Source organism: Mustela erminea, chromosome 2, assembly GCF_009829155.1.
Source record: "Mustela erminea isolate mMusErm1 chromosome 2, mMusErm1.Pri, whole genome shotgun sequence".
Classification (NCBI taxonomy): domain Eukaryota; kingdom Metazoa; phylum Chordata; class Mammalia; order Carnivora; family Mustelidae; genus Mustela; species Mustela erminea.
The window spans coordinates 64,179,549-64,323,727 of record NC_045615.1 but is presented as its reverse complement, the minus strand read 5'-3'; the positions used below and the strand labels follow the sequence as shown (position 1 = coordinate 64,323,727).

At 36.5% G+C, this 144,179-nt stretch overlaps 1 protein-coding gene and 1 long non-coding RNA gene across 2 annotated transcripts; one reads left to right on the top strand and one right to left on the bottom strand.

Annotated features, from left to right (window-relative positions):
- The first annotated feature begins 39,341 nt into the window (after nt 1–39,341).
- Nucleotides 39,342–140,910, top strand: DKK2 (dickkopf WNT signaling pathway inhibitor 2). The gene is made up of 4 exons (XM_032333084.1): nt 39,342–40,280; nt 134,787–134,937; nt 136,121–136,276; nt 138,495–140,910. The coding sequence occupies exons 1-4, from the start codon at nt 40,059–40,061 to the stop codon at nt 138,743–138,745; spliced, it is 780 nt and encodes a 259-aa protein (XP_032188975.1). The 5' UTR covers nt 39,342–40,058; the 3' UTR covers nt 138,746–140,910.
- On the bottom strand, nt 98,663–100,958 carry LOC116584568. The gene is made up of 3 exons (XR_004283236.1): nt 100,870–100,958; nt 100,334–100,474; nt 98,663–98,849 (listed from the first exon to the last, which is right to left on the bottom strand). It is a non-coding gene; the product is annotated as an uncharacterized LOC116584568 (long non-coding RNA).
- Nucleotides 140,911–144,179: the final 3,269 nt, after the last annotated feature.

The following is a 144,179-nucleotide window of genomic DNA, read 5'->3' as shown; positions in this document are numbered from 1 at the left end:
GCAGCTCTGTGGAGAAGATACTGTAAGAGAGCAAAAGGAAAACAGAATAGCATCCATGTGTCTCAATACATTATTGAATAATCCATTATTAATTGTATTGGGTTGCAGTGTTACCTTGATTATATACTAAATTCTCAGATCCATTTGGCTCTTTTGGATTTTCTCCTTTAACTTGTCTGCCATTGTTAATATTAAACTTCATCTGGCTTTCTAGTAGGTTTTAACTGAGATGATCACACTACCCAGTTAACCAGAACTGTCCCAGTGTACACCTGTTATAGATCAGTTAATACCTGCTAATTACTTTTAGTGTGTCTTTTCCTATCAAGTGTCCTATTTTGGATGATGAGCTACATGTTCATTCTATAACTTCATTACTCTTCTTTCCTTCCTGGTTCTCAAGGTTTTTTTTTGATATTTATTTAAAAAAAAAAAAACCTTTGACCTCTGCCGCAGCAACATCTTCCTAGGAACAACGCAAAAGGCAAGGGAAGCAAGGGCAAAAATGAACTATTGGGATTTCATCAAGATCAAAAGCTTTTGCACAGCAAAGGAAACAGTTAACAAAATCAAAAGACAACTGACAGAATGGGAGAAGATATTTGCAAACGACATATCAGATAAAGGACTAGTGTCCAGAATCTATAAAGAACTTAGCAAACTCAACACCCAAAGAACAAATAATCCAATCAAGAAATGGGCAGAGGACATGAACAGACATTTCTGCAAAGAAGACATCCAGATGGCCAACAAACACATGAAAAAGTGCTCCATATCACTCGGCATCAGGGAAATACAAATCAAAACCACAATGAGATATCACCTCACACCAGTCAGAATGGCTAAAATCAACAAGTCAGGAAATGACAGATGCTGGCGAGGATGCGGAGAAAGGGGAACCCTCCTACACTGTTGGTGGGAATGCAAGCTGGTGCAGCCACTCTGGAAAACAGCATGGAGGTTCCTCAAAATGTTGAAAATAGAACTGCCCTATGACCCAGCAATTGCACTATTGGGTATTTACCCTAAGGATACAAACGTAGTGATCCAAAGGGGCACATGCACCCGAATGTTTATAGCAGCTATGTCCACAATAGCCAAACTATGGAAAGAACCTAGATGTCCATCAACAGATGAATGGATCAAGAAGATGTGGTATATATACACAATGGAATACTATGCAGTCATCAAAAGAAATGAAATCTTGCCATTTGCGACAACATGGATGGAACTAGAGCGTATCATGCTTAGCGAAGTAAGTCAAGCAGAGAAAGACAACTATCATATGATCTCCCTGATATGAGGAAGTGGTGATGCAACATGGGGGCTTAAGTGGGTAGGAGAAGAATAAATGAAACAAGATGGGATTGGGAGGGAGACAAACCATAAGTGACTCTTAATCTCACAAAACAAACTGAGGGTTGCTGGGGGGAGGGGTTTTGGGAGAAGGGGGTGGGATTATGGACATTGGGGAGGGTATGTGCTTTGGTGAGTGCTGTGAAGTGTGTAAACCTGGTGATTCACAGACCTGTACCCCTGGGGATAGAGTATTATGCCTCCATCAGAAAGGATGAATACCTAACTTTTGTAGCAACATGGACGGGACTGGAAGAGATTATGCTGAGTGAAATAAGTCAAGCAGAGAGAGTCAATTATCATATGGTTTCACTTATTTGTGGAGCATAACAAATAGCATGGAGGACATGGGGACTTAGAGTGGAGAAGGGAGTTGGGGGAAATTGGAAGGGGAGGTGAACCATGAGAGACTATGGACTCTGAAAAACAATCTGAGGGTTTTGAAGGGATGGGGGGTGGGAGGTTGGGGTACCAGGTGGTGGGTATTATAGAGGGCACGGATTGCATGGAGCACGGGGTGTGGTGCAAAAATAATGAATACTGTTATGCTGGAAAAAAAAAAAACCTACGGTTTATTTTCTATCATACCAATAAAAAGTCAAGCTGATATTTTGTTTGGATAAATTGAATTTTATTTTATTTCTTAAAAGATTTTATTTATTTATTTATTTGACAGAGAGAGGAGAGCAAAAGCAGGAGGAGAGACAGAGGGAGAGGGAGAAGCAGAGCCCCTGCTAAGCAGGTACCCACCCCCCAACCCGTCAATGTGGGACCCCATCTCGGGACCCTGGGATCTTGACCTCAGCCCAAGGCAGATGCTTAACCAACTGAGCCACCCATGTGCCCCGTAAAATCAAATATTAAAAGATATTTGGCATAATTGTGATTTTTGTCATATTTACCTTTTCCTAACTCCAAAAAGAGTTCTGCATTTTTAAATATTGACATCTTCTATACCCTTCAGTATTTTTTAAGCCTTTTATTATATGGCTTTTGCATAATTTTTAATACTTGACTCTTTTTAATACTTGAGTCATTTCATAACATGTTTTCTGATGGAATTTTTTAAAAAATGAAAAAGTAATGATTATAGGATACTGGTCCTATATAATCACCATCCAGCTTCAACTACCATAAACATTTTCCTAATTTTCTAGTCATTTTAACATTTTTCTTGTTATTATTATTGAAATATTTTTTATGGCTGTCTTTTCTAAATAATTGTTCATATACTATTATAAATGGCCATGTTTTAAAAATATTTTTTGCTCATGGGATTGTCAAGTATAAATTCTATCAATTGTAAATGATAATTTTAATTTCCTTTTCTCGTTATTTATACCAGTTATTAGCATTCTTATCTTATAATAACTGATTTCTTATTAACTGGTATTGATTTCAAAATAGCATTATAATAAATATCCTTATAACATTATTTATGTTTTAAGGAAATATGTTAATAGAAACCTTCATATTTTCCCTTTTTAAGAACTACAAATTAGGGGCGCCTGGGTGGCTCAGTGGGTTAAGCCGCTGCCTTCGGCTCAGGTCATGATCTCAGGGTCCTGGGATCGAGCCCCACATCGGGCTCTCTGCTCAGCGGGGAGCCTGCTTCCCTCTCTCTCTCTCTCTGCCTGCCTCTCTGACTACTTGTGATTTCTCTCTGTCAAATAAATAAATAAAATCTTTAAAAAAAAAAAAAGAACTACAAATTATTTTTGCTGAAATTAGGTAGTTACATTTGCCAGCATTTTGATAGGGATTGCTTTTCATAAATATTAACAGTTTTAATACTACACTAAATACTTATACTATACCATCTGCTTATTGCACAAATGTTGAAAAATACAATTAGAAGGGGAAAAAATCCCAAAGTTTGCCACTAAATATAAATGTAAATTTTGTTATTTCTCTTTTGTAGCTATTTATGAATTTAAATATTTATATCAAAGTTCTTAATATATGATAATTTGAATCCAGATTTGGTATGCTGAACTTTAAAGGTAAACAGCTTTACAAATTTTAAGAGATCTTCATAAACACCACTTTCAATAAATGAATAATATTTCTTCGGCTCCCTCTATCACTCTGTGATTGGCTATAAGCTCTAGGGCTGTGGGAAAGATTTCATTCAATTGCAGTGTGTGCAGTTAGACAATGAAGCCAAATCACACAAAGCTACTAACTGCTTGAGTAGTCTCTGTGGGCTGGACCTTCTTTAGATCAGATTCTATTCTCTAACTTACAGTTAAACTGCCCACCAATCTCTTACTTTGAGACTTTAAGCCATCTCATTTATTTTTCCTATGAACAATACTGTGTTGAATATTTGTGTCCTGAGATCAAGAATGGATTCTCATTTTGTAAATGGTCTGTCTCCATATGAATATCAGCCAGGCTCCCCTGGTGGTCTCAGGGCTGATGCATGCAGTAGGCTGTTCCTTGAAGAACTTCTGGTGGTGAACATGTTCCCCTCCCAACCTGGGAAAAGACAGCCCAGAGCTTGAGCTGCCCAGGAACTACAAAAGCTTGACTTTCCCCATCTTTTTCTAATAGGTTCTAAGATCTATCTCTGACCATTTTTACTTCCAGTATTGATTATTTACCATATGTTCTTTGGGAGTTTGTGGTTTTCGTATTGATTTGTAGAAACAGGCTTTTGAATAGGTATATCAATGGGTGATATACCTATTCATATACATTATCCCTCCAGTTTGTCTTGTTTTACTGTTTGAAAATTATAATAATAAATAAGTTGATAAATCTTTTCCTGCACAGTGAAAAATTCTGCAAAGTTTTGTCTAAAGTTTCTCACTTGTTCTTCAGTAGAGAGTCAGCAGATTCTCGTGCCAGGCATCTGCAGCCAAATCCTGGCTGTTTCTTACCAGCTTCTGCCCTGGGGGATTTAAGTAACTCCAGAGGTCCCTGCTTCTGGATCGTCCTCTCATTCCTCACCTCTTGCCTGTCATGCTTTATGTTCCACATCTTCTTCTCTATGCTAAGGGTTCACTCGCCGTGAGTATGCAACACTTTCTTCTAACTTTTCCCCTTATGATTCCCCAGGTCTTCATGTACATGTACTTTCTGATCAGATAACAAAGGCTGAGTGTTGGGGGTGGCAGGAACAATAAGTTAGCTCACCCACAAACCATTTCCAAACGGCTTCATGTTTGCCTTCCTTTAGTGTATAGCAGTGGTTGTCAAAGTGTGGTTCTGGGAGCAGAGGCAGCAGCTGCTTTTTCTGAAGACTTGTTAGAATTGCAACTTCCCAGGCCACTCCCCGTACCTGCCCAGACTGAACTCTAGGAGTGGGGTCCAGCAATCGGTGTTTTAGTAAGCATTCCAGGTGATTTTGATGCACAATAAGATTTGGGAACCCAAATGCTGTTGAAAATAGAAGAGTAAATATCCACTCCCAGCCTCCCTTGATGCTAAAAGTAACCATATGATGCAGTTCAGGCTAGTGAGAATTAAGTGAACTCAGTTGCTGAGGGTCCTGGGAAGAACTTCTCTGTCTTTAAAACGGAAGGGAGGGAGGGAAGAAGGAAGGCAGGCAGAGAAGGAGAGAGGGACAGTTGGAGGGAGAAAAGATCATCTGTTTTGGAGTGGCCTTTTGCTCTTCTACCTCTTTGCTGTCTAGAACATGTTTGAAATGAAACTAAATTGTATCTGAGAAAAGTTTACCGTGTCAAATGCAATGTGATAAAATACAAATTTTATTGTCTTCATACCCATGATCTCATTTAAATTATTGCTAAAAATGCATGACTTAGCGCTGAGACCTCCTTCCGTGTTAAAAAAGATAGTAACATGGGGGTTTTGAGTAGATATTTCTCTTCTATTTGTTCAGGGTAAATCTTCATTGACTTTGGAAAGAAGAATAAACCCAATAAATGTTATATTATTTCAAAAGTATCAACTATACTTCACTTTTACAGTCACTTATTCTATATGCCTTCCTCCAAACACTAAATTTTGATAGTCGATGGTTTCTTTGCATCACAGTGAAAGTCCGGGTGGGCTTAAGGAAAAAAAAAAAAAAAAAAAGTGAAACTTTCAGAATGAACATTTGCTATTGATTATAAGAATGTGTCAGATATGTGTGTGGGGAAGAGGGGAGGGTGAACGGTGGGTAGCTGCATGATCTATTAATAAGAAACAGTTTAATGCAGGAGATCACTAAAGCATGGCTAATTCTGAAGCCAAAACCCACACATTCTTAACTTTCCCCCCAGCTTTCGAACCAGTTTCCACACACTCAGTACAGGAACTGGAACATTATTCTTTGAAAGCAAAGCCAGTGTTTAGAAAATCTGAAGTGGAGCTAACAACACAGCATATAGAAGTCACACAGGATGTTATTTTAATCTGTAATGCAGAAATGTCAGTTCATTTGATATCTTTATTTGTTACATGTGGGCTTGAAGAAAGCATGTTATGTACATTTCTGCTTTACAGATACTCTGTTACAGGGTATAGTTAACTGTCAGGGAAGTTTGAGGTCCATCAAGTAGACAGGATCTTTGTTAAACAGCTTTTGGAGTTTGGAGAAAAGAATATATGATGATTTCTCTCACCACCTTCCCTAAAACAATATGTATTTAAAAGTATTCGGGATTCATTGAGAGAGATGTTTGGGTGAATCCATTGAAATAGTTATGCAACTTAATCTTCTAACTCCTATGAGCATTCTCCCTCTCCATTGCACATGATACAAAGGTTTAAACACAACTGGATCTGAAGAAAGAGGTACACCATGTTTAATTGGTTGCACTTGACTAATGCCTGTGCTATCTTACAAACACTATGGTCAAAATATTTCATGTAAACCACATCCTACAGTGACATTTTCCCTTTTTCCTTCATTACCAGTTTTATTTGACTACTTCAAAATGTTAAATTGGATGGTTAATTGATGACCTTCTACTAATTGATTAGCTGGAAAAAGGGAAGAAATGGAATGTGACATTTTATATCAATGACACACGCTTTTATGTTCACAGAAGTCTGAAGATTATACATCTTTGTTTTGTGTAAATAAAACAAAGATTAGTGGAAATTTTTTATGTCTCTATATTACAGATAAGCAAAAAATTCTTTTGGTTACAACACCAAAATAAAGCACTCCATGGCAATCTTTTTGGAATTGTTTCCAGAGGAAAATAAAAAGAACAAAGTTATTTTTCTTTAACAAAAACCAAAAAGATAATAAAAAGAGAAAACTGTGGCGTGAGAGAGGACCTTACTTCTATCAGTAGAAAAGTTAAAAAGAAGGTCTGCAAACTGTAGCTATATATCATAGCTGTAGGGAAACTAGAAACTATAGTTTAGTAATGGGTCCCCCAAGCGGTGGTGGTGGTCTTGGTTCTTGATGGAAGCCCCGGTGTGTGAGAGGCCAGAGAACACTGGAGATAATGTACTATGATGACTCTCCACTCCAATATCATGGAAAGGAACAGCTTATCATATAGATACTTCCAAAGAGAGATGGGATATTTAAAATATGATATCATTTTTAAGCTTTATTACCTTTAACAAAAGATCTTGATTGAACTATGTCTCTTTTATGATAGTGACTACCAGCAGGAATGAATATTTAGTGTAGAGAGATTCTAGAACTATGCATATTCAAGAAAGTAAAGCTTACCTCTTTCCATATAATTGTCTTGATTAAAAACCATGCAAAGCTAAAGATACTGAACAGTCTTTATTAAAAAAAAATTTAACTGTGACAGGAGAGAACGATATTATATTATACTACCACAGGGGCATGCTGCAAAAAACTAGGGTAGGAGTCAGAAACAACTTTGTTAATGACCATTGAATTCTTTGTATGTTTTTAATTTTTTTAACTAACTTAATTTTTAAAGATTTTATTTATTTATTTGACAGAGAAATCACGAGTAGGCAGAAAGGCAGGCAGAGAGAGAGAAGAAAGCAGGTTCCCCGACGAGCAGAGAGCCTGATGCGGGGCTCAATCCTAGGACCCTGAGATCATGACCCGAGTGGAAGGCAGAGGCTGTAACCCACTGAGCCACCCAGGCACTCCCCTTTGCACGTTTTTTTTTTTTTTTTTAAAGATTTTATTTATTTATTTGACAGAGAGCGATCACAAGTAGACAGAGAGGCAGGCAGAGAGAGAGAGAGAGAGGAGGAAGCAGGCTCCCCGCCGAGCAGAGAGCCCGATGCGGGACTCGATCCCAGGACCCCGAGACCACGACCTGAGCCGAAGGCAGCGGCCCAACCCACTGAGCCACCCAGGCGCCCCCCCCTTTGCACGTTTTTAAAAAATATTTTATTTTTAAGTTATCTCTACACCCAGCATGGGACTTGAACCCACGACCCTGAAGTCAAGGGTCGTGTACTGACTGAACCAGGCTTCCACATTTTCATTGTTGTTTTACACTTCAATGTTTTTACTTGTATCCAAGCATCATTTATAGTGAAGTGAGTGGTATTTTCTTATGATTTAAATAATAGTAGGTCATACAAATTCACTCTCAGGAATATGATTTGTTTTTTATTTTTTTTTTAAGATTTTATTTATTTATTTGACAGACAGAGATCACAAGTAGTCAGAGAGGCAGGCAGAGAGAGAGGAGGAAGCAGGCTCCCTGCTGAGCAGAGAGCCCTATGCGGGACTCGATCCCAGGACCCTGGGATCATGACCTGAGCCGAAGGCAGAGGCTTTAACCCACTGAGCCACCCAGGTGACCCAGGAATATGTTTTTGATAGTGAATGTATATTTTACCTAAAAGACTAATCAACTCTTGTCTTTAAAATTATTTTATTTATTCATCCACTTATGAATCTGCTAAATATATGTTGAATGACCTGTATCTTCTAAGCACTGTTTAGGCACAGGGGTTAGAACATTCATTTATTAATGTATTTTGATGAGTTTGCTGTCAGTCATTTCCTGGGATTCATGTCTTGATGGGGGGATATCAGTTTGTTTAGAAGAAAATAAACAATCATGTGACTTAATTTTTCAATTTTTAGACAGTTTGCGAGTTCCTCATGTTGTCATTATTATTATTTTTAAATTTAGTGATTGATTTTTTTTTTATTTAAGTGTCATTGAGACAATGTTACATTAATTTCATGTGTATGACGTACGGATTTGGTAAGTCTCTACATTAAGCTGCGTTCACCACAGGTGTGGCTACCATCTGTCAGAATGCATGTTCTTACAGTTCTGTATCGCTCACTATTGTGAAGAACAAAATACAAATCACCTCAAATTTAGCAGCCCCACTGCAGTAGAACTTTTTTTAAATTTAAATTCAATTAACTAACATATAATGTATTATTTGGTTCGGGGGTACAGGTCTGTGACTCATCAGTCTTATATAATACCCCGTGCTTATGATAACACATACCCTCCCCAATGTCCATCACCCAGTTACCCCAACCCCCATCCCCCAGCAAACCTCAGTTTGTTTCCTGAGATTAAGAGTCTCTTATGGTTTGTCTCCCTCTGTGACTTTATCTTGTTTCATTTTTCCTGTCTTCCCTTGTGATCCTCTGCCTTGTTTCTTGTCTGTATTAAAACCGCTCCCTTCTTTAGATGAGAAATATCTAGCAGGGATTTAGTTTACTTTGTTTTGAACAAGACTTAAGTTTTCTACCTTCACTAAACATGGGGGTGCAGGAGTTAAATTCATGGTCAGAGGTCAATTTAGGAGTACCTGGGTGGCTCAGTGGATTAAGCCTCTGTCTTCGACTCAAGTCATGGTGGGTCCTGGGAACGAGCCCCACATAGGGTTCTCTGCTCGGCGAGTAGCCTGCTTCCCCTTTTCTCTCTGCCTGCCTCTCTGCTACTTGTGATCTCTCTGTCTCTGTCAAATAAGTAAATTAAATCTTTAAAAAAAAAAGGTCAATTTTAAAAAGCTCAGTTTTTGCATATATGAGTTTGTGACTATAAGCTATATTAACTACTACATACACACTGCAAAGAACTTAGTGTGAAGTACAAATAAGTCAGGTACAAAATCTTCTCTGAATTAGCATCTTATTTATTTATTTATTTATTTTCAGAAGAGAGAAGTTTTGAAATTCTGGTCTTGCTCAAGGCCTCTTTCAGCAACCCAAGAGATTATGGTATCACTGACTACATCTTCAGCTGTTTGTGGATTTTTAAAGCATGGAGATTTTGAGAGAGACAGAGAAACAAAGAGACATGGAGGGAGAGACGGAGAGAGAGCAATAGAGATAGAGACAGAGGATTTCATATGTGTGTGTGTGTGTGTAATTTTAAATCACAAATTTAAATGGTAAACAAAATAAAATATGCTCTAGTACTTTTGCATATCTTTCATATGAAAACAGGAAAGATCCTGGATAAAAAAATGGAGAACAAAAAGGGTGAAAAAGAGAATATAGCTTCAGAAAATGTTACCCATTTCAATGTTTCAACTCAGTGTGAAAAGAAAAACGCTCAGGAAGGAAGTGTAAGAGTCATCCCAGACTATGTTAGCACTATCATGACATATATGCCCTGTCAAACACTTAAAACGTGGACACTTGGTGGAGTTGCCATGGTTGATCAGCTGTCCTGCCCATGTACAGCAGTTCAGGATGCAGATTCCAGCACCAGACTACCTGGATTTTTTATCTTGATGCTACCTAGTATGAACTGTAGAACTTTAGGAAAGTTAATCCATTTTCTGGTCTCTAAATACCCTCATTACCAAAGTAGACCTGGTAATATTCTCTGACTTATAGAGCTTCTATGAATTTAAAAAAAAAAAAAGGCATTTGAAACTATCTCTAGTGCCCAATAATCATTAGCTATTACCATTTTTGTTTACACTGTAATTCAAGTATCATCACTCTCCTAAGATCTCTTATTAACTTTGTCTTGTCTTATCCTTAACTTACAATCTCAATGTCTAATTTACCAAAATTATTGAATTCCTTGGGTGTCATCTCTCTCTACTTCTTATCTCTTATTGATGAGTTTATTTATAAATACAAACTTTGTTACTTTCATCTGCTAGGCTTTGAGTTGTAGCATCCCACTTCCTATGGACCAACTCATCCCTATCCTTAAATTCATCCTAGCTTTTGTCCATTAATGGTCATTTAATTCTCTTTATGCTACTTTAGACCTTTATGGTTCTCTTGGACTATTCTAATTTCTGTATTCGTTTCCTTCCTCTTTCAAAGCATTCTGTACAATGTAGCCAGACTGGACTTTTCAAGTTATTTTTGTACCAGTTGTTCTTCTAAGCAAATCCTTACAATGGTATCCCTTTGTTCTTAGAATAAAGTGCTAATTCCATGAGATGGCCTGCATGATCTGGCTTCTGCCTACATCTTCTTCCACACTCCCACCACACCCCACCTCTTTTACTTTGTTCCTCCAGTTACCCAGCTCTTCTCAACATCACACTAACAGAGTAAGTCCTTCCCATTCTGTCCTGGTGGTCCCCTTTGCTTGAAATGTCCTTGACTACTCCAACATTTTTTAAAAATCTGATTTGATGCAATCCATCTTATTCCAACTTCAAAATTACTTTATGAGAACTCTTCTGACATCCCAAACTTTTTGATCATTACTTCCTCTTAAAAGTTTCCTGAAATTTTTCTTCCCTCCCTAAGGAATCCTGAAGTTTTCCATGATGGTTATCTAAATAGCAGATTTAATATTTGTTTGTTCAGTGCTTTACTAACTGAACCAGAACTTTAACACAGTCTAAGACTGTGTCTTCTTGTTCACTGTTGTATTTCTAGCACAAATGACTGGCCAGTTGCTTTTGATAATTAAATGAACAAATGCTGTTGCCATTTTGATGGTAGAAGATTCCTTCACCCTTCTCTTTAAGTTATCAAATTTCACAGTTTTGCCCGAGTTTCGACATTAGCCTCAGCTTTTAAACTCTCTGCAACCAGCAGAAAAACTGACTAGGAGTTTTAGTTATTTCAAATCCAGATATGGTGAATCAATTTCCTTGCCCTTCCAGAATTCTCTTATGATAAAATAATGGGATTATGTAATTTTTTAATTGAAATGTACAGTAAATGACTTTGGGTGCACTGTTTGTGGCCGTGTTATAATTTTGTGCTTCGTAGGTAAAACTTGGACAAGTTAGTTAATCTTTCTTTGTCTTGATTCTCTCATATTTAAGTGTGAGAATATGTTTGATCCTCTAAAGTCTTTAAAGGATTCTTGGGATGTAGTACTTACTCAATAAATGATAGAAGTTCTTTATGATTCTTGTTATTAATATTAGAACCAGATATAGCAGTTCTGTGTGTGTATATATTTATATACATATATACATATACATACATACATACACACGTATATGCAAATATATGTGTGTATGTAAGCATATACATATATACATGCATACGTGTGTGTGTGTGTATATGTATTTCATACACCTATAAATCAGAATATTTCTTGCCAGGATACCCATTGTAAGTAACCAAAGAGCAAACTGCTCCGTGAGAAGGGTCAAGAAGAGTTTGGTATACACTAGGCTTGAAGTATGTGTTTCTTGAAAAAATGAAATTAAGAATGAATTAATAATAGACCGATTATAATACTACAGTACTTCTATTTCTTAGAAATACAGGAAAATGGAAGACGCTAATGGATTAACTTAGCAAAATTAAGATGTTTTAAAAATCTTATGTATCCATAAGTTGATGGATTGGTTGATGAATTTACTTTTTTTATATATTTGAATTTTTAAGTGTAATTTCAATGGAATTAAACATTTAAATTAGAAATGATGAAAAGATCTTGATAAAAAGTGATATGAATTCTTTTCATATTGAATTAATTAAAAAAAAACTCTTTAGTACTTCCTAGTTGTGGTAGAGCCCTTCTCAAAAGGTTTTATGCTCTATGCTATCATTTCTGACAACGAACCTTATATAGGACACTTTTTAATATCTTTACAATTTTTTTTTTATCTTGGAGGTTAAAAAAAGTATAAGTATCTTTCTATGGCAAATGTCTCAAAAATAATAACAGTAAAATATTTAAAGTTCACATGAGGCAGTTGGCACTCTAGGTCTATCCTGTGGGGTGGCAACTTAAGAGGCAGCTCTACTCCCCACTTCGCTCAAAGAAAACTCAGCTAAGTATCAATAAATATTGCCTTCCTTAATAAAGTCATCTAATCCACAATAATATAGTTCCTGTTTCTCTGAACTGATCTTGTAAGTAATAAGCAATGAAGGGTAATCCCCTACTTCTGCCATAACTAAGTCAGGAGAGCATACTTTCTTCTATTAGAATTAGTTGGAATGCATGGATGGTCATGTTGGAAAGAGGCTCCGTGGCGTATCTGAGCCCTGGTCACCGACTAGGGCAGTCGCAATTGACGTTCCGGAGTCATAGAGTTAGGGTGACAACCTACGAAGCAGTGCTCCCCAATTCATCTTTGCAAGAGCAAAGAGCTAAGAAGTGGAATATCACTTAAGTCAAAAGTCACAATTATTCTTAGGAGGAGTCCCCAGAGCTGTTCCTGGGATAGAAACTGCAGAGTGAAAGGGAAAACTGAGACTAGATATTACCGGTGCCAATTCCATTTATATTCACTACATGTCCCCTCCACCACCAGAAAATGAAAATGTAAAAGCCTATTTGTTAAGCACTATGAGCTGAATGTTTGTGTGTCCCCAAAATTTATATGATGAAACCCTAATCCTCAATGTGATGGTGTTTGGAGGTGGGACCCTTGGGAGCGAATTAGGTTAAGAGGATGGGGACTTCATAAAGATTAGTGCCTTTATAAAATGAGGAAGAGACATGAAGTCTCTCTTTCTTTATATGCACATGCCCATGAAAGGCCACATGAGGCCATAATCAAGAAGGGGATCTTCATCAAGAACTTGACCACAGTGGCACCCTGATCTCCAACTTCCAGCCTCCAGAATCATGGCAAGTAAATGTTTGTGAGTTAAACCATCCAACAGACCAAACTGACTAAAATACTGAGTTTCTGAGATTGACTGCCTCATTCATTCAAACTATCAAGATCATTTTGAGGGTAACTGTATTTCCAATTGATAAGTTTCTTGGGAGCCAACCTGAAACAGCCTCAGTTGGATTAATGAAAATGTTAGACATATAAGCTTAAAGAATATTGAAGAAGTCTGAGTGTACAATGAGGTGGAGAGTGGGAGGTGGTGCAAATGATGTTTGTCAGGTTTCTTACTCCTAAATAATTTCCATTATGGAATTCCAAGTGCCATCATCACACAATGATGCCCAGCACAATCATCCACAAGAATTTACAAGACAGGAAGCCTCTTACAAAATGCATGGGATTTGGAACTGGTCCTGCCAGCCTTTCAAACCTGCTCCAACACTGAGAATTTATGTTGATTGAAAACAATCTAAGTAAAAATTTAAATAGCAAAGCATGGAAATTGATGGGAGGAGGGCACAGGCATATTATATATGAGTTATCATTTCATAAAATGTTTAAAGAAACCTTCTTAGAAGAGAATGCAGACATAGAAAATGACAAACACTGAATGTTTTAGTAATGAATCTACTTTCCATGGTGAGATTCTTTCTCTTGTGCGAACATACTCACCTTCCTATAAAGTTAAGAATGTAATAATTCCAAACCAACAAATTTCAGTTCTATTCCATGAAACTATGGAGTTTGAGCAACAATTTAAAGATGTTCATTGAAATACAATGTGGTCACGGAAGGCATTCTTAAACACCACCTCTCTGAGGGGCTTGATGCTGACAATGAATGTAATTGAGGGAAAGAAAGAAAACTGTCTTCTCTGGTTTGGGGAATTTGGAGTTGTGTTAGGAAAACAGTGACTAATTTATAGCAGGTATTTGGAGAAGAGATGGTCCCTCAAAATAAATGTGTCTTTCCTCTCTTCTTGAGAGAAAACAAGCTGCTTTATGAATTTCCTTGAGATTCTTAAAATTAGCAAGAAGAGAAATACTTCCATTATTAATGGGATGCATTATTCCTTCAGTTTGAATAGGCCAAATATTTACACTTGTATAGGTGATACTCGAAGGCTCCACACCATGCTGGATATTGAGCTCTTTGGGTATGATCCATACCCACAGCTTATACACCCTGCATCCAGGATTCTTGGGCTTCCTTAGTCAAAAAACTGATGTCTGACTTGGGACTTACATGGGCTCCAAAAATTAGAAAGGTCAAACACAGTGGGGAGGAGAGCAGGGCATAGAGTTGTCTGTGAGTGCTTGCTATCTTCCTAGGTCTAAAAAGGACAGAATTTACACGTCAAATTCCTTGGTCACCTTGCTTTAGACTATTTAATCTACATTGGGAAGTTCCCCCATTTTTTCTTTCTGCCAACTTCATGAATTTAATCCTGTGCTTTTGTGAAGCCTCTGAAGACAGGTAAGTCAGTCTGAGGTTCAAATTTCACCTTCATCTGTAAATTGGATATAGTATCAGTTGCTTGGAGGGATGTGATAAAGATTGAATGACAAAATGTGTATGCAGCCCTTAATGAAGTGCCTGGCATGTAAAACATGATAGTTTTAAATCCAAGATATAAAAGCCTACATCCATAATCTTTAGATTATTGTCATAACAACACTATCCAAAAAATGATTTTTCCCTTATTTTCTGTTACTTTAATGAGTACTATATATACTTTTCTTCCTATGATCATACAGATTACCTGTAAAAAGATGTTACCTTGAATTTGTTCTGTGATCATATAATATGTTTTCCTAGGTGGTTATAAGTTTAATTAGATTGGGAAATAATTAGTCAACTTCCTTTACTTTATCCTCTGAGACTATCTTAGGCACACAGTGGGAGAGCATGTGATAAGTCTTTGATTCTGAAAATGAATTTTGAATATTTAAAAGCATACCAGTCATGCTCCTGACCATTTATCAAAAGTGAGACAGCTTATATAAACAATTTTCACTCTACTAGAAACAAATGTGCAGGCTAAATTTATTTGATTGTATTTGGCAGCCTTAGATCCTTTTGGAAGATAAGGAGGAAAATAATGCTTCATAATGATTGCAAATTCAATTTAAAATTGATTTAAAAGTCTTCCTTTTCGGTTGTTATGACTGTTTAAGAGCTGGCCCTCCTCCTCTAATTACCATGATTTCTGGCCCCTTGTACGCCCCCTTGATTTCTTGCCAAGGAATAGAATGTCCCCGCTGTGATGATCCTTTTTTCATTCTTCCAAACAAGCATGATCTTTTCAGAAATATAGAGCATGAAGTAGGGGCAAGTGAACTTCTGGTTGAACTATACATCTCAGAACTCCCCTCCTCTGGGAAGCCGCCTTCTATACCTTCCCACCCCCAAGTCCCTGTAGAAGTAATTACTCTTAATTGTGATTTTTCTGTGCTATCTCGCATATTGTTAATCTTTCACATCACCATACCATACTGTAACTTCTTACTTTGGACACCTGCCTCCCTTCTGAGACTGGCTACTTGGGGGTAAAGACCGTGCTGTAAACACCTTTGTATTCAGAGCTGCTGTTTGAATTACACATGACAATTACTTATTGAACTGAATTGTTGATTACTTGAATCATTACTATTCAAGTAATGATTTTGGTCAACAGCTTTGGAAAACATGTCTACCTGTCAGTGTCCAAAATAGTGATCAATGATAACTATTCAGCAGAGCCACGATTTTGAAAAAGTTTTCTTTGTAGAATAGTACATTTTCTACCTTTAGAAGCTAGTGTTGTTATCTTTTTTAATCGTTAAACTCTTGGCAATGAATTACTTCTGTTTTATGTGCAGTGTTAAGCTCTTGGTGAAAAGTTTCCTGCCTGTTCTGCCTTTTCTGATGAATGTTTTCCTGTTGAGTGTGTTTCAGTTATTTACTTTTCCTGTAATGACACATTCTATCCAACTCTATGGTGCCTCTCCATATATAAATATCCCAGATTTAATTGCCCCTGAGGAACTAGCCTGATACTTTAAAGATTTATTTTCTCTTGGTTGTTCTTCTGATAAATTTAGCAAATACAAAAAGACTGTTCTTTGGAATATTATTATGTACCATGTTTTGTTTAACCACATTAATTTTTTTGAAAAGATTAAGGTGAGACTATATAAATAAATAGCTGAATTGTTTATCTCTTCCTTCTTTTCGACTTTTATATTTTAGTTTTCTACTTTATAAACTTTGAATGTAACTGCATTAAAATATTAAGTTTTTCCTATACTCATAACAGAGAGAATAAAGTAAGATTATATTTATCAAGTATATATATATGTATTTATAGGTAATATCAAAATGATTAATAATCGGACCACACATTAATAGTAATAGTCAAATAATTTTCTATATGTGGTTTGGGCAAAAAGGGCAGAAATTAATTTCCCTATCCAGAATTAAATTATATCCTGAATCACAGCAAACAAGTGAGATAAGCAAATGTTTTTGAAGTGCTTAAAATTATATTTAAAATAAAATGAGCTCTGGACCCTGTTGTAGTATAGAGTTTAAAGGCATATTAATGTTAATTGTTGTTTTAAGGATGAGGTTAACTTACTTGTCCAGGGTCACATACCTAGTTAGTAGCCAAGTGCCCCTGATTTGTAGGCCAAAATCCCATTATTTCTAGCCATATAAATCAGGAAGACACATTAAACCATGACAGATCAATGTGTTTCCCTTCTTTCCTTATTAACCATGAAAATTATATAATGGACTATATTTTGGTGCCACATTTTATTAATTTTCAATGCAAGTCCTACTATAAATATGCAAAAAGATACTGCTTAGTGTTTGTTTCCTTCTTTATTCATTAAACGCTTCTATTCAGTACCGTCAGCATTCTGCATGATATTAGGAGCTAAGAGTACCTACTGGGGGGAGACACACCCATGCCCTGGGAAGACATGATTTCAGCAGAAGAACCAGCCATGTGAGCATATACTCTGAACTCAAGAAGTCCTTTTAATATTTGATGAAGAATACTTTTGAGCAAGGACAGATATATTCTTAGTGTTGTCCATGTTAAAGAAGACCAGCTTTTAGAGGACATAACTGGATGTAGCTGAAACTAGGGAAGAGATCAGTGAACCTCTTTTGCCCAGTCCCGAGCGACTCTTTCCCTGAGATTGTTGCTTTTACAACCACCTCTCAGTCACCTCCAGGAGGTTCTGTGTTCTGCTTACTCATCAAGACTTGCTGTTTGTTAAGCTCCTGTATGATTGCAGCTCAATCAATGTCTCTTCTGTTTCTGTGGCCTATCACCTTCCTCCAGTGAATTATGAATTATTATTATAATTCATAATAATTCATAATAAATCAATTATTATAATTCATTATAATTAATAATAAATGAATTATTATTCATTCCTTAAACCTCAGTTTAAAGGTCGTCTCTGCTTGGAAGCATTTCTTGGCCCTCCAAAAGCTATTATGCAGCCACGTGAAATGCTCTATCTTGTTGAAGTGATCACTATTATAAGTTTTTGAAATATCTACTTTGTTTTCTTGCAATTCTGCTTTTTACTAATTAAATAACAATAAATTCTAATATTTTTTCATCCTATAAATGATATGTGGCATTCATTATTAAAAAGATGTCTTCTTCCTCAGAAATTGAATTGCTGATATTTAAGCAGATAGTGGGTTGTTTCTTACAGAGATTAATTGCATACTTACCTCCATGTGGAATGAAAGGTTGGTAAGAGTTTACTTTAGTGGTTTCTTAATTTTCTGACTTGTCCTTAGAGGGATGAATCGATTTCTATCTCTCAGTGTGGCCTCTGAAAACATTGATCTTTGGGCCACTGGAGAGATCAAGCAAACCAAAGACTGCATGGTATGTGCTTCAAGGAATAAAAAAAATTTGAAACTACTTCAATCAATATATTTCTCAAAAATGTATCTATCTTTAAACACAAAAACAATCCTTTTATGTTCAAATTGAAGACCCCATTTTTGTTATTAATAAAACGTTGTCATAAATAGCTTTATAATTTTAACATACTAAGCAGTATAGGGACTCTAACCAGTTATAAAAAGTATTACGTGGTCTATTTTACATGGTTTATATGATTGATTCCTCAATACGTCATTTGGCTCTTTCATCTTCTGAACTTATATCGTTTACTCAATTGCCTCATCAGTACTGATTTTAGTAGAGATTATTTCAATATGTCACACTTCAGAAAAAAATATCAGATCTTGGAGAGCTTGAATTTTTTGCTTTAGTTTCCTCCAAAATTGTTTTGTATATTAGGTCATAAAGATTTCCTGAAACTAAATCAGACACGTTCAGTTTTGTATGGTTATAATTTCTTTGCTTTAGATAAATATTATCTGTAGTAATATGAATATGTTTTAAATTATTTTATGATGTCTTGAGAAATTATGCCCATTGTAACATCAGAAACAATTTCAAATTTTTCTATTGATCTAATGGGTTAGTCGTTTCTGTTTTCCCATTTCCCTTTTTCCCCTTTCCCCCCTGTCCTGAGCTTTCCAGTAAAACCAACATCTCTAAACAATTATCAGAGTGAATGTAATCTCTGGTTTGTTTCTAAAATCTTTATCTAGTTCTGCATATATTTATACTACATACCAATGAATGCAAAACAGGTAATACTCTTGTAAGACATAATGGGCTGCATAATTTTAAACATGTGTAATCAGTCTTCTAAGATATTTGTTTTAGTTTATTCTTAATACAAACCAAAGTCCTCTGTATGGAACACAAATCATTCAATAATACTCTTGAAGTATGAATTTATGATTTAAATCATTATGATTTATTTCTTAATGCTATCTCTTATGATTTTATCCTTTTCTCTAGTAAGAAAGAAAGTGTAAGTATTTCTGTAGTCGTCACAATAGTTTTTATATTACCTTTTTGCCAGAGAAAAACTGATCATCGCCTTCCTGCTCACATCCTTTCTGAAAAGTACCTGTTCCCACTCAAAGCTTCCACTATGGGGAATGTCAAACTTAGGTAGCTCTTTTGTACCAGGTGACCCTGCCCCTGAAGGGATCCAAACAGATTCTTTGGCCAGGAATTTAGAATTTAGAATGATCGAACTGAGTGAATCATCCAGCTAAGAAAAACTGAGTCCCAAGATCACAGAGAGATGTGAATGAAAGTTAGTTAAAAAAAAAAAAAAAGTTGATTTTTCAGAAAGAAGCAGTTATGAAGCATGAAGCAGAAGCTCCACACTAGGCAAGAATAAGGAGACAGCTCCAAGAAAAGCAGAAGGAGTGGTCTAGGTCTCAGCTCTAGGGTTGGGTGGTCTGGGCAAGCTGAAGTGGCTTTGTGGCTTAACCCCAGATGCTGGCGACACTGCCTGTTGTGCTCTTACTATTAAATTTCTTTCCCTACCTGCTTCCGATTTGCCGTGCAAGCTTGAGTAAATTTTTTAATTGCAACCTGATAATCCTGAGAACTATTTAAGAATCATAAGGTATTTATAAGTTTAATAATACCTGAGGGGTATTACAAGTCAAAAGAGAAAAAGAGATTCTTTTACAGTTCCATTTCATGTAAAATTACCAGAACCAAAGTATATGAATAATAAAATATATGCATGTCTGACCATGCTGCTGGACAAGAAACTTTCAATCTTCAGGTGTATTTCTGTATTAGAAAACCATAAGCACTTTTTCTCTACATGATATCCTATCATGCAAAATGATCATGTCAGATGTTCTCTAATAAATTCTCAAACATCTTCTTGTCCCCAGTCAGATCCGAACTCTGGCATGTTAAGCCTGAACTTAGTGGAAAGTATGCTTATTTGTCTCTAGACTGGGATTTTTCCAAATTATGTTCTTATTTATTCTAAATTCAGTATATGTATTTTTATGTATTAGGAATCTGCTGATTGTAAGTGAAAAATTAAAAAAAAAACCAACCTCGAAATGGCTAGACAAAAAGAGAAATTTATTGGCTCTCATAAATAGGATTCCCTAATCTAGACTTCAAGTCTGGCTCAAACAATAAACAGTAATCTTTCTCCCTTGTCTCTTGACTTCACTTTCCCCTTTAGAGCTTTCTTTCTAATGTAGGTATTCCCCTCTCTTACATCTTGCCAGTTAATAAATCTTGGCAGAAGGAGAATTTCTTGTTCTTAATGTTTCTAGCAAACATCTGACCATACTACTAAGAAGCAACTTCTGTGACCAGGGATAGAATGCTCTGAGTAACTAGGTCTGGGTCCCATGTCTGCCAATGAGGTCACATGAAGAAAGAATGGGGCAGTGGGGGAAGGGAGTTTCCCTAAAGATAACCAAGATGCTTTTACAGATGGTTCTGGAAGCCATAAGCAAAGATATCCCCTAAATCTACCCGTGCTTCATCCATTTCTGTCTTTATTCTGACTTCACTTGCCTACTTCAGTTATTATGTTTTGTTGTTAATTACGTTTTGTTGACCTGTAAGTTCTTGGGCACTGATAATCATTGTCTTTCAAATGGGATCATCAATTCAAAAATCATTCATCTAGCGATAGTCTTAAGACCTGACACCTTTTATGTGAGATGATTCAGAGTGCCTGACGATTTTTCTCTTTACTCCAAACATTCCCTCCCACTACCTAACACAGAAATGTATATTTTTGGGGCACCTGGTTGGCTTAGTGGGTTAAGCCGCTGCCTTTGGCTCAGGTCATGATCTCAGGGTCCTGGGATCGAGTGCCGCATCAGCCTCTCTGCTCAGCAGGGAGCCTGCTTCTCTCTCTCTCTCTCTCTCTCTCTCTCTCTGCCTGCCTCTCCGTCTACTTGTGATCTCTATCTGTCAAATAAATAAAATCTTTAAATAAAAAAAAAAAAGAAATGTATATTTTTGGATCCCAGGGGTCTTGGAATTTTCCAGTTATATTTAAACACAGATATCCCCTTAGAGCAGTAGTACCTTAAGCTATTCAGAGTTGGTGCTCTTGCGGGGATTAGTTGATGGCTAGTGATAAAACAGTTTTCTGAGGGGCAATGTCAAAGGGAGATAGAATATTAGATGATTTTTGTTGGCACAGCATCAAAGATTTACTTGGTCTAACTTCACAATTTTACTTACGGTTATTCCAGCTCTAAACTGTCTTTTATACTTCCGCAACTCCAATGACAAAACACAGATAAATTATAATGGATGTAAGAGGAGAGAAAAAAATGACAAAAGGATTTCTTATTCACGGGTGTTGAAAAAATAAAGGTATTTCAAGTTGCAAACCACATGGAAAATAAGAGATGATAGCTATCCATCAGCATTTGGGGAGTAAGACTCGGTGTCAAAGAGAGTTAATGTTATTATCTTTATAAGTTTTTCTGGGTAAGGAAAGTTCACTTCAATAACAGATGCTGCAATCAAAAATATTATTAAATTCAAGTATAAAACAATGTTTTATTGAATTGATGACAATTTAATTAAATCTTTTGACATTTAGTACCTTCTTTTTTTTTTTAAGATTTTATTTATTTGTTAAAGAGAGAGCAAGCAAGCACAGGCAGGCAGAGTGGCAGGCAGAGGCAAAGGGAGAAGCAGGCTCCCCACTGAGCAAGGAGCCCACTGTGGGACTCGATCCCAGGACGTTGAGATCATGACCTGAGCCGAAGGCAGCCGATTAACCAACTGAGCCACCCAGGTGTCCCACATTTAGTACCTTCTAAGTGTAAGAATTGATCTAGGTGTTTGGGAAACACTGATCCACAAAATAGACTAAAATCCTCACTCTCACTGAGCTTACATGTTTGTAGGGGATATCAACGATAATCCACATACTATATAAGTAAAATACATAGAATAATAGAACCTTATAAATGTCATAGGAAAATAAAATACAGAAAAAGTTAACAGAGACAAGGAGGGCTCTGTGGTGCAATTTTAAGCAGAGTAGACTTGACTGGGAAGATGACATTTGGGCAAGACTTGAAACCACTGAGGTCATGAGACATATGGTTGTTGGCAGGGCACAGAGACCAGCCAGTGAGAAGTTTCCAGGTGAGAATGGGTCTTAAGGGCTGAGCAACAACAATGACATTGGTGTGTTGAGATGAATGAACAAGGGGAGAGTAGCAGAAATGAGAACATAGAGGATATCGTTATATATTTTCAAACAAAATGCTTTAGTACAAATTGGTTATATCCTCTGAAGTTCTAAAAGTTTAGCTATTCTATTTTTTAGAAATGTATTTTGCTCTGTAAGTAGGATTAAGTTAACAAGGTCTGAGCTGTAGTCTACTTTGTTGGATGCTATATTTACCCATTTTACTGATAAATCTAAATTTATTTGAATTTAGAATCTCATAAATAAATGTGAATTATTTTCTAAATTGGTGTCTGCCACATATTAGAAGAGTGTTTTTACAAATACGTTTTCCTGATAGGACCTTAGGATATGAAGTTGCAGCCTGTGACCATATGAAGCCACAGACTGGATGATGATGAAAAGGACATAGCTATGCTAAAAAATAAGCCTGAAATGGGTAACTGCAAGCAATCCCCCTCTAGCGTCCAAGAAGGAAAACCTACAGACCTTCCTCAAGTGGAATTTGTTGGAAACAATGCTCAAGTGAAATCCAAAGATGGAATTTAGTTTGGGCATTTCTGCTGATGTTCTGGGCAACCTAGAATGGATTATTGATATGAATCTTAAATAAATGAAAAGGTTTGATTGCATCATCGTGAAGTAACTTAGTAGCTAATAAAATTTATTAGATTTCAGTGTTATTCAGTGCGCTTGCCAAGTGGCAATTGTAATTATACGTATGATCATTTATTTCATAAACATTTGTCAACATCAAACCCTGTGGATGGAGCTAAGGTATTTTTGGGAAAAAATTACAAAAACAGAAAATCAGAGTCCCTACTCTTGATAATGATAATATATTTTAGATTTTCTGTCCTTAGTATTTATTCCCAGTCCTGCTTCTGCCACTAAGTGAAACAATTTATGGCTTCTTTCTTCCAGGGAATGTGAATGCTTAGAGAATAGCAATTCATTTAGTGTCATCTTAAGCAAACACAAGAAAGCAGTCTATGAAAGGAAATAAAATATTACATTCTGAAAATGGGTCTTATGCTATTACTTACCTTTTTTAGTGGTAACATTGAGACTTGATATAATTTTTTTATATTTTTTTAATTTTTTAAAGTATTTTTTATTTTTTATTTGACAGACAGAGATCACACTCAGGCAGAGAGGCAGGCAGAGAGAGAGGGGGAAGTAGGCTCTCTGCTGAGCAGAGAGCCCGACACGGGGCTCTATCCCAGGACCCTGGGATCATGACCCAAGCCGAAGGCAGAGGCTTTAACCCACTGAGCCAATCAGGTGCCCTGTTGATAGAATTTTTTTTAATGATTAAATTTTACTAATTACTTTTAAAATCAGATTTTTTTTTCCCTTTAGGCAATGAGTTCTTGTTTTCTTGTTTAGTGCTTCCTGGATACTAATATTTTTAAACTTATTTTTTCTACTTTCTCATGTAATACTTGAATATATATTTACATTTACATACATAAAAGAAAAATGCAAGTAAACTGTACAAAAATTAAATTCTATTTGAATATATATAACTTAAAAATCTACCATTCACCAACCCTTTTCCTGCATTCACTCCTATTTCTCTGCCTATGATAAGCCAGCATTAGGAGCTTAAATTTTATTTAAATATTCAGTTTATGTACATATGTAGTTACACTACATGGTTATACTACATTTTCCTGCATTATGCTTTTCTCACTTAACTGTATAACTTGGAGATATTTGCATCTTATAACTACTGATTTATCTTTATTGCTCCATATATACCTCTTTATAGATTTACTTGCCTATTCATCCATCCATCTATCCCTCCAAACATTTCTAACATGATCTAATGTTTCCTCTCTCCATCATTCATCTCCATCTCTTTCTGCTTATCTGCATCAAATCTATCTCACTAAGGATTGACTTTCTTTCCTTCCTGTCCACAGGACAGAAAACACTACCAATAGATTCTCAGTGTGCATCTTATATCAAGAACACGGGTAGAGTTAGACCGTGATTTCTAGGGCTGATTCCAAGTTTCACAGGGAAGGAAGGGGCGCTAGGGCCTTACTGGGTCAGATGTAACACCAAATCCATCTACTGTAGTCTGGGACAGTCTGAGACAGATGGTGTTTTAGCAACATGACCACCAGAGACCTTGCCCTGCAGCTAAGAGGGCTGTGAATGATGGGTGATTTTCAGAGAAAGGGGGTCTTTGAGAAAGAGGTGGGGGGTCTGGGCATCCAATTGAGTAAATTCCCATTTATATGTAAACTTCCTCTTAAAAAATTCAGTTCAGCTTTAATACCAATAGCATTACTTTGGGCATTTGTGTAGAAATGATCTTCATATACAACTATTTCTGGGACATCCTCCTTTATTTTTCTCCAGTTTCTGGACCTGCATTACCATTATCTGTTTCACACTATAAAATGCATGGCCTTGGGATCTGAGTCAATAAAAGTACATTATCCACCCCCCCCCCAAAAAAAATATAAGTCAGGGCATACTGTCTGAAATGTTACTATTGAAACAAAAGGGTAGAATTTCAAATGCCACCTGAAAAAAGTCAAAACATATTTATGCTTGGTCTATCTCCTAGTAAGAAATATATATGGATAGTGACACTGAAGCCAGCTTATTGCAGAAGAGTTTCAAAGAGGTTAATTCCTCAAGAGATCTTTAGGACACTACAGACCGAATGTTTTATTGTTTTCAACTCTTTTCAAGACTTTAGATGAATATGAAATGTTATAATCAGTATTCATGAAGAGACTTCCCTTCAAAGGCCACCTGTTGGCATAATTGGAGGTTTTGTCTTAAAATTGCTATTGTTATAGGTGTTGTTGTTACTTTTATTTATAGACATTTTCAAAGGTATAAAAATGAGAAGGGTATAATAAATCCTCATATACACATCACCCAGCTTCAATAATTACCACAGATTGTTTTGTAGCAAATCCCACACCTAAAGCCATCTCATCCTTTAAGTAGTCCAGTACATATCCTTGAAAGACAAGAATTCTCTAAGAAAACTCATTCACAGGACCCATGATTGCACCTTAAAAATTAACAATTTCGAAATTTATCAAATTTTGTCATGTAAGTTTTTCGATTTGCTTGCTTAAATAAGATTCAAATATGATCCATGAATTAAAATCATTTAATGTGTATTCATGGTCTTTTTACTGAGTTTCTTCCTCCATCACCTTTCTTTACTTGCATTTTGTTGTCTTTGCCACTGTTTATAGAAACTGAGTCACACTTATTCTGTAGTTTTGTACATGATAAGGATTTTACTGATTTTATCTCCTTGGTGCTTTTTAACATGTTCCACCATTTCCTGTATATTTGAAAATCCTTACTTTGATCTGGAGGCTTGATCAGATTCAGGTTTGATTTTTTGGCCAGACAACTTGAGAAGGGGTAATATGTACTTTCATTAAGCAGCACATTTGTTTGGTTGTTTCAATTTATGTAACATTATCAAACACTGATGATGATAGCCTAGATTTCATAATTCTTAGGGATTGCCAAAAGGTGATATTCTATCATTTATCTTTCATATATTAACACCTATATGGAGATAATTTCTTGATAATTTATTTGGTTTTCCTGAGGTATAGTAAGAATAGGAAAGACAGAATAAATGCTTATTTTTTCTCTTTTATCATTTTTCAAAATAATGGCCTGGTTACTTTGCATCATCCAGAGGTAACCAATGATTTTTTTAAAAATAGCGTTATGAATTGATGGACCTTAATCTATTTTATGTTTCAATATATTACAGTTAATTTCCTTATTGGTGCACATTTATCCAGTGGAGACTCTTTTGTCTCCTAAATCCTTTGGATATCCCAATCTTTTATAATTTCCTTGTTACCTGATTTTTCAAGCTGATAAGGCCAACTTCATGTATTTACTATATTAGAACGGCAATTAGTCTTTTCTGCAAAGAGTCCTGGATCTTTTTAGTAGGAAGTTAATAGTGATACTGCAAATTCAAATTCCATTGTCTAAGAGTTTATTTATACTTAATCTCACGGATCTTACATCTGTTTCTCCTTCCTCCAATATCAAAAAGCCTGGTCCCCTGCCATGCAAAAGTAATTACAGTCCTATAGAAGCCACAGCACAGTCTCAGGATAATGATACCAACCCTAACACTAAGAATCTGGTTATCAAAAATAATAAATAATTATTCATAGTTATGTAAAATATTTGTATGGTTAGTTAGCCAACTTTATGAAATAAGACTAGTTTATATTCATGGTCCCCTTCACCCTGTTCCTATTCTCTACTTTGTTTTTGTGGTGATTTGTCTATTTTGTAAGAATTTTAAGCAAAGACTTAGAGATGCAATTGCAGATATATATTTATATCCTACCCTTTCTTAGTTAAATGATAGCACAGTTTTCTATCTTGCTTTTTTTCACCTAATGATATATCTTTGGGATCACTCCATAGTAATATGAAGATATTTTTAAATTCCTTTTTATAGATACATAGAACTCCATTGTGGATATGCCCTGAGTTTGTTCAATCAGGGCCTCACTGATAGATATTCAGATTCTTTCTACACCCTAGATATTATTAATAGTGCCATAATAAATACCCCTATGTCTATGTCTTTTCTTGTTTTTACTAGCATACCTTTGGAATAGATTCCCAAAAGTGGGCTTAATCACTAAGTCAAAGGTAACATGTGTGTGTAATTTTGCTAGACTGCCAAATTTCCCTCTCTACAGAATAATGCCATTTGTATTCTCATCAACAATGTGTGATGGTGCCTCTTTTCTGACAGCCTTGTTGTAGAGATATTGTCAAACATCTGGGTTTTTGCTCTCTGAGAGATAAATAATATATAGGCATACTTTTAATTTGGATTTCTTTTATTACACATAAACATTTTTTCCATATTTTTAAGAGCCATTTAATTTTATCTCTAAACTCTCTTTTATCTCTAGGCTATTTTCTTTATAGAGTTATTAGACTTTTTCTTTTCCATTTTTACAAATTCGTTATGTATTGGAGATAGTCACCATTTGCCTCTGATGTGAAATATAAATCTTTTTTTCCTGTTTATTATTAATCTTCTGGCTTTGTTTATAGTGATTTTTTTTAAAAGATTTTATTTATTTATTTGACAGACAGATTATAAGTAGGCAGAGAGGCAGACAGAGAGAGAAGGGGAAGCAGGCTCCTCGCTGAGCAGAGAGCCCGATGCGGGGCTTGATCCCAGGACCCCGAGATCATGACCCGAGCCGAAGGCAAAGGCTTAACCCTCTGAGCCACCTAAGTGCCCCTATAGTGATTTTTGCCATGGGAAAAAAAGCATCTTAATGAAATCAAATTTTCCAATCTTTCTATTAGTCCTTGATTTTAAATAAGAAGAGTATTTCCCCAGTTATGGGAAGGAGGAGTTCATCTATACATGTTTTTAATCTCCTGCATTGTTCTATTTACTTATTTTTACAATTAAATTTTGGATCCATTTAGAATTTTATCTGTCAGAATGTGAAGAATAAATCCAGTTTTACTTCTTTTTCAGATGACTGTCTGTTTAAACCAACCATTAAAAAGTCAATTTTTTAGCCCCAATTTTTAGATTTGGGGTGCTGCTTTTATCATATACTATGATAAATAGTCCTTATGCAGTTGAGTATACTGCTGAATTTTCTGTTGTGTCACCTGGTCTGTATGTCTGTTTATGTACCAATAACAAATTAATGCCTGTTTTAGAGGATTTAATTTATTGTAGGTTTATCTTCATGTCTCCAACTACTACTTTTTTTTTTCAGAGTTTACTGACCATTCTTGTTTACTGTCCTCAAAGATTTTTGATTCAATCTAATGCATTTTTAAATTAATTTTCCCAATTTCAGGGGAAATGAAACATGATAGATTTTTATGGAGATTATATTGAATTTATTTATTAATTCAGGTATAACTGATATAATGTTGAGTGTTCTAAGAATATTATCTAAATTTTCATTTGGTTCAGTCTAGCTTTTCTGAATCTTTCAGGAGTAGTTTTAGTTGTTTTCACTTAGATTTTGCACATTTCAGGCGAAGATCATACCTAAGAATTGCATTGTTTGTTTTTGACAATTGGCAAGGGGTCTTCTTTTCCAGTATAACTTCTAACTGCTTTTTTATTAATTATAAGGACTAGTGGTTATTGGATATTAAGATTAACAACTGCTTCTTTAGTAAATTTTGTTTCATAGATTTTCCAGATAAATACTTGCATTATCTGCAAATGGAAATTGTTTAACTTTTTAAATTCTTATAGGTATAATTGATTTGTTGCTCAATTGAATGACTATTAGCAATGACACAGTGCTCAACAGCTGGAGGTTTTAGTCACTCCTGTCTTATTTCTGACTTTCTTATTTAAGAATCAAGTGATTGATTCTCCATTAAGTAAAGAGATCTATATATCTATATATCTATACTTTTGTGATATATATGGAAATATATATAAATATAATATAAATTACATAATGTAAAATATATAATTTTATATATGTGTGTATATATGTGTGTACATATGTGTGTATACATATACATATATATGTGTATATATTTATATATAAAATTCCTATTCTATTAGGTAATTTTTAACGTGAATGATATTGATTGAGTGTTGAGTGTTGCTAAATGCTTTTTCTGCATCAGTGGAGATGATCATATTATTTTGCTCCTTAGTTTTATTACACTGATAGAGCATATTAATGGATTTCCTAAACTTTCATTTCTGAATAACCCCATTTAGTCAAAGTGTATTGTTTAAATGGACAACTGGATTTTATTTACTACTACTTTAAGATTTCTTTACACCAATTTTCACAAGGAGATTCATCTGTTATCTCTCTCTCTCCTCCCAACTCTCCGTTATATAACTTGTTACTGCATATAGCCATTATATAATACTGTCTCTCTCTGAAGACCATCATGTGGTCTGAATTTCATAGGTAATTGCATATTTAGTACCAGTCCTTATTTCAATGTCTCCCTAATCATTGGAGTCGTCTAAATCTTATTTTCCAGTAATTTTCTAAGGGAGAGCTTATGTAATAATATGCTCTGACTTTTGGGATTCACAAAATATTTTGTCTGGAAACAACTAAAACTACTCCTGAAGATTAATTCATCTGAATTCAACATCCTTGGTTCAGATTTCTTTCTTTGACTATCTTAAATATTTTACCTAATTGTATCTTCAAATAAATCAGCATTGTTGAAATTGACATGAACTTTTTCCTCCTGCCAAAGGATATTTTTTTTTTTCAAATTCAGTGATTTAGAACATGTTATTGTGTTATCCATTCTGGGTTGATTTTCTTCTGTGTAATTTTATGACCTATATTTTAAAATCTTCTTGTTTTTGCTCATTTTATTTTAGAACATTTTATTAAGTTATTTTATTTAGCAGATTTGTTGTTTTTGTTTTTGTTCCATTGCTTGGGGTTCTTATTTCAGGAAAGCTGTTATAAGCTTGTTGGATCTTCTTTTCCTATCTTCTATATTTATCATTTTTCTTGAATTATTTTTATCCATTTCCTTTTTTATTAATTTATTGACTGTCTCTTTTTTTCATTTGCTATTTCTCCAAAAGCATTAAATGTTGCTCTTTTGTTCTTTCCAATTCAATGTTGTTTCTGAAATAATTTTTCTTGTTACAATTTTTTTCAGATCTTTATTTTCTTGAAACATATATCAGAGTTTTTCTTATTCTGATATAAGATGTTATTTCATAGATTCAATTTTTAAAATTTCCTTTAACATGTTTTAGAAGATTAGGTTACTGTTTTATGTGTTCATTGGAAATTGTTTTTTGGTTTGCTTATAGTGATGCTATTCTAGTCTTTATTCTCTTCTTTTCATATATTAAACTTACTTAGGACTGGACACAGTCTTTTTTTTTATTGCCCATTTTTAAGTCAAATAAGTTTTCTTTGCTGTTCAAGAGAGGAATGAGCCAGAATAACTTTTCCAGCTGCATTGGTCTAGCACTCCCCTTCTATTGTGTTTTTAAAGAGGTTTTAAAAATATCTTCATATCTACTACTTCCTTTTGCTCATTTTAATCTAGACTTTCTCTTTTTGTCCAATTGTTACTGGCCTTCTCAATTTGGATTTTATTTCCCTAAGTTTGTTTGTTTTGTTTTGTTTTTCCCCACTAAGGAACTTCGTTTTTTTTTTATTTCAAGCCTGCAGAACCCTTTCCCTCTTGGTTACATCTACTGTTCTCAGATTGGCTGTGTTCTTTCCAATGAGGACCTGATAGAGACTTCGGGATTCTCTGTTTTTAGAGCCCCATTTCTTTCCTCAATTTCATTTTTCATGGAAATCGATATTATGTGGACCATGTAACAACGAGTGATTTTGCTCACTCACATAATTGCCTGATTTTATTCTAGATGTCATCTGTGGGATTTGTTGTTCTTGTGGTTGTGGTGGTCATTGTGTTTGTTTGTTTGTTTGTTTGATTTTGTTATCCTAAATGCCTTTTCTTTTTTTCCTGGTTTTATATAGCAGGAGTTTGAAAAACACACCACAATGTACTCCTAGACTCTACCTTCAAATTTTTACCTATAGGCTTTTTGAATAACACTAACCCTTGTGTGGGGGCCCCATTATTTAATGTTTATTGCAAGCAGTAGAACATGGGACAAAGTGAGGACAGAGTGAATGAGGAGGGAGGCAGCTTGTTGAAGTAGCATTGTAAAGAGCCAGGGAAAAAAAGATGCAAATATTGTGTTGGTGGTGGGCAGTCACAAAAGCTAAAAGAAGGGTAAGAACTGAGGTCTTGGGGTTTTGTTGCTTTTTTTTTTTTTTTTCAAGTAGCCAAAGACAGTTTGAAAATAAAGTGGTAGTAAGATTAAATTGTGTGGTTCATTTCTAACGCATTCTGCACAGTCATTAGACCATTTTCAACATTGTTTATCTGCTTTTGTTTGAGTTATTAGGAAGAATTTTTACAGGAGACTTTAGTGCCACATGGGAAACCACTGCACTGACCTTGCTAAAGAAAGATGGCTCTTGTGTGTAAGCTGGGTAAGGAAAATCTTTCTTTAAAAAAAAAAAAAATCTTTTTAAATCTAGGATTCAGAAGTATTAAAACATCTTCAAGAGAAAAACAGACGAATTATTTCATCAGGACTCTCCCTTCCATTAACCCTGGCATAGGAAAGGTCTAAATACTTTTCTCCAAAAAAGTTACTTTGTAATGATCTCCAATTCTTCATCTTTCTTACTACGGATAATTGTGCATTACTGCCCTCTGCTGCATTAACTTGGACCTCTCCTAGTCTTTGTAGACTGATAATAACTGTGTAGGATCATTGATTTTTTTTTTTTTTTTTTTTTTTGGTTAAGTCCATTTCTAACAGTTGATAGGAATTCATCTCTTGTCAGAGAATATGCATCCCTGATATGTATAGATTTACCTAGAGGCATTACTTAGAGTGGTTTCCTTAGAGGCATTTTCATATTAAATGGCCATGGAAAAAGAAAAGCAGATGACCACGTCTACTATATTCAGAAACTGCTTTACAAATGAGTGGCAGATAGTATACAAATTAACTTATAATTAACAGTCTTAGACTGTATCTACTCTTGACTAAAGAGAATGAAATATGGCAGATTTTAATAGGCATAACTTCTGATCAGAACTTACAAGTGTGGGCTTTTTAAATGAACCACCTTGTGGAATTATGCAAACATGTAGAGGGAAAATCAGACCATTCTTTGAATTTGAAAATAGTACTTAGGAGGTTAGAATTTTATCTTGGCTTTTCATGTTAGAAAGGGCCCCAGTGCCAGCTCTGGTGTTAAGTGGAGGAAAGAAATATATTCAGTATTGTAGAACAAAAGGATAGTTTTCAAAATTTGAATAATTCTATTAAGATCTATTAATTCTGTTAAGATCATATAGATATAGAATACATTTTGATACCTAAAAGGCCCATTGATAAGAGACTTGAGAATTTCATTTTCTTATTAATTGCAATAGAACACTGGCATTGGAGAACAAGGCTAACCCAATTTTAGAACATGGAAACAGTTGTTATGTTCTCCATCTTATTTGATCTTATATATATACAAATCTGCACATATATTCTTGACACTGACAACAAAAATAGCATTTTATGGATTTCAGAAAGAACAACAACAAAACCAGAACTAAATCTGAGCTTATTCTCAGATTTCTTGATAATTTAAAAACTAAGTGGTCAAAGTGCACATATATTAAAATATGATTTCAAGAGCAGTTTCAATGAAATTAGATATTCCCTTTGCTTTCACATATTTAGCACTGCCTTGAATTAATTAAAGGTACTGTGATTCCAACTGGCTATTAATTTACTGAGTAAATGGAACAAATCAAATTAAATAAATGGACAAATTAAGTTAGTAACAGAACAACTTGCTGATTGCTAGATCATTCTATTTTTGATTGCCACTTCCTTTTTCTTTGATCTACAATGATTTCATTTTCGTATCATATACTCCTGTATTTTATTGTTTCCATCTTTCATTAACAAAGTGCTGTTTTTAAATGTAACAATGACCTTATCTTCTTGGCAAATAGCTTGTATTCTTTGTTTTCTTTATCAGGGCCCCAGTGGAATCTTTGACAATCATATTCAAACCCAGTCAGCTGGGTTCATACTCAGCCATAATTCACACACAGAAGCACGGTGAGGAACTCAATATCATTTACACAGGCCAGAGGTAAAACGTAATAGGACAAATTTAAATAACATTTTTAAATGGACGTATGACACATCTCCCACATTAAGTTTAGGAACTTTGGTAGAGTTCCAGAAATTTTACTCCTTCCCCAAATGTCCAAATGTTTTAATATGCACTATGTTTATAAATCCATCTGTTAGGGGCTGAATTATGTTCTGCCCACAAATTCGTATGTTGAAACCCTAACCCCCAGTACCTCAGAATGTGATTGCATTTGGAGATAAGGTCTTTAAAAAGGTGATTAGGTTAAAATGAGGTTTTTGGGGTAGGCCCTAATGCAATATGACTTGTGTCCTTTTAAGAAGAGAAAATTTGGCCAAATACAGAAAGGGACAGCCATGTGAGGACACAGGGCAATGGTGGTCATCTGCAAGCCCAGAAGAGTGGCCTGAGAAGAAACCAAACCTACCAAAACTTTGATCTTGGACTTCATGCTTCCAGAACAATGAGAAAATAAATTTCTGTTGTTTTAGCCACCCAGTTTGTGGTATTTTGTTATAGTAGCAGACTAAGAACAAATTAAGACACCATCTTTAGAGCAGAGAGCCTTTTCTGGTTCTCTGTTAAATGAACACCCAGTTTCCATGAGGCTTTACTACATTGGACAAAGATGTAATATACGTACCCATCTACTTCTATTCTTGATGTTATTTGTAGTCATGTACCAAGTTAAGCTCCTGCAGAGGAATCAGTGTTAAGTTCTGTTGCAGTGATGGAATTTTCTCCTTTTTCAGGTGTGCTCCACATTGTTGCCATAACTGGGCATTACATCTAAAATGAGAGCCAGTTACTCTTTGTTCAGTATTGTTTTAATGTTGGACACTGTTTTAAAGGCATGAACTAAAGGACCCAAATAAGAGATAACACATGTAGGGTGCCTGGGTGGCTTAGTGGGTTAAACCTCTGCCTTTGGTTCAGGTCCTGATCTCAGGGTCCCGGGATTGAGCTCTACATTGGGCTCAATCCCGGGACCCTGGAGGGGGGAGCCTGCTTCCCTTCCTCTCTCTCTGCCTGCCTCTCTGACTACTTGTGATCTCTGTCAAATAAATAAATAAAAATCTTTATTTTTTAAAAAAAGAGCTAATACATGCAATGCATGTAGAGTACTTCACAAGCTGGCACATAGTAAGCATTTAATATATTGTGCTTATTATTGTTGTTTTATTACTTCTATATATTCCAAGCCAGATACCTATAAAATTCCTTAAGGTAGCTGTAGTTTAATATCTTAACTTTTCATACCTTGGATTGTTTGTGGGCATTGCAGCCTATTCCTACAGTATAAAAAAGTAGGATCTACTGGAAATTGATCATCAAAAATAAACTAAACACAATTTACATTCCCTGTTATCAAGCCCTAGTTATGCTTCAAACACAGATTTTTAAATTGCCACTTGGGAACCTATTTTCTTATTTTTTGCAAATAGTTCTCACATTATTTTTTAATCTATGCCACAGTTTATTTTCTAGTCGAAGTTTTTCCTTGGTCATTAGTCATAGGTTCAGAAAACTGACGGGAAAAAACACACTGTACCATGACTGGATTAGCTACCCTGCCTTTCTATTTTTTAAGACTCTCTACTTCAAGTGACCAAATCATTTCTGACTGGATAAATTGCCAGATTTTCAATAGTTTCTCCACTTGACTAATGTTTGTTTTAGAAATAATCTGTAATAATAACAGGGTAGAAATCAATCCATCGTGTTGTTGGCAGGTTGAGGGCTCATAGAACATTTTGCCTAACTCACTGTGGCTTCTAAATCTTAGTAGTTAACAGTTGATTAAAACCAACCAATACATTCCTCCCCCAAATAGATACAACGATAAAAACAGATATTTAAAAAGTCACGCTTCTGGAGCCCTTTCTATTAAAAAAAAAAAAATACAGCAGCTTTAACTTCTCTAGAACTCTGGAGACCTAAGAAGCAGGGTTTGGAAGCCCCTGGTCCAGATTATTGAGAAGTTGTTTGTTTTCTTGCTCACCAAGATGATATTTCTACAATGAACCTCTCTTAAGAGTTAAACATGTTTTCCTTTCACAGCCAAGTGTAGTAGTTTCCAAAGATGAATCTTGAAACAGCCTGCCAGAGTTCAGCAGTGGGAGTAAATGGACCACCAGGAAGGATTCGCAGTATCTAGAACAAGCAGAAATTTGCACACTGCAAAAGGAAAGGCTTCATGTTCAACATTTGGAGAATGTTTCTAATTTCCATTTCACCAAAGGCCTCTCACATGCACAAGAACCAATAGAGTTTAATCCACTTGAGTTTTTGACTATGATATTTGCTCACTTTTTATTAGCTGGGCTCAGCTGCTAGGGGGAATCTGTTCAATAGTTCTCATTGGAGTGGCAGATAACATATTGAGAAGATGATTAATATGTTGAGGATCAAAACCCAAGCCATTAACTAAGGAATTTTGTTTCTGGTTCACTGTGAAATCCCTTAAACCATCTCAGTTGTATGTGTTTGTGTCAAGTATAGCTAGCACCTAAACTGTGAGTGATGTGGTTTTTTCTCATTAGTTGGTCTTGTTGTCCATGAAATCAAGGAAGAAAAGAGTTAGTAGCTGAAAATATGGCAGGGATCAAATAGGAAATGCAAATTTTCTATCTGGTATGGAAATGAGTCCTATCAAGAAACACAAAAAATGTTCACAATACCAGTGTTAACTTACATTTACTGAAGGTTAATTAAAATGTAATTGACAGCAACATATGGTACTATTATTTTATAGGCAGAGTGAGAAATATGAAATTCTCATGTGATAAGATCCAAAGAGTTGAGCATTACTAGAATAGAGAACCAGGTGGCCTTGTTTACTACAGAGAGAGGAAACCCACATAATCATATTTTTCAAAATCTTGTAACATCCAACAAGAAGAAGGTCTGTCGTGTCTATTCTGTGTGGACAACATGATTTGGTGTTCTAAAGGAGCTACTAAAATATACTCTCCCTTTCCAAATTTGCCATAATACCATATTTCCGTTCTTACCAACCTAAAATGACCACACTAGTGTCATTTCTTTGGGTTCAACCACAAATGTAAGAATATTGTCTCTTTGTACATTCTAAAAGTGTACATGCAACTTATAAGGAAAGGAAAAACTCTGGGGGACATCTCTAATTTCTTTTATTTCCACAGTCACATGAATTCAATCTAATGCAGAAGTTCCTGATACCCTGTGAGAGACCGAGGTTGGCAGAATTCAGTAGCAGATGAGAACAGAGGAAGGCTCCTGAGAAGGGCAAGAGGCAGATTTCAGTGAGGCAAGGCCTTGAGAGTGGACCACAAGCCTCTCCATAGCCAAGGCCCTGACTTAGCACCTTTGCATCTTCAGGACCATAAACTTAATACATATGAAGTGAACGGATGAACAACTGCTAAACAGACTTATGTAGGAAGTGGTTACCAATTAAGAGAGAGAGAGAATGGCGTAGAAAACAAGAATAAAGGAATTATGTGTATGCCCTTAGCTCACCTTGAGGCTAAGTAGTCAGAAGGGAACCAGGACCCAGAAACAACTACTAAGATACTTGTGTTTTTTTTGATGGAACCAAGCTGACTGGAGGAGCAAAGAAGGAAAATATGGCCAAAGGAAAAAGTATTCATAGAGGTACTTTCTTCTGAATAAGAAAACCCTATCCTTACTTCTGTACAGTGTTGCTTTTATATGTTTACTCCCTAATGATGTTATTGCAAAATGCATAAAAGTATGTTTTTCCAAGTACAATATAAAGTTTGTATCTTCGTACTTATAAAAACATACATGAGAAAACACATGTATGGTTATGACAGTAATCCAAAATATTATGTTTATTTACAGTTAGTTGATTTTGTGTATGCATATCTATTTATCTACATGTAGGTTATGTGTGTCTGTTTCTGTTATACAGTTTTACAGAGAACATTTGGATCATGACTGCAATTAGTTTTTACCTCTTTTTCTGGTATAATCATGTATGTGGTAGCATTTGATTCCATAGTGTGATTTAGTTTTACATATGGGGGAAAATATTTGTGCACATAAAAGTGAACTTTGATTTTCAACTCTGGTTTGTAAAAAATTGCTTTTGGAGCTTGTAAGGTGTTGGGTAAGCCTCTGAGATCATCTCTATCATGATACTCAGAGCTGAAGGCTTTTGTGAGAGTAAAGAAGCTGAGCTTGATACCATTTTTCTTTTCAGCAGAGCATTGACAAGAGTTAGGTATGACTATATGGGATCTTGCTTTGGTTGGAAGTAAGGAAAGAGGGAACTGATGGAAATAGGCAAAGTATCTTCAGATTTTCTCTTGGTTCATTTGTTCCTTCTTTAGCTGATGGTGGATATTTACAACCTTCAAATGGGTGTAGAGTGACTTCTTCCCTACATATTTAGTTGTCTTTTGAATTTTCCTTTTGCTCTAAAATACTCTTGAAAAATTCTTAACCAATAGTCTTCTAACTTAATTTTCTCCTTTACTCAAATGTTTTCCAACTGGAATATCCCAGGAAAAGATAATACCCTCTTTAAGGTGTAAACAGTGAATCACGAGTACTTATTAATAGAGTTTCCTTGCCTTCCACTAGTGCCTGGAATGGTTCCTTTGTCCTTACAAATCCACTCCTAGGGATATTTTTAAAAAGTGGGGAAAAAAAATCAATGTGGAAATCTCTAACCTAAGAAAGCACAAAAGCAAGTCAAAGATAAGAAAAGATTCATTCCAGAGGGTTCATTAAACTTTAATGCCCTTTTGCTTGTGGTGTTTAAATAAATAAATAAATAAATAAATAAATAAATTTGAAACTGAAGCATTCCAGGCCAGACAGACTTACAGATCAGGGCAGGAAATATGCAAAGCGGGTGCTGTCTGGGAGAACCCAGCCATAAATTCACACTTTAGAACTCAGCCCTTTTTTGGGGAAAAGAGTCACTATAGTTCTCACTTAGAGACAATATGTCCAATGTATTCTCCTGTACATGCTCGTGTGCAACTGCGTCAGGTATGAAAACTGAGGAACCCGGTTCTGAAGATCAGGTCCATCTATAAGGCGGTTCAGGAGATCAGCTTCGTTCTCTAGCTGTTAGCTGCCAACTTGTGGCACTGTCTCAATTTCTCTGCGCACAGGCGTTAGATCATGAAAAGGATAAATGCAACAATTCCCAAACAACCCTTCCGGTTGCAGTAGAAACACTGGCGCTTAACCACCAAACCGCTCCAAACCCAGCCCTGTGCTTGCCTGGGACAGCTTGTCTCCTGCCAGTGCTTCCGCACCCCGGCGGGCCGCTGCCACTGGCGCCCCCAAGCGCTGCGCGCCAGCGCGTCCCAGTCCCTCTCTGCACCTCCTTCCACCTTCTCAGAGGCAAATCTGAGGAGCCTAGGGGGCTGGCAGGAAAGGCTTCCCGGGGAATTCTCAGAGGCTGAGAGGCAGGACCTCCAAGGCTTCCTTGCCTCCCATCATTCCCGTTTGGGATTTCCTCTAGCGCAGTAAAGATGCCCGGTAAAGCTTTGAGACTGAAACCCTCCGACACTACTCAAGGCACCCCATTTCTCCCAACCTCGCGGATACATAAACGTACGCTGCGTGTGTGTGGTGGGGTCGTGAAGTTGCGGGGTACAAAAGGTGGAGACTAGAAAATTCCAAACGTCTCCCGGGTGAGCATAAGTACATCGTTCCCTTTTTTTCTGGTCCTCTTCTCCCCGGTGCCAAAGTCCCCGTCCACGTCAGTTGGGCACCCCCTGGCACAACATAGCGCAGCCTCACATACACACTGGGAGGCACAGACTAAAACCCAGCTTGGGCCCTTGCGCGTACAGACCGCATGCTCTGTACGCCCAGATGCTCACTTCTCCAAACCTTCCATGGGCCTTTTCTAGTGCTCCTCTGGGAGTCAAGTACCGGAGATGGGTTGGGAAACCTAAAGAAGGGCGCTGGCGGTTCCCAAGGGCGGTGGCAACCTGCCCCTCTCCACTTCCACTTTTGCCCTCCGTCTGTTTCCAAAGGTCTTTCCATCCGCCAGAGCTGTTGTCAGGAATTAGGAGGCCTCACGTTCCCCTGGGAATGAATCCCATTTTCTCAGTTGTTGTGGAGAGCAGAGGGGTGTGGGAGGGGGGCAAAAAGGAGAGGCAGGACGGGGAGCCGCAGGGGGAAGCAGAGGAGTGGGGCGGGAACGTGAGGGGGGGTGAGAGAAACGTTTTCACTCTTTGTCACTCTTGAATTGGGGGCGGAGAAAAAAAAAACAAACCCACTGTGGGAAGCTATAAAAAGCAAAGGGGGCGGCGGTGAGAGAGCAAACGGAGAGAGCGAGACCGCGCGGCGCGCACGACCGCTCCCAGGGCATTGCCGCGCCTCTGCCTGCGGTAGGCGGCCGGGTGTGAATCCGGGAGCGACACTTCGTCGAGACTGTGCCAGCGCGCGTGGGAGACCTCGGCTCTCCTCAGACCTCGACAGTCCGGTCTGGGGCGTTCTTGACCCCCCCTCCCCCCAAGAGCGCCCCGCTATTATTGTGTCCTGCAAAGGTTGAGACTAAAGGGTCAGGAAGGAAAAGAGGAGAGAAAAGCAACTGAGGCCGAAGGAACTGGTGTGGCCCTCCAGAGCCAATTAAGAGAACCGGACGGCGGAGATCCGGCGGGAACACCGTGGTGCGGGGCAAGGAGCAACTGAAGCGGTGCGGTCTGTGGGGCTGGGTCTTCTGGCACCTCGGGTCACGCCTCCTTGGCGAGAAGGCGCCTCTCCTTTGATTGCTTCCAGTTCCTGCAGAACTTCCTGCCCTGGTGGAGAAGCGGGTTTTGCTTGGGTCGCTCTCGCTCCTGGTCAGAGGCGTGAGACTGAATTCACACAGTGCTGGGCCCCCGAAGCCGAGTGGGGTCGGGGGAACAGAGCCTGCGAGCCCCCGCACCCCGAGTGAGGGGGCCCGGTGTTGGGGTCCTCTTTTCCCTTGCACCCGCACCACTCCGGGCTCTGTGCCTCCCCGGGGACCCCTCGCCGGGAAATGGCCGCGCTGATGCGGGGCAAGGACTCGTCCCGCTGTCTGCTCCTACTGGCCGCGGTGCTGATGGTGGAGAGCTCACAGCTCGGCAGCTCGCGGGCCAAACTCAACTCCATCAAGTCCTCTCTGGGCGGGGAGACGCCTGCCCAGGCCGCCAATCGATCAGCGGGCACATACCAAGGACTGGCTTTCGGCGGCAGTAAGAAGGGCAAAAACCTGGGGCAGGTAGGAAAACACTCCAAATACACTCTACAGCCAACAGCGGTAGGCACCAGCGCTCTTGAGCGTGTAGTTTGCCTTTGCACCCCTCAACCTTTCAAGTGCGCCCCCACGTGTGGGCGCGCACCACAGCTGGGGAGGGGTTCCCAGAAGCAGATCTTCGTGGGTGCGGGTGGCTAGTGACTGCTGGTGCTGGGGGGCGTGGAGCGGGCGGGTTGGGGTTCTCCCACCTTTGTTTGGGGACTTGGGCAGGTACAAGATCCAGATCCAGTGTGTACCGGTGGGGAATGGTCCTTCTCCAAATGATCACGGCAATGCTGACGATAATGTTAATAGCAGTTAACACACAGCAAAGATTCTGTGTCAGGCACCATTCTAAGCGCTTACCTTTATTTAATTTTCCCGACCCTATGAGCTACTCGCTGTTACTTTTCCCCTTCTGCCAATGAAAAAAAAATTGAGTTACGGAGTGATTAAGAGATTTACCCAAAGCGCACAAGCTAATGCTAAATCGCAGAATGGGCTTCCAATCCGAACAGTCAGGGGCCAAATCTTGGTCTCTCAACCGTTACATTTCACAATCTAGAGGGGGAATTTACCCCCTTTCAGGTTCTGTTCCCCTCCCAACCACTTTCTTCCTTCAGAAAAGTGAGGTCACAGGCAGAAAACTTGAATAGACTCTCCATCTCTCATTTCTTTCTCTAGCCTCATAAATAAATCATTCAGGTGGGAGCTATCTGACGAAGGGACAGTGACAGCATCTTAACGCGGGCGACCGGGGTGCCTGCGATATAGCAAAGTGGACCCCGGATGCATTTTTGCAAGAGGGAGTCTCTCTGTCACACAGACAGATACATTGACAGTCGCTTGCAAAATGTTACACAAACATATACACATCGTATAACGAGCGTGCACCCTCCGCACTGCTGTGGTCGGAGCGCAATGGCCAAGAGTGGGGGGCCTTGTGGGCACTGGGAACCAGGACAGCTCCCCCTTTCTGCTCCTTTTGTAGGAAGCCAAAAGTGAAAGCTCCTTTGCCAAACAGCATTCGCCCCTCTCAGCACAACTGTCAACCCGTGAAGTGGCTCATTGCCCCAGGGAGCCCGGGTTTCTCTGTTTTATCAGAGGAGCTTGCTGCAGCCCCTTTGCGAGCTCTCGGTGTCGGCCATTGCCCCTGCCTCTATCGCAGACGGCAGGTGAGGGGTGAGAGCAAGGGCCAGTCCTGGATGGACAGGGAGGGAAAAGTTGCCCAGCGCTTGGTCCCCTACTGCCCTCTCACGGGGACAATTTTGCTAGTTTTGCAGTTCCAGAATGCTTTGAAATGGTTTTGAAATTCTTTGGCTTAGGCTTTGAAATGGCAACCATTTCAGCTATCTTTTCAAAGAAATACAAAGTCTACAATCACAAGATTTTTTTTTTAAGACCTTAAGGGAAATAAACTATATATACACATACTACAAGCATACATATACTTTGCACATTCTCACACATGTGCACCTACCTCCACATTCATGTGACCATTTTCATTCCCTTTTACTCTTCCCTCCTAAACACCCTGATACTTTCGATAGTGATGGACATAACGTTCTCTTAGATATCTATTGTCATGAGATGAGGCGAAGGTTGGAAAGAAAGGATGCTGTCGATCCAAATCATAAGCCTTTTCTCCAATGCTACTGACTTCAAATTTCATCTTATCAGTTGTTGAAGAGAGCTAGGTGTTTATTTAGTTCAGCCAAGGACAGAGGGATGGACCCGATGATCTTTTGAGGTTCCTTTCGATTCTCATCCATGTACATTTGTGAGATTCTATAAAAGGCTTTCTGCTTCTGTCACCACTGGGCCCCAACACTTGATGTTCCTGAATCAAATTATCAGTTATGTCAAAACTGTCATTAGCCGTGGGGTTACATGGACTAAACTGAAGATTGCCGCCCACAATCTAGCTTATGCCTTATGTTTTGATATGTCTCTTTTGCTCTCTCCAAATATCTGCTCCTTAAAGAGGTTGCAACTCTATTTGCATGTCTTCAGATGAAAAAACTTATTTGTTTTACAAATGAGTTTAGCCTTCTCTTCCTTCCTTCCTTCCTTTCTTTCTCTTTCTCTCTTTTTTTCCGTCTTTCAAGTTAAAATTCTTGTATACTCTCCATAACCTAGCAGTTCCTTGGAATATATATCATTATATTTCCTTAATTATATATCCTTGAGAGTTGATGGCGGGTTTGTGAGAAAATGGTAATTTATGAGAGATAGTGGTAACATAAAACACTGAATTGAATCGAAGTAAAATAGATGGAAAATAGGATTATCTTTTGTTATTTTCTGGCTTCTGGAGTGCTTAGCGGGTGATCTATAATATATATTATTATGAAGAAACAAACAGAAAAAAATCTATCTTCTTTGAAGTAGAAAGAGGAATTTTTTGAATATTTATGTGTCTCTTTACTTTCTTTATTCTACTAGCTATGTGGTTTCTGAGATTCTTAGGACTCTAATTTTCAGTAATGGAATGGAAGTTAGAAAGTCTATTCAAACAGGAGGATGCCACATCCTTTTTTGGAGAAAAAAACAAAACAAAACAAAACCTAGAATTGAATTGTAGCTGAGCTGAATTTTTATCCATCAGAAATAGAAAAATATGATTGATTGAGAAGATCGGAAATAAAGTATCAGCTGATCAAACCAGCTAATTATGTAGTGTCATCCTGAGGCCTGATCATTTAATTTTTCTCCTCCTCTCCATCCTTGATTACTGATGCTGAAATATATGTGTTTCAGAGATACAGGATACAGGAACAGGAAACTGTAGGATGCAAATTCAAGGAGGCACTTTAGAAACTTAGTCTTTGGTTTTCTTTTCCTTAAGTGAAAATTGAATAATTGTCTATTTTTTCTGACTTACTTTCAGAATAGATAATTAAAATAAAGATTTTATTGTGATTGCAGAATAAATTATTGAAGGAATTTAATAATTCATTAATCTACAAAAGTGAAAATGAGACAAAATGGGCCCCAATGTTTTCTTGATTCAATGTAGTCTGTTTTCATATGAAGTAAACATTCTAAGGAATATAGGATATAGGCATTAGGAATTAGGGATATTGAATATAGAATATATAGAATATATTCCTATATAGAATATAGGAATTCAATTTGTTCAGGAGGCAAGGTGGATTATTTGTAAATCACTCCTGGAAAAGATGGCTTTGAATTTCAAGAAAGATTTAGAGAACCCAGAAAGGCAATGGATTGCTCTCCAGAGGTGTTACAGTTCTCATTTTTAGGTTTGCTTTCAAAGACAGTTATAAGTTATAATGGAAAATGACATCGAAAATTGAATATGACAGTATTCAGGTGATTGATACAGAAAGAGCAAAAGTGATTTTGCTGAATTATTCACACATATGTTTTAATTTGACTTTCTTTTTCAGCTATTGCTTACAGGTTTTAAAGGATAGTGTATATATGTATAGGTATATGGGATAAATTAAGTTGTGGACTGTAACTAATGTATATACACGTCAATATATTTCAGTTTTTAAAGAGATTATTGAAAATGATCTAAATTAAAAAGAATTTTAAATAAAACCTTCAATATATGGATACATGAATTCTGAATAAGTACACTGTTGCTCAACATCACCCCTGGAGTTTGAGGTAATCAAATTTTATCGGCCACCGTTAAGAACAAATTAAAAAGCAAGCAATTTAAAAACTCAGTTTATCTTTGCAGTTCACTTTCTTATTTTTTGGTAAGTGGAAATACCTTTTGGATTTGTGTTTGAAAGTACTTTTTTAGTCTTCTTTACTTCTTGCTTTGCCTTTTTGAGATAAGCATATTACTTTGAATGTAATGCTATAGGATTTTAAAATATTTTTAAAAGTTTTGAATAGAACAGTGGAAAATAATTGTTTTAAATGTAAATAAAGCTTTCTGGCATGTGTCTCTAAAAAGAAACTGAAAACTGCTTTGAAAAAAATTTAGATTCCATGATTTTCTCATATAACTTGGACATTTGGATAGGTTTGGATGAAGTTGTGTTGTGAAAAAAGAATGCTTGAAATGCATCGGAACAGAAGCTTGAGGGAGTCTGTTAGAAAGCACTAATATTTGTGTATTGCCTTTTCTTTAATAAAAGTGCCGCATCTACTTGTATGCGTAAACACTTATGAAATCAACTATATGTAAACTAGATAGTCTATTTTCTGTAGGTGATCCTTCGCTTTTTGAAATTATCCGTGACTTTTTTTTTTTTAAACCCCAGCCCAACTTTCTCCTGTTAGAGAGTAAATATACGCGATTTCCTCTGGACATCAACTGACGCTAAGTATAATCGGGAATGCAAATCATTTTCAAAATTTAAAGTTTCCAAAATAGAAAGATTTTGAAACAATCCACAGCAAGATTCCTCTTCCTTCACTGTGAATAATAGAGAAATATTGATCGTTGGTATAAGTGGAAGGTGACCCCGTGAATAGCAAGAAAAGTATTTTAACGATAGTCTTTGAGCATCCGTCATTTTATTTTTGTGCTAGAGGAGAGAGAGCAAGGGACAAGTTTACTTAAACTCACTCCAGCTGTGACTTTGACCCTACCAGAATCTTCTGTAGTACTCCCCGCTAAAGCAAACTCCTCCCAAGATGTTTCAGATCTTATAGTTTTTAAAGTAGAGAAAACAATGTAATAGAAAGGGAATTGATATATTCTGTTCTAGGAGAATATTGCCACTTCCTCTTCTTTTCCCTGCACAACCAATTTGAGTGGATATTAAAATAACCTGTTAAATTACAGAGGTCTTTTATAATACTCAATGTATTTACATTTTAGACTCACTCTTTTCTGGCTATTCATACTTTGATATTGATGTAACATCAAAATGAATTATAATCTTATTTCTACCTGTGATTCCCTGGTAGTCTAGTTACTTGTACTCATCCGTAAAGGAGATAAAACTGCTCCTAGTTTTTTGGCAGGATGCAAAAGGAAACAAAATTAATAATAGCTAATGGATTGATTTTTGCATTGTGTAGGATTGCTTTAAGATAGCACAGAAAGATTAAATAGGAAATGAATAATGAAAATTTAGTATTATCATGTAAGGTAAGCAGAGGTTAATTTTCTCTTCTTCCTCTGTCCAGTCTTGCCAGGAACTAGAAAACAGCAACATATTTTTCTCTAATTATTGTCTTTTTTTTTTTTTCAGGACAAATAAGTCATTCTCCCAAATGAAGAGGTCAACTAATATAAAATACGGGAGAGTTTTTTGATAGGAACATCTGTCCACAGGAAGAAAAGTCACCACCCAAATATTTTAAGTAGTAGTTTCCCAACGAGTCTCTCATGCTAGCGACTTTGGGTCACTGCCCACTTCTTTGGGTTCAAACCAATGACTTGAATGGTACCAGCCTCTAATCAAATGTCCTTAGGGAGTGCTCATCCCATAAATCCTTATAAACTGAATCAGAGAAAACCTTAAGGCAGAGGGATTTCAATAGCATATCTAAAATGATGTATTTTAACTCAAGTAATTAGCTTATGTAGGCACTAAAAAATAGAATTATTATTTTGATACTGATTCCACGACCACTGAATCTGTATAACAGATTATATTTATGAGATCTTAATACTAGTCTAGATTTATCTATGTGCTCCAAATAATAAATGTAGAAATGAAATCAGAAAAAAACATAAAAGTAGTAAGTTTTTAAAAGCCCATTACTTCTCTCACCTCCACAAATAAAAGGGACAAATGTGCATCAGATATCCTTTTAAATATATTACAGTGCTAAATTAATTGATTCCATATATATATTATAATTTGGTATAGAGAATAGTTACATATTTCATAATCAAAATGAATTCTAACTATCCCACCCTGTCTAAAACAAACAAATATATAAAATCAATGAGTGAATAAGTACAGTAAGTGGCAAAACAAGCCAAAGCATCACAATTAGTAGGACTGATTTCTTAAAATGGTAGATCTATCCAAACATTTCCTAAAAGATGTTAATTCTCCATGTTATGCTTTATCATTCCAAATAAGAAGGTTCTTTTTTCTAGGAACTGAAGGAAGTGAGTGAGCATTGCTCCGGATGTTTCATTTTAATTAACTCTTTTGAACCTCTTAACAGCCCTTCAAGGAGCAAGTCCTATTATCATCCTTATTTTAAAAATAATGAAATATTTTATAAAGGATAAAACAATGATTTTCCTGAGGCACAGAGAGGTTATGCAGTTTGTTTAAGCCACACAGCATTAAAAAGAGAAAGGCAAAACACACGCCCCAATATCCATCTTCCTGCATCTGAGTGCCACCTGGTACCCACTGACAACAGGTAGAGGCCCTCTCAGGGACTTCTCTGAGTTGGTTTGGCTGGCATCACTCATAGTCTGCTCAGATAGGGAAAAATTATCTAGGTTGAGAGCCTACTATTGCTGTGGCATCTTTCTTACTTTTGACTCCTCCTAGCTGCCTTTCAGAGAGTGAGAGGACCTGTAGCAGCACCATAGCACTGTAGTTTCCAAATAGGTCCTAACTTTTGACCCACTGACCAACTTAATGTGTTTGAAAAAGGCACTTCGCAATGAATTTTGGAACACTGAAAAGAAATAAAATGGAAAAAAAAAAAGAAAAAGAAAAAGGCACTTCAATCTCTGGTTCTTTTTTTAATATGTAAAGTAGGATACAATAACAATAGCAACCATAAAAGTAATAACACTTATGTGACTGAGCCAGAGGGAGAGGAAAGTACACTTATTTACTGTGCTAATGTCATTATTACTACTACCATTACAGAAATAGGTAAGCCAAGGGCTCAGGCACGAAAGAGAAAGTGGCTGTACAGTCTTCCCTGCCCTCCCAACAAATTGGGCAGGCTAACTAAATAAATGCATGTGATGTCATAAGGGAAACAAATGAACTCAATTACACCAAGGCCTGGAATTTAAAATAAAACAAGACAAAATAAATAAACACAAAAGTATGTTATCATGTTTCTTGTATCAAATGTGAACATAAGGATGGCGAGTCAGTGCTGTCTATTACGAAGTAAGCAAAATAGCATGTAATTGAGTAATTGGTGAAATTACACAGAAGCCAGGGTACAGCAGACATTAAAATACAATCGCAGTAAGTGAAGGTCCTAACCGGCATGGCAATATTTAACCACAGGAACCAAAATAATTGAACAACATGTTAGAGTCTGCTGCCAACAGCATTAATTTGATATTCTCCAAAGTAAGATAGCCTCTGCAAAGGCAGGTTTCTTGACACTTTCTGCACAGTCTGGAGCCCAGAGAGCTTGCTGAGAATTTGGAAGGTTTACAAGCCTCTTTGAGTGTCGGCTGTCCTACAGGAGGCCTCAGAAATTTGGAGCTCATTATTCCCATTCCATTCCTTTCACTTTCTTTGTTTTATTTGAGCTATTTCTTTCATGATGCACGTCATTTGGAAATAACTTCACAATGTTAAATGAAGAGTGAAAGTCATCTTATTGAAGTATGTGATCAATTTCTTTTAATGTATCTGGAATGAGCTGTTTGCCAGTAGGTGTTTCTTTGTGATAATGAGCTAGAAGACTACATTCAAATGGGAGGATGGGTGGGGGAATTGTCATTTAAAACTAACTGAAATGACAGCTCACATTCAAATAATGGTCTTCACTTGCTCATTCTAGCTTCACTTCATCTTAACCCTTTGAAACTTGGCTCAGCAGGCATTGGGTTAATTTATGTCTGGAAATCCAAGGTCTTCTTTCCAAAAATCATCCTCTGTACTCTGTAGTCTTTCCTTCATACTTTATTTATCCCCTTACTTCTGTGGCTACATAGTTCCATGTTCCTTTTTGGGTTGTTCCTCTTTCTCTCTCTTTCTTTTTCCTTCCTTCTTTTCTTTCTCTCTCCTTCCTTTCTTTCTCCTCCCTTCCTTCCTTCTTTCACTGATCCCTCCTCAAACTTCTGCCCATAAATGTGGACATTTCCTCAAGTCCCTTCCTTAGTCCTCTTCTTTTTCTGCTCCACTCTCTGTCCTTGGCTGATACGATTTCCTTCTTTGGAGCCATCTGTCACATAGGCAGAAATCTACCCTTCGTTGGAACTCCTGAGCCCCCTTACCTGCTCACCAGTTTGGGAAGTCTTTCCAGAAAGAAACAAACATATAAAAAAATACATTTTATGTCTAACTTTGAATTGTCAGGAGTCAGACAACCAAGTCTTCATGATTTCTCAGACTATCAATAAAACCTGGTAAAAAGTACCCTAGGTTAGTCTAATGAAGGCCATAAGAATCAAGTCTCATTGCCCAAATTCTTCTCATGCCCTGGTAGGTTCATCACTCACTGGTGATGAAAGAAAGCTGTGTAGATTCCCATGAACCCCCTACATATTTGAGTGCTTGGGATTTAAATAGCCTCCACATTTTTTCTCTATGATAGACCTGTTTGTTAAAACAACTCATGTCTGATTAGAATGTGCACAAATCTAGAATTTATACTTATTAAACATTACATATTATACTATGTACATGCACATTTTAAACAATATATAATGTTTATTTTTGTAGCTTGAACTACTGACCACAGAGTATTTTTATGCTATTTGCTATTTTAGAAATAATTGTTAATTTTCAGTGTGGGAAAACCTCCTTAACATTTACTTTCAATCTGACAGACTTAAACGTGTTTCGATAACTATGTAAGAGGATTCTTCAAATGTACTTATTCATTATTATTGAAGATGGAGAACTTTTTATGGATAGAACCAAGAGAAGCTTTATCATAAAGTATATCAAGACTTTGTACCACAGACTAAAGTGGGCATAGTTGAAGCTGACAGATACAGTAGAAATCACCTAGTTTAACTCATTTTGTGTATGAGGGAACCACACTAGAAGATGTTTCTTGATCTGCCCCAATGTATTACAGTCAGTGCCTATGACAAAAGAATTTCTCCTGGAACTTTGATTATTTGACTTCTAACACAAGTCTTCCAAATAATCAAAAACAATGTTCTCTGTTAAATCTGTAATAGCAAAGCTCTACAGAAGAATTAAATTCAGTTGTTTCAAAGCTAATGGGAGATAAATTATATAGAGAGCTCTTTTTCAGCTCTGAATTTTATATGTCAAAATGTATTGTCAAAGAATACAATGTCACGATGACAACTGTGTCAGTAGGATTTAAACAAAATTAATGAAGGAGAGTGGCTTTGCATGTATTGTCCTTGCTCATTTTTTCAGTCATGATACTTAGTGACATGATTAGCAAAAAGCCTGGCTGGAGAGAGTCTGTGCAGGAACAGCAGGAACACACAAAAGAAGGGGAGAAAATAATGGTGGGCTCTGGGAACACAGATTGCTTGACCTTTGTCCAAGCATCATCTAGGATAGAGGTCAATGGCTTTAAATTTTTTCTGACGGCAGTGCACAAAAAGAGATACACTTTATGTTGTGTTCCAGCACACAAACACACACACACACACACACCCCCGAAACAAAAGCTTTGAACAAATATTCTTATGATGGATAATGCAGTGAGACATTTTTAAAATTTTAGCCCTTCTCTTCCGTTCTATGCTAGTCTTCTGTTCTCTTTTCTTCTCTCTCTCTTTCTCTCTAAAATGCTGGTCATGACTCATTGAACTGATTGATCAAAACCTGTGGTTTGAATACCTCTGCCTCATTTGATACTCACCCTGCAGAGAACTCAGGGTACTCTGCTTGGAGATCAGCAGTACTTTACGGTCAGCCCCAGTAAGGGGAGGTAGAAAGCAGAGCAGGTAGGTTTTCATGGACAGAAGTATGCCCTGTCTCAGACCTCTCCAACTTTCTCTTCTGCAACATTGTGTCTGCCTCTGACACAATGACCTATATGTGGGGGACCTCTCCACCTGAGACCTCCTTAACCTCTGCCTCTCTCTACTTCCAAGAATATGTGACCAATAACAATGCTGCATGCTGTAGTTGGATATTTCAGACATCTTTACTCAGAATCTGTTATCCTACATTAGTATTGTTCTTTTTGGGTGTTTGCCATGTGCACCATCATACTTTATTTCTGAGAAAATGCAGTTGAAGAAGCTTACAATGCCTCTGTGGGATAGAAGGTGCACCTCAAAGAGCATGAGATATAGATTCGGAAGACTTGCTTAGCTTATCTTTTTATATACTTGCCCTTGAAGAAATCATCTGATACCTTTAAACCTTAGTTATCTCATCAGTAAAATGTTAGTTCACAGTAATAATACTGTATTTTCCTTGGTTTTTGCAAAATAGAAAATATTGCTTATTAATATCATTAGAGATTATTTTATAAAAAACAAAATTAAAACTTTCCACTCTGAGTTTATGAAGGACAAACATGAATTAGTTCAAATTGACCCAAGAATGAGCTCATTTAATTGGATTTTGTGATTCTGGAGTTATAAATTCAGTTTGTGTCTTGATAGATTTTTTTTTTTTTTTGTAAGTAGGAAGTTAAAAGTGGAAGGGTTTTGTTTTTGTTGTTGTTGTTTCGTGTGTGTGTGTTTTTTTTCTATTTGTTTTCATTTTCTTGGATTTATTTAAAAACTTCAGTGCCAGCGGTAATACTTTCACCTTTCTGATTAAAACTTAGTTTTTGTTTCTGTTTTTGTTTTATTCTTGCATGCTATAAACTGCTCTCTTGTTTGCTGTTAGAATATCCTGTCCATGGGGTACTTGGGTAGCTCAGTGGGCTAAACCTCCGCTTTGGTTCAGGTCATGATGTCAGGGTCCTAGAATCGAGCCCTGTATCCGGCTCTCTGCTCAGGGGGGAGCCTGGTTCCCCTCTCCCTCTGCCTGCCTCTCTGCCTACTTGTGATCTCTTTCTGTCTATCAAATAAATAAAATCTTAAAAAACAAACAAACAAAAAAACAAAAAAACAAAGAATATCCTGTCCATGATACTCAAGGAGAGCTCCATACCTTTATTTTTTTTTTTCCCTATCATGTCAGAGATGTGTTACTAGTTATATGTTCTACCTTGGAAAGGCTTGATAAGGGTCTTAAAAGTAGAAGTAAGAATATTTTTAAAGCTCTGAAATTAAACTTGAGGGTCATATTTTGGACACATTATAGGTTATGGGATTCAGAATGGATAAAGTTCAGGGAAATAGCCAACTGAGTCAAGTTGTATGGATGTGAATCACAGGGACTGTGACAGAGGAAAGAACGTTTTGTCAAAAATCTTCAAACAGGAAAGTGGGTATTTTCAGAACTGTTGGAAACATATTGTATTGCTAAGGAGGCATTTCCTAGTGAACAATGTAATAACTCTGATCATTCATAGTTACAAGTGTTGGAATCTCACCCAGCCATTTGTCTAAGCTAAGAATAGTCTAGGTTTCCGGATTTCTATCCCTGCTCTAAAGCAATTATTCTCTAATTTATAGGATTCTACTTCTTCCATAATATTGAACTCTTTTGCTGCTTTATTATCATCTAATATTCATTGTTTTGACTCAGACCATAACCATTTCCTGATGGACTATTACAATATTATAATAGTTTTGTACTTCTCTAAACTCTCCTCTATACTACTTCTAAGGTGAGCTTTTTTTTTTTTTTTTAAGATTTTATTTATTTATTTGACAGACAGAGATCACAAGTAGGCAGAGAGGCAGGCAGAGAGAGAGAGAGGAGGAAGCAGGCTCCCTGCTGAGCACAGAGCCCCATGATGCGGGGCTCTCTTCCAGGACCCTGGGATCACGACCTGAGCCAAAGGCAGAGGCTTTAACCTACTGAGCTACCCAGGTGCCCCAGAAGTCCAAACTTCTTGACATGGCATACAGCGTCATCAATTACTTGTTTCTCTCTACTTTGTCCCTGAGGTCACATAATTGTTGAGTGGAAGAGCTGGGATTTATACTCAAGCAGTATTTCTTATGTCTGTCTGCTCAATCACTGTGTCATGCTGCCACTTCATATAAATTGGAAGCCAAAGAAATCAGCTAGAGAATTTTTATTGGTACATTTCAGAATTCAGATGTGACTAAATTCTTTAGATCTGTCAACTTGCTAATTCCTTACTTACTTCTTAGGTGTATTAGAAGCTATAATTATAGTAAACAAACATTCGTTTGACATAGATGCCATGTTGGGTCCTTGGAATAGGTAGCCATACAAACAAAAGCAGTCTTCTTGTGGAATCCAGTTGGAATTTTAAGATTGAAAGAGGTATCCAGAAATGATCCAGTTCATTCCTCTATTTCCAATACAGTGTGAAAGTTGGACAACCTGCTGTGTTTTCCTTTTTATAAAGATTTCTGAGAATGAACACTTACATTGCATTTCTTAGTTATCTCATTATCTTAACCTTAATTATGTTAAAAATGGGAACATCCTGAGTTCTGTTTTAAGTGAAGCATGAATAAAACAGACCTGGGTATCAATTTCTATGTAAGATCCCTTCCTTACTAAGGGAAAATGTAATCAAATAATTTTAGTCATTCTTCATAGGTTATACTCTGTTTCCCTGATGAACAGTCAGGCTGACCTGGAAGAGTAAGACCATCTCTATAATCAGTGAAGAAAAAAGTCTGGTCATGCTGGACTTTATGGTGATAATGTAAAGAGGTGTGTCTGCTTTTTATTTTCTAAATATTTTGCAAGGAATTAAATTTAGATTTTTTTTTCTTTGTAAATGCCTCACTATTCCCTGAGGAGGTCTGATCCTAATTTTATCACTTATAAAGTACTAAAGAAACATTAGTGGGAAGAGGCAGGCTTAGGAGGAATTAGAAGAATGGCAAGAAATAACAAAGTTGCACTAGTAGGAGGGTAGGAGTCTGGTGACCTAAAAATAGAATTGCAGAGAGGGTGAGTTCAGTAAAGTAGACAAGATCTTACCTCAGGTAGGGAAGAGAGATGGAATGTGTGCTAAAATACATCAAACGAAGAAACTTGTTAAAGATACAAGTTTAAAATGATGTCATAGATTTTTTTAAACAACCACACTGAAATATTATTTTTCCAAATTAGTCTCTGCAGAGAACTCATTCTTTTGATATTGCCACTTAGATTTTTCTGTTGGAACTAACTTCAGAAATAGTTTACATGTTTATTTTAAGTCATAACTTTATGACCACAAACAATGTTATTCATATTGATTAACATACCACATTTAAAATACTTGGCTCTGAGTGGCTTTACGTTATTTCCATAAACCAAACCCCACAGAAGGTAAGGATGTCAAAGAAATGTGGTGTAGTTTCTGAAAGCAATTCCAAAAAGTTTCAAAGACATTCTGAGTCATGGAATCAGTATTGTGGTTTCAATTGTAAACCCTTCAATGTTGATTGCTTTAAGGTGGAAAACCATCAATTGGGTTTATAGTCTTAAAAAAAAAAATATATATATATGTAATATTATCTTGTAATTAGGTCTTTTCTATTAGAAGAACCTAGTCAGAATTTATGTAATATGGTTACTATTTCTCATAGGATCATGGTGTTCAGGAAGCATTTAATGAGTGCAAGCTAGCAGTTTGTTCCCCACCCAAAACCCACTCTTTTCCTGAAAGAAGAGGCAGAAACAAATCAAACCCAGGGCAATTCCCTAGAGTCTGTCTGGCAATATACATTACTTTATATGCCACTTAGTTAAATCATGTACACTGAAGTCAGAAAAACAAAGAAGTCTGTCAAAAGTTATTTTTTAATGCAAACATTCTATTAAAATTTCAGAGATAAACTGCTTAACTTCAGTGAAAATGTTCTTGCAACAATTCATATTAATACAATGCTTCCAAAATGTTCTTTGGAAATCCTTATAAATTTCCTTGCTTGCTTATTTGCCCTGCTGCTATCTTCCCAACACTTTTCAGAGAAAAAATTTTCTTTTTAACAAGAAAAATCTTCTTGAACTTAGATTCCAGTGAGGTCCTGGACACACCAGCTGCAACACATTGTAACTGAATTTTAGTCTCTGTTGGTTCTTATTGTTAAAAGCACAAGTGACCGGCACTCAGGTCTTATGCCACTGACATCCCAGTGATTGATTACAAATTGAATTGGAGTATGTGAAAAATAAAAGTTTTCAACACAAAATAGCAACTATATTTGATGTCTCGAGACTTAAAAAAATTAGGTTAGACTAAAAACCATAATTCTGGTTTTAATAAACGTCAGTAAAGAAGAATGTAGCCCAACCTCACTAGTGATTTTGTTGTTGTTGTTGTTATTGTTGTTGTTTTTAACTCCACTTCTGGGAGAGTCAGAGACTAACTGGAGAGAATGTTCTGATTGTAGGGACCAAGATGTTCTGAATTTTCAAGGGCAATTTAAAATATCTTAGGGAATCAAGGCAGGGTGACCAAAGCAATGAACAAATTATTGGTTTTGGATGCATATTATCAGATTTAGAACTCTCAGGCTTAATGGTGAGCTCATTGCAACCATAAGGGGATTTAGTATAAGCATTTGAAAGAGTGGTGATCTGCAGCTAAAATGCATGAAAAGGAAGAGTATGATTCAGAGCTACTTATGACTCATTCACAAAATCAAGCAGGAAAAATAGGCTGACCTTTCAATCATCATCATTGCGTCTTCATGAATAATGCAGTCTGACATTAAGTGTAGTATCACTATACTTCTCCAGTGTACTCTCTTTTTTTTTAATTTTTCTTTTCTTTTTTTTTTTTTTTTAACATATAACGTATTATTAGCCCCAGGGGTACAGGTCTGTGAATCACCAGGTTACACACTTCACAGCACTCACCATATCTCTAGTGTACTCTTAACAAAATCTTCCAGCCAGCATTAGTGAAGTCAGATCGCTGAGCAATACATGATATCTTGCTTCTAGAAAATAGGGGCACTAATATTTGTTGAGAACCTACTTCATGCCAAGAACTTCATATTATCTCACTTAATCTTCTCAATGCCTTATAAGCTTCTGTCATGAGCAGAGCACTCAGTAAATGTTTGTGAAAGACAGGCAAGAAGAAGATGCTGGAAAAGTGAACAGTTACATTATGAGCAAACTCAGCATATGGTGTCTGTGGTCCTGAGATGGTTTAGCTTAAAATTCAGAGTTATTTGGGGGCACCTGGGTGGCTCAGTGGGTTAAAGCCTCTACCTTCAGCTCAGGTAATGATTCCAGGGTCCTGGGATCAAGCCCCACATGAGGGTCCCTCATCAGCAGAGAGCCTGCTTGTCTTTCTCCCTCTGTCTTCCACTCTGCCTACTTGTGTTCTCTAAAAAGAAATTCAGAGTTATTTGATTACAGTTTTAATGTAGAATGGTTTTGCCTTGCTGAATTAGTAGGGAGAACACTTATTTTTTTTTTTAATGAATGACATTAAGATGGCTATCAGGTTATCAGGCCATTGTACACATGGTCAAAAAGTACATGAAAGATGCTCAACGTCATTAATCATCAGGGAAGTGCAAATCCAAACCACGGGATATATCACCTTATACCTGTTAGGATAGTTATTATTTTTAAAAGGCAAGAAATAACAAGTATACCTGAGAATGTAGAGAAAAGGGAACACTTGTGCACTTTTGGTGGGAATGTAAATTGATGCAACCATTATGGAAAACAGTGTGGAGGTTCCTCAAAAAATTAAAAATTGAACTATCATATAATTCAGCAATTTCACTTCTGGTATTTATCCAAAGAAAACAAAAACACTAACTCAAGAAGACATATGCACCTCTACGTTCGTGGCAGCATTATTTACAATAGCCAAGATATGGAAACAACCTAAGTGTCCACTGATGGATGAATGCATAAAGAAATTGTTTATAGAAATGGGTACTATATAAAATTCCACATAAAACAGAATATTATTCAGCCATAAATAGAACATTTGGATATAATGGAATATTATTCAGCCATAAAAAGAATAGAATCCTGTCATTTGTGACAACATGGATAGACCTCAAGAGCATTATGCTAAGTGAAATAAGTCAGAGAAATACAAATACTGTATGATGTCTCTTATACATGGAATCTAAAAAAGAAAGAAACCAGCAAACATACAAACAAACAAAAACCAAGCTTGTAGCCGTGGAGAACAGATTGGTGATTACTGGGGGACAGGGTAGGAGAATTAAAAAAGAACTGGAGATACATAATCCAATCACTGAGGCTGGAAACTGGCACAACTCCATATGCAATTAGTTTAGCAAGTTTATCTGATTATTTTTTTTATGTGCTTAATTTCTTATACAAGATATTTTTTAATTATGCAGAAACAGATTAGCATGTTTTACTAAAACAGGCCTTACATGAACCAAGAAAGAAAAATGATCAGTGGCATGAAATCTAAATTGAAAATAATTTCTCAAGTCGGTCTAATTATTGGTTTAATTAAGATTATGAGTTGTTGATTCCTGTGCCTGAAAATTAAGGTGAATACTCTGATCTTGGTCAAATTAGAATCTATCGAATGGGTTTTGTGAAATCTTTGTTATAGTTACTGCATTTTTAGGATGATACTGCAAATTTATTTGTCACTATGTTATATCTATTTTATATATTTTATAACTATATTTTAAAATCTAAGTTTCCTTTCCATTTTCCCACCAGTCTTAAGAAATAGTGAATGAGTTTATTTTCCTCATATTGAGATTTTATTTTGTTTTGTTTTTAGGAGCTAGACAACTTCATAGAACTGTGCCTGTAAACTCTAGAAACATTATCAAAGTGCTTATCTTCTCATCTCTGAAGAATAAACCCAAATTTCCATAATCTTTAAGAGGAGGAGATTATAAATATCTATTAAAGAAAAAAATAAACTTTTAAAATACCTGATCATTACTAATGGTTGGCAAATGGTAATAGATTGCTAAACAAGTATTTAATATAGATAGTTTGAGGGAAATCCAGTCCCCCAAATTGCAAAGAAGTGTTAATTTATACACTTTTAAATGTTAGATTTATTGGGATGGGGAAGCAAAGGCAATTAATACTAATTGTTTAATAGATTCTGGATTGTTCACCCTGTTTTCTCTGTCCAGATTTTCATTAACAATCAGAAAGTCAAGGTGTGGGACAAATATCTTCTTATGTTTCAGAAAGACTCGGGAAGAGAGCTATTCCCTTGTTGGTCTGATTGTTGCAAACCCAGGGATAAGAACATAGAGCATTTTTGGAATGTGCACATGCTTAGCACCTGGAATTTTCTGAGATTTACAGTCATACTTCATCAGTCACCAGAATGAAAAGCCAAATGCCGATCTGAAGGAGAACTTCTGAGCAATTCTTCTGGAGCTAGCCATATACCCAACTTGTCATCCCTCAGACATAAGCCTTTAATCCCCTCTTCCTAAAATTGTTTATTTTAAAATGTGAGAAAGGCTAAGGATGTCACAGTCGAGCTGTGAGCTTCCTCTTTAAAGAATCCCATCCTTCAAACCCATCTTCGGCAAAGGAACTGGCATTCCATGTGCTGAGCAGATGGCGTCCTGCTGCACTGCCCAGCCCACATGTGCAGCTGGGTCTATCTGGCACACAGGTGTCGTGATTTGGACTTTCTTGAAATTCTGACACCACACTTTCCTCTAGGGAGCAGTACGACTTGGCTATGCTATTTTCTAGTGACAACAGATATACTGGCCTAACAGGAACAGCTCTGACTAAGGTGATAACACAACCCTCTAACTCATATTTAGCTGGGGTCCAGGGCGTGGGGTTTGTCCTAAGAGTTTGAGCCAACTTTTTGGTTTTGATTTCCTCTTTTATATTGTGTTTTGTCATTCATGCCTCCTCCCTTCACCTCTTCGAATTTTGGGTACTTCTCAGAAGGGTGGGAAAGTCCCGTGGAGGGGGAAATGCTGTTGTAATAAACAAACAAAGCTAAACATTCTACATCAAATGGGTGGCTTTCCTAATCACTGGCAAATATCAGGCAACCACATTCCAATGTTAAGTAATCTTCAGGGTTTAAAAATGAGAAAAGCCAGACAAATTCATTAAACTTTTCATAGCATTTGACAAAAACTACTGTGAAAGTAAAAGGCAATTTCAAAACTGTAAGCAACAAAGAAGAAATTTAGTTGATATTCCTTCTGCATAATCTCTTACATAGTTATTTCGGTCTCTCCAAAACTCTTTGTCAGTGCAGAGCCCAGATGTTTTGAAGTTTGTTTGTTTATTTGTTTTAAAGAAAGTATAATATTTAAGAACTTTCCCATTTCTTTCCATCTTAGTAACAGCTGCCCCTAACAACTGCTTATAATGAATATGGCTAGGTAGGAAAAACATTAGGGGAAATAATGAAGGAAGTTAGATGGTATCACATTTTCAAGCTTTAGATTGTATTCTTGTGTTCTCTTTTACAAAATATAATTTTGAAAATTATTATGTCTTGTTTGTGAAAAGCTATTCGTTTTTACTCAAGTGTGCCCTACATAACGAATTGGCTCTGCCTTTAGATAAGCAGACATAATTACTCACCTCAAGGAGGAACTACAATTTATTACACAGAAGTGATTTTATACCACTGTGTTAAGATAATTCAACCATTCCCATTGATAATATAATATGGAAGAAATATTCTGATTTCCAAGAAGTGAAGATTTATCCTATAAGAATGACTTGATATTGATTCTAGACTGCATTACAACGTAGATTATGAAATTCAGTATTTAGTGAAATAGATATACCAAAGAAATAACACAGTTTACTTAGGATAAATCATGACAAACTAGTTTTTTTATTTCTTGAACAAGGGAACTGGTTCGGTCTCAGTATGACATCTAATCCTTACCATTTACAGTCATTTCCTTCACAATTTTATGGCATTAAATACCAATATATGCCAATGACTCCCATATTTGTATCTCTAGGCAAAACCTCTCTTGAGCTTCAGAATAATATATCCAGATGCCAAGCTAATATTTCCATTAACACATATTTCATACTGACCATGTCAAAATCCCATATTTTCCTTTTTTTTTAATCTGTTGCACTCATGGATTCCTCATTTTAGTTGATGGTAAATTCATTTTTTTTTTTAATTGCTCAACCAAAGGCCTGGATTCCTCTGTAATTTATCTCTTTCCCTCATTCATCAGGAAATCACCTTTGTATCTTCAAAATATATCCATAGATCAAACAGGCATCTCAACAAAGGTATGAGTTAATAGTAGCTCATAGGAAAGAGACTTAGGAATTTCAGTTTGGCTGAATAAGATACACATGGGGCAGAGCAGACCTTCCAAGAAAAATAACATCATACATACAAATGGGGGAAATATATTTAGTTTATATTCTAGGAGGTGTTTTATCTGTATAAATTCAAAACTTTAAAAAATTTGGAAATCAATTCAGTTATCAAGTCTGCCTTTGCCAGTACAGGAAAAATTACTGAAGTGGCATTCATTAGCCATACTCTATAAAAAACAACAACAACAACACTTTGTAAATCCTGTTCTTTGTTAGTAAGACAGGATTCTTCAATAATTTTTTTACAGTGACTAGATAACTAAAACCCATATATCATCTATATTTTCTTGACATTTTCCAAATGTTTTTGTTTGTTTAGTTTTTCTCTACGTTATGATACTCATATAGTTAGCAGTAGACACTAAACACACAGGAGAATGATTTCTTGGATTGGCTATGATGTTCTTTAGCAGTCTTATACTAAGATGTGACTTAGTTTCCCAAACTCAGACTTTCAAATCACTTTGCTTTAATTTGACTCTCTGGGAGGACAAACCTTAAGTATTCTTTAGGGAAAGGAGAAATGATACCACACAAGAGGTGTTATGATATTGTTATCACACCATTTATCATAGTCCCAGTTTTTATCATAAAATCAAATTTTTCTCCTTTATTCTGTCATAATACCAATATGATTTATCTGTCATGTTGGTGCATAGACATTGGAGGGAAATTGTATTTCATTTCAGTAACTATAAGTATCCTCTTCTGTCTAAAATTTAGGTTATTCTGTAATCTCCTTTACAGGACTTAGTATCTGTGTCTCAAGAGAGATGAAAAATACAAAATTAACATTATGATATTGACAAATCAACCAATGAAACAGACACTAGAGGCTAGATATAGATTGGAACATCAACCACTAAGAGGTGGAGGGACCATTTAAAAACTATGCTGGGAAAATTGGGTATTTATATGGGAAAAACTTGATATTGTAATACTATCTTACTTCATGTAAAAATCAATTCCAAATGGGTTAGTGTTTATAAATAAAAAGAAAAAATATATAAAAATTTTTAGAAGAAAATACAGTAAATATCTTCAAAGTAAGAAGAGATTTTTTTTTAAAAGAAATGCACTAACCAAAAGGAAAAAAAAAAAAGAAAAATCTGACTGTATTAAAAGTAAGAACACTGGCCTACCCAGTAACACCATAAACAAAGTAGAAAACAGACCACTGGCTAGAAGATGTCTAAGCATATGCAGCCAGCACAAATCTTATATGAGGAAGGAAGGAGTGGTGTCTGGAATATTCAACAAATCCCTATAAATCAACAAAGAATTGAAAGAGAGGTAAACTCTATTGGAAGTTAAATTAAAAAGAAAAGAAAAGAAAAGGAAGGTAAAAAATCGAATAAAAATAGGAAAAACACATGAACAGGCAATTGGCACAAGCGTAATAAAATGGCCAAGAAATATTTGACTAGACCTCAATCTTATTAATAACAAAGAGAATTCAAATTAAGATATTGACCTTCCATTTCATACATATTGGATGATCAAAAATTAAGGCATTAATAATACAAAATGTGCGGAAATACATACAGAACTTTATTACACGGTTCATGGGGAGTGTAATTACTACAACTACTTGGCAATATCTTGTAATTCTGAACATTCATACATGCTATGACTTAGCAACTCCACTCCTAAGAATATAACCCAGAAAAATGTTTTTTTTTTTAATGTGCACTGGAAGATATGTATAAAAAGGACGAAGCAGCATTGCTTATATTATTAAAAAAAAAAGTCAATTATCCAGTTTTTCAACAAGAGAATGGATATATAAATCATGGTAGATTAATATTGTGGAGTGTTATAAAACTGTGAAAATAAATAAATGAACTATAGGTGAGAAGTGAGCATGAATGAAGCTTTGATATATAACAGTGACAGAAAAATCAATATAAATAATTTGAGAATAGTGCTCATTTTGGGGGGAGTCAGGTAATTGGTATATAGAAGCTATACTAAATAGAGGCGAGATATTGATATTGTTCTAGCTCTTGGGTTGAAATATGGGTTCACAGTTGTGTTTGATAAATTACAAATACTTAAATATATTTTGCATGTGTCAAATATATTTTAAAATATTTAAAAATAAAAAAATAAAAAGTAATATAAAAGAAAAATGAGAATCTTAGTATAATTTAAGGATTTCTATTCTGGTGGGATATCTGCAGATGAAATTCAAGAGGCGGGTAGACATCTTTGAACATATCCTCTGAAAAATATTGTCACTTTAAAAGTAACTTTTAGAGGTAATTTTTTGGCAACACTATGAAAAACAGTACTAGAGAAAGTTGTCTAAGAGTAGAACTTTGACCTTAGAGAATATAGATAAAGATTTTATGAATTTCTTTCTCAACTAATGATGAACCCCTTTCCCACTGTCATATCCCTACCTTCTGGAATATTCTCCTGATATATAAACCTGGATATCTCCCTGCTTACTCATTGTCTTTGAAAACATCAAGGTTTTGGATATTTTCCACCTAACCCAGAAAAGTAGAGACTTTTTTTTTTTTTTAAGAGAAGTACTTATGGCTTCAATAAACACCCCTTTCTGCTAAATGTATCTCTACCTTATTGCTTAACATCCTAGGATAGTGAATAGAGATGAAATTACTTATAATGAATGAGGAGAATAATGAATTTTAAAGTTTCAACACTGAAACTAACATAAATATTGGATGATGTTTATTTTAATCACCTTTACAAAAAGTTGTTGGTGAATGATTCTACTTGGAGTGTTATTAACTTACTTGTTCCTTGCGTACCTTGCTTGTAAAATAGGTTGTAATTCTTTTTTAAAAAATTTTATTATTTTTTCAATGTTCCAAGATTCATTGTTTATGCACCACACCAGTGCTCCATGCAATACGTGCCCTCCTTAATACCCACCACCGGGCTTACCCATTCCCCCACCCTCTCCCCTCCAAAACCCTCAGTTTGTTGCTCAGAGTCCACAGTCTTGCATGTTTTATCTCCCCTTCCAATTTACCCCAATTCACTTTTCCTTTCCTTTTCCTAATGTCCTCCATGTTACTCCTTATGTTCCATAAGTAAGTGAAATAATTGTTAAGCTGCAGTAAAACAGGTTAAAATCACTTTAAAGTCTGTGTAAACTTTCCCCTCAGCACTGTTATATGCATTGGTATGAGATCTTTCAGTGGTTTGGCTTTTGATGAATTCTGCATATTGGAAAGAGTAGTTTAAATAATTTTTGTTATTTACTTATTTATTTATTTATTTATTTATTCATTTTTTAAATATTTTATTTCTTTATTTGACAGACAGAAATCACAAGTAGGCAGAGAGGCAGTCAGAGAGGAAGGGAAGCAGGCTCCCCGCTGAACAGAGAACTCAATTCGGGGCTCCCCTGGGATCATGACCTGAGCTGAAGGCAGAGGCTTTAACCCACTAATCCACCCAGGTGCCCCAATTTTTGTTATTTAAATGGTAAGTTATATCTAGTTAGCAACTTTCTGTTCTAAAGATGATGGGGGTGCTATAACTGTTTTCTTTAAGAGCAAAATAGGAAGTAAAATAATTCTTCTATTTTATTGACATTAAAAAATTGCTTTATTCTAGTGGTTCTCCAAGTTTGGTCCATGGATTCCTGGGTATGTTCCAAGACCCTTCAAGAAATCTAGAGATCAAAACTTTTTTCATAATAACACTAAGATGTTATTTTCCTTTCTTCACTATGATGATAATTGTTATTGATGGTGCAAAAAAAAATGGTGGGTAAAATTGCTGTTACTTTGGCATGAATCATGGTAGCAGCACAAACTGTACTCGGTGCTACTATGTTCTGCATCAATAGGCTCATAATAAAATTATACACACATATGTATGTTTGTCCTTTCCCTTAAAAATGCCCTTGATGAAGTAGTGAAAATTAATTCATTTTATTACATCTTGATCCTTGAAAAGCCATCTTTTAAATATTCTGTGTAATGAAATAGGAAGTACGCATAAAGTACTTTTGCTACTGAATGCCACAGTATGACTGTAATATATGAGTTGCAAGTTGAACTAGCTGCTTTTTTTTTTTTTTTTTTTTTTGGAACGTCTTTTTTTTTTACCTGAAAGAATGACTGAAAAATAAGCTGTGGTTATTCAGATTTAGCAAGTATTTGGCCAATACTTTCTTGGAAATGAGCAAAGTGAACCTGTTACTTCAAGAAAAATAGTTCATGACATTTGTTGCCATGATAACATTAGAGATTTTAAGGTCTGCATAACTGTACTAACATCTTCTTTCTTTCTTTTCTTTCTTTTTTTTTTTTTTAAGATTTTACTTATTTATTTGACAGAGAGAGAGAGACATCACAAGCAGGCAGAGAGGCAAGCAGAGAGGGGGAAGCAGGCTCCCTGCTGAGCAGAGAGCTCAATGTGGGGCTCTATCCCAGGACCCTGAGATCATTATCTGAGCTGAAGGGAGAGGGCTAACCCACTGAGCCACCCAGGCACCCCTAACCAACATTTTCTAAGTGATCAATGGATAATGTTGCAAAAATCATAATGCAAAGTAGATCAAAGAGTTTTAAGGTGTTAAAGTATGAAAGGTTCATTGACATGGTTTCAGATTCCATACTGCAGCTAACCTTTTTAGAAACTACCATCTGTCAAGTTCTGGTGTAGTAATCAAGGAAGAGTCACAATCATATGAAAAAGCTATTAAAATACTCCTCTTCTTTCAAACTACATATCTATGAGAAGCCAGGTCTTTTAAAATCTATTTCAACCAAAACAACATATCATAAGAAATTAGCTGCAGAAGCAGATAAGAGAATCCAGCTGTCTTCTACTCAGATGTTAGATTTTAAAAAATGTAAAATGATGCCATGCTTCTCACTATATTTTTCTTCTGTGTTTAAAAATAGTTATTTTTCATAAACTATATTATTCGTAAGTGAATTAATAAATATTTAAAAAAATTAACTTCTAATATGGTCATTACGGATAGATAGAACAAACATAAACAAAAGCTTTTTTGAAAACCTCAATAGTTTTTAAGACACCAATAGGGTCCTGAAGCTCAAAACTTTGAGAACAACTTATGCAAATTCTCAGTCTTTCTTCTCCAGTGGTTAGCAGCAAAGTAAAGAGAAAATTTATAGGAGTATCAGAACTTAAAGGAGAACCAGGAAGGCAACTTGATCTATTCTCTTTAATTTAACATTCTAGTTTCTGAGACTTAATGCCTCTAGTTAGGTTGAATCCCACATTTATTCTCGTAAACAAAATTTATTTAAAAATTTCTATGGCATAAGTATTGTCCTAGAACTAGAAATACAGAAAAGAAAAACACAAACATCAGTGAACTCCTCTAAAAAGTATGTGTAAACTTCAATATCGGATTTAGCTTAAACTGATACAAGTGAAAGATTAAATTAAATATTTGATTTAGCTTAAATTAATAACACTGAAAGATTGTGTGAAAACATTGATGTATACTTGGTAGATTATTTCATGTTAAAAACTAGGAGTAGAAGTATTACTTAACATTTTTTGTTGCCCGCCCACTCTTATGTTTTGCTATGTGTTAATAAAGAGTTAACCTATAGTTCTGAAGGGACTTGTTAGACATTTTATAGTTTTAGGTTGATGGGGTTTTAACCAAGAATCATGGCTGTACTCTCTCAGAGCTCATACACACTGAGTATAGACATCATTTAGTTACCCCTTTCCTATCCTTTTAGGAAGACAGCCTACTTGTAGGTAAATCATTGAAATGGAAGGAAAAAACACACAGGTTTGTTTTGTTTTGTTTTGTTTGAGTGAAAAAAGCAGCTCATTTAAGTCTATAAAATGATGGTAAACTTCACAGATGGCAAAATGCTTTGGGATCCTTAGGGGAAAATAAATCCTTTTGAAGTATAAACTTGAGGAATTGAGGAACTGTCACCTGGGGCCAAATTCTTATTCCCTGTAATTCGAGAAGAGTTCCCACAGAATTACAGAGATTTAGACTGGTTAGCAAGTACTCATTTAAAGAAAAATATCTGTTAGCCAAGGAGCCTACAACTGTTTTTTTGCATAACAAAATGCCTTATTCTACTTTGATACTGATTCAAGAATGTCCCTTCCAATACTATGTCAAAGTGAGGGCTTACATATTTTATTAAAGTGACTTACTTAAAAAATATTGCTGTCCGTTTGCCCTCCCCCAGCTGCAAGTTCCCTGTTGAAGCATGATTTCATAAATTTATTCTGAAACAAAATTTTATTTTTCCTTTGCTCTATCCCTTCCAGCTGCAAACTGCTACCTGGATTTCTAGCCCTTGTGTGGTTGTTTTCAGCTTTTTATTTGTTTTAATATTTCATAAATACAGAACAAGTTCAGATTCTGCAGTACCTCTTTCTAAGCCCACATATTGTCCTGACTCTCTGTGGTTCTGAATCTTGCCAGTGGAGAGTAGAAGCCCAGGTTCTTCCTCAGCTGCAACATTACTTTTAAATTCCACTATTTTTTATTTAATTTTTTTGAGGTTTTCTGTCCTCAAAACATTACTAAATGAGCATTAGCCACGAAGGGCCCGTTATAATACCCTATTTTGAAATTATGGAGAAATTTTTGTTTGTGCTTGAAGACAATGGACATCCTAACTTTTGAACTAATCCTTTGGTACACAATTCATAATTCCTTCATATTAAAATGTAAATATATGAAAGCATTTCAGTTATTGAGAAGACACACTTGGTTCTACTTTGGTAACCCTTGATGTATATGTTTGTTTCACTTGTTAAATTTGCAAACAGATTCTTTATTGCTGGTCAGCTTATGAAAAGACATTATAAATAATCAAATGTTCTTGATCATAGAATAATGGATTGATATTTCTTTTATATAGTCTGGTTTTGATTGTATTTATTGGTCATCTTTTAAGTGTCTTGAACATTTCTGCTTAGTAAAATATCTAGTCTAGGAAATCCTTCTATGTTATAACTATAGTTGGCCATTGAAAAACACAGGTTTCAACTACATGGCTCCACTTATATGTGGATTTTTTTTTTTTTAGATATTATTTATTTGAGAGAGAGAGACAGTGAGAGAGAGCATGAGAGGGGAGAAGGTCTGAGGGAGAAGCAGACTCCCCGTGGAGCCAGTGGCCCGATGCAGGACTCCAGGACCACGGTACCAGCTAAAGGCAGCCACCAACAGAGCCACCCAGGAGCCCTTATATGTGGATTTTTAATAATAAATACAGTAGGAGAACCTGGGTGGCTCAGTGAGTTAAGCCTCTGCCTTTGGCTCAGGTCATGATTCCAGAATTCTGGGCTGGAGCCCTGCATCGGGCTTCCTGCTTAGCGGAGAGGCTGTTTCTCCCTTTCCCTCTGCCTGCCTCTCTGCCTACTTGTGCTTTCATTCTCTCTCTCTCTCTAACTCTCTGTCAAATAAATAAATACAATCTTTAAAAAAATAAATGCAGTAAAGTACTGTAAATATATTTTCTATTCCTTATGCTTGTCTTACTAACATATTCTTTTCTGTAGCTTACTTGATCATAAGAGTACAGTTATAATACATATAATGTAGAAAATATGTGTTAAATGACTATTTTCTCAGTAAGGCTTCTGGTCAACAGTTAAGTTAGTTGTTAAGTAGTTATTAGCAGTTAAGTTTTGGAGGAGTCAAAAGTTATAGGTAGATTTCTGACTGTGCAGGTATTGGCACCCCAACCTCCATGACGTTCAAGGGCCAATTGAGCTATTATTTTTATTTGACCTATAATTTTCTTAGACTAATAAGCCCTAAACACTTGGAAATAAACTGAAGCCTAATTAGACATTAAATAAATCATTCAAATACTGGAGAAGGTTCAGTCTGTGTGTGTTTGTGTGTGTGTGTATAAGGTATTGTGTGTATGAAACATTAAAGGAGCTTTGACTTTCTCCCTTTGTTTTTCCACTTTGTGGCTGGAGTGAGCTTTCCAAACTACAAATCTGATGGTGCCTCTCCCCTTTAAGATAAAGTTCTAATGGGACCCAGGTCTATGATTTACAGGAGCACTTATCTTTACCTAGTACATAGTGCTGCTTCTTTTTCCTATTCCATGTTTTAGTTGGATAATTAATTCAACCTGCCTGCTTTACTGAACTTCTTAAGACAAGACAATGTTGTTAAGTTCCAATAGCAGCCTGTATTTTTTTTTAACTATAACTGTTGCTCTTCTGATTATGTTGGGTCAATATTATTCTTAACTGCTCATTCCCACCTAGACCAAAAGAGTCTATCTTTTCCACCCTTGTACATCCAGGGTCTAGCACAAGAACAGACACAAAGTGGATGTGTAGCAAATATTACTTGAATAAGTGAGTACATGTTGAATTATAAATTCTTTGAAGTCCCTCTCAGTCATATGCAGCATGATTCTACATTGTTTTTTATGGAGTCCATTTCGTGTTTAATGGTGGTGATTAGAGAATACTTATTTCCTTTTGACCCCGTTTTATCAGAGGCTGAAACATGGATAAGGACATGATTAGAGGAGTGCTTTGGAGTTGAATCAGAAAGGTGCAACCATAAAAGGAAAAGAACAAGAGATGATATGGGGGTCTAGTTTGGGAAGTTTCTCACTTTGAAACCTTCTCTTTCCAAGGAATTAACAAACCTGTATAGTGACATGCAGTTGCCTCCTGTTGTTTCCCTCAATTCTTAACAATATCAAGTATGCCCTTGTATGTCCACACTTGACACATGGCATGACTTCCATCCACTCACACACCAGTTCCTAAACTTCACTACATACTAGAATCAGCAGATGCCCGGGCTCCCCTTCAGACCAATTAAATCAAATCTGGTGTAAAATCCAAACATTCTTAGTTTTTAAACCTCTTCAATCAATTTCAGTGTGCTGCCAATTTGAGATCCACTGCACTTGAAGATGACAATAGACGTGTTAATCTGGAATCATGGTAAACTCCATGAGCATGTTCAAGGAAAGGCATTGTTGGCTTAGAAAACCACCTCTAGTGGTGAACTATAGCACCATCACATGAAGGTATTTGATTTCTTACAAAACATTTCTTTTTGTTTTGGTATAATATAAAATTATGTTTATTTTAAAATACTAATGGAACTGCAAATGAAATCAGTCTAAGTACATTTAGTAGTGCTGAAATAAATGACTACTTCAGCAAGGAAAGACAATACATATGAAAAAATAATCTGCTTCCTTACTGCCACCTTCCTTAAGTCCATGCTGAAAAAAACCCTCAAATTTTGGAGATTATATAAAGAAGAAATAGAATCTCCATTACTCTGGAGTCTGCTGACCCAGAGGGGATATTGAAGGTCCAATGCAGGAGCTTCAATTTAAGGACAAACTTAAAAATCCATGCAACTATCCTATTTTTAAAAATGAATTCAGGATTATTGCACTGGGGAAAAATCATTAACCTTAAAAAAGCAAAGTTATTCTGATAGTCATTGCTATAGGAAAGCACACCTATTTATTTTATCCATTAGCTCTGAACATATGAGTGAAGCTTTATTTTAAAGAATTTTTTTCACTTTACAACATTTAAAACACTGTCCCTTTGAAAAGTCTTTACAGTCTATCAATGTTTGATATATTTGACCTGCTAACACTCATTTCCCTTCAATTTCTCCTTTAAAATAATTACAATGAAGAAGGTTAAGATTTCATTTCAATTCACTCTTAAAATACTGTACTTCTCAATCAAACTTCAGAACACTATTCTTGCCAAAAAGTTCTTATTTAACAGATACATGTTTCTTTGATTTTCATTTGGCTTTGCTTTGTACAAAAGCAGAGCACAAGGCAGAGATTGTTGCCTGCCCTTTCACTTCTCTCTCTGGGGTCAAACTGACAGGTACACAGTATGGGTGTGGGGGAGGGGATAAGCAGAGAGTAAAAAGAGAAGTGGAAACTACTCGTACCCAATTCAGCCATCAAATGAATTATATAGAATATAATACTTGACTAATACTGTACACTTAACATGATCTGGGAGTCACTAAAGATTTTAGCCAGATCCCGAAATTTGGCTCAGATAAACAAACCTTCTTGGTTACCAAGAAACTGTGGAAAGTATTCTTTTTCCCACAACCAGGTGCTGCTAAGCATGGAAAGAGGCTCTGAAACCAGGGACAACTTCCTGCTGGGGTTTAGTTAGGTATATTGAAAAATTGGCTGCTTTGAAATTACTGAGATGTTGAAATTTCTCCTTCTGAATCATGCAGTAACACACTACCCACATCACCAAAGTTATGTATTCAAACATGATTATCATTAATAACAGAAGAAAACTGCTTGGTTTTTTTTTTCAAATCATTTTAATGGGAGCCCTTAAACCATTACCTTCTAGCCCTTTAATTTTTATTTCCGACATTTATCTTCCAGCTCAATAGGGACATTCTAGTTCTTTGATTACCTCCGTAGCGATTTAGTTTTTATTTCCAACATTTTCTTAAGTGTTGGAATTGCTCTTTGAAGCCACACTGTTTTGTTTTTTTTTTTTTTTAAAAAACAGAAGAGTGCTATTTATTTTAAATTCCCATTGCCACTGTGACTCTAGTTTCTGTATCGTTGTGCTGTCTTAAAACAGCAGACTAAGGTCTGTGCTGAGGAGTTTCTTCAGGCATTCTAGTATGCTGCCAGATTTGGGAGTCACTGCTCTAGAAACAAACGTGTTTCTTAAATGAGATGGAAAAAGTTCTTCTTGTAAGGAATCTACCTTAATCAGTGGAAGAAGACACTTCATAGAATTCCACCGATAATGTATGATCATTACTATAATTTGTTTAACAAGGAGCTATGCGTCCATTAGAAACTAAAACCAAAATTAAATAAAAACCTCTGCATTTTATCTCCCCACTTATAAAAATCTTTGAAAATACCCTCTGCCTATTTAATTGCAAGTTCAAAATAATAATGCAAATTGGATGCTTGGGGTGTACAGGCAAGTTAAGAGCAGATGCATACCAAATACTATATAAGGAAGAAAGAATGAAATGATAGAGCATCACCAAAATATCTAAACATATTTTGGGAGAACCATATTAGAGGCCTTGAGATGGAAGAAACAGATTTTCTAGGTTTTTCTATTTCACATTTTTAAATTTTCTATTTATTATTTTTATTTTCTCCTACTGCCATAATAAATGACCACAAACTTAGTGGCTTAAATCAACGTATTAATTTTCTTACAGATCGGGAATTTTGAAATCAGTCTCGTTGGGCTAAAATCGAGGTGTCAATAGGGCTGAGTTCCTTTCTAAAGCTCTGGGGAGAATTCATTTCCTGGACTTTCCTGGTTTCTGTAGACTGCCCTTGTTCCTTGACTCCTGGGACCCCTTTCTTCCATCTTCAATGCCAGTAACAGAAGGTCCTCTTTTCATATTGCATCTCTCTGACCGTTCTTCCTTAGTAACAAACTTCTCCAAGTTTTATAGTCTTTCCAACTCTAGCCTGGAAAGCTCTTCCAGTTTTAAAGGCCTATGTGATTGGATTGGGCCTGCCCAGATATTCTAGAATAATCTTCCCATCCCAGATTCCTTAATGTCTGCAAAGTTCCTTCTGTCATGTGAGGTAATGTATTCACAAATTCCAGGGATTAGGTTGTAGACACAGTTATGGGCCTTAATTCTGCTTACTACAGCATGCATGATCTTTAGGCAGTAATTTGTATACCGCATCTTCTATAATTTTATTGAGTTATAAGAATTATAACAGGGATTTATATTATATTACTTATAATATAATATAAATTAATTATGATGAATAATATAAATTATATTTATATTATATTATAATATTAAGAATTATAAGAATTACATAGGGAAGTAAATTTAAGAACTTTATTAGAAGTATATTTTGTCAACAGCAGATGACTTGTGGCTAGTGGTCAGATAGATGTTAATAGATTCTTAATTGGGGCTTTGGTCTAAATCACCCTTGAAAATTTCTTAGGAAGACATTATTATGAATCCTAAGCTAGGTCTATCAATAATAATCTATATTAATAATCAATATCTAATCAGTAATAACCTATATAATAGATAGTAATTATAACCTATTATACAGGTTATTACTTATAACTCAGTAATCTATATAATATATATTATATAGGTTATTACTGATAGACCTAGCTTAGGATTCATAATATTAAAGATATATATGTTTTATATATATATGTATATGTATACATATTTTATTTTACATATTTATTATATTTATTATATATTTATATTTATTATATAAAATATGTTATATATTTATAACATATATTTATAACATATATAATATATAAAATATTATATATTTATATTTATTATATAAAATATGTATAAATTATAAATATAAAATATGTATATTTTATATTTATAATTTATATATATATATATATATGTGTGTGTGTGTGTGCTTTTCTTTCACTATTGGAATAGATCACCAGCACTGTGCTCTGCCTAAACACTAGGTAGTTAGTAGATGAAAACTGTATGTTTCTAAACATTTGAATTACAGTGAAGTGAGACACTGTAATATTAAAACTCAGAGGCATGTTGGAACTGAGTGAGTAATTCAATAGCATATTCATACACCCAATCCTTTACTCACTCTGATCATATGGTCTGGAGTGCTGGACTTAATTTAAATTTTTCTCTCTCTTGCATTCTATTTTATAGATTCTTGCTCTCTCTCTCTCAATACACACAGTAATTATATAACTCATATATAAATACGAGTTATATTGAACCATGTTGCTTCATCAACTTGAATTTTGACCATCGCTAATAAGGAAAAAGATAAGTAAAACAAATAGGAAGTATGAATTCCATCCCCATGAGTTTTTCCCCCATCCCATAGTTCAGTTTGGAATGCAAGACTTTTACAACTTCTAGAGCTATGTTTCTCAAATTATTATGTGCATACAAATTACCTGGGGATCTTATTAGAATACAGATCCTTATTCAGCAGATCTGGGATAGAGCCTAAAATTTTTTATTTCAACAAGATCCCAGGTGATGTGTTGATGATGGACCCAGTTTGAGATATATTAGTTGTACCTTGCTAATGATGTGTTGTTGCTACAGTAACCCAACTCTGTAGTAAAGGAAGCTGCAGGTACAGGCACTTGGTGTTTGTGCTTGGCTGAGGAAAGAGAGGAGTAAAACTACCACCTATGGAATTATGACTGAATGCCTCTTAGTCAGAACCCCACCGAGGCAAAACCTTAGGGCAGTGTCACCAAGCCTTGTATAGCCCTTGGCTCAATGATAATGAAGGCTGATGGGGTTGCTTGCTGAGATAAGATCAATCCCAAAGCCTCTCCAGTTGGTCAAGGGCACATGGGTGGTCTGGTGTCAGGGTGAGGGACTGAAGCATGAGCACTTCTGTTCAGTCTGGAATGATGGCAAATGATGCTTGAGCAGAATGAAGCCAGAGGAAAGTCTGGTGGAGGTCTAGAGCAAGTCCTATGCAGATCCCTCACCTGACCAAGATAAAGGGGAGAAAGACTGAGTCATCAAGCAGCTGGTTTCATTCAAAGTTTTCCTCAGGATAGCAGGTACCGTGGAGAACTCCCTATGAAAAGGAAGGCAGAGATCTACAACCAAGGACTGCTAAAATTGCCAAAAACCATAAGAAGCTATGGGAGAGGCAAGAAGCAAATTCTCCATTATCACCTTTGGAAGGAACCAACTCTGCTACCACTTTAAGTAACAAGATTTTGGTGGACTTAAGCTATGAGGGATCTTACCTTCAATTCATCCATAATCCTATAGTAGATGTGTGAATTATATACTACTAATCATTTGTGGAATATGATAACTTATCTGACCTGTACTAAGCATTTAATAGATGCTATCTGATTTAATCCTTATAATGGTGCCCAGAGATTGACATTATCTCATTTTAAAGAAAAGGAAACAAAAGGTGAGAAAAACCAATGATTTGTCCAAGATCACACAATTTCTAAGTGGCACAGCTGAATTCAAATACATCTGTGCTCTTCTAGGATCTGGAATTTTAATCACTGTGCTATAGAAAACATTTCAACAGGGAGTCAACCCAGAACCCCAACTATTTTGAGTATATTTGATATTTGAGTATTAGAATGAGATTGATTTTTAATCTTTATACCATTTTTAGGACATACCAGCTTCGCTGTTGGCTCAACATTTGTTCAATGACTAGTGGTTTTCCCTTCCTTTTTCTTTCTTTCTTCTTTTCTTCTTTTTCTTTTTGGCAGTAGAAATCATTGAGCCAGCAAAGCAGAAGCATGTGAAGCCCTCCAGCAGATAAACATTTTCCATTCACAGTTTGAAGGGAATAAAAAAGCCAAATAAAAGAACCCAAATGGCAAACACTGTAAAGCCATTCCTTCATAAAAATAAATTTTTGGTGAAGAAGTCTTTCATTTGGAAATTAGATCCAGCTTCTGCTTATGGAAAAAGCAAGTAAAAGGCAGGGAGAACCAGTACGTCTGCTAACTGTATAGCCACACAGTGATACTTAGAGTTTCAGAATGTAAAAATGTAGACTTAAGAGATTTGAACAATTTATTTGCATATCTATGCACTGTGAAATCAGCCATTGCAAAGAAACAGTGTCCTGTAGCTAGTTCAGAATGATATAATTCAGGACAGATTTTTTTTTTTTTCTCTCTCCAACACATGGTTTTGAAATCGAAGATTTATTTTCTTTGAAGGAAGATGGAAAAGTCATTATGGACCAAGTGCAAAAAATTAAGCTCCGAGTAAGATTTTCATGGCACGTAACATTTCACTTCCTGCTTATCTTTGATTGGATGGGCATATTTCTTGTCAGCAAAGACCAGTAGGTTTTCTGGATCTGAGGTCTGTGGTAGTACAGTGACGGTAATAGAACGATAAGACTTTCTTATTCCAAAGGACAATGATTTTTGTCTGTTGTGAATTAGAAATTTTATTTTTCCTAATTATTCTAGAAATTGTCTTTGTGTATTGTTATATACCTTACCTTATGGAAGACAAGTAGATTTTCATCCTTTAAGTTAAAAAAAAAATAGTTCATTCTTTTGTACACATAGGAATGACAAGGCACTGAATGGTGTGAGAGATGGCAAGCCATGTTCTCTGCCCTCTAGGACCCTAAAACCTGCAAATAGTCTGGGTTAAGAGGAATGAAAAAGAAAATGAACTTACTATTCTTTACCAAGCATAAGACACCTGCCAGATTTTTGGCTAAAAGCTTTAGCTTTTAGATATATTGTTTAATCCTCACAGCAATCAGTACTAATTGATTTAAACGCCAGTTCATTGCCTCAAAAGGCAATTTCCTTAATTTAGTCTCGCAAATATAAATATCATCATGTAAGAGTTAAAATGTTTATTTAGAAGATTCTTGGAAGATGAAAGCCTTTAGGATTACTAAGATCTATCTATTAGTTTCCTAGGACTGCTGAACCAAAATACCACAAACTGAGTGGCTTGTAACAATACATATTCCCTAGTATGTCTGGAGGGAAGAAGTCTGAAATCAAGGTGTTGGCAGAACCATGTTCCCTGCAAAGGCTCTAAGGACCTCTTCTTAGCTTCTGACAGTTGTTGGCAATTCTTGGCATTCTTTAGTTTTGTAAGGACCTTTGCATGTTGTTCAGGTTTGGGGATGGAGAGTTAAAATGACCACTGGTCTCACTGAGGCTTTATGTTTCTAAGCTGAGAGTACGTTTTTATTTTTACTTCTTTGTTTGTTTTGTTTTTAGCAGAGCAAAGAGTCCTATCTATATGATACAGGACAAGTAAAGAGAAATCAATCCACAGAGCAGTCATACCTGGTTTTTCCTCACAAAAAGCTTCAAGTCTACCATCTTAGAACAGGTTGCAGTTACTACAGGTCAGGTAGTTGGGGGACTAAGCGTAACTACTTACATCAACTCACAGATTTTATAGGTGGTGAGATCTAACATTCCTAGTTGTGTCACCATGGACAGGAGACTTAATTCAAATTTCAATTTCAATCCATTTAAAGGGCGTGGCATCACTCCTGGTACATAATAGGCCATAGAAGTTTGTTCTCTTTGTCCTTTGGCTTCCATAGGTACGCTGTATCTCAAAGGGGTCACAATGCAGGATATCTGATACTGGAGGCCTCTCTTAGCATATAGAAAGAGGAAAGAGGTAAAATGAACTGCAATTGGCATATAATACAAGTGAAAGATCCTGAATTGTTACCGAATAACAAATCAATGGATGTGGGTTCAAGGAGCTTTTCTGCTCCTTGGGTTGAAGCTTCAGTTATGAGCAATGTTTTGGGTGCTAAAAGTGGTGGAATGTCCAGTGCTACACAACTGGTGGTGCAGATTTTACAAATATTGAAAAGCCCATAATCATTTGTCCAATGTTGTAAACAAAATTCTTTATTCTAATTGAAACAAGTGCTATATCTTTGACGAATTAAACAGAAACACTGTAATTTAATCTCTGGTCATTAGCATCAATCCAAACCTTTTGAACTGTAGTTTTGCAGTTTATAACACTAGCAAAGAAAAATCCATAATAAAAGCAAGTTTCCCATTCAAGTCGAAGACTATTCTTCTTAAAAGTAAGAATTTATGAAATCTCTAACAATGTAACTTTATTTATAAAACTGCACATTGTTTGAAGTATTTTAGGCTGTTGATCTTTAGATTTCTATTTTATCACCCCTTTACACACTTTCCTTTTCTCCAGTTACATATGCTCTTATCACTGCTTCATGTATTTCTTTTTACATTATGTATTCCATCATCACACTTATTCATTTTCTTGGTGATAAGGCTTCAAAACATTCCCCTTCCGTTCACAGGCACCATTTTTTTCTACCATAATTATTCAAAGAGTTGAAACCTTACCAACTGAAAATGCTCCAGTTTATACTTAAATTTCCATGACATATCTGTCTATAGAATATTAAAGTTAAAAAAATACAAAAATACAAAAATTTGAACTTAGGTTTTTTAATTAGCTATTTGTCTTTCATGCAGTCATATCCTTTCTAGCTAAAGGAATGAAGATGGAACCAGAAAAAGAAGTCCCCTTAAAAAAGATATATGGATATATATGTATGTTCATACCCACCTACACTCCACATGCCCCCACACGCATTTAAATACTTTTCATGAAGTAGGGTCCCATCAAATGCATTCTTAAACCCTATAATCTGCAGTGACCCAGGTCTTGTGTGAGGTGATTCATATAGTTCAGTGGTTATTCTTGTAGCAAATCTAGAATGTAGGAATAGGGTTATCATCAAGAAAATAAAGTAATTTGCCTAACAACACAAAAACTAAGCACTGAAGTCCATATATTAATCCAAGACTCTCTGATTCCAGAAAGTCCTTATAGCTTCCTTGTAGCCAATTCTGCCTTTTATTTGCCCTAGAGAAATTTGAAATGGTTGACTCTAAGGAGTTACTTTACTTGCATATTGGTTAAATCAATGATCTCCATTTTCAGTGCTTCATTTGTTCCTCTGAAAGTTTTTCACATAGTATTCAGGAAGATATTTTTACCAGTTGCAAAGTCACATGCTTATAATAGGATCAATGTATGTCACAACAAAATTACTTGGGATTTCATTGTCTCAAACATAAGCTTTTTAATATGGTCCTCAAAATGAATGACTAATGCTTTCTGTAATTTGCATAAATAAATTGATTTCTTTTTCTAAACAGGAAATAGGGTAATTTTTCTGATTAGCTATTATTATTCAATATGGCTCATCTTTTAAAATTAATTAAATAAAATCAATCAATCAATTAATTTTTATTAACATGTAATGTTAATTATATATTTATTTATATAATTATATATTTATATAATTTATATTTATATTTATATAATTATATATTTATAATTATATATATTATTAACATATATTTTATTAACATATATAAATATATTATATATAATATATTATATTACATATTTTTATATATATTATGTATTTTATTAACATATAATTTTAGCCCCAGGGGTACAGGTCTGTGAATTGCCAGATTTACACAATTCCTAGCACTCACCACAATATGGCTCAACTTAAGAAAAGTTGACAACAAATTTGTTGTTAGGAAGTAGTACAGATATTTTATAGAACTGTTCCTTTCATGGGAGAATCCATTGATTATTATTATCATAATTTAAAAAATTAAAATTCTATCATAGTTATTATCTTAAAATCATTACCATAATTTAAAAAATTATCATAATTTCAAAATCCTTACTCTTTTTTGACTAGAGCTACTGAATTAAATGAGATTTACTGTAAACTGCTGCTGACATCCACTCCAGAGATTGCTTTTGGAAGATACACTGACTGATTGTCCTTACTGAAGTAAAAAAAGGGATGAAAATATACCTTTATGCCCTTGCATACCCAAAGTAATTATAACAATTTGGCAGAAAAATATGGATATACTTTAGGTACTCTTCTTCCAGAAGAAATTTAAGCAAAATAACTTGTTTGGTGGCCAGATGGAGGGCCACCACATTGTGAGATTGAAACAGAATGGACTAGAAAAACCCAGTACATTCAAAATAGATTAGAAAATATGATTCATTTTATTTTGTGGGAAAACAGGATGTCTTGACAACTGAGAAGAAAAGAAAGCTTTCCCTGGCTTGGATATTTCACCATGCCAGTTGTTTGCATTCTCCTGCCTCACCTGTTTAAATGTTCACAAAAAGGGTGTTTCATATGCCGAAGGAGCTCCATACCATTCTTGTTCTTGAACAGTCCTGACAGCCTTTAAGACTGTAATTCTAGAAACAGAAGCCTGGTATTAAGTATCTGCACATGTTCTCCATTATTTCCTCCAGAAGAAAACAATAGCTGGGTAAGATTATGCTCTAATGAAATCCATTTTCACTAAATAGGTACCTTTAGTCAGATGTAATTTGGTAAACCATAAAAAAAGAAAAAGAAGAAACTATTTAAAATGAGAAGGGGAAGTATAATGCTTATTAAAAAGTGTTGGAGTAACTGATTGTGCATGCACGCATAATTGCAGATCTGAATATTCATTTCAATACACCTGAGTCTTAGAGATGTTTTCAGAAGAAAAATCGGTGTTTAAGCTACCTGGACCTTTATCAAGGATGCTTTGGTTCGTTGACCTAATGAGTTCCCAACTTCCAATAACTTTTTTTGAATGAAATTACAAGAAAGGTTTTTCACTGGCATGGTAAAGGAAAAATTGAACTCTAAGGAAATTAATAAATACAACTCAAGTGTTTCTAGACAGCTGACTGGCCTCAGATAACCTTGTTGATACCCTCAATAATTTCCTATATTTCAGGAGGAATTGAATCTATTCACTTGAAATATTTCACTTGAAGGTCAAATAGAACTTATAAAGAGAAAGTCTGTTATTCCGGATCCTCAGAGTCATGGCTGGTAAAAAAAATCTGAAAACAATTTTACAGGATGAACAAATAATTGAAAATTTTTAATATGGAAGGAATGTTTAGCAATATTTTTAGTATTGCCATGGGATGATTGTTTATTCATTCATTCATTCATTCATCACTCATTCAACCATTTATTTAACAAACATTTCTTTTTTTTTTTTTTTTGAAGATTTTATTTGTTTACTTGACAGAGAGAGATCACAAGTAGGCAGAAAGGCAGAAAGAGAGAGAGGAAGGGAAGCAGGGTCCCTGCTGAGCAGAGAGCCTAATGCTGGGCTCAATCCCAGGACCCTGGGATCATGACATGAGCTGAAGGCAGAGGCTTAACACACTGAGCCACCCAGGGGCCCCAAACAAACATTTCTTGAGAGCCTACTGTGTGTCAGGGCTGTGCAAGAGGCTGAGGAGATAGAGCTCTTGTGTTACAGCTAGTATGATGAGGATTGTTATTTTGTAACTGGAAGAAAGAACTGAGAATAATGGGGAGGCATTACAGAGATTCAAGCTTGCATTTTGCACATTTCTAAAATCAGAGACTTTATAAAATAATAGACTATTTCAAGTTACAAAACTCTGTAGGCGTGTTCTACAGGTAATTGTGTGCCAATATATAGGGAATTGTTCATACATGGTAGTTGGTGAAAACAGCCATGCTTCCTCTCAACTCAATGATTTAGTTTTAAAAACACGTATAATTTATTATTAGTCAAATTAAAAGGACTTTTCAGAGTTAAACCTGGCCTACAGATAAGGCTAAACTAGGTGTCAAACAGACACTCTTCAGAGAAGCAGGAAACAAACCTACCAGTTGTATTGCTGTCACACCTTTCTCAGAAAGGAGAGAGTCAACGTCCTGCAGCTGTTTTTCCCCATCCTGCTAGTTTTTAAACTAGCAAAAAAGTCACCAAGGGAACTATGAAAACCTGTCTCCAGCCCATGACCCAGTAATTTTGTGTGTGAGGTTAAACACCAGACGTTGCCCTTTCTTTGATGTTTGGAGTATGAAGGTAGTTATGGTCTCCAAGATCTGTCAGCTTCAACACCCACGTGATTCCATAGTTTATCTTAGAATTCTGGCCTCCAAAGAACTTCATTCAAAAACCTTTCTTCATAACATACTAAATTTATAATCTGTTGTCTGAAAGGCATTCAGTTACCTTTCCTGGAAATAGAATGAATATGTATCAGAACACTTGAAATAAGAAATCTCTAAGTTTATACTTTCCCCCCTGTATTTGCATATAATGTCTTTGTTAAATCAAAGCATAGGCTCTTTTTAGAATCTGACCTATAAATTATTGTAGATGGGGCCAGCTTTGTATCTGAACACTTGTTGCTTAAGAGATTATGTGACTTGAAGATCCAGAATGACAAATATACTTTCTCTCTATACATTCTATTTGACTCTTAAGTGAAAGATTTCTATAGTAGACCTTTCTGGTTTTTAATGCATTCATTTAATGTTACATAATGCTACCCCTGACCCCCTTTAAGATCTCTCAGTATCCCAGAATTAAGTTTGGGACAGATATTCACACGGCTAAGTAAAAAATATGATTTTTTTTTTAAATTTCTCATGGTAAAAGGGGACTTATAGGTACATAGAGTCTTATTCCTTGGTGGCCTTATTCTACACCTGAGAATGGTCTGTTTTCCCTACAACACTATGTAAGTTTATGAAAATTCTTATTGGCAAATTTATTTTTTAAAGTCTTCTTCAGTAAAAAGTAAGTAAGAGCAAAATACATTATTTCTCTGTATTTTATTTCATGGAAAAAAAATAGAACAAACATCCACCAAGATGTTTATTTTAATATGGAAATTAAAAAAACAAGACAACAATAGGATGTTGGTGAAATTGCTGAGATGAAGTTTAACTTTAACTTATACATTCTTATATAAAATAGTTTAAGTAGGAAAAAGACTTTCTGGACTTTCAGAACTTCCATAGCTAAAGGAAAATGAAATAAAAAGATAAAAAATACTATGTATTTTAATTCCTGAATCAATAATTTTCAAGGACATTGTGTAGAAAATAAAATTAGGACTCTAATTAATTTTAATAGAACATTTAATAATGTTAAATTCTTGAGAGCCTTTGTAGCACTTGCTGTAGGTTCAGGGGCACAGGACAGTCCTTGAAGGGGCACCAGGACTTCAAAGGGGAGCGGCTGGGGGCCAGATGGGGCCAGTGGTAGTCACGAGAGTGCTATTTTGGTAAGTTCCTTAGCATGGTCTCCTTGTTTTTCCCTGGTTGCTCTCCTATTATTTACACAAAGAAAGCCATGATACTGAGTGATAAAAGGCAAGAAAAGAATTGGTCTCTAACCCTCAAATTATTTATCTGCAATAGTTAGATCACTCAGAACAACCTACTCTTTGAGTTATTTAACTGAGAATTATTAGAAGGTTTAATTGTGAACCTGCAGTAAGTATGGGATGTGTGTGTGTGTGTGTGTGTGTGTGTGTGTGTGTGTGTGTGTGTGTGATTGTTTTGAAAGACTCCTTTCTGGAAGGAAGAGGGATAGATGTGTCAAAATCCTGGACTGAAATTGTGTAAGTGGACTTTGAAAAATTATCTTCAGCAAATGTAAACAAACTCTCAGATGCATTGGGGCCACTCTGGTGTTTGGAAATAGCCAGCAACGCATGGGCATTACATTGCCAGCTCTGAAAGCTTGGCTTTTGTCCTTAAGAGATCTCAGATGGGTTGGTAACAACCCAGAGATAAGGGAAGTTAAATGGCCCCACTTGGTGAGAAGAGAGGAAGGTATGTGAGCTTAATAGTGGAGAGGCTGCTAAATACAGTGTCTGCTGGCAGTTTCCATAAACCACACAATGCTCTTTGAGTTCTTCAAACCAAATTTCCTCAACCACTAGATAAGGTTTCAATGCATGATATTATTATGCCGCAGGCTCCCCGCCCCCCACAAGTTAATATCTTTGTTTTGATTTTGGCTGGGGAAGTTCCTTTGTTGGTCAGCCACAACATTTCCATTAACTCACATAAATTCCCCATCTCACAAGGCCTGCCAGTTTTCTCCCTGCCCAAACAGGATAGATAACGTTAGCAGCATTGCGTGAAATATCGAAAATTAAAATTATTTTTCCCACAGCTTCCGACCACTGAATTGTACATAACTTCAGGATTATTCATTACCTTCCTAATCAAAACAGTGGACTTGGGAATACTTTTTATTTTAACTAGGAACTAAATCTTTATGTATGATATTAGAAATTGTTGATAGGGTTTTTTTTTTTTTTTTTTTTTGGTTTGTTTGGTTTTTGTTTTTCTTTTTTTGTTGTTGTTTTTTAAAAAAGGAATACTGGAGTTGCTCCTGAGATTCCTTTTTGATCTTGTGAAATCTAATGTGCACGTTCTGGCTGCCCAGAGGAAGCTGTATGGCTTCCCCATTCAGCTCCTAAAAGTTACCCCGCTGGCCGCAGTGGCCTAATCCAGCAGTCCAATTAGTCCACAATCCAAGTGGCTGACATATTTCCTAAATTGCTATTGGACGTGAGGCAAATTGGTCCTTGTGGATACTGTGGCAGTGACTACATGGGTAAACTTAGCTACTATTTCATAGTTGAAATAAACTAAAGAAATGAGTCTATTGTTTCTATCGAAGCAACTAGGAACTTAGGAACCTAGGAACTTCCATTTATTAAGAATTTTAGCATGTATCAGGCATGGGGCAAATACCTCAAATGCATAATCTCTTGAGTTACTGACAATAAGCCAGAGAGATGAATATTATTTTTCAAATTTTATAGATTTATAGGCACAGCTCCTTTAAACAATTTGCCCAAGAGTATACTGTAACCAATAAAAGAGCCAAGATTTGAAACACCAAAGGCTGTGTTCTGAATCATTACTCTGTGCTATTTAATTGAACCCCAGTTAGCCAGGTTTTGGGAAGAATGGAAAATAATACACTTCATTTGCACTTGAACTGGTTTCAGATTCAAAGGTTCCCAAAGAGAGGTATATACAGATTCTGTGCAGTATTTGTATGGGATCTTCATAGTTCCGGAAAAGATTCCCATTCAGTTTACATGCAATCCTGTTTTTTTCTCAGAGGGACAGGATCACTTGGTGAGGCCTCAGTTAGACATGTTTGTGACCATAATGATAGCAATAAGCCCTTAGAGTTTTCATCTTCTGTCAGGCACTGTTCTAATTACTCTCCATGTAATAGTTCATTCCAATCTTCACAACAAGCCTAGGAGGTAAATTCTCTGTTCTGGGGGCAGGATGTAGGGGGGGGCATTTTCCCATTCCCATATATGAATTAAGTGTGACCTACTATATTCTCTTTTTAATGATTCACATTTTACATCAGCCTAGTAAAGTCTCTGAGAAATTCTGCAGTAAAGAAACAGCTTTGTTTTAGCCAGCACATTCTGAATTTATTCTAATGTATGCTCCCATCCCCGGTAACACGTATTAACATCTCATAGAGAACAGATTGAAGATCACAGTTCCAGATTTTCATAACAGCTGGATTCAGAAGCAAACCCCTGGGCAAATGTTTAATGGTTAGGAGGTGGGGAAGAGGCAGGAGGTGGGGAAGGATGTTATTCCATCAATTCTAGAGACCATAATAGAGACCCTGGGCTCAGGTGACCAAAGTTGCATTTGACATGTCAATCAAGACGTTGTTTGCCAATGCCGAAATAAATTGATGAAAAGTTTGGCACTTCACCACAGCTGGGCACTTAACCCAAACCTTTAGTGTTTCTGCCACTTTTGAAGCAAATCTTTTATCGAATAATATGGTGATTCCAGGATTTAGGGCAGGCTGGCATCAGGTAACTGCTGATAAAAGGATCGATTTGTTCAAGCAGTGGTAATGTTGTTACACTTACTGGTAAGAGTTCTTGGTCTTTCATTGTTGGTCATTTCATTTTATTTTGTTGTTGGTCATTTCAGGCTTGCTGCTTATCTCTGAGGAGAGGTTCCGCAAGTGACTTAGATTAAAAATCTGTTCACCTTTCTAGCTCCATGGGATCGCTTTAGGGTGTAGTATTAGGATGGAAACAAAAGGAATGTTGCAAGGTCCATGGAAACAATCGAGAGAGAATCCAAGTTGCAAAGTGAGTGAGGGAATTAACTGCCGCTGGAGGTCCGGGTTTGGGGCTGAGGAGAACGGTTGAATGATTATGAAGGTTTTGAACAGTTAAGAGCCTCAGTGATGAACTTTGGTGATGGGTGGGATTTGAAAAGTTACAGATGAGGAAAAGTAGTACTCTGGGATGTGTCTGTGTGTGTGTGTGTGTGCCTGTTAGAGGCCAGGCCAAAAAGAGCCAGTATGGAACAGAAACACTGTGGCAAATTGAACCTGTGTTACTGAAATTGCAATAACTTGATCTGATGCATGGAAGGGCTCACTTGAAACTTCAGCAAAGTAGGTTAAAATCAAGTTATGGTATTCTTTGCAGGCCAGGCCAAGAATTTGGAATTGGAATTTCTTCAGTAGTCAAAAGAGAACTCTTTAAGTTCTTGAGCAGTGGGGATGACTTAAAAAGCATCATCTTGGGAGGACTCTCCTAGTGGGGCTAGGTGGGCTTATCTGGAAGGAAAGAGAGAAGGCAGAGGGCCATGCGGCTGGTACAAGCACCAGTGCACCATGATGAAGACATGGATTCCGACTGCAGAGGAATGGAATTAAAAGTAAGGGCTTGAAAGTTTTCTGGGTATAACGGTGAAGGAGCCATAGGAGATGGAGGTGTACCAACCTGGGTGATTCTTAGAATGGAGGCTGAAATAATTGACATTGAACCTCACTTTATGTGGCCTATCAATTTTTTCAAGATACTAAATAATTTTACTATTAATATAAATAAGTCCTTGTTCTGTACCCCAATAGTGACATTTCAATAATTGTTGAAATTCTTTTCACAAAGGAATTTTCCTAATCACTGCAAGAAAAAAAAAGTGCTTTCTGATCATCTGTAAGGCTATATTGTTTTTCCCAAGTGGTAGCCACTTAGAAAAGAAGAAAAAAATGTAGATAGGCCCTTTTATTAAAGCATTGAGTGTATTTTCCACTTCTTTCTCATCCTTCAATAACCTGTTCAGTGCCCAAGGAGGTTGACCTGCAAGAAGTGCATCTGGAGTTCCTTGCCTCTGGTTACCAGTTGAGTTTGGCTATCAGAAGACACTACCAGCAGGGGACTGAATGATAGGAGGGGATTCAGCGGTATGTTGGAAACAGCTAATTTTGCCCATTTTCTCCCAACTCTGCTTTCAGCAGCATCCTGTTGTTATCTTGCAATCAGCCATGATAAGAGAATTTATACCATGGAAATGAGCACATGTTATAAATCAGGATTTTCATTTTTGGAAAATCAGTTTGCCAGCATACCACTAAGAGAGTGTGTATCCAGCTACTTATGCCTTTCATTCCCTCTGCTTCCTTGCCATCTGAGCTGGCTATGTACTTCAACCAAAGGTTGGATGGAGGGTGGTTGGAGGAATGAGGGGACTCTCTCCATATAACAACACTGTTCAAGGTCCTGTAGCCACTGCTTCCTCTTCAGGCTTAAAAGACATGATGCTTTCTTCCCTTGCTCACCTTAGACTTCTGCAGCATCTCCTTTTTTTCTCAAAACTTGCACCATCCAATATGGTAGCTACTAGCTATATGTGGCTATCGACCAACTGATGGTGTGTGACTCTCATAATAGTGTATCTGATGAACTTTTTAATTTTATTTGGTTAAAATTAAATGAAACTTAAAATTTTAGAAACAGAAATAGTATAAGACACTTTTCCATTAAATAGAACTTTATTGTTTTGGAAGGACTTCATTTTACTTGCGACATTATTTGAACTGAGATGAAATACACACCAGATTTCAAAGACTTGATATAAAAAAAAAAAGAAGCACATCTAACTAAAGACTTTCTTATATTTATTTCATATTAAAATAATATTTTGGCTGTGTTGGGTTAAACTAAATACATTATTAAAAGTAATTTTACCTCTTTCTGTTCACTTTTTTAATGTGGTTACTAGAAAATTCTAAATAGTGGTTGCCACTATTAGACTTTCCTTTTATAAACCTTGCCTACACAACTGTAAATAGCCTCTTTATACTCTTTTATTTTTTTAAAGATATATTTATTTATTTGACAGAGAGAGGGATCACAAGTAGGCAGAGAGGTAGATAGAGAGGAGGAAAGAGGCTCTTCACCAAACAGAGAGACTGATGCGGGGCTCGATCCCAGGACCCTGAGATCATGACCCGAGCCGAAAGCAGAGGCTTAACCCATTGAGCCACCCAGGTGCCCCTTATGTTCTTTTCAAATACACAGCTTAAACATACCATTAGCTTCTGACTGGTGGAACCCAACTGATACTACTACCACCACCACTACAACAACAACAACAAATCTGTTAATTTTAAATCTATTAAAAAATTAATTCATTTTTTTTCTTTATGAGCTAAATTGCCACTCTCTTCGTTTTAATATAATTTTTTATTTTTTGTTAACATATATTATATTATTAGCTCCAGGGGTTCAGTTCTGTGAATTGCCAGGTTTACACACTTCACAGCACTCACCACAGCACATACCCTCCCCAATGTCCATAACCCCACCCCCCTTCTTCCAACCCCCCCTCTCCCCAACAACCCTCAGTTTGTTTTGTGAAATTAAGACTCTCTTATGGTTTGTCTCCCTCCTAAATTCCATCTTATTTCATTTATTCCTTTCCTACCCCCCAAACCCCACAAGTTGCCTCTCAACTTAATATCAGGGAGACCATATGATAATTATCTTTCTCTAATTGACTTATTTCTCTAAGTGTGAAACCCTCTAGTTCCATCCATGTCATTGCGAATGGCAAGATTTCATTTCTTTTGATGGCTGCATAGTATTCAGTTGTATACATATGCCACAGCTTCTTTATCTATTCATCTGTTGATGGACATCTAGGTTCTTTTCATAGTTTGGCTATTGTATCACTCTCTTTTTTAAAAAGAAAAGAAACAGGCTTATTTTGGAGCAATGTATCTAGTGGGAACTATTAACTAGGTGACGTTTAGCTTCCGATGTTTCCTAAACAATTTTTACAATGTGGTCTAGTGGAATAATCCTTGAAAATATTTCCCAGCTGGAAGGAAGTATTAATATTGTTAAGTAGCTATCATATGCCAGATAATTTTTGGGTAGACTGTCTAATTCAACTCTCTCAATAATCCTGATAGACAGGAATTTTGAGATACCCTCATTTTACAGACCAGGAAATTGAGGCATGGAGAATTTACTTGCTCAATGTCACAGAGCTGGTAAGCATGGAGGCCAAAATGAAGCCCAGATTTACTTGACTTTATACCCCAGGATCATTCTAACACAACAAGCAAAAAATAATCCTTACTCTAAGGCATCTTAAACAAAATCTAGAGAGGAGAGTTGTTGATTTTACTAGATATTGATTTTTAAGCTTTCCCTGCAATGTAGATACCCATAAGCCTCCTTTTCCCTCCTCAAACTCTCACACCACATTCCACTTCTTCCTTGGCACCAAGGGTAATCAATTTTGAACAGCTCTAGAAAAGACCATAGCTTACAACACTTCCATGAAATGTTGCCTCTAGGGGTGGCTTGTCACACCACTTGCAGGAAGATAGAGCCAGAGGTGGTGAAATAAATCAGACAATTTTGGGTGGACTGCATTGTGCTGAGCCCAGCCACTGTCTCACACCCCCCTACCCCACTCTTGATCCTTAATCAGAATCTTATGTGGACCCTTAGACAGTCTTGCTTCCCTTTAGTGACACTGGGAAAAGGTGAAACAGAGCCTCTTGAAATGGAAACTGTACTCAAGTCACAAAAGAGATGAAGGTCCTCAACTTGGGGCTGAAGATGTTAAAGTGCTACCTTCCATTCTTATTTCCAGTCTATGTATAATTTGATCCCCCTGCATTGACTTAAATTTACAACTTCTTGGGAGTTTTAAAGTGATATTTACACACATGTTAGCAGTTGTTGCACTGGACTTCACATATCCTCTCTTATTAAATGGGTGTTAAATAGGGGCGCCTGGGTGGCTCAGTGGGTTAAGCTGCTGCCTTCGGCTCAGGTCATGATCTCAGGGTCCTGGGATTGAGTCCCACATTGGGCTTTCTGCTCAGCAGGGAGCCTGCTTCCCTCTCTCTCTCTCTCTCTCTGCCTGCTTCTTCATCTACTTGTGATTTCTCTCTGTCAAATAAATAAATAAAATCTTAAAAAAAAGTGGGTGTGAAATAAAAATAATTTTTAAATGCAGGTAGGGACTGAACTTGGACCCACTTTAAGTCTGGAATTGTGCACAGCTTTGTGATATTATGCACTAAGAAGGAAATGATAGGAACCTAAAGGATCACTGAAAAGTTGGTCATCATTTTGTATTTCTTATTTAGAGCAAAGAATCCTTTGGCAGCATAATAAATGCTCTCTGATTAAATATAGTGACACAAAGGATGCTTCCTTTTATATCCATTTTATTCTTCGGTCTGATCTAATATGACTGTGTGACCAACTAGATATCCAGTCATCTAAACTCTTCTGAAGACGAAAACAGAGGGATTAAAAGCCGGTCTTGAAATCAGGCAGATGTCAATTCAGCTGTGTTACCTAAATGCTGCAGGATTTCCTTTGTCTCTTGACGCCCCAATTTCCTTATCAGCATAAAGAGGGTAATGTCATATCAGTTAGATTTATTCAGATGTGAGTAACAGAAACCAACTCTTAAGTGACTTATGATAAATAGTTTTTCGAAGGGAACTTACTGTATGTATATGAGGTAGCTGGAAGAACCCAAGGAAAGAATGAATTGGGTCTCAGAAGAGTATAAACTGATGGAGTGCCTGGGTTCTAGAAAATAAAGCTGGTGGGTGTTATTAGAGTACCTGGACCAGAATGAGAAAGCTCTGGTCAAATTCATCCTTTGGCCTTTCTACTCAAGCTGCAAATTCCCAGGAAGAATTTGTGGCCTGGTTGGTCTCCTGCATTCCTTCCCTTGGCCAAGGGAGGGCAGGAGAATGTAGGGAGCAATAACTAAGAGAGACTGAGTTCCTGTTATTTTTTATTTTTTAAGATTTTATTTATTTATTTGAGAGAAGTTGAGTGAGAGCACAGAGAGGGGCAGAGGAAGATGCAGACTCCCTCCTGAGCAGGGAACCCAATTCATGGCTCAATCCTAGGGCCCTGGGATCATGACCTGAACCAAAGGCAGCCACTTAACCGACTGAACCACGCAGAACTGACTGAGTTCTTAAATAAAATATCAGGGTGCTCTTATCAAGAAAAGGGACATGGGTATCGAAAAAATAAAAGAAATGAAATGATTTACAGACTCTTGGCATAGAATCATTATGCCATTGAAATGAGATCATTGGTACTGGTACACACAGTGACAGCAAGTTGTCAATAAAGATGATTTAAAAAATTGTCATTAAGGAACAGTTCAGGGGCGCCTAGGTGGCTCAGTGGGTTGAGGCCTCTGCCTTCGGCTCAGGTCATGATCCCAGGGTCCTGAGATAGAACCCCGCATCGGGCTCTCTGCTCAGCAGGGAGTCTGCTTCCTCCTCTCTCTCTCTCTCTGCCTGCCTCTCCCCCTACTTGTGATCTCTGTCAAATAAATAAATAAAATCTTAAAAAAAAAAAAGAAACAGTTTATAATCCAGTATATTATTCTTTATTAGGAATGGTCATGTTCTCAAAGAGCATTATTTTACACACACACAACAGTCCCTTAAATTTTACTAGTGGGGCATTGTAACAATTTACTATCTAACTTGATGGAGATACATGGAAAACAACGTAAGTAGCAATTATGTCCCAAATAGTTAGCATGCAATTATTTAATTCAAAAATCTGCCTTTGCATTTCAAACACAAGCTGACAATAAATCCCGCGCCATCTATTTTAGTTATGGTAAATCATAGTCGTATGTGGTCATGATTATGGCTAATTGTGGGATAAAGGATTTAACTTTAGAGTATGAATTAAATACACTCTTGTTGACATTTGTGCATGACAGTCTGGGAACAATAGGGAAGAGCTAACAGCTATGTGATATAAATTCCTCAATAGAGAGAATAATAAAGAACATTTAAGTCAATGATTCTGATTCTTAATGATGGTACTGATGATGCTGGAAGCTTGGACTCTCCATATTTAGAATACACCAGCTGCTTCAAATTAGAGAGACTGTAGACTCTTTTGACATGGGTTCATTGATGGTGTGTGTGTGTGTGTGTGTGTGTGTGTGTGTGACTAAGTCTCTCCAGTTATGTGCAAACAGAAAATCTAGAACACAGTTTCCTGATGTAGTTTATAGAGGAATATAGTCTGTGGGACACTTTGCCATGCTAAGATTGCCAGTATGCATTGAAATTTGTAACTTTTTAAAGAACATTAAGAAAGAATCTAGTTACATTTGGCTTAAAATTGCTTATGGACTTCATGACAACATGAAGAACTTAAAAGGAACCAACTCTCTCTCTCTCTCTTTTTTTTTTATTTAAACTTCTGCTTTCACTTCACAACAATGTCTTCTATTAAAACTAAACAATTAGCACTGTCAAAGCAAGGCCTCAAACAATTAACATAAGACTCAAAGTTATTTCCCTCATCATAAATCTTCAGTAAAAGACAAATATGTATACAATATGAGGAGGAACAGAGTATGCCCTCTGCTTCCACAACACATACCCAGGAAGAGAAAGTCCTCTGCTGAGGGTAGGTGTTTAGTGTGATGATACAGCTCCTGCAAAAACTTCTCAGGGAGCTCTGTAAATAAATATAGTTGAAAGAAACGTAAAATAATGCCGTTTTATAATTGTACTGTGTGCAGTTCACTGTGGGTATTAAACTGACATCTAAGTCATGGCCCTTTCCATTCTGGAAAGATCTTAAAATTCACACAGTGCTGCTGGGCCACCATTGGGGGCGAGGTGGGGGAGACTTGGCAGACCGATCTAAGCTGTGTCGCATCAGAGACTCAGGTTGAATTTGTATGTATATTTGTATATGTGAGTGAGATTTTTTTCTATCTTCTCCTCCTCCCTCCCTTTCTCTCTTCCCTTCTTTTTTTTTTTTTTAATATTTTGTTATTTATTTGGCAGACAGAGATCACAAGCAGGCAGAGAGGGAGGCAGAGAGAGAGGAGGAAGCAGGCTTCCCACTAAGCAGAGAGCCCAGGACCCTGGGATCATGACCTGAGCTGAAGACAGAGGCTTTAACCCACTGAGCCACCCAGGCGCCCCTCTCTCTTCATTTCTTTTAAACATTTTTTTTTTTTGGTCTGATAATTATAGATAATTATGCAGGTGTAGTAATTGGCATAGAGACATCTGGGGTAACTTTGCCAAGGTTCCCCCAGTGGTAACATCTTGCAAAAGCATAGTGCAGTATCACAGGTTTTGACATTTCTCAAGATATGAAACATTTCCCTTCTGCAGTTATCTGTCATGTGGCCTTTTAGAGTCATATATATTTCTCTCCCCTAATTTTGTCACTTCAAGAATGTTCCATAAATGAATTCAGACACTATATAATATTTGGGGTTTAGCTTTTCTTACTCAACATAATTCTTTGGAGGTTCACCAACAGGCAGTTGTGTGTATCCATAGTTTATTCTTTTTTTATTGCTGAGCAATATTTCATTGTATGGAATATCAGTTTGTTTAACCATCGACCTGTTGAAAGGCGGGTTTATTTCTTATTTTTGTCCATTAAGAATAAAACTGTTTAAGATACTTGTATCCCAATATTTATAGCAGTGTTATTTCCAGTACACAAAAAGTGGAAACAAATTAGAACAAACACCAACATATAAATGGGTAAACAAAATGTTGTATATATGTGGCATGAAATATTATTCAGCCTTAAAAAGAAATGAAATTCTGATACATGCTGTATCATGGATGAAACTTAAAAACCACTGTTCTATGTGAAATGAGCCAGATATAATAGGACACCTGTTGTATAATTCTACTTATATGAGATATCTAAAATATGCAAATTCATAGAGAGAGAAAGGAGAGTAGAGGTTACCAGTTGCTGAAGGGGAGAGGAAAATGGAAGTTATTACTTAATGGATATGGAGTTTCCATTTGGGATTATAAAGAAGTTCTGAAAATGTGTAGTGGTAATGGTTGCACAGTATTGCAAATATATTTACATGTCACTGAATTATGCACTTAAATATGATTAAAATGGTAAAATTTATGGTATGTATATTTTACTACAGTAATGAAAAGGGAATATATAAACACTTGGGCACAGGTTTGTGTATGAACAGAAGTCTTCATTTCTCTGGAATAAAAGCCCAGAATTATAATTCCTGGGTCATATGATAGTTGCATTTTTAATTTTTAAAGAAAATGCTAAACTGTTTTCCCAAGTACTGTGCCATTTTCATTCCCATCACCAATGTATGAACGATCTAGTTTTTCTGCGTTCTCACCAACATCGGCTGCTGTTACTCAATTTTTTAAAGTTTTAGTCATTCTGATAGGTGCATACTGATATCTCACTGTGGTTTTAATTTGCATTTTGCTGAGAACTAATGATTTTACATATATTTTCAGATGCATTTTGCCATCTGTATATCTTCTTAAGTGAAATACCCCTTCATGTCTTTTGTCTACTTTGTAATTGAATTGTCTTTTCACTGTTGGGTTTTGAGAGTTGTTTATATACTCTCTGTACTAGACCTTTGTTGCAGATGTAATTTGCACATTTTCTCCTACTTTGTCACCTGTTTTAATTTCATAGAACAAAAATTTTAAAATTTTGATGAAGTCCACTTAACTTTTTTTTCTTTCTGTGGATTATACTTTGGGGTCAAGTCTAAGAACTCTTTGCCTAGTCCTAGATCTCAAAAATTTCTTCTTAGAAGAGAATTTTTTTTTCCTCAGAAGTTGTATAATATTATAAATAAATTTAAATCTGTGGTTCATTTTGAGTTAATTTTTGTATAAGTGTGAGATTTTGATCAAAATTAATATTTTTTCCTCATGAATATTCAGTTGATCATGTACCACTTATTGAAAACACTATCCCGCCTGGGTAGCTCAGTGGATTAAGCCGCTGCCTTCTGCTCAGGTCATGATCTCAGGGTCCTGGGATCGAGTCCCGCATCGGGCTCTCTGCTCGGCAGGGAGCCTGCTTCCCTCTCTCTCTCTGCCTGCTTCTCTGCCTACTTGTGATCTCTCGCTGTCAAATAAATAAATAAAATCTTTAAAAAAAAAAAAAAGAAAACACTATCCCTATTCCATTGAACTTTTTTAATTACCTTAAAATGATCCTCTTTCCTTCCTCCGTCCCTTCCTTTTTCTCTTTCTTTTTGTCTACTGCTTTACGTAATCTACAGAATCTCATTGTGGCTGGTTTTTCTTTGTGTAAACGAAGGTTTCAGCACTTTGTGCTATGAAGTTTGATGCTCAACATGTCCACAGGAGTCACAAATTTACACCTTTCTTATGTTTATAAAACACCTACATTGGCATTTTCCTGGTCCAAAAATTACGTACTTCGAGAGTTGTGTTAATTAATGAACAAAAGACAGATGGAAACAGGTAGAATATTTTAGTCCTCTCTTTGTTATAGTACCTATCCAGTGTCAGCAACACCAATTCCTCTGAGTTTATTCCTATTCTGCTGTATTGGGAGGCCCTAGAAACTAGGAAATGGGACACAGGAGACTTTCCAGTCAACAAAAGTGGTGAGAACAGTAACTTAGGCAAACAGAGTCTATACTTTCCTCTGTCCTTGCCTGTCTCCCTACCTGCACAAAGTAGGCAAGGTCTTTGCTTTCATGGAGGTCTTATTCTAATGAAAGAGGAAGAAATTAAGTACATAAATGAAATAATTACAGGTCAGAATCAATGCCATTTCACAAGGTTTTATCAGTTACACATGGGGATACTACAAATCTTTGAATATTTTTTGTGTAGAATGTAATATTAGAATTACAAAATGTGTCATTAGAATGATATCGTGTCAAATTTATTGACAATACTTTATTGATTTGCCCAATATTTATTGAGTATACCAAAGTTGTCCTAGTTGCTGATACAACCTTAGAGAAAAAAAATGCATGTTTTGATCCCTAAGAATCTATAATTTACCTGAAGAGATAAGAATAAACATAAAATATATAAATATCTTAAATAAGTGTTGTATGAAGAGAATGAACAGTAAAGGTTACAAACAAAAAGAGCTCAGTGAAGAGGCAAGGTCCCTTTTGTTGGGAGTGAGTGTGGGAAGGCAATACTGAGCAACAAAGAGGGGCTTTGCTGCAAACTTTAGAGTGGAGGCAGGATTTCAAATAGTTCAAGACTGCAAAAGAGATAAAGGACCGTGAGGATGATTGCCGTAAGAGAGGTTCAGTGTCCAGAGAAAACACAGAGCTTCTGTTTCAGGGATGACATACCACTTTTGACATTATAGTTTAAACAGTAGGAGATGTAAATATGAAGGGAATAAATGCACAGCAACACATTTTGAATGCTGTGGGAAGATCCCTGTTTGTACCTGGACCCTATACTCACTAGCTTCAAAAAGAATTCAAAGATTTAGGGTCTAAGTAGGATGGAATAATGTTTCCATTTGTGTAATTGTTTTTAAGATTTTAGACTGAATAATGGATATAATGGAATGGTTTACAAGAAAAAATATTTTCCCATTAAAGGCTAAAAATACTTGTTTGCATAATGTGTCAACATGAAATGGCAATAATTTTTTTAAAGATTTTTATCTATTTATTTGACAGAGAGAGAGATCACAAGTAGGCAGAGAGGCAGGCAGAGAGAGGGAAGCAGGCTCCCTGCTGAGCGGAGAGCCCAATGCAGGGCTGGACCCAAGGACCCTGAGATCATGACTGGAACCAAAGGCAGAGGCTTAACCCACTGAGCCACCCAGGCGCCCCTGAAATAACAATAATTTTATTGTTGCTCCAGTTCACTCTAAAAACAATTCAGACTGCTCCTTCATGAATCCATAGGGCAAAATCTTGCTTTACTCTGATTCAGCCTATTTTCCCGATATAGGCTGACTTCTGATAATAGCAGCATATTTAAGAATTGTTAGAGAGGAGAAGGGAGTTGGGGTAAATTGGAAGGGGAGGTGAATCATGAGAGACTATGGACTCTGAAAAACAATCTGAGGGGTTTGAAGTGGCGGGGCGGGTGGGAGGTCGGGGTACCAGGTGGTGCGTATTATAGAGGGCACGGATTGCATGGAGCACTGGGTGTGGTGCAAAAATAATGAATACTGTTTTTCTGAAAATAAATTAAAAAAAAAAAGGAAAGAAAAGAATTGTGAGTCCTGACCCATATTGAATCTTTGCTCAAGTCACTTGTCATCTTTGGGTAGGGAGATAATAATAACATTTACTTCATATTGTTGTCATAAGGATAGAATAATATCATGCATGTTTCTTTTTTTAAAAGAAAATTGGTAGAGTGCTAACTTAATATTATTAGGTAATAAAGTTTAGGATGGCTTGGACTACCTCTCTACTATCTTTGCATTTCCCAAGTGCCTTCTGCACTACCTGGTATAGAGCACCTAGTTTTTTTGTTTTGTTTTGTTTGTTAGAATTACGGAAAATAGCAACAGTACCACAGTATATGTGTAAAGACATTTACACATAGAATCTTTTTAATAAGTTTGTTGATGAATAAATGTTCTATGAATTTATTTACAAAGCATTTAGCATGTAATTATCTTATTTAATCATAGAAAGTATCTATACTAGAAGACATATTACTTGTACCCTAAATTATTCCTTGTTATACTTCTGATATGATAAATAATGTCATGCTGAATAAAAATCAAATTACATGTCTTCCATTTGTTTTACTTTGTGTGTAAGCAGACATTATACATGATATAATAGTCAGTATATAACATGCAGAAAAATTAAAAAGTTTAAGTTCCAAAGTTTCAAACCTAAACATTTAAACTTAAGTTTTGATACCAAATAGACAGGTATAAGGATATGTGCAAGTATATATATATGTACATACAAATGTATCTTTGGTTATATATCTATATATGTAAGTATATAGATGTATAGACATTATAGGTATACAACCATTTAGTCTCAGTTGAAATTAGCAGTATTAGTGCCTCAGAATGTGTTGAGTTTCAAATCACATTAAAACAAAACAAACATGTAGCTCTACAACAATTGCCTTATTAAAATTAAAACCATTTCAGAGTTCTTACTGCATTCTAGATGGGAGGAGCTCTCTGTAATATAGACTGGTGTGCCAGATACCATAATATAGACAGCAAAATGAAATTTTATGTGTAAGTATGTGGATGAATAATTTAAGACGTGATAATAAACTGAAGTGACTAGTTTTATGAATTTTCCACTTATGAATCTTTTTGACCATTTATAAAAGTCTTATGTGGTTAAATGTTAAGGTTTAACAAACAAATGTCTGGATACTGTGATGGATGAGAAAAGACAGAAGTGCATCTGTGCACAAGTGCAGTGAGTGTGAATGAGTTGGCAGTAAGGCTGGGAATAGCACAGCATTAGCTGAGTGTATTACACACTTAGCAGAGCAGACCCTAAACATATGCGAGCCCTTATGGTTTTGGTCAGCAGCACTGTCCAACAGCCATGTGGGGCTCCTTATAGGATAAGTCACAAGGATGTAATTTACCCTGGAGTGGCCTATTTATGGTACACAGGAGGATACCTTGCTGGTTGTTTTTTCTACAGTTATTAAATCTTAGAGAAGTTACAGTCCAAGATACTGTAAAACTTTGCACAAGGCAACAGGATACTTCCTACAGTCTTCCTGTCTTTGAAGAAAATGAGATTAAGTAGTCTGATCAGAACTTAAGGAATGAGAAAAATATGACTTTTTCAGCCAGCTGAAGTTGCCTTCAAATCCTGGCTCTTTATTTAATTTTTTTGGCCCATGTTTTAGTTGTTTTTTGCACAACAGACAAAACAGTATATAACTTGCATGGTCATTTTGAGTACTAATGAGATAATGTTTACAAATATATAATACAATGCGTAACATCTACTACATGGTCATACTCCCTCATGGTCCAATACTGTATCTCCACTATATTTCCCATTATCCACAGGGAAATTAACCAAAGACTCTTATTTTTATTAAATCTAAAATTAAAGGGGTGCCTGGGTGGCTCAGTTGGTTAAGTGACTGCCTTCAGCTCAGGTCATGATCCCAGGGTTCTGGGATTGAGCCCCACATCCGGCTCCCTGCTCAGTGGGTAGCCGGCTTCTCCCTCTCCCTCTGCTGCTCTGCCGGCTTGTGCTTTCTCACTCTCTCTGTCAAATAAATAAATAAAATTCTTAAAATAAATTCTAAAATTAAAAAATTTAAATCTTTTCTTATTGAAAATTGATGCTAACTTATTGAGAAGAATGTAATAGCTTCTCTTATATGTACCTATAAAAAATAAGCTATTGTTCTGAGAACTTTATATATGTTATTTTAAAAGATTTATTTATATATTTGAGAAAGAGAGAGAGAGAGAGCAGGTGGGGGGAGGGGAAGAGGGAGAGAATCTTCAAGCAGACTCACTGCTGCGTGTGGACCCCAACAGACCCTACTTCATGACCCATGAGACCATGACCTGAACAGAAACCAAGAGTTGGACACTTAAACAACTGAGCCATCCAGATGCCCCAGAGCTGTACTTGTGTTAAGATTTGAATACATGCCTTGATAAATAATCCATTCAGTAGATATTATTACAAGTATTTTGCAGAAGCTCATAATAATTATGAGGAAAAATGTACCATCTTACCTATATTGACTTTATAACAAGAAAGCTCCTTAAGAAGAAGACAGACATGTTTATGTTATTTGTATTTTTACAACACTTTGTTTTGCAATTCATAGGCAGTCAAGAAATATTGGATGGTTTTTTGTTTTTGTTTTTGGTTTTTTTTTTTTCCTCTTGAAAACCTTCATTGCTAAATCTAGAGATGGCATTATGGAAACTCTGCTTCTCTGATCCAAGTATTAATGAAGAAGCTCTCGGTAGTAAAGACCTATTTAGGTAGTAAGTAAAAAAGCAATCATTTTGCTCTGTAATTTGTGAATAACTGATAAATTTTGCTTCTGTGAACTGGTTTGTTCAGTGATGTAAAGATGGGGTAGAAAGGAAAGGGGAAGAACACGAAGGAAAAAGGGAGATGACACGATTCTTTAAACAGTCAGGTGTGAGAAACTCCCAGTGAATTATCCTTGAAGTGATCAGATTGCATTCAGGAGGTTGCACTGAAAAAGGTATATTAGCAAAAAAAATTATTATAGCATTACCAGCCTGAGGCACTTATTTCTTTGTACCTATTAACTAGCATCACAAATGAATGGACGCTCCATTACAATGGATTTAGAGTACCAAGGAAAGTAGTCTCAGGTTGCTACAGCTGGATTTTTTTCAAGGGTGGAAAATAAAATAATGAGGATACCAACTGGGCCACCCACTGCAAATGTGGGTGACCAAATGAGCCAACAGAACCTCTAATGAGTATTTACTCCAAAGGACTTGCATGTAAACTACTTCCAGACTGATGTAGTGCCAAGCTTAAGGGATTAAGTCCTTCAATGGCTTTGTGGATCAGCAGCCACTGCATCTAGGAACAAAGGAGGGGTCTCCTTATTACACATATCAAGAATATTACTTTCAGACAAGAATAATGCAAAGTATGGATCAAAGAACAACATAAAATAGATGGAAGACAGTAGAAATAAGTAATAACAGCATCATCCATACTCTGGATTTAGGGTGATTTTATTTAGTTAAGGCATTATTTTTCAGAAGACTTTAAAGCATCGCTTTAACATTTATGTGGTCTGGCCTACATTATAGGTAGTTGTGTACATGTCTTTGGTTTTGATGAACTTGGAGGCAGGAGTTTCTCTGCTCGTTTCATCAGTGTGCTGTTAATCTTCTGGTCTTTACCACCTCTAGCATTCAACAGAGTAGAGATGTAGTTTTTTAATGATCATTTTTGAAATAAATTGAATCATGCAGTTACTTTTGCTTTAATAATATAGAGAGGATTAACATAACATGGTTTTCTCTTAGGAGTAAGAAATCCGAGATACAAAGAAATTGGATATCCAGAGAGAATATCTCAATATCACTTAGAAAGTTAGTGGCTGGGTTTATCCTGACTCAGGGATCTTGCATATCTCAGACAAATCAAATCCCTCAGTGCAATGCAAATGACAGGGTACATATGGAAAATAACATTCTCAATATGTTTACCCAGAGAAAACACAAAGCAAGAAAATGTTTGCTCACTATGACAAAAGTCAGTGCTAGAATAGGTTCTAAGATGACCACCCAAACAAATGTTTACTTCTGTAAAGCAAAACAAAGCAAAGCAAAATGAAACCTAATTTGGTATTTTAAAAGGTTGAAACCTAACAACAGCTATTTGATTCTTTTTTCTTCCTGTTTCTAAATAGTTGTGTTAATATTTAAAAACTTGACTTTTCTAGTCCTTCTCAAAGAAGTAGTCACTTGCATTTAGCAGCAAGATTTCCTAAGAAATGCTGTCAGATGAAAATTGTGGTCATGTTTTCTCCCTTTAGATACAAGTTAGTTATATAGGTATTAAGAGTTGACTCGAAATTTTGGAACCGCACTGTCTCGATTAAAGGTTTTCCCAACAATCGGCATCACCAGTTTTGCCACAATCTTAATATTCTATGGGTACAATAGGCCCCGTTCAGATACAGCAGGTGACAAACTAGTAATGGCAAAATTAATGCATGCTGATGATATTGATGATAATGGTAATAAGGATAAAAGCAACTGTTGAGTTGTTTTGTTGAGTTTCTCACATATATCCTCTTGTTGGATCTTCAGAATGACAATGGCAAAGATAGAGAAGCGTTATTCATTTCTAAATGGCCTACAGCTTCGTGCTTGCAGTTACAGACAGTCGGAACGTTTCCAAAATTTCTGTTTATTTATAGTCTTAAGTGAGCAATTCCATAGGGTGCCAGAAAACGTTCTCATTTCTTTATGTCAATTGATTCATTTAATTCTCACTATAACCATGTGAAGTAGGTAGAAATAATGTCCCTATTTTATAAATGTGAAAAGTGAGGCTAGATTCACACCTCTGAAAATTGTAGAACGGGGATTCAAATCCAAACACCTGGCTAAAGCACATTAACATTTGACCCAAACTCAAAAATACGTGTCCTGAGGAAAATAATCACAGTGGCTGGGTTTTCATAAAGTTCTATCGAACTCATAATATCTCTGAATCTGGATGATAAGCATCTCCCTCCCCTGTTCTGCAGCCAGCTCTGTCGTAGACACTGGACGTTCCCCAGGGCTTCTGTCCCTGGGGTCTGGTCCACCCAGCAGAGCTGACAGGAAGGTTTGAATGAGGGTGATAGAGGTTTCTGACCAAGTTGAACTCCTGATACCTTTCTGTGCTCTTGAGGAGTCTGTGTCTTTCCTTGTCAGCTCCTTTCCATTGACACCATGAATCATTCCAAGTTGTTTTTTTCCTTTCTTGAGTTGGGATTCTTGAGTTGGGAGAGTGGTACAATCAATATTTCTCACACCTGAAACAAGCATTCAAAGTAAATGTCAACAGCTTTCAGAGGTGGTATCCGCCAAGGACCAGAAAACAACAGAGACGGTGGAAGTACAAAACAGGGGAAACATATTATTTCTTTTCTTTTCTTTTCTTTTTTTTAATCTATCTCCCCACCCTACCCCTTGACACACACACTTAAATGCTATACTTGGTACAAGTTATGTAATTAATTTTCAGAGGAAAACTTTTTAAATTCTGGAGTCAACATGGGACTGAATTTCTTGGGGTGAGGGCTAGGAAACATGGGAAGAGAGAGGCGAGGAAAAGGGGGCATGGGCACTACTGGTAGAATAGGTCCTAAGAGTGAGGAGCCCAGGAAAATAGTCCTAAAGAAGGAGAAGTGGGAGTACCTGGGATGACCTGGCTGTGTGGAGCAAGAGAGAGGATGCAGATCCCAAACTGGAGGTAAAAGTTTTAGCAGAGGCAGAGTGAGGGAAACCAGGACTGAATTCCAAGCAATGACCATGAACCTGCTTCTTCGGGGCAATTGAAAAAAAAAAATATATATATATATATATATATACATATATATATATTCATTTTTATATATAAAATTTTTCTCCAAGAACCTAGCCTGAACTTAATTCCAGAAAGAACCTGATATTTGTTTTAGGTCAAATGCTAAAATTTCTTCCTGAGTAGTTTTGTTTTGTTCTGGGAGTGTCTCTAAGCTGACCAAGTTACGCTTCTGTGAAATCCAAATTGGCAGCAGGAGAAAGGGATGAAGAGTATGACCATATATCTTGAGGGAGTGTCTTTTTATCTTCTCTTCAGCGGGAGAGTCAATATATTAACTCCTTTCTTTTTAACCTGAAAGAACTACAACTAGAGCCAGCTCTTCCATTTTGTATAAATCTCAAGTGTGACCACAGCTCAGGAATCTTGCCAACACATTCAGAGCCAAACTGCCCAGAAAGCCATATGGAAAATGAAAAATAAATTACCTCATTATGCAGTCCATTTTATGCATTATGCATATCTATCTGTTGGGCACTCTGTGTTTCATAACAACTTGAATTAACAGCAAATATATTTGCAATAATTTTAAGAATATAAATCATGAGGGCACCTGGGTGGCTCAGTGGGTTAAGCCTCTGCCTTTGGTTCAGGTCATGATCTCAGGGTCCTGGGATCAAGCCCCGCATTGGGCTCTCTGCTCATCAGGGAGCCTACTTCCTCCCTCTCTCTCTGCCTGTCTCTCTGCCTACTTGTGATCTCTCTGTCAAATAAATAAATAAAATCTTTAAAAATATATATATATATATAAATCATGGCCCCAGTATTTAGACCCTTACTGGTTATAACTTAGGTTATATATACCTGGTTATAACTAGGTATAATGTAACTGGTTATACCAAGTTATCATAGCAAGCAAGTTACTTAGTTACTTACTTGATATGCAAGCAAGTTACTTAGCTATCCTGACCTTATTAACACCATCTATAAAAATGATGACAGCAACCGAAATGAGACAAGCTCTGGAAAAAGCTGAGGAGCCACAACAGTGGGTAGGGATTCTATTTAACCTAGATATCTTCAAATCTATACCACCTACTCTGTCTCACTCTCTATTATTTCCCTTTCACTCCTCGCCCATTCTTCCTTTCTTTCTTTCATTTATCAACTTTATTAAGTGTCAGGCATTGCGTTTCTGGTATTTAGCAAAACCCCCAGCAGGGAAGACAGATGTGTGCCCTAGGATTATGTCATCATTCTCCTCAAAATCCTTCTGTTACTTCCTGTTTCTTCTACATTAAACCAGTGTCTGAGTAAGTCTCATCTCATGGGTCACCACCTTGTTCTCATCCCCTGGGCTACTTCATCCTTCTTTATGTCATGCAGTCTCGTGCCACAGGGACTTTACACAAACCATTTCCATTTTCTGGAACTAGCCTCAGCATGGCTTTCCCTTCAACTAGTTAGCTGCTAGGCACCCTTCAGATCTCAACTCAAAAATCACTTCTTTGGAAAAACTTTCACTGACCCTTCATCTAGATGAGGTTCTTTTGCTCTGTGCTTTTATAGCACTGTGCCCCCACCCACTCAGAGTACTTATCTAAGTTTAACATATTTATTAATCTCTACCCCACCAAACAGCAAGCTCTATAAGAAAACATCGTCTTCTTTCATCCTTGTGAAACCAGCGTCTCCCACAGTGCCTGATTTAGGATAAGTGCTCAATATTTATTAGTTGAATGAGTGAGTGAATGAATGTATGAATGAGTAGATCCTCCAACACACTTGACTGTCATCAATTCTTGTCCCTACCAGTTCTTGCAATGCTTAAAAAAAAAAAAAAAAAAAAAAAAAGGCAGTATGCTTTTAAAATTAAAAAAAAAAATTGTGGACTTCTGTACTACACAAACAGACTCTAATAATGAAAATAATTCTTTGAAGACAGTTCCTTATTGTGACCTTTCTTCTACTTGTAATCCATTATTAACTAGAAACCTATGGCTGAAAAGCCTGGTAGTTCTGAGACAGCCTCCAGAGAATTATAACTTGCAAGCTGTTCATTAACATGCATATTGTCTAAAGAAAGAAAGAACCCAGAGGCTTACAATATGCTCTTTCAAACATGACTATTTGTGAACAATGGTCAAGACATTTAATTTACTTCCTAACAGATGAGATTTAAATAAAAAACACAAGTACATTCTTGAGAAAATTAGAATGGGTGAAAATGTAGACGGGATGGAGAGTTAGCTACTATTGAGAAAACCCCAGGATATCGATGAGGTTGCATTCAGTTGCTGCACTTGTGAGTAAGACTACGTACATTTTGGCCTATAATGCATATTCCCACATAAATTTCATTGTGTATGCAGAAAATGAATGGACTGCATGCTTCTTTAAGCTCAGAGTCTGATTCCAAAGTTTGGTTAACATTTGCTGTTTTTCTTTAGTGAAGGAATATTAAAGGCAACTTTTTCCTAGAGTTAGTATATTAGCTACTGCTTTTTGGTGGATTATTGTGTTAAATGACTGCTTGATCACTATCTCATAATTTCAATCACCTGACATCACCTTATATTAATTAGCCATGTCTTATTACAAAGTTCTAAATCTAAGTTCATTTGAAACTATGTACTTAAAAGCCTTTATTTTTTCCCAAGTTATTTTTAAATCTTAAAGTAACTTATGTATCACTGGATTTTTCACTGGACTTCAAATGCAATCAAGGACTTCTCAGTGGTGTTAATATTCTTTGGAGAAAATTAAAAGAATGATATAAAGATCAAAAGTAAGCAAAATGTCTTGCATGTATCAAATTTTATTTTTGGTGGGATATTTCAAATAGTTTTTATTGCTTTTTTTTATTTATTTATTTATTTTTTTTTTAAAGATTTTATTTATTTATTTGACAGAGAGAAATCACAAGTAGATGGAGAGGCAGGCAGAGAGAGAGAGAGGGAAGCAGGCTCCCTGCCGAGCAGAGAGCCCGATGCGGGACCCGATCCCAGGACCCTGAGATCATGACCTGAGCCGAAGGCAGCGGCTTAAACCACTGAGCCACCCAGGCGCCCTTTTTATTGCTTTTTAATTGGGAAGACTTGCATAATTCTTGGCTTTGATGTTCTTGGGAAACCTATTCCTACCAAACTTAAAAATAACTCATTAGGTTCATAGAAAGATATGTTGCTATAGTTTTAACACAATGGTTGATATTAGCTATTTCAAAAAATACATATATATATGTATATATACATACATACACATATATATGTATATATATATGTAAGTATATATATAATATCTGGATATTAACGAAACATGATATAGGTATATTTCTATTTTGTTTCTTTAAAACTGCTTTTTTGGCGGTATTTAAATGTCAAGAAATAAAATTCTATAACAAAGTAAAAAGGACAAAGGAATATAAGAAAAATATGGAAGAGAAAAAGCTTTCTTCTTTTAGCTTTAGTCTATCTTAAATCAAGTAGATTGAGTAGTAATAAACATAAGTCATTCAGGATTTTCCAAAGAAACAGAACTAACAGAAGATGTATATATTTATCGATTTAGATATAGATACAGACATATAGACCTTGTATAGATTCTATATAGATCTATATTCTTATGTATGTATCTATATCTGTATCTATCTAGATATAAATATAAACATATAAATCCATATTAACCAGAAACCTATAAATGTCTATGTGTATATCTATGTACATTTTGAAAAAAATCAGCTGGCATCATTGTTGAACTAAGTCTGAAATCCATAGGCTGGAAGCTCAGAGGTGATACTGCAGCCTTCAGGTAGAATTTTTTCTTCCCTGGGAAAACGTAGGCTTTGCACTTAAGGCCTTTTAACTGATTGGGTGAGGCCCACTCCCACTATTCTGGATAATTTTCTTAAAGACAGCTGATTGTAGGTGTTAATCACATCTACAAAATGCTGCACAGCAACACCTAGGTAGATCAGTGCTTGATTAAATGAGCATATTAACCTACCAAAGTCAACACAAAACAAACCATCACAAGCACCAAGTTGCTTTATTAGTCTCCAAGTCTTTTCTCTGTTTCATGCTGGCAATTCAATTCATATTCTTAATTTAAATTTCAAAATAAAGCCGTTTTTAATTTTCTTTTCTTCCTTTAGTTGCTAACCCTTTTCGTTATTTTGTTATGTATCTGTACATTCATCTAAGACCTGGAAAGACAAGAGAGTAAATAAAGATCACATTATCCACCCGTGTACTTCATCAGTAGGTCAAGTACACAAGACTCCTTTGGCAGGCTGATGAAATTTAGGGACCCCTTCTCAGAATAATGTTTAAATAAAATAGTAGAACTAAGAGAAACATCATTTATATTGAGATATAATTAACCAATATTGTGATGTGTTTATTTATACATTGAAACACAAGATCTAGCTTTACCTTTAATAGCTACCATAATTTTAAAATGGTGATGAATGGAAACAGTATTTTGAGATCTAGAAATAACCAATGTAATGTGATATGAATGTATCTATGATTTCTATTGTTGACAAAGTCACAGATACTGCTAATAGCACTGTGATCCATTGTGTGCGTTCACAGTTGAAGGGCATATAGTTAGAGTTCAGTGAAAATAAAAATGTCATAATTTCCCAACCAAGTTCAGAGACCTCTGGTTAAGAATTAGTTCCTTGGGGTGCCTGAGTGGCTCAGTGTATTAAGCCTCTGCCTTCAGCTCAGGTCATGATCTCAGGGTACTGGGATAGAGCCCCACATCTGGCTCTCTGTTCATCAGAGAGCCTGCTTACCCTTTTCTCTCTGCCTGCTGCTCTGCCTACTTGTGATCTCTCTCTCTGTGTGTCAAATAAATAAATAAAATCTAAAAAAAAAAAAAAAAAAGGAAAGAAAAAAAGAATTAGTTCCTTGTTTGATGAGGAAAAAAATACTGGTTTGACCAACTGAGCCTTGGAGATGATCTATGGATTTAATTTCTCAAGTTTAATACTAGAATAATACTAGAATAATACTAGCACTAGCTAACACCTATGGTACTTATCAAGTGCCAGACATTGTCTATAGTGTTTTATATATACATCACATCATGTCATTCTTAGAAAAAATTTCATAAGGTAAGATTTTATAGATGCGCAGAGAGGTGAAGGAACTTGCCTACAATCATACAGTTTTTTAGGTGATTCGTCCAGGTCCATCAAGGTCTTTTAACTATTGTGCTATCTAGTAGTCTCCCTTTATCCATGGTTTTGCTTTCTGTGTTTTCAGTTGCCAGCAGTCAGCTACGCTCAACAACAGATGATCCTCCTTCTGACATATCAACAGAATGTTAATAATAGCCTAACACTATGTCACCACACCTTCATCATTCACCTCCCTTCATCTCATCGTGTAGGCATTTTATTATCTCCCAAGTGTGAGAACAATACAGCAAATATTTTGAGGAGGGGAACACATTAACATAATTGTTATTATAGTGTATTATAATTATTCTATTGTATTATTATTATTGTTAACTTCTTATTGTGCCTAATTTATAAGTGAAAACTTATCATAGTATATATGTATAAGAAAAACATAGTATATATAGGGTTCTGTACTATCCATGATTTCAGGAATCCACAGGGGGTCTTGGAATGCATCTGCTGTAATTCATAGCTTGTTTCTTTGTATTTTCCTGAGCTGTATAGTAAATAATGGAAGGACAGAATTATGTGAGAAAATTTTTTCAATAGAAAAAGTTATATTTTGAATATCTATAAATTTGCATAAGGGGTTTACTGTTGTCTAATTTATAAATTATTGTAACTAAATTGTTCATATCAGAAGCACAAGAAAGAGAAAACCCATGCTTACAAAGAAAGTCTGTGACTGTTAACTATTAGCAGACTTTCTTCTTTTCTTTTAGTACAAGCTGTTAGTGGTTGCAAATGGAAGAGTTCAAAATTTCTTTACAAGGTTAAAACATTTTAAAATTTATTGTTGTATGGTTGTTTGACTCTGTCGGAATTCTAGAACCACTTCATTAAGAAAATGTTAAACTCTTAGAAATTTTAATAGGATTAAAAATTAAGGAAAACTAATATGGTGTTAAAACACAGCTACTATAATTAAATATTAAATTTTTTCAACTCTAAAAATTTTGTAAAATAGACAACCCACAACATGTACCAACTTTTCAACAAAGTCAAAATACTTTTTTTTTTCTGAAAGATTTAATGAGTTTGGGTTTATTGTTTTAGAACACATAGAAATTTAGTCAACTCTTAATTTTCTGGAGAAGGGGAAGTGAAATGACATGAGGACTCATAAGTAGTGTTGAGCTAAAATTAGTACTTAATATAAACATTCTATTTTATCAAAATATTAGTTAAGCTTCTAACAAATAGATGAATTCTTTAAATGGAATTAACCTCTTCATATTCTTCATATTCTATTCATATTCTGGTCAAAAGAGAAAAATTCATATGAAAAGAAGAAAAAATAAAATGCTTAGATTCCACAAATATGCATAATTATAATGAAAAATAATTGTACAGTGACCATAGTATTAAATCCTTTTCCTTATGTAGAGCAGGCCAATGACAACAGAATGAAGAAAACAGCAGGGAAGAAGAAATAGGAAAAATACAAACCTACCCATTTCATTGTTCCTTTACAATTTAATTATTTATTATTGTTAAGATTCATAGAGAGAATTTAATTATCTATAAGCATTTTTTTCTAATTATAAATTATAACTGTTGTGAAGGAAAGTTTACACATCTTATAACAATGTGAATGTCAATATGCAACATTTTAAAATTTTAGGCAATGTGACTTAAGGCTAGTTGGCCATTTATTTAATGAGACATGAATCACTGTTTAAAAAATAAATTTATAATGGATATCTAGAATCCAAGTTCTTTCTGCACATAACTTGTTTTATCCTTTTGTTTAAAGATGCACCCCCTCCAGTTCAGTTTTCATGCTAGTGAACAAATTGTTTCATAAATTGATGACATGTTGAGCAACTCAGAAATCACATTTTAAAAAAATCACTTGAGCTTCATTGTGTCTGAGCTTAATCAAAATATCTACACACTTTAAGGTAGGAAAGACAAATTGGTTTTATAAGGGGCAAAAGAAATTGCTGAATGAATGAAGGAATAAGAGAAAGAAGAGTGACTTCCTGCCAACCATAACTTTTAAAATATATTTCATTTTTGCAAACTACTACTGCTATGGGTTTGCTCATTTTTTAAAAAAAATTTTTTACCTTATTTTTTATTAGGTATATCCCTTATTAAATTTTTAAAATTCCCATTAAAATGTAACCATTCTGTTCTAGGAATGAAGTTACTTATGGGAACTTTTAATAAATTGTGGTCTAGGTCTCAATCTCTGCATCCTCTTAAGAGTCATTTGAAAAACTAGGCATAAAGCATCAAGTAGACTTCCCAGATAGATGAAGAGTTTTACATGAAAGGGAAAGGAGTAATTTCCTTGCATTGCATACTGCAAGCCAATCATTTCTTAATAGCATGGAAGACCAATTTTCTAAAGTCCCTGAGAAAGAAGAATGAGATCAATCAAGAACATAAACTTATGTGAGGCAATCGGGCACTCATAAAAACAGCTTAATGTGATGAATTTTTGTGATGTAGAGACTTGGGATATTTCATTCCTAATCCACCAGGAAAGCCCTTTTTAATGTTTGGAATATTTTCCCACACAGGCAAATAAAATCTTTTTTTAGATGTTTTGTGATTTCAGAAAGTCAAATACAGTAATTGGACATATATTTTTGGCTTTCCAAAATAATGTCTGCTTGATAGGATCAACTATTAAGAAGGGAAATGGAAACATATATCTGCATCTAATGCCATTATTTTCCTCTTTATTTTTGTTTTAGAAATTTTATTTATTTATTTGATAAAAAGCATGGGTGGGGTTGGGGGGAGGTGGGGTTGGGGGGAGGTGCTGAGCAGGGAGACCAATGTGGGGCTCGATCCCGGGACCCCAGGGCCATGACCTGAGCAGAAGGCAAATACTTAACCCACTGAGCCATCCAAGCGCCCAAATACTTTACCTTTCTGACTTTGGAAGGATAGGAGGAAAATATGGGTAAGGAAAGGGGACGTAAATGCCACCCAGCCTTCAGTTTTCAGGCTTTTTCATCTCTGAAATTCTTAATAATAACCTTTCTGGCCATTTTGTTTAATTTAAGGAATGGTAAGAACATGAGGAAAACTGAATCTATTGGACAGGAGGACAGTTGGTTGAACTGGCTACCAAAAATTAGAAGCAGCATAAACCTGCCCAAGGCAGAATTTTTGCCATTGGATTAATTAAAATTTTACCAAGCTATAACCTTTAAAAATGATGCCAGGCATGCATCCATGAATTCAGATGTCCTTCAAAGTGCCTACCACATATATAGTCATTATAAGAGGACTTCATCTTTTTTAGTTTGTATGTGTGGTTTGGGTGAAGTATAGATGGGAGATTAAGAGTCACAAGTATTACACTCATTTCTTGAATATACGTGCATATATTGTAAATTATAGGCAATGTGTAATGCAGTCATATTCTCATAGATCTTAGATTTGCATGTATTTTTGATTGATCCTTTAAAAAAGGATTGTGATTACTATTCATACTTGAGCTTGGGATAATTGTATTTTGTTAATAAAGCTCCCAACAAAGAAAAAAGTAAACCAATCCACTCCAAAGACCTTGTAGTACCATCTATATATAATCTATATATTTAATATACATTTTAATATACATTATCATGTTATCAATCATTTCTATCCTAGATCATAGTAACTGCATGAACAGTTTGCAATGCAGACAATTCTGAATAAATTCTCAGTTCTTTTACTTTGATAGAAGTGGTCAGCTACATTTTTTGAAGAGTTCTTGCTCCTTTTAAAAGTGCTAGAGAGGAGCATCTTAAAAAATATGGACTACAAAAAATATATGTGTGGACTACATTCTCTTACTCTTTAAATTGTCTTCAGAAATCTTGTATTCAATAGCTTTTCACTGATTCTCTTCTATGCACCAGAACTGTATCATGAGGTTGCATATAAAGATGAGCTAAACCTTGCTTGCTTTCAGGGACACTTCCAAACAACCTCAGTGGAATGTGGAAATGCAATCAAGGGAACTGAGTTCAACTGGAGCAGGGGTAGGAGTTCTGTTTCTGGGGCTGGGTGCAAGAGGAGGACACGGAAGAGGGCTTCACAGAGGGGCAATATCCACTTAACTCTTCACTGAATTAAACATAACTTGTTTTGTAACTTAAACGTAGGATTTCTCTCTTTATCAGTGTTCTGTGTTAATAGCGGTGGTTTACCACCAAGAAATGTATTTCATTTAATCTCTTCATATTTCTGATTTTGACAAATAAAATCTTTTTGGCATATCTAGGTTTATCTGCAACTTCACCAAAAGTTTCCATGGTACACCAGATAATCGTTCATGTTTACCAGAAGAAAAAAAGTAATAATTGACTTCTCCTTTGGTATTGTTAGGGGTGAAAAAATGAATTGTGCTGATTTCATGGATGATGTATTATTTATATTGGGTGTGATTCCACAGAAGGGAGAACAATTATCCCATACACACACTCTGGTGCAGTGGTTCCTTTGCCTACCCTGTAAAAACTCCCCAAATTTCATGCTCTAACCTAATAAGTAGAGTCAGAGATTAACCTATTTTTAAAATGTATCCACCTTACATTTACTTTGAAAGAGTTTTAGCTATATGGATACTTTGCTTTTTTTTTTAAGATTTTATTTTTTTAGTTGACACAGAGGGAGCACACATAAGCAGGGAGAGACGAAGAGGGAAAAACAGGTTCTCCACAAGGAGCCAGATGTAGGACTCAATCCCAGGACCCCAGGATCATGACCTTAGCCGAAGGCAGATACTTAACTGACTGAGCCACCCAGGTGCCCAGATACTTTACCTTTCTGACTTTGGAAGGATAGAAGGAAAATATGGGTAAGGAAGGGGGCATCAAAGCCACTCAACCTTTAGTATTTGGGAGGACATCAGTACAACATTGAAAGAGAAAATAAAACCCATGACATTCCCAGTAAGTTGTTATTTAAAAGGAGAATTAACATTAAGATCTGTAACACTCTGTCTTGTTCATTATTACTTGATTTACGAATAAAAAATTTTCTTTTGAGGAGACATGCAAAGTTGCCTCAGTATGTGATTTCCCAGGGCTCTCCAGTTGAAGCAAAGCAGTATTATTAATTATGAACCTGTGAGGTCATACTCCACAATGGGGAAACCCCTCAACATTGTTTGGAAATGTTTCCTTTCCAGTTTGTACAGACATGGCCTTCTATTTAACAATGATGGTGGTTTCTGGATACCATGAACTGCCAAAGACTTGCTTTTCTCTGTCACATAAAAATGGGCACTTCTCAAATTTGATTTAGGCTGTCTTTTGAAATAATGAAGTGGTATATTAGAGAATGTATTTCATCTTGATTAAATGCAATTGCAGTAGTCATCTCTTCTTCCTTTCCTATTTTTCTGTGATAAAAATAAACTTTTAGGCATTCTAAATGAAAAATATAAGAAAGTGATGATAGTATTATGTCAGGGATAATGAATCAACTGACAAAACAATTCTTCGAAACTTCAAAATCCTTATGCACAGCCCTAGCACTTTTAGATAATAGCTGAATTCCTAAGTCTGTCTGTGAAATTTTAGCTGACACAGTGGTGACTTTGGCTCCATATGGGAGAGGAGACAACTTGCCTTCAGAGGTGATTTTTCTATTTTAGGGGTTTTATGTAAATTGTTGAGAATACGAACAATTTTACATCATTTGCAATGTACTTTAAAGAACATGTTATCTCATTTGACCACTCAGTGGTGTAGCAAACAGAAACATAGTTACTATTATACACACTGTGTATTTGTAGAAGCTGTAGCTTGGCTGAGAATTTGCAGGAGATATACTTAGACTCTAGCAGTGTCTTGGATTTTCTTCACCATACTGCACAGCAGGATTTTTATGCCATAAGAAAACTACATGTCTAGAGCTTATAGGTAAATTGACTAGAATCATAAAGTCAGTACAGATTTGAGGTCTAAAATACTTGATTTCATTACCTGAAAGTGATAGGGTTGTGTTACATTATCATAAATTCTATATCGTATGATTCTGTGATTCTAGAATGTTAGAGGTGGCTCAAGTACTACCCTTCCTACAGGGGGATTCTTGCTTATCTCTTTGCTGGGCTATATTGTGACTTAAATGTAGAATTTCTCTTTTTATGGAAGGAATTGTCTCATGTGGACACAGAAAAGAAATTCAGTCGCCTCTGAGCATCTGAGGATATGGAAGGTGGGATGGGGTATTTAAAAACTTGACCTTTTCATCTCCTGAGTGCGACAACTCATCTGTAATCTTGAAAACCATCAAAATGTAATTGATCGTCTAACTGGTAATCGTTAAAGCCTTCCTTGTCTCCCCTTTTTTTTTGTTAAACACCGGTTACTTTTTTTTCATGTAGAGCAGAATCACTGGGAAAGTATGAATAGGGCCCATACCAGAAGGATGTTCTAGCCCCCTCTTTAAGTTTGTGCTACAAATGTGTTTTTGTCTGTTTTATTTCCATAGAGAAAGGTGAAGCCCAGTCCCCCTTTAGAGTAGTGAATACAGTGATGGCGATGGCCAGCACTCAGTGCTGGTTGCCCTGGTAACAGCATCTCAAATCTTACACTAACATCTGGTGTTCTTAAGCCTAACAGCTGGTTGTCTACAGAAAAATTTGAATAAGGAGTTGAAACACAAATGGGAATACCACAAAATAAAAGTGGTTACCTAGGAGGAATACCACGAAATAACTAAGCTGAAGCAGGAAATTAAATGCAACTTGTAAAAGACGGAGAGAAACATATCAGAGATTTTAGAAAATGGATAAGAGATAATGTTGTCTCCCCAAAATTAAATAAGATGAAGATTGTGAGTTAAGTTTTATATTCTTTTTATAAGCAAATTGACCAACATGTTGGGAAGATGAAAGACCTGATTAAATCTGGAGACTTTGGACTAACAGAAACAGACTATTTTTTTGGAGTCTCTGTGAATCCTAGCAGAAATGGTAACCATGACTATCAGTTCAGTTAAGCCCCTTGAGAACTCATTGTAAGGTAATGAAGTATACAAATAAGGTATACAAAGATTAGAAAATGCTTGAAAATTCCCCTAGAAGTGGTTGACCAATAACTTTTAACTTCTTATTTTTATTCATGAAATTAAATGTGTTATCATTATATTTGAAGGATTTGAGGTTCTTTTATTTTTGAGAAGATTGTGTGTACTTTATGGACTCACCGAGAACATACTGACATTGAAGTAGTGCCCATTTTAAGTCATATCCTTAATACAAATGAAGAGTTCTGGTATCATTACTCTTCATTTATAAGGGCACAGGATCTGATTGTTTACAAAAAGTTGTTAACAGAGTCATAATGATTGCTCTTCACCTTCATCTCTTAAGTTGGAAAATTCACTAAATTCCCAATTGCTTTGGTTAGATTTCTGCTATACGTACTCTCATACTAGGTGACATTCAGAATCTTTAAAATAGAAATAGGTCCTTGTCTATAAGGGCATTGATCAAAGCCAAATAGAGGCTTTCTTGTGATTTAAGTTACAATTACAGAAAGTTAAATGAGACCACTGGACTAATCAGGGTGTAAAACTTGCGGTGAGTAGATTTAATAGGCAGAACCAGAAAAACTGAGCAGAAGCAGAAAGGGAATTAGAGTTTTACTTGATACAAGGAAGAACAGTTTTGGAATTTGTTTTCAAAGTGGAATGGACAGCCCCTCAAGGTCATAATTTCTCACTAGAGCCAAGGTTGAATGGCCACTTGTCAAAGATGCTGAGTAAAAGCTTCATAGTGAGTTAAATAATTGCTAAGCTCATATCCAAATCCAAGATTTAGTTTCCTTGTTTATTCAGTGCCACACCAAACATGTAGCTATCGCCAGACTTGCATTTTTGTTTAATGACATTTAGAAAAAAAACAAGCAAATTTTTGACCACATTATTTTCCATTTAATGCAAATAGTTTCCTAAATGGTAGATATATCACCTATTTAAGAGCCAATATTTTTGGAGAATATTTTAAAACCCTAAAAATTTAAAGAATAATTAAATCCCTGACTTTCATCACCTAGAATTAGGAACTTTTTTAATGTTTTTTTTTCTATATTTGATTAAAAATAAAATGTTAGAGTTTAACATGTTTAACTTTATTGTTAAGAAATGCTCTGAACATGGAGCACCTGGGTGGCTCAGTGTTAAGCCTCTGCCTTTGGTTCAGGTCATGATCTCAGGGTCCTGGGATCGAGCTTTCTGCTCAGCAGGGAACCTGCTTCCTCCTCTCTGCCTGCCTCTCTGCCTACTTGTGATCTCTGTCTGTCAGATTAAAAAAAAAAAAAAAAAAAAAGAATGCTCTGAACACTGCTTCTCTTTCCTTCTCTCCCACTTTTATCTCATCTCATACTCTCTTAGTCACAGGTTTTTCCATTTTTCTGGTTTTCTTTTAAGCATTTTTAACCACTCTTTTTAAGTTTTTGGAGGATGCTTAAGGAGAAACGGGATTGTCATGAGGAAGAAATGGTATCGATTGAATATTAGTGAATGCAAATGTAAATTCGCAACACTTAGGGTGCCAGAAGAGATGCAGAATATGTTAGGCAGTGAATGGGAAATGTCTGGAGTCACAAGTCATTATGGTATAGAATGCCATCTGCACAAGAGAGCTGAAGCCGTAGACATGGGCAGGGCTCCGTAGTGCAAGATCCTAAACAAACAGTTAAAGTCGGAGGCCAGGACTGTTTAGAATTACTGTGTTAGGTGAGAGGATGAACAGGACTCAGGCAAGACAAGGTGAAGAACCAGACTGGTGTGTGACAGAATCTCGGGAGAAAATGATAGTTTATAAAGGCAGATCCGGTCCAGAGAGAGTAGAGAACGTTGCCTTGAACTGAGCTGTTAGAAGGTGTGAGTATACCCAGGACTGATGAGTTTCTGCATGCTGGTAACATCAGCTTTCAGATTAAATGATGATTCAAGAAACCAGAAAGAGGAGACTGCAAGTGTAAAGCATTCTTCCAAGAAATCTGCCAATGAAAGAAAGAACGTTGTTAGAGATTCGGTTTTTAATACATTTTTTTCTCAAGGGAAAGAAAATTTGCGAGTGTGTGGGAAGAAATAAAAATGACATGATCTCTTTTTAATAAAACTCTCACTAGTCAAACTCAGGAACACAATTTATTCTGGTGGGGGGACAAAGTTTTATAGGAGAAAGGAAAAGCAACTGGGAGGGGGAGAGTCTATGGGGCCTCAAAGAGACAGTGAGAAGGAGAAAAGGACCTCTTTAATGCTAGATGTAGAAAACTGTGTTTAGAAAATATATCCATTCCTTCATTGATTAAGCATCAATCCTATGCCATATATACTCTTAGGTCTTGGAGATGCAGTCATAAACAAAACAAATAAAAAATATCCCTGCCTTTATCATGCTTCTATTTCAGTGAGGGGAGAAATGATAAACAAGTAAACATTAAGGCTATATAACATGCCAGCAGGTAGGAAGTGCTATCGATAGGGGAAAATAAAGTGGTAAAGGAGGCAAGAGACCAGTAGAGTTGGGTGTCAGGAAGGCTTCAATAATAAGGTGATGTCTGAGCAAAGATTGAAGGTTGGGAAGGTGTCTGACATGCGGCTTCTGGGGAGAAGCCTTCCAGGCAAAGAAAAGAGCTAGTTCTGGGCCCCAAGTTGGAAGACGCCTGGTGTGTGGGAATAATAGCAAGGAGACCAGTGTAGCTGCAGCAGGGTGAGCCAAAGTAGGAGTGAGAAGCAAGAAAGAAGCGCAGGGCAAGCTCATGTCAAACAGAATGAGCTTGGGCTGTTGTGCCCAATGAGATGCAAAGCCCACAGACAGTGTTTCCCAGCACTTGACAGGATCTAGCTCCCATTCCAACAAATCCACTAGGGCTGCTGTGTTGGAAATGAGGTGGGTAAAGGAATTCTGGCTTGGAGGACTAAGAGGGGAGGCTCAGAGCAGAGTGCAGCAGTGCAGATGGCGAGAAGGGGGTTGCGTTCTACAAACTCTTTGAAGATAGAGCTGCCTGGATTTGCTGATACATTTGAAGTTAGGAGTAAGAGACAGGAATCCAAGCTGGCTCCAAGGTTTTCAGCCTGACCACTGCGCTGTAGACTTGCCGCATACTGAGATGGGGAAGATTGCTGTGAAGAAATGGAGCAGCATTTGCTGCATTATTTGGAAATCTGGACAGTCATCCCTTCCTATGTGGATTTTCACAAAACATATGTATCGACTGGGACTTCATTGACATTCCAATTTGGAATCCATCTGTCAAAGTTTTTGCAATCCAAGCCATGGTTTATGCTTTGCAGGATCCTCATGTGGCTGTTGTTGTTTGTAAAGCACTTAGCACAGAGAGCACTGTGTAGTAAATTCTCAGTAAATACCATCTATGATTAGAAGTTTTTTTGTAATGCCAGGCTGTGTTAACAATGATGCTGTTATGCATTTATCAAATGTTCTATTTCGATATCTAGTTTTACTAGGTGCAAACAAACCATAAAAGGAGGTCTCATATTATTTCTGTAATGAAAAATAAAAGGAGATTAAAGACAAATTGCCCTGGGAAATGGGTAAGTTTTTTGTTAGTTGCAACAGCTAGGTTATTAAAAACAAAAAACAAAGAAAAAAAATTTTTAAGGTGATTTCCTTCATCCTGCAGATGGCAAACCAGGGGCGCACAGTGATATGTGCAAAGTCTATGTGCTAACCAATGACGGTTAGGACTTGAACCCAGATTTTAGTTTCCTGGCCCTCAGCTACTTGGACCACAATATTATCTCTTTTGTTTGAGCCAAAACACTGTTTGTACAGAGATTCTACATGTACAACTGCTTATTATTCATCAGAGCTACAAAGGCAGCTTTCTCCCTCTCTCCCCCAATTGTTTGTACTATTATTTGATGTATGGACAGAAAATGAATAGAAGTCGTAGCAGTGTGACCAGAGCTGTCATCTTTTCCTCCAAAGTTAAAAAGAGTCAAAATAGCCACCCACCCACAGAGCAGAGATCTAGAAATGTGTGGGTAATTCAAGTCACCTGGTACCATGGGCTCTGCAGGTGTTTGTAACACACACCCTTTACTAGTAAATGGTTTCCTGGTGTTTCATTTAGTCCCAGTGTCACTGCATAAAGAAGGAAATCTCAGACATCAAAGGAAGAAAGAAGATTAAAGGATCCCAGCACTTTAGAAACAAGACCTTGTCAGCTCTACCGTTTACTCTCCTGCAATGCTCCCCCTCGCCCAACCTCAAGCTAAGTGACCAGGAGAGCGTGCACAGATCTGGTAGGCAGATGTTGGAATACAAGTTGGCTGTATTACAAGTTGTCATCTGTACACATGTACACACATGGGGGAGGGGCAGGCAAAGAAAGTGGTTTGGGGTTGATGCTAAAACTATGGCATCAACTCATGATGCAGAGACACAGGAGAGGAGGGGGTGCTCAAATCGGGGCCTGTAAGACCTTTCAGTGCAGTTAGACTATGATATTGGCATGAAACTTGACTTTTACAGGAATTAACCTATGCATAAAGCTCTGTCCACGTGTCAAGAACATTGGGCGCTTATACAGCCCTGTATTTAGAAGCGCCTCAAGTCGTCCTAAAGGAAGCCCTCTTACTTTTGATACTGATTCACACCTTTGAAACTAATTACTTCAACAATGAACAACTACTCTATACCAGGCATGCTGTGTCTGACCCGTGATGGGAGATACCTCTCCTTCTGGCATTTTGGAAGCACAAACTTCACACAGTTTTCATAGTTTCTTGGGCATGCTGGAAGAGATAATATGCTTTGCTAATTAAGAAAAAGGACTGATTTTCCGCAAGCAATAAGATTCTAATCTACATGGTCATTTTTAAGCTGACAGAGTGCTTTCAAGTACAGGTTTTAATTTTGCTGTTCATCCAGCCTGTGAAGCGGAGAAAGCAGATACCTCTTATTAGCCTATTTTGTTTAAACATATAACATCCCTGTTTGAAATTAGCAAAATCTAAAATTAGAAAGTAGGACACTAGGCAACTCAGCGTAGCACAGCATTCTGAAAGTGTGGGCTCTGGACAGGCAATATCAGCATCACTTGGGAACATAGTAGAAACGAAAACTCAGCCCTTAAACCGGACTTCAGTGAATCAGAAACTCTGGGGTTGGAGTGCTACAATCTGTGGTCTAACATATCCTCCAGGCAATTCTGACGTAGGCTGAAGTTTGAGAACCACTTTTCTGGTAAGGAGCACAGCGTTAGAATGTCAGGGTTCTGTATCTGGATCAGGCGTTTACTCTCTGGAGGTCACTTAACAGCATCTGAGTAACCCCCCTCCCTTGTAAAGCAGAAGTTAGTGATGCCACACCAAACTGCTTATTGGGTTTGGGGAAGAAGGGGTGTATTTTGAAGTGATGGAAATACTTTGGAACTAGATGGAGGTAGTTGTTGCCCAACACTGTGAATGTACTAAAGGGCACTGAATTATTCATCTAAAAATGATGAACTTTATTATATGTGAATTTCACATCAGTTATTTTTTTTTTAAGAACTGCCTACCCAACTCACCTCCCTTGTCGGATGAGAAAATGTGCTTGAAGGCTCCGTGCCAACCAGAAGGTGCTCTACAGATGTGAGTTTGTGGGAAGGCTATTCAGAGAGTAACTATTCTTAGCTACTTTTATTTTTCCTGAAAAACAGAGAGCCCTGTCGTTTCAATTAGACATTTAGCAAGGGTTGCCAAATAATGTGGCATTTTAAAGAAAACATTTTATCTTTATAATACTTCTCAAAGCAGCTGTCATGGGATGAATTTGGGGTGGGTGGAGGGAAACACCAGCTGAAACCCATGTAGCTGGTATCAAGAGATACAATTCTACAGCTCCAGGTGATACATAGAATTCTAGTTCTTCCAAAATCAAAACCAAACAATTAAGACACTCTAGGTACTTAGAAAATGTCCCCTCAGTCTGATACCGAGTCTTTCCTTTTGTCGTTTTTTTTTTCTAAGATAATGGGGTTCCTGTGTGCTCCCTGAAAAGATGGCCTGAGAATGTATTATTACCACCTGGGTGTGACCAGCCACATGAGCAATGGTTTGTGTCTGCCCTCTGTGATTCTCTCACGGGCAGGAACCACATCTTATGTATCTTTAACCCCCTAAGGTGCCTACATTAGCAGCCCGGTAGTAAATACTCAATGGATGGCAATGGCCTGGAATGGGTGATTTCCTGTGAACTCCTGGGTTAATTTTCACTCTGGAGACTGGAACCTCAGAGCTGGGGCACTCATTTATGAACACAATGAATGCAGAGCCACCTCCACTTAGTAAATTGTGAATAGTCCAGTTCAGGGAAGCTCAGAAGTTTATTCACGCTCTCGGGGGTCTTGGTAGCCTGATGCAGCCTTATCAGAGGTTGCCTTTTCAGCCTCTCTAAGGTGAAGTTGGAAGCGGGAGGAGAGAATTTTGACTCCATGTTGTCAGGATGCTGTCTGTGCTCTCTGTGTGGAACCAAGGGATTTCAGATGGTGCCTGGAGTTGGCTGCTCCGTGAAGATTAGATTTAGAGTTCTGCCTACTTTACAGGAATTCTTAGTTTTCTTCCCTACTAGAAATTTCAAATGTCGACAAAAGTAGAGAGAATAGTATGAATGACTCTCCCCATGTGCTTATCCTATAGTCTAGTCGTTTTAAACTCATGCATAATCTCACTTCATCCTCACTGTCCAACTCATCTCCACCTTCTGCAAGGCATTTAAAAATAAATCCTATATATTATATTATTTATCCACAAATATTTCAGTTGTTTCTTTAAAAGAACTTTAATTTTTTTTTTTTTAATTTACTTTAGAGAGAAAGAAAGCGGGTGTGGAGAGGGAGGGATAGAAAAACAAGGAGAGATAGAATCCCAAGCAGACTTCCTGCTGAGTGTGGAGCCCAAAACAGGACTCGATTTCATGACCCTGAGATCGTTACCTGAGCCAAAATCAAGAGTCAGCCACTTAACTGACTGAGCCCCTCAGGTGCCCCAAGAGAAAAGAATTTTTTTTTTTTTTTTAAATAAGTGCAATACTATGATTAGAACTAAAAATTAACAACACTTCCTTATAATCATGAAATATCCAGTTAATAGAATTCTCAAGTGCTTACAATTTTGGAACTTATCAAGAGGTGATTACCATCAAAATTTGTGATTTGTAATGAAGAATGGTCTTCATTCATTTATAAAGGGACATACCGATCAAGTACCTAGGCAACTTGTGAAATCATTTGGGTGGAAAGCACATCTGCAAAATATTTGTAGTTTCCAGGAGCCTGTTATTTTAGGGTCTCACGAAAATATGTGCAGTTTGTAGAGTAGCTCTAGCCACTGTGGCATCTGTTCGCAGGAGGAGTGTTTTTGGCTGGTCAGACGATGGATTTAAGGTTCCACGGCTGGGCTGAGGTTATGTGGAGAGTTACTGAACTTTAGTGAGAAATGCGAAAAGCTCATCCTCACCACACCCAGGTTATGCACCCAAATTCCCAGACAATTTTTGTCTTATTTTCGGCAAAGTCTGTCCTCAATGAAAACCATACAGCTCTATCACTGGAAACACATTTTTGCCTTTGATCGGGTATTGGTTGAGGACTCAGCAGTGAACTAGCCAGACAGCAGGACATAGATGTGCATTATTACCCCATCTCTGTACATCCAAACATGTTTATCTAACCGTGGAAAGATCGCCCTGCAGATAGTATCAGAACAGAACACATGAATGTAAAATAAAATTCTCCCTAGAGTTCTCCAAACATATGTTGTCAGTTGTGACAGAGAGAACTAATTTGTTAATACTTAAGGAGTTTGCTACTTTGAAGACAAATAACTCTATGTATGATTATTGTTAAATATTGATATTAATTATTATTCTATAATCAGTAACTGGCTGATTACTCTTTTAACTGATTCATTCTGTGAAACTGCATTTCAAAGAGCTGTAATTTCTTTTTGGAAGGTTCCCAGAAAGCAGAACTGGACTTTTTTGCAAATTTGCTGTTAGTTATTAATGTGTCTCTGTAAGGAAGGCATGTTAATGTTTCTTGGAATCATCATTTGCAAGTGGTAAACAGTTTTCAATGTACCATTTACAAAACCATAGCTCCAACCCTTGTTACGGTGGGTTGAGCAGTCTTACTTCAAGAGCTTATTCTTGACTTTTCCAGACCATCCTCTTTAAAATCCCAGGCAGAATTTGATCAGTGTGTATTAGACAGTGCTGTGCTCAAGGAGAGGAGATGAAAAGCAGCACATGACCAGTCCTTATGCTTTTGATCTGCCCTCAGAAAGAGCCTGGCTAGTGCACTGGGTTTTGTAATAAAAATCACTTCATCCAATGTTAATGTGGAAACAACTTGACTTGCTTGTGTGAATGAAGTCCTGGTGATCTCATTTAAACCCAGGAAATGTTATAGTCAGCCCATAATCCATCCTGTCTGATACCTGCTGTGCCCAGGTGTGGCTGTGTCTTTCCTCTTTCTATGGAATAAGGGGATCCAATCACTCTATTCTCTAGACTGGGAAGCTAAACTGTACAGGAGTCAGACAGAGACTCAGCTTTGTAAAATACACAGTGACATCCCTGCCTAGACTCAAACCATATAGAAAACATCTAATCTAGAAAATGTAACCTAGAAAGTAGAGTTTTTATTTCTTACCTCTTTGTCCAGGGAATAGGCCCATCTCATGGTTTTTCAAATACCAAATACGCACCTAGCTTAGGCTGAATAAAGGCCTTCATAAATTCCTTTTAGTTTTTAAACTTGGGAGTGGGTGTGAAAAGTGTACAGGTGTCTCTAAAATTCTAATGTGTGGGACACAATGAAGGGAGCTGGATGGGTTTGTATAAGAACTATAGACATGATTTGAAATGAATTTGGTTAAAGTCTAGAAGCATTGTCCATGATTTCTGGTAAAAATTGACATGTTCATGAGACTTAACTAATTTAACTTGGCTGGTGAGAACCTTGTTTCCTCAATTTGTTTAAGATCATAAACAAGTCAGAAATCCAGTAAATACTTTGGTGGGGCATTCCATGAGGCACACACTTGGAAAAATTACTTTCATTGTTATATACTGGTTGCTATATTGCTGTGACTAAGGTGTATCAAGAGATGGAATCCACTTAGCATTCCACCTGTGTACCTCCAACATGTTGACAGGAAGCTGTCATGAGCTACTCTCTCACCTTCTTGCTTCTTTGCAATAATATGTCATTAAAGGTGGGGTTCACTACGCAAACTATCAAATATGATCCACCAATGAGAAAAATAGTAAGAGCGAAAGGCAAAGAAAAGTTAGGAAGAAATATCTAGGATGGATTGTCACCAGCTTTATCTGATCCTCAGAAGTGCTGAGTTATAGTTTCCAAGCCACCAATAGACTTAAACAATTGCTTGAGGACAATTAGAAGAGGTGAGATCCAGAGTGAGTGCTGTGAAGGACCAGTAGGTTAGCATGATCGTTCTGGCAGAGACCATTGACACCACTTAGAAATGAAAGAGCCTACTTTTCATTTTAGATAATTTACATGTGAAAAATATCATCTACAGGAATGTAATATAAAGAAGATGTCTGATCGTACTTAAAAATGTGAGTCCGAGGCTTCACATAAAATAGAAAGCCAAGTCGCTGGCTGGAAAATTATTTATCAACCACCCTCCTTTCTTCTGAAACACATATGATGTCCTTAGGGATACAGTGCTAGATGAGAAATGGTTTATGTAGAATGTAGCTGATTTTTAAAAATCCATTTCAAAATATATACAAAAAAGTCACCATGTAATTTCCAAGTTTTTGTAGTTTTTATTTGTTTTTTTACCATCTTTTGGTGGATGCGTACTTATATGAGCATTTTTGTCAATTTGTGGTACAAATTTCCAAACAGTTTTACAACAAAACCTCATTCATTAATTCATTACTAGGCAAAATGCAGAATGCTGTTATTCCAGGCACAGTGTGACCACTGAGGATACAGAGGTGAAAGATGATTTCTGTAATCAAAGAATATAAAAAAGGCAGAGGAAGAACAGAGCATAGTCTATATCATGGTATAGATAAGCATGAGGTGTTAACAGGGAGCAGATAAAATGAAACATCCAAATCAGCTGGACGTGAGGAGCCAGCCCAGGTTTTCCCAAAGTAAAGTTACTTGATATAGTCTCTGAACAGTGAGCTGGTTTTATTTGGATGTGAAGTAAATGGAGGAAAGGTATTCTTGGCATAAAAAAAGGAAATGTGTGCAAATGCCTAGTCCTCAGGGAGTATGGCTAACGGATGTGCAAGTAGCCCCATATAGCTGGCATGTGTAGTGCAAGTGCTGGGAAGGGAGATGGCGATCATATGTCATGGTAAGAACAGAAATGTTTTCTGTTCATCTTTACTGTGACACAGCTGCCTCCTTCAGTTCAAACAAACAAACAAACAAACAGGACAGATTTCAGATAGTATTCCAAACATAGTTCTGGAAACTTTTTAGCATTGTATGGGAGGGAAAACAAAATTTAAGAAAAGTATAGGATTACAGATCAATTCTAGCAAAATTGTCTAAAAACTCTATTAGCCATTGGGCTAGTGATTTCTATTCCATTTGTTCACCTAGACTTCTGACAATCCAATAGCCCTGGGGTTGTACTGAGGTGGTAGAGCTCTCCCCCAAGTCCTCGGGGCCAGGTGTGTTGCGGGGGTGGTCCTCCCTTTCCTAGTTGTGCTCCACTTCTCTTTCCCACCCTCCCTCCCCTGTCTCACATTTTAAAGCCCTGTATTTTCCACAGAGTATGGAATGTGAGCCAGACACAGAGGTGTTAAAAAGCGTCCAATGCCAGTACATCTGGGGATTCATAGTAATGAACGTGGGCCAGCAAAGGAAGCAGCAGAAATACGGAGGCGCATACTCGTTGCACAGGCTAGAAGGACAGAGGGATGGAGGGGAAGGGACTTAAAACTGGAGACAGGATTTCATTTTTTTTTTCCATCTAGTTACAAATCATCTGACCTCTCTTGCACTGTGGAGAATGTGCTGGTCACCACAGCAAAGCAGATGTATGGGATGTGGGTGGCGTGGGGGACCAACGTCTTCAATATGTTTTCTTTGGGATTACTAACACATTGAATATGTCATCACAAGATGTACCACATTTCTGAGGCTGAGATTTGAACACTAGGGTCACACAAACCAAAGAATCTGTCATCTGGCTTATAATTTCCTCCCTTTCCAATCCTGTAACAAAGCATTTAAATAGAATTTTTCGATAGAAGTAGATTATACACCAATGAGTGATGTCTTTATGCCACGCTGTTTGCTTGAATAAGTTCCTTTGTCCTTTTGTGTTGACCTCCTCTTCCTTCTTCCACACAGTAAGAATTTAAATTAGCTCATGGGGGTGGAAGGCTGGTAAGTAAGAGCACGTGTGTATTGAGATATCGATTGTTTTTTGGAAAAGCATTTTATTTTAATAAACAACATGTGGTCACATAATTGCTATTATCAGACCCTAAAAATAAAAGTACTCTCCAAGCTGGGGCTTTTGAAGCCAATCATCTTGCAAATATCTGAAATAAATGAGTAGCCTTAGCTATTGTAATTTCATCCATCAGGAAGTCAGGCAACTATTCTACCCCGATGCTTTAACCCTTCTGTTATGTTAGAGAACCTGAGACTGGTTCCAGCTCTCTCCAACACAGTTTGCCCTGAACTTTGGAGCCCAGAAATGATGATATGAGTCTATTTAGTGTGTTCCTCTTGTGAATTTCTATGTGAGGCCTGTCCCATTAACTGAACATGCCATAAAACTAAAAATGAAACCTGGGCATGGGGTACAGATTCTTAACCTGTTTTATAGGCTATATAAATATTAGCTCGAGATAACTAGAGAAGGACTCAAGCTGGGAAATGGGAAAGAATTGGGATGGGAAAATAATGGATTAAATGACTTCCATTCCTTTCTTTTAGTAGCAGATAAGTTGGCTTATCCAAAGCTCAGGAGTTAAAGTCCTTCCCCCAGCTGCACATGTAACTTGTATTTAGTCCCTCCATATGTCACTAGTGTGTCATGTCCTAATGACTCCAGTCCAAGACACTTCACACATTTTCTTCCACATGGCAGAGACAGAAATAGATGAGTTATTTAGGCAGTATTCTTGTTAAATTTGTGAACCACCTCTGCATTACTTTTTTCCCCTTTCTTTTTCAATAATTTCTTTTAAGATTTTATTCATTTATTTGTGAGTGAGAGAGAGCATGTGCAAGTGCATGGATTGGGGAGGGGGGCAGAGAGAGAGGAAGAAGGAGAAGAAAACTTCAGCTGAGCTCGGAGTCTGATGCAGGGCAATCCCAGGACTCTGGAATCATGATCTGAGCTGAAGGCAGATACTTAACTGACTGAGTCACCTGGGCATCCCACTTTTTTAGTCAAAATATTTTTAGTCAAGATGATCTTTGTGTCTGTCATGATTTAGTAAAGCTCTTGCTCCAACCCTCTGGAGAATCACGTTGGGCCAAGCTTCTTCTCAAGTCCTTGCTTCTCTTCCCAGCACACCTTGAGGGAAATGATGATGCCTGCCTTCTTGTTCATGACTCTAAATTTGAATGGTAACATTTTATATTTTCAAGCAATATTTATACAGAGCTTAAAATAGTTCTTAATTAAGAACTGAGTGTTGTCACCACAAATGAATATTGAGGATTATATTTTGTTGTCACTTTTCCATCTTCCCAACCATAAAAGAATGAGCTTTTCAGTTTTATTAGCTTCTATCAACTGTTTCCTCAAAATCAGAATACAATGTGGCAAGTGGCCATTTGATTATTAGTCTAGACTAATTCCTAGTGGAGATGGAAGAGAATTAAATGAGATTGGAGAAGTATATAGCTTGATGTTCTATATTAAATGAATAACTTTACTTCAATTAAGTAATTGAATATACTTCAATTAAGTAATTGTTGGAACAATGGATTGTTTATATATAATTTAAACATACTAAGAGTCTGATTCTGCTAATAAGGGGATGTCAATAAAACAAAACAGAAATTTTTTAATTAAGAAACTTCAGTCTGGATTCTTGATATTCTTGCACGAAATTTTGCCTCTAGGAAACCCAAGTTCTTCCAAACCTTCCTACTACAAAAACTATGAAACATAAATTAGCAAGGAATAAGAAACTTTACCCTGAATCTCATGAGATTAGTTCTTTTAAAAATTATAATTTTCATAGATAATATAGGCATCTAGTGCAAATTAGAAAATGTTTAAAGGACTTCACATGGAAACTAAAATTTTCCTCTTTTCTCAGTTCTCTGTCCTACCTTTCCATGGGTAAATTCTGCTATACATTTCTTGGGTTTTCTGAAGTAATACATTGGATAACTTTTGTACACACACACAAAAAAAACATGTATGTGTGTGCATATATACACACGCACTCACACACTCATTAACCTATATCTTCACTGGATTTTTATTCTCATTTATAAACCATGATATTACAAGTGAAAAATGGCTCAAACTCATGTAACATCTAAAATTCCCAAGTGTTTACACTTGGGCTCAGAAATAGTTACTAACACAGACTATTCTGTAATTGTAAGGAAGGTCTTTCATAAACAACAATTTGAAAGTATATTAAGTTTTCATAACTAACCGGGCATCAGTATTTGAATTTTGAATATGATTTTTCATGAGAAAGGGAATTTGATGCTCTACAAGAAATAGGAAAAACACACATCATCTATTTATTATACTTGATATTGGGAGGAAAAGTACTTGTTTTGTAAAGACCCACAGGATACAAGATGCAAAGAAAACTGCAAAGCTGTGTATTGCCAACAAGACACAGGTGTATACCACATGAGGATATGAAACAATCCAGCCACAATGCGTGTGTTGACAGCTCTGAGGCTACACTGTGTTTCTCCCAAAGTGCACTGGTGTGTTTGTTATTTGTTACTTTATTTTTCCATATAGTTTCAAAAATTCTCAAGCCTATCCCTAAGCACAGTGGCTATGTAGTAGGAGTAAAGATGAAGCTGTCGGAAAATAGTTGTCAGTGAATCTCTTACTTAGATTCATGTGTCAGGGAACCAATTTTCCACTTAGACCGTGTCTATCTGAAAGATAATATTGAGTCCATATCTCATATGCACCAGACATTTTCTGTATGAGATATATACAAGAGGCATCCTTAATCTTTGCAACAATTCTATCGAGTAGTGTTTCCCTATCTTACCTTATCTATGATCACCAGGACAGTACTTTATTAATAATACAGACTCCTGGATTATATCCAGTTCTACAAAATTAGATTCTCTGTGAGAAGAAGTCTGTGAGTAAATAGTTTTTAAAGAAACCCCGTGAGATTTTAAAGATTAGGTAAGTAGGGAAACGCTGTGGAAGGTAGGAATGATACCAGTCCTACTTAGGAGGAAACTGAGACTCTGTCAAGTAACTTAAAACAGTGAATAATTCAAACAGCAGTATGACTCCAAAATTCTTCCTACCATGCTACCTTTCTGTAGGTCATGAGGTCAGGAAAATGTGTAATCCTACACTGAAAATTTTATATCGTAGACATTCAAGCCTGGATTTTGAAAAACAACAACAACAACAACAACTTGAAATTGTGTGGCTTCTTCCTCTGCTTTGGTTAGATAGAGCAATTATACTCCACCAATAGCCAAATTATAAAAGTTTTTATGATTATATGTGGAGGATAAAGGGCTCCAAGAATTGCTGCAAAAACACTCCCAAGATGCTGCTTTTTGAACATGGAACAGAAGTGTTTTTGTCCTGTCTATTCCAAATGAGGGGAAAATGGGTCAAAAACAAGGGGAAAAAAATCAGTCAAACTAGAAGGTGTTGATTTCTCTAGATGCTAAGACTGTGTGGAAAGGGTTGGCTTTGCCCATTGCCCCATGATCAATAGCAACAATGTACATGTTACAGATGAGAATGTGTTCTGTGTTCAAAGTAGAGAATTCCCAGTCATCTCCTTGCAGCTTAATGAGATACAGAGAACAAGGCAGAAAAACCCAATTTAGGGAGGACCTTGCCTTGATTTCATAGAATTATTGTTTCTTGGGATTTCAGTGAGGCTCTCTGAATACACTGGGGAAGTTAATGGACCACTGGCAGAGATCCATCTTTCCTAACTTATGATCCAGGCAGCATGAGCAGAATTCTCTCAGCTCTGGACTTCCATGTCAAAAACCAAATATCTAATAACCCTAGCCCTAAAATGAATATGTGGAAAAGGTACTCAAAGGTTTTCCATGGTGTGCACAGCATGAATTGTTTTCAGGAAATCAATTTCCATATCCTTAACTCCCATGATTTTTGTTTTTCTTAAAGTTGTCTGGGAATGTGCCTGTGTTTACAATAAGTCTTTTGCCATTTTATGTGAAAAGAAAGGCAAAATCGTCATGCATTCCAAATCTTGATATACTGCATTAACCAGCAGTATAAAACCTTTTATAGATGACAGACTAAAGTAAAATTTGCAGTTTTGGTTTTAACAAAGATGTTCTTTTTTTTTTTTTTTTTTAAAGATTTTATTTATTTATTTGACAGACAGAGATCACAAGTAGGCAGAGAGGCAGGCAGAGAGAGAGAGAGAGAGAGAGAGAGGGAAGCAGGCTTCCTGCGGAGCAGGGAGCCCGATGCGGGGCTCGATCCCAGGACCCTGAGATCATGACCCGAGCCGAAGGCAGCAGCCCAAACCACGGAGCCACCCAGGTGCCCCAACAAAGATGTTCTTAAAGGTTGATTAGGATATCCTAAACACATCTTTCCTTGTCTTGTCATTAATTCTTTAAAAGTGAAGCTTTGTCCTGGCTGGAAAATTCTGGATACAGAGTTGTGATGACTTGTATATTTTAAGAGTTAACTAGACGTTTTCTAAAACCAATTTTTCTAAGAAAAATATCCATGGCTGTGTTGTGACTTATTGTAGAATCAGTATGCATTAATCAATCAGGTAGGTAAAAGCTATTTTTTTAATCATGTCAAATTACTGTGAATTTCACCTTATAAACATATTCACAAAACAAACTAAAATTATGCTGAAAAATTTTACATGTCAAATGTATGAGAGGATATATACTATTTTAGGGATGGTTCAGGGAAAATGTTTGTAGATCACAGAACTGGTTGTGTCTGGATTGCAGCTGGTGTTCAATAAATAAATAAATAAATAAATGTTCAATAAATAAATCCAATAAATAAACAATTATTGGATATTGAATGAATACCCAAACAACCGCCTTAATGAACCCATGGCACATATCTGGAATATCATGAACTATCTGAACTTCTCCCATCCAGTTTAATGGATCCTGGCCTTATGTTCAGGAATCCTCCAGGATACACCCTTATCCCCTATAGGTAATTGTGAACAAAGAGAAAGATCCCATGGCACAGCCTTTGGCATGCAGTATACAACCACACATTAGCCAGATTGAGTTCTATGCCCCCACACCTCTGGAAGCTGCAGTCTTAAGATTTGACTTTGAAATCACCACCTTAAAGGATAGCAAACCTTGCATATACATTGAAACAGAGAACTATCATATGGAACGTCAGAGCAAGAGAAGTTAATCTTTTCTTTAAGGACCTAGGGGAAGCCAGTCTGATGGCGTCAATTTCCCAATAATTGTCAACCTTCTGCTATGTTTTCTTTGAGACCCCAGACATGCTAGTCCCCAGCCCTTTGCTGCTACCTCCTTCTATCCACTCGCCCTGAATGTTTTTCATTCCCACAGCTGGGTTGTCCCCCTGCAGGCTTTCTTCTGCCTGCCCAGCTGATGATGTTTTTCTGGCTCCAGAAAACTTCCGATTGTTACAAACAGTGCTTGCGGGGACAAAGGATTGTCCCGATTAAAACAATAACAACAAAACTAGGACGGTCTTGCAAGAATCCGGATGGGTGGCCAGCCCACATGAACACTATGTGATGTCTCTCTCTCTCTCTTTTTTTCTCCTCATCATTAAACAGGAACAAGGTCATTATTTTGAAAACTCAGGAGTTACACTAAGGTTTTAGTTGTGACCAAAGTTTTGTGCTGTGACCAAAGTTTTGTTCAGTAGCTGGTGCTGCTGAGATCCCTAAAACAATTTTTTTCTGTGTCATTATTCTTAGGGGTCTGATTCTGTCATCATCACATCTGTATGTTTAAAGCAATGGGCAGCCCTGAAAAATTAGAATAAATTTCACCCCGAATCTTAATCTCAAATTAGCAGGTCTTTTTCTCCCTGCAGTTTTGAGAATAATTGAAAAAAATGGGGGGGCTCAATTAGTTCAAATAAGATGGAGTTACATTTCATTTTATTTCATTCTTTAGAATATTATTTAATTATCACTAATTGCATGATGGGCCTTTACTTGTAATTCTGATTACATTGAGTTTAAGGGGCACAAAACTGTTGTCGAGAAATGAAACGAGAAAATGTTGTTTACAGTATTTCCCGTGTTGTCCGCCAGTATTCTCTGTATCCAACAGCTGCACCAGGACATGTTGTTGGTATTTGGAGGCTTCTAGAGAGAGAAGTGGCCAAGTTTATTTTTCTCATCTCTGAATTTGGCACACAGGTCAGCACTGAAAACCCCTTATCTATGTGTGGTTCAGACTGTCACGATTTAGTTCTCTTCATCACCATACCTTGTAGGGAGGCCAGAAAGCCAGGGCAGGACCCTGAATCCCCACGTTCTCTGCTTCTGAGCACATAGTACTTATCTGCAGAAGTTACTTGTGCTCTCTTTATTTCATTGCTAGAAATTTAAATAATGATTCAACATTAGTACAGAGGAATGGATATAAAAAAAATCCTTTATACTAAAAAGAAATACTCATGTTTGATGGACTTTATTTTTAAGCTGTGTCCAATGCATTCACTCTTTTTTTAGTTCATGTCTAACTAGTGTTGCTATTTACAGAAATCATTCTATTTTTAGCCTAGAAAAGGGGTTGGCAAAACTTTTTTGTTTTTTGGCCTGATCATGGACAGCTCTCATATATTCTTAATTCATGGCCCATCATCTGCTATTATTAGGTATCTCAAATGAACCCATCTCCTAAGTGTGACTGAGGCTAAGTCATGAATGATTTTTGCGTCAAGGCAAGTATTCTGGATGCTCATGCTGCCCAATGTCACCTTTCCTCAGACTGTTCATCTAGACAAGTCAATGGAGAACCATGCAAATTCACTATTAATAATTGCCATAGCAAGTAAAAAAAATTGGTCTTCTTACTAATTTACACAAATAAGTAATAGGGAAGCATATTATTGCTTTCGTTAAATGGAAAGTTAGACTAAGATACTCAAATTCATTTTTTGTATGCCATAAAACCTTCATCAGATGGGAAAAGCAACAAGCTTTTGAGGCTAAAGTAAGCAGAAAATAAAGATTTTTCTATGGGAAAGTTTCTGAATGGCACTTTTATTAATGTGTATGATTCCCTTCAGTGGCCTATTAATGCCACGGTCTTCACTACTTCAGAATCATCCATAACTACTTTAACCACGTACTTCCTCTCCATTCTCTCTTTCTCTCTCTCTCCCTCCTTCCCAGGCTACCTCCCTTCTTCTCTTGCCTGCTATGATAGCATTTCCAGACATTTTAAGGGGAAAATGTGGGAAGAAACTAGCAAGCTGCAGAGAACTCATCCTTGAGACGAAAATGTCTTATTTAAAGCTCTTTATTAAAAAATAATGTATTAGGCTGAAAATATGAGAACTGCTATTAATGGTTTAGATCCATATTTTCCCATGTTCTGTGTTTTGTTGCTAATTGTTATGCCAAAGGAAGTTATATGGCTGAGTAGATCTGGTTGGGAGATCACGATTTCAGAAGGTGAACGCTCCTGTCTTCTTTGCTTTCCCAAAGACCTGCTTCAATCAATTGGTCTTATCATTTACTTTATTCATATTTGAAGGCTGTCTATTGGAGCAAGGAGTTTCATAAGCATATTAGAAGCCATATACTATAAACTTGCATTTTGATTATTAAAATTTTATTTCAATAGTCAAAGAATCGCTCTCAATATTATGTTCTGGGATTGCATTTCAAGTGCAAGATCACATTAACAATAATCTTTTATCACATAAAATTCTGCATTTTTTTCTGCCTGTGTCATTTCTATTTAAATTGGCTTTAAATAAAACTACAAAAATAATACTACAAAAATATCATAATAACACTCTATTTCCTCTAACATATTTTATCTCTTAGACCAACTAAGCTTTCCTCAGAAATAATTGTGAGAATTTTACTGTGATCCCGTTCAAACAGAGGACATACATACATACATATGACTTTTTTGCAATATCATCTGCATCGAATATTTCCTTTTACAAAAAAAGATTTTATTTATTTATTTTAGAAAGAGAGAGAGAGAGAGAGAGTGGGAGGAGGGGCAGAGGAAGAGGGAGGGGCAGAGAATCTAAAGCAGACTCCATGCTGAGTGTGGAACAAATAGTGGGGCTCAATTTCATGACCCTAAGATCATGACCTGGGCCGAAACCAACTGAGCCACCCAGGTGTGCCATGCATCAAATATTTTCCATTTCAAGCATTTCCCATTTCCCACAAACTGGGAATGGGACATTAATGATGTATCTTCTACAATTTTCTGCAAAATGAACTGCTATTTTTAGCAAACAATGTGTTTGCTACCTTATAGACTATTGTTTTTATTTTATTTTTTTTAGGAATGGAATTAAGTATTATTCTGTATTCAGAATCCCTTGAAGATTTGTTGTTTGTGTTGCAAATTGCTCATGATGTTTTAGGTAACACGTGTATTTCCATTGAAAGAGCATGACCTATTTTTAAGGAAGCAAGAAAAAAAACTTGTAAGACATCAAATGTTTCTTGCAAAACAATTTGATGAAATAAATGTAAATGAATCAGAAACATGTGAATTGTATTTCACTTAAAATTAATGGGTTTAACTGTGAAGGGAGTAAAGTGCTTGGGGGAAAGAGTGTGGCAAGGCGGGAAGTGACATTTGTTTTGTTTTCATCAGTCTTGGAATCGTGAAAAATGGACCAATATTCCGAATTTAACCTCATTCAGATTCTCCATTAAGCCTAATGATGGAGATCCAGAATGGGACAATAATATGAAAATTCATTTTATAGCTTTATTTGGCTACAATTATAATGTAGGCATCAAACATGAACACCATATAATCCTTCAAAAGCGCTTGCAACTCGAAATTTGTGATTTTCCTCTTGTAATCAAGCTGAAAGTGTATTTTCCTCTCCGTAGAATATGTAGTCTTCAACCTTACATATCAGCTTCACATTTATTTCCTCTGTTAAGCTGATGAAGATCTGATGGAAACAAAAAACATGGGGACACTGAATGTAGCCACACATAGCAGAAGGGTGGGAGGCAGGAGGAAGAGAGTTAAGAGAGGGAGAAAAAAAGGGAAAAGAAATAGACAATGCATGCAGGCCTAGGTCACCAGACCTCATTTCATAAGCAAAGCACTCAAATCCCACTAATTATTTGAGAGTCACGAGAACTTTAGCCCATAGGTTTGCATTCATACCATTTAGGCAGGCTTAAAAGCAACTACATAGCTTCTTTTTACTTTTTGTATTTTTCAATTAAAAAAAATATCCATTACTCTGAAAACAGGAAAGAACTACAAAAAGAAAAGAAAAACAACTTATAAATAAGTCTCCCTGTCAACATGCTTCAAAATATCAGGAAGTTTGATGTGTGGCATGGCAGTTCAATTTCTCAACTCCATGTCTGCAGACAGGGGCATTTTGAGTGTCCTGAACACTTCCAAGAAGCAAGGAGTACATAAGTGGAGCATGTATTTTTATTTTGGGAGATCATCTAGGGTACTGTTTAAGTAGCCTCACTTGGTAAGAAATGGAGACACTGGGTCCTTTGTGTATAAATTGAAGGCGCTGTAGGCCCTAGGGCTCTTTTTGTATATAAAGAGCCTTCCTTTTCATTTCCTGAGAACACAATGCCATTGGAGTTGAGCATTTCTCTTACCACTCAGAACCCCACTGCTGCTCACCTCCTGCATTTGGAATAAGGATCTTGCTCCTTGATTTCTTTGTGCCAAATAGCTAGTTACCTCAAACAGTTCTAGAAGTGGTTCTCTGCCATGATCCTCATGGGTAGAATTTGTGGAGAGTCACTCTTAATGTATTTGTTCCCTAATGAGGCAGGAGATGTGTTTTAGCTTCTAGCACAGTCCTTTGTTGTTTTATTTAAACTTCTTCTCATCCATTTAGTAAAGGAAAAACGGAATAGTGAAGCTGTTTCACTTACACCATAAATCAGTGTCATTATTACAATTACAACTATTTCTGAGCCCCCAAAGTTACTCTTAAAAGCTCTATGGACTCACACAAAATAAAAATCCCAGCTCCAAAGTTGTGTCTTCAAAAGTACTGGAATGGCATCAACTCTATCTTTGTCCCCACCAACCATCAATATTTATAGGGTCCTCGATGAAGGAAATGTCTCTATGTAGGATCCGTGCTCAGACATGATTTCAATGGCACATTTCCTTTGACGAGAAACCTACTGTGATGTATTTCCCACCATGATTTCCTGCACAGACTTTTCATAAGTGTGACGGAATCTAATCTACTTTGTGTTTGATGTTGTTGTTGCATTTTCTGACAGGCCTACCCTTGTAGCAGTGATAAGGAATGTGAAATTGGGAGATATTGCCACAGTCCCCACCAAGGATCCTCGGCCTGCATGGTGTGTCGAAGAAAAAAGAAGCGCTGCCATAGAGATGGCATGTGTTGTCCTGGGACCCGCTGCAATAATGGTAAAGATCTAGTTCCGTGTCAACAGGCCTCTTTCTTTTTATGTAGGAGGCACGTCTAGCTAATTCAACTACCTTCTCCTTACCCAGACCCCTGAAATGCAAGAAGCCTTTCCAAACTGGCAGGGATTGGATCATGGTTTACATAGGTGTATAGTTACTTGGATTACCTCCCCAATTCTAGTTTTCCTGGGCTCTGATCTCTATTTCTACATTTTATATTCTATGGCAATCTAGGATTTGCCATGCTGAAGTGTTTTATGTGAGTATCTAAGTGAATACATGCAAGAAGAGCAAAGAACCTGCTGTGATTTAGCAATATGGTGGTGAGTCCTTCCAGGTCCATACCTTGACTCTTATATTCAGGGTGTCTTCTTTTAAAGGCCCCACCTTGCACCACACTCATAGTGAAGGAGTGAGTGGTTCCTCCAAACAGAGACACAGGAGTCTGTTCCTCAGCCTTTCCATAAACATGACTTCACCCAGTCTCAATGAATTTATAGGGAGAAAATTCAGCAATAATGGTGAAATGACATCATCATTTCATCAATGATTCAAGGACAACACAGGATAAAACCATTAAAAAATTACAGAAGGTGATCAGAAACATAAACATAGTCATATAAACCAAGATAATCAGACTTCTGGCTGTATACATGCTCCTGACCTCTGGGCAGAGTCCTATTGAAAGTACCTGGGACAGGTGAAGGGAAGAAGACCTCATGCCATTAGAGATGTTTATAATGTAGAATAAGGTTATATTTTTGATGAACAAAGGAAACTGAATCCTGCAGATGGATATCTGGTCAGACATTTTAAAAGTACAAAAAGTTAATATTAATTTAATACTAAGTTATTATTTTAAACACTTCACATGTATTCACAACTTAATGAAGTATTTTTATTCCTATTTTTGCCCACAGTCACTTGGTCTTGAGAGAGACGAGATTCAAATTAAGGAAGCCTGACTTAGGTTCAGAGATTTAATTCTATTTCATGTTATGTAATATGATTCAATATTGTTTATATAAATAAGAGAATAGCTGAATGAATAGAGAATAGATAGATGACAGGTAGATAGATAAATAGATAAGAGATAGCGTCATACCTCACATCAGCACGATGGCTGTATAAGCATAGGACTTATAGAATTGAATCAGTCTAACCACTTATTCGCTATCTCCAGGCATCTGCATCCCTGTCACTGAGAGCATCTTAACCCCTCACATCCCAGCTCTGGATGGCTCCCGACATAGAGATCGAAACCATGGTCATTACTCAAACCATGACTTGGGATGGCAAAATCTAGGAAGACCACACACTAAGATGTCACACATAAAAGGTAGGAAATCTGTAATTCTATGCTTACTTTTTCTTGTTTGAAGAGAAGTAGAATTAAAATATTGATAATTCATTGCATTGGTTTTAGAAAAAAAACAAGGAAGTTACTTTGTTGGCAAGATTTTAACTGAATTTATTAATTATTAAGTTTTTAGGATGCTGGAGGTTTCTAAGAGCTGTGAAATTGTTAGGAAATACATATTATGAAAACTGCAGCACCCCTGATCAATCATGCCATTTTCTAAACAGTCCTCCCTTTAAATGTTTGCAGTCATATGATTACATCCCTAAGCTTTTGAATCTTTCTATCACCTTTACAGAAATTTTATTTCACTAAACAACCATGTAATACACTATTTATAGACCAACTTATCAAAAATAATTGGTTTCTAGTAGGATTATATGGTCATAAAATCCCCTTACTTGCATCAAAATATTTGAGAAGCCTAATCACTAATAGTAAAATTTGAAAGCATGAAATTATAGAACTTTACTGCTAATAGTAAAACATTGAAGGCATGAAATACATCTATCTTTAAAGGAGGCTTCTTTCAAGTGTATTCTGTGGAATATCACTCCTTTAAGACATTCTGCAAATAAAAGTGTGCTGTGTTCAAGAGTTTTGTAATAATGCATCTCCCAGTTTGGGAACTTTATATAATTGGTATATTAAGGGCTCTGAGAAACCCAGCAATGAGGAAAACTGGATAAGGTTTTTAAACACCGTGTGTCCCCATACTTCTTGACCACAGAAACATTTCCCCACATTTTTATATTATGCAGAGCTAGTGTGCTATAGAATACCTGACCTATTAGCCAGATCTGGAATAGTAATGTTGACATGGATAGTGCTAAAAAGATTGACAGCTCCTCTGCAATTATCCCTTGTCTATGCTCCCTGAAGACCTATGTCTTTACCCAGTCTCCTATTTCTGTTTCACCAAATTCACATGCATTTGTCATTACACGAGTATCCTTCCTTATTCCAGTAGATGGCTATGTCACAGTACAGTTTCAAATTCACTAATAATTTTATATAGTTTTATGTGTAATTTTCTGATGGCAGCTAGGAAGAACTCTTATGACAATGGCTAGTGGGTCATGTCCGTTTCCCACAGTGGGTCTGGTTCCTTCTGGGATGACAGAAGATCCTTTAGACCAGGATTGACACATTATGGCCTGTGTGCCAAGTCTGTCCTACTGCCTGTTTTTGTAAAACAATGTTTTGCTGGAATACAGACTTGCTGATTCATGTAGGCATTACTTATGTCTGCTTTTGTGACAGCAGAATTGAGAAATGACAGATCATGCAGCCTAAAAAGCCTAAATATATACAATCTGGCAAAAATACAGAGAAGTTTATTGATCCCTTCTTTATATAGGTGACACATCAACCCAGCTGTGATGTGTGTTTGCTCTTTGCTGACTTGGCCATTTTTTCTGAATTAAATATCCAGATTTGTTCTTCCACATGTTTAAATGATGGGTTCTTGGTTGACTCTGGAGCTGCCTGACCTTTCTCTACTCTACTCTGACTCACAACTTTTTAGAGACTGAACGGTACTAGACCCCCTGTCCGGAGGGCCTTTGGGATTCCAGTCCCAGCTAGCGATTCCTGGCGCCAGATGCTGACATCTTTGGATCTTTGGATCCTCCATTCTTAATGTGGTAGTGGCTTCCTGCTCTGTTGCTTTACCATCCTCTGGTCCTTCTTAGCCCTGCGACCACCTGCATGCCTACTTCTCTGCATTAAACATCTTCCGTCTTAAGTTTCTGTTCTCCTGGCTAGACACTGATGCAGGCTTTTAGGCGTCTCTGAGAATTTCAGCATTCTCCTTGAAACAGTTTATTTACACCCTCCAAGAAGGTATCACATTAATTTCCTTGAAAGTAGTTCTCTTTAGTTATTTTTCATTCACCTCATAAACAAAAATGATTGGAGAAATATCTAAGAGCAGACCATGCCAAAGTAAAGAAAAGACGAAGCACAGTCCTAGCTCTTCATGAAACTTGATATTCAGACGGCAACTAATCAAAATAGACAATAATGAATTGACATGATTAGAGGGAGAGTCAAGTGATAGAAATCCGAGACTTTCCACCATAAATGATAACTTCATGGAAGACAGTACAAGTAAAAGTATTGTATGTACCTCTGATTGCAAAGTAGGATTTTTTCCTAGTGTCATAATAATATCTTTTGGTCACCATCTCTGCAGGGCATGAAGGAGACCCCTGCCTGCGATCATCAGACTGCATCGAAGGGTTTTGCTGCGCTCGCCACTTCTGGACCAAAATCTGCAAACCAGTGCTCCATCAGGGGGAAGTCTGTACCAAACAGCGCAAGAAGGGCTCTCATGGGCTGGAAATTTTCCAGCGGTGTGACTGTGCAAAGGGCCTGTCCTGTAAAGTATGGAAAGATGCCACATATTCTTCCAAAGCGAGACTCCACGTGTGTCAGAAAATATGATCACCTCTGAGGAAAATCATCCCTAGCAGACTGTGAATCTGTGTATTTAATGCATTATAGCATGGTGGAAAATAGGATTTGGATCTCAGAAGAATGGCTCAAATAAGGAAAGTGATAAGAATATAGAGATCACAGAGAGAGAAAAAAGAAAAGAGAATAAGCAGATAAGAAAGGGGTAACAAATGTAGTACAACTGATGCATTTCCATGATGCAACTTGTTCATGTAAATAATGTACACGTTTGTGAAAATGCTATTACTGAAAAAAAAAAAGCACATAGTGAAAATTACTGATGAATACCATATGACTTTCCAAGAGTTTAGGTTGTGCTGGAGGATCAGTTTCCTTCAGATTGGTGATTGCCTGTAGAAATAACCTAAAAGCCATATTTCTAATTCAAAGTTATAGTTTAACAAAATAGTCCCTTGGCATACAATAGGCTCTAACATAAAAAGTGTTGTTAAATAGGAAATGAAAGCTTGGAACATAGATAATTTGCAACACAGAATCACCTTTTGGTTTGGAATGCTACTTCTATGGCTCAATGAAAGGCCTTGGTAGACAAGAAAAAAGGCAGTCACTATTTTCCAAATAATCTCAAAATAATTGCAAGGCATTTTTGAATGCCTTTAGGAAAAAACAAATTTATTTTGTTTTCAACTGTTTATTTACATTTTTAAAAAGTTGTTTTTCACTGATAATTCCCAAGAACCAGTATAAGACAAAACAGTCCATTCACATTCTAAAGGAATGGCATTGTACATTTTCTTGATTGTATGTGATTCCAACCTTGAGTATATTTTATTTTCCAAAGTATCCCAATTAATTGTGAATAGTAAAGAGTTGAATTTCACAGATTGCAAAAAAAATTAAGATGTCCAAGATACAGAATTAACACTAACAGATTGTTATTTTTTGAAGCTTTGGCATTCCGTGTGTTTGATAGAATTAGATTGGTAAACCCATTTATTCTTTACACATGTAGTACAGTCAGGAAAAGCTGAAAGCAGAAACTGATCTACATTTGTGCTGCACTGAAGGACACAAAGAAAATGGACAAAACTTGGTCAAGTGCCCAGGTTTTGGCACCATGTCAATCATGTATCTGAAGCACAAACTGACTATTCATATTGGAATCCCAAGGCTGCACAGCCTAAATGGAAGTTTTCCATGGGATGTGCTACCAAAATATTTACTATGCTGATGAGTTCTGTGTAGGTCACTAGTTGACCTCAAAATATTTATTTTATATTTTTTGAGGTCCTAAAGTAGTATGAGGAAGTCTCATGAAATAGACTCCCAGGGCAGGTAGTATCTTAAGGTTCTATTGTCCTCCATCAACTTCTAACTTGCCAATGGCACCATCTGAAATTTCTGTACCAATCTCTCTCTTTAATATCTGGGTTTTTCTTTTTTTGTTTTTGTTTTTGTTTTTTTGCCAAACATACCATTTCTGTTTTCTGCAGCCATTGAAAGTAAAGACTATAAATGGAATAACTTGTAAAATCTACATATTGCTAACCTGTAGAAACCACAGTTCCAAATTTTTTGAAACCATTTTATTACCTTTTCTTAGTTTGCTCAGTTCTAAATATCTATGTCTAGAGCATAAAGCAAAAAGTTATCTTATAGTTATTACTTTTGACCTTTTCTTTTATAGACTGCAAGTCACTCCTTAATTTTCTCTTACTTAAACCCCTTCTGCAGTTTCAAATTCAAGTTTTCCCAGTAGAGATTAAATCTGAGCCTGCATGTCTATTAAGAATTTCAGCTTCCCATACACATTTACAAGGGTGATTAAGATTCACATTTTTCCACATGTCTGCTGAAACAAAAATTATAAGCTAATCTATCCAAGAACCAAAGTCTGTGCAAACAGGTTTCTATAAGCTTGACAACATGAAAATGGAACATTTCAGTCAAACATTTCCTATACAGCAATCACATTTACAATCTGTTTTTTGCATTAGTTCCCTATGTACATCCCAAAATTATTATTTGAAGTAATTTATTTACAGGAAATGTTAATGAGATGTATTTTCTTATAGAGATATTTCTTACAGAAAGCTTTGTAGCAGAATATATTTGCGGCTATTGACTTTGTAATTTAGGTAAAATGTATAATAAGATAAAATATATTAAATTTTTCTCCTTCAAAAATGGAATTCAAATTTCCTTGTGGTTTGCTTTTGAGAAAAACTTTCACAGAATCATAGATTCTCAGAGTTCAAATGGATAATCTGATTTGACAGTTGGGGTAGGAATCCTTTGGATGACATCACCAAGAGATGACCCAAGACAGTTTATTATCACTAATGGCAGTTTATTCATGGCAGGACAGATATAATTGTTAGAAAGGTACTATTTCATTAAACTAAAATATTCTGGGCTGTGCTTTCTACCCATTTATTCCTACTTTGTGTTCTGGAACATCATGGAACAAGGACTCTCCACAAACTTCTTCAAAACACCTGAAGCCACCTAGCTTATTTCCTATAATCTTCTAGCCTGATTAAAATCTCCCCAGAGATGCCAAGATGCTTAGCATATTGGTTTATTCCCCAATGGCACAATGAAGCCATAAAATATCTTTACTTCTACATGGATACAGACTGAGTTACCTGGCCCTAAGTAAACTCACAGCTACTACCTGGCAAAGTCTTTCCTCTGCTTCCTAAATACAGAGATGTCAGGAGTCTTTGATAAACAAAACTCACCAATTTTGAGACTGGGAGTGGTTGTAGAAGGCCATGTTGTATTAGAGATGTTAATGGGCTGGAAATGTGGGAAATAAATGTTCTGCGACAGTGGGATGGATTAAGTGTAGCTATGGCAGCATAATGAAGCTCAAACAGTCCCATAGCTGGAGGTCAGAGTTGAAGATACCTCAAGTATTGCTGAAATAACTTCCACATTATTCTAATTAGGCACTTAAATAGTTATTCTTAAATAGTTATTCATTTCCTCAAATTGAGAACATTTGTATTTCCTAGCTACAGTGTATTTTTAGCCTATAACAGTCATATGGGTAATATTTTTCTTTTCCACTGAGCTCAGGGAGATGCTCTGAAAACTTACAAATTGTCTTGACTTCCTTTTAGCCAAGAAACACAATGCCTTATCACAGCCCTAGGATTTGAGGGGGAAACAATCAATTACACTTTTCTCCATCCCCCAAATTCGGCACATTTGAGGAAAAAAAGTTAAGAAAGAAAGGCAGATGACGGATTTCCCTGGGCTGATAAAATTATCAGAGAGTATGGTGTGTAGCATAAGCCAGAGGATACTAGAAAGGGGCAGGTTCCAGAGCAAGATACTAGAAAGTTGCCTATTCTCAGACAACACCAGACAACATCATTTCTATCTGTGGGAGCTGCCCTGGTAAAATTTACTGCATGGATGGACAGAACAGAGTGACACACTTTCTTCTGGCAATTTATACCAAAGAAGGGTGGGGAAAGAAGAGAACTATGCATTTCTCCTTTAAGAATTTCATTTGAAATGCTGTAAAACTGGATAATTCACAGCACATGAAAGGAGTGAGTGAAGGGTAGAGACAAAGATTATTATACACTCCACATTCAACTAATGTTAAGAACTAGAAAAGAAAAAAACTCTCCCCCACATCATTCCCCAGATCTTTATATTTTCAACACATTGTACATAGCCATTTGTCCATGGTGAACATACCACCATAGATCAGCTACCTACTAAAGCAACACCTGATGAGGTCATTCCCCCACTGCTGGTTACTTCTTTATGGATACTCTTAGGACCAGAAGTGGAAAGTTTATATTTTTATCCACAGGAGATGGCAAGATGGATGAAGAAAATTCATTAATTCAATTGACTCCAAGACCATACTATACTCAGGGTTGGAAAATAACTCTTCTTTCTTTTTAGCATCTCAGATTATGCCCATCATATTATCCAATCTATCAGTGGTTCTGCAGTGAGATTGAATGACATATTGGGTATCTGATAATAAAATGTGTAAAAAGTACTGCAATCATAAAATTCCAACAACTCAAAGACTTTTGAATATAAATCCTGTACCATTAAAAAATACCTAGGAGAAATTAATGTATGAAATTTAAATCCTCTTGAATGCTAATGTCAAAATAAGTTGAAGTCCAGAGAATTTAGTCTATATTTGTTATCTTTCTCTTTAGAATAAGGAGCCCAAAGAAACTGAAATTCAAAATCTTCAAGTTAATGGCTAAAGTTTTTCTTCCTCAACGTGATGTATTCTGCTCTGTCTTAGCCAGAGGGCTTATTAATGACAGTGTAGAGTAGGACTCTTTTAGCAGCTATGTCCAGGACAGTATCTCACTGGAATGAGAGACCTGAATTTTTAAAAATTTTTTATTTACTTATTTATGTGAGAGAGAGGGAGAGAGAAGAGTGCTAGCATGAGTTGGGGGACAGGCGAGAGAAGAAACAGACTTCTCCCTGAGCACTGAACCCACCTCAGACTAGATTCCAGTCCCCTGAGATCATGACCTGAATCAGGAGTCAACTGACTAAGCCATCTCCACTGAGAGAATTAATTTTTAATATTGTGCAACCAATTTTTGGATACATATAATTAAGTCAAAGATGTCACCACATTGAGAAAATAAGGTAATCTCTAGCTCTTAGAACAGATATACCAGGCAATACACTGTTAACAAATCTATGACAAGGTGTTGTCAAAAACCATAGCAAAGGTGTTGGAATCTGAGTGAAAGAAGATAGACAGAAACAAAGAAAAACAACAAGAACAAAAAAACTCTTTGTTATTGCTTTGTTCCTCAAGAAATTAAAAATAGAACTTCCCTATGACCCTGCCATTGCACTCCTGGGTATTTACCCCAAAGATACAGATGTAGTGAAAAGAAGGGCCATCTGTACCCCAATGTTTATAGCAGCAATGGCCACGGTCGCCAAACTGTGGAAAGAACCAAGATGCCCTTCAACGGACGAATGGATAAGGAAGATGTGGTCCATATACACTATGGAGTATTATGCCTCCACAGAAAGGATGAATACCCAACTTTTGTAGCAACATGGACAGGACTGGAAGAGATTATGCTGAGTGAAATCAGTCAAGCAGAGAGAGTCAATTATCATATGGTTTCACTTATTTGTGGAGCATAACAAATAACATGGAGGATCTGGAGAGTTGGAGAGGAGAGAGGAGTTGGGGGAAATTGGAGGGGGAGGTGAACCATGAGAGACTATGGACTCTGAAAAACAATCTGAGGGTTTTGAAGGGGCAGGGGGTAGGAGGTCGGGGTACCAGGTGGTGGGTATTATAGAGGGCATGGATTGCATGGGTCACTGGGTGTGGTGCAAAAATAATGAATACTGTTATGCTGAAAATAAAAAATAAATTAAATAAAATGTCAACTAATAAAAAAAAAATTGTCAACTAATCCAAATCAGTTCTGGA

Excerpts from the sequence above, each read along its gene's own strand:
- DKK2 (XM_032333084.1), top strand. The coding sequence starts at position 40,059 with ATGGCCGCGCTGATGCGGGGCAAGGACTCGTCCCGCTGTCTGCTCCTA. Across the intron at positions 40,281-134,786 it reads AGGGCAAAAACCTGGGGCAG|GCCTACCCTTGTAGCAGTGA; the intron begins GTAGGAAAACAC and ends ATTTTCTGACAG. Across the intron at positions 136,277-138,494 it reads TAAGATGTCACACATAAAAG|GGCATGAAGGAGACCCCTGC; the intron begins GTAGGAAATCTG and ends CCATCTCTGCAG.